We start from the raw sequence: 123,709 nt of genomic DNA, 5'->3' as shown, positions 1-123,709 counted from the left end.
AAGCATACTCATGTGTTAGAATGGCCCAATCAAAGTCCAGACCTAAATCCCATTGAGAATCTAGATTCTAGGGGGCAGATCCACAGTGAGAGTACGCCGGCGTATCTACTGATACGCCGGCGTACTTTCAAATTTCCCGCGTCGTATCTTTAGTTTGAATCCTCAAACCAAGGTACGACAGCATCTGGGTTTGATCCGACAGGCGTACGGCTTCGTACGCCTTCGGATCATAGATGCAATACTTCAGCGTCCGCTGGGTGGAGTTTGCGTCGTTTTCCGCGTCGGGTATGCTAATTAGCTATTTCCGACGATCCACGAACGTACGCGCGGCCGTCGCATTCTCTTACGTCGTCTCTAGTCGGCTTTTTCCGGCGTATAGTTAAAGCTGCTATTTTGCGGCGTATAGATAGACTTGCCATGTTCCCGCGTCGAAATTTCAATTTTTTTTTTTTTTTTGCGTAAGTCGTTCGTGAATAGGGATGGATGTAACTCACGTCTAAGTTAAAAAAATGACGTCGTTGCGACGTCATTTCGCGCAATGCACGGAGGAAAATTTAGGGACGGCGCATGCGCAGTTCATTCGGCGCGGGGATGCGCTTCATTTAAATGAAGCACACCCCCTAATCGCCGATTTGAATTAGGCGCCCTTACGCCGCGAGAGATAGACTACGCCGCCGTAACTTACGGCGCAAATTCTTTGAGGATTCGAAGTTTAAAAATGTAAGTTACAGCGGCGTAGCGTATCTCCCATACGCTGCGCCGGTGCAGATCTCTGTGGATCTGCCCCATGAACTTTAATGGCATCCCAGTCTTAGTCCGTAGAGTTTAATATTGAGTTGGCCCCGCCCTTTGCCGCTATAACAGCTTCAAGTCTTCTGGGAAGGCCGTACACAAGATTTAGGAGTGTCTATGGGAATGTTTGACCATTCTTCCAGAAGAGCATTTGTGAGGTCAGGCACTGATGTGGATGAGAAGGCCTGGCTTGTAATCTCCACTCTAAATTATCCCAAAGGTGTTCGGGTTAAGGTCAGGACTCTGTGCAGGCCAGTCACGTTTCTCCACCCCAATATTGAACCCTACGGACTAAGACTGGGATGCCATTAAAGTTTGTGTGCGTGAAAAGGCAGGTGTCCCAATACTTTTGGTAATAAGGGGCCAGATTCTCAAAAGAGTTACGCCGGTGTATCTACAGATACACCGGCGTAATTCGAAATTCCCGCCGGCGTATCATTGTTTTGTATTCGCAAAACAATGATACGCCGGAATTAGGCTAGGATCCGACTGGTGTAAGTCACTTACACCGTCGGATCCTAAATGCAATACTACGCCGACCACTAGGTGGCGTTTACGTTCAGGTCTCATTTGACTATGCAAATGAGCCTGATACGCCGATTCCCGAACAAATTTGCGACGCGTCGTCGTCGTTTACGTAGTTTCCGTAAGCGTAAGGTTACCCCTGCTATATGAGGGGTAACCTTACGCCAGTCGGCCGTAGGCCATGTTACGTATGGCGTCGGGTCCGCGTCGTCTTTTTCCATCGGGTACGTCGTTTTACTAAGTCGTTCTTGAATACGACTTTAGGTCAATGACGCTCACGTCGGCATCATTGACGTTTTCCGTCGTGAGCTGGAGCATGCGCACTGGGCTATTTTACAGCCCGGCGCATTGCGCAGTTCAATTGGCGTGGGGGCGCGCTTAATTTAAATACAAGCCGCCCCTTTGAATTACGCGGCCATACGCCGGGCCATTTACACTACGCCGCCGCAAATTACGGAGCAAGTGTTTGGGGAATACGGCACTTGCTCCTGTAAGTTGTGGCGGCGTAGTGTAAATAGCTTACGCGACGCCGCCGCAGAATGTACGGGAATCTGGCCCATAGTGTGTATGTATACATATATATTTATTTATTTTTTTGTCCCAACGCGCATTGTGGTCACATAATAAGCTTACTTTCAACAGTCACTCCACCAAAACTTTATTGTGTGTGAGGTAACAAAACAAAAGGAAGGTTCTTTAGCTTTCCATCTGCCACTTTATTTGGGAGACCTGATTACCATAATAACCGCAACAGCTTAGAGCAGAATGTCAGAACACTCGGCGACAACTTACCATTGTTGTGCCGCGCTCAGCTGTTGTCGGGGTTTGAAAAGCGGGAAAAAAGATCTCACAACTTCAGAGCTCATCTAGACGACCGTCCTCCTCCTTCACCTCCTTCCAGCAGGGGGCTCCACACTCCGATTACAGTCTATGTAAACCCTAACAAGGAACTTCTCTCATTTGCTTCTTTATAGTTTGATAAATATATATTCCAAAAGTGTTCTGTTATATGTGTGTGATAGGAGCAAAAAAGAAGAAACTGTTACCGGCTCTCTCTGGAGATTACCTTCCTACAATGTTATGCAGAAGAGACGGTGTGTGCTGATGTCCTGTCCTAGGGTGGCAACAATGCTCCTGCGTAGATACAGTACAGTGAGGAAGCGTTGTCACCCCTTGGGCAGGAAGAGATTACTGGCAAAATCGCCCAGTGCAGGGGTCTCCAAATTGCTGCCTGAACTCTGTACCCTGTGCACAACGCACTCCTGAACTCTGCACTGTGCTCCTGAATGCTCCTGAATCCTGCTCCCTGTACATAGAGCACTCCTGAAACCTGCATTTTGCACATCGCGCACTCCTAAACCCTGCACTCTGTGAGCAGCACACTCCTGAACACTGTACATAGCACACTCCTGAACACTGTACATAGCACACTCCTGAACACTGTACATAGCACACTCCTGAACACTGTACATAGCCCACTCCTGAACACTGTACATAGCCCACTCCTGAACACTGTACATACTGTAGCACACTCCTGAACACTGTACATAGCACACTCCTGAACACTGTACATAGCACACTCCTGAACACTGTAGATAGAAAACTCCTGAACACTGTACATAGCACACTCCTGAACACTGTACATAGCACACTCCTGAACACTGTACATAGCATACTCCTGAACACTGTACATAGCACACTCCTGAACACTGTACATAGCACACTTCTGACCACTGTAGATAGCACACTCCTGAACACTGTACATAGAACACTCCTGAAGACTGTACATAGCACACTCCTGAACACTGTACATAGCCCACTCTTGAACACTGTACATAGCATACTCCTGAACACTGTACATAGCCCACTCCTGAACACTGTACATAGCACATTCCTGAACACTGTAAATAGCCCACTCCTGAACACTGTACATAGCCCACTCCTGAACACTGTACATAGCCCACTCCTGAACACTGTACATAGCCCACTCCTGAACACTGTACATAGCCCACTCCTGATCACTGTACATAACCCACTCCTGAACACTGTACATAGCACACTCCTGAACACTGTACATAGCACACTCCTGAACACTGTACATAGCCCACTCCTGAACACTGTACATAGCCCACTCCTGAACACTGTACATAGCCCACTCCTGAACACTGTACATAGCCCACTCCTGAACACTGTACATAGCCCACTCCTGAACACTGTACATAGCCCACTCCTGAACACTGTACATAGCAGACTCCTGAACACTGTACATAGCCCACTCCTGAACACTGTACATAGCATACTCCTGAACACTGTACATAGCACACTCCTGAACACTGTATATAGCACACTCCTGAACACTGTACATAGCACACTCCTGAACACTGTATATAGCACACTCCTATTTAATGCCTCTTTAAGATCCTCCCACTACATGACCGCCACTAACGTGCACTGCCATTCCAAGCAAACAGAATTAAGGAGGGGGGGGGGGGTTCAGGGCATTACAGAGGATGTTACAAGGAGGCAGAAAAACACAGTAAAAAAAATATTTTATGAAACAAATAGCTAGATTTAGAAATATTTACGCCGGCGTATCAGTAGATACGCCAACGTAACTCGGAATCTGCGCTGTCCTAAGTTTAAGTGTATTCTCAAACTGAGATACACTTAAACCTAGCTAAGATACGACGGCCTGCGCCATCGTATCTTAGGGTGCAATATTTAGGCTGACCGCTAGGTGGCGCTTCCATTGAGTTTGGCGTAGAATATGTAAATGACTAGATACGCCTATTCACGAACATACGTGCGCCCGTCGCAGTAAAGATACGCCGTTTACGTAAGGCGTTTTCAGGCGTAAAGATATTCCATCAAATAGCTGGACTAGTCAATGTTAAGTATGGCTGTTCCCGAGTCGAAATTTGAAAATTTTACATCGTTTGCGTAAGTCGTCCGTGAATGGGGCTGGACGTAATTTACGTTCACGTCGAAACCAATACGTCCTTGCGGCGTACTTTGGAGCAATGCACACTGGGATATGTCCACGGACGGCGCATGCGCCGTTGGTAAAAAACGTCAATCACGTCGGGTCACCCCCCATTAACATAAAACACGCCCCCCTCAGCCGAATTTGAATTAGGTGCGCTTACGCCGGCCCCATTTACGCTACGCCGCCGTAACTTAGGAGGCAAGTACTTTGTGAATACAGCACTTGCCTCTCTGACTTAAGGCGGCGTAGCGTAAATACGATACGCTACGCCGCCTTAAAGTTGCGGCGCTCTCTCTGAATCCAGCTAATACTGTAGATTACAAGGCTGTTACAAAGTGAATGTGAATGGATGTTTTTTTGGAGAACAGGGAAATCATCATAAAGGCGCTCTTTCCACATACAGAAAGGATTCTTTACTGTACGAGCTGTAATAAAAAAAAGGTGGAATTGTCTTCTACAGCGACAGGTTCCAGCCGCTTCAGTCAACTGCTTCAAAAAATGTTCTAAGAGCCCAAAATATAAATAATATTCCCATTTACAGGAAACAAGTCATTGGAGATATCTGATTGGCTCTCAGGATCTGGATCTTTCACCCACACAACCAATCCCTAGACCCGATCACGTCACTCCTTCTCTATGCAAATACAGACTTTGACACGGATTTCTGATTGTACAGCACAACTGGTTAAAGAAAAAGCTAAGCTCAAGCTTTTGGGCTTGCAGCACTCAGTGTAAATACAAATGGGTGGTGAAGCCCGGCTATTATCAATGACATATATCCTGCCAACATCCTGCCGTAATCTGCCAGGCCAGTTTCCATAGTTACTGATGGCAGAAAGAGCATCTTTCACAGTGTAATCATTCATCCTCTCATGGCTCCATCTTCCCTGGACTATATATACATAAACAGCTAGTCAGGTGTGGAATACAAATATGATGTATAGAGGGGGGGGGGGGGGCTCTTTATGGAGGAACCACAAGACCCAGCAAGGCCTGCCAGGAGGAATCCTACTGATGGATCAGAAGTGGGCTGGAAACGGCATCCCTGTTCTCGGGGTATATAGGTTGTAGGAAGTAGAATTGATTTTGTATGGATTGTCTTTTTATAAGGATTTAGAAGGCTTTTAGGGTTCAAAACAATGATTTCTTGCTATTCTTCTGTCTGTAACTCCACACAGTAATGCAAGGCTTTCTCCCTGGTGTGGAGTGTCGTGCTCGCCCCCTCCCTTGGACTACAGGAGAGTCAGGACGCCCACTAACACACAGCTCCTTTCTCTATCTGCAACGTAGAGAGCGTCCTGACTCTCCTGTAGTCCAAGGGAGGGGGCGAGCACGACACTCCACACCAGGGAGAAAGCCTTGCATTACTGTGTGGAGTTACAGACAGAAGAACAGGAAGTGAGGATTTCTCAGAAGAAATAAGGACATTTAAAAAGCAAAATGGAAGGATGCGGTAAGTGAAGGAGGACTGCGCTAAGGTAAAGGAAGCTGTTTAGGATTTTTTTTTTTTACCTTTACAACCCCTTTAAAAGGTATCCGAAGTACCAAGCTAGGGACCCAGCAGGGAAGCGTGGGTGACGCTTGAGGGAGATACCAATGCAAAGGCCTTAAGGAGCTCACAGGATTCAGAGTCAGTGAATCAGAGGGTATACTGAGTGATCGGGAGCTGAAGGGGCTGAAGGAGAAGTTGTAGTACAGCTGAGAGAACTATTACTTTGAGTTAGGAACTGTTACCACAGGAGACAGAATTCCTGCACGTGCGGAAGTGGCACCTTGCTGGAGCCTTTTCCTTCACGGCTGTCCTCCTGTTGAAGTCTCGGCATCTGCCATTTGAAATTGCAACTACTTAAGGGTGCCCTGGCCCTAACCCTCTTTCCCTTGTAAAATATAAAAAAGACTGTCAAAGAAATAAAACCTCTTTTACATCCAAGAAGTGTCTGGTGCCCAGTGACTTTTACCACCTTTGCACCCACTATGCCTCACAACCCACCACGTATTGAAGGATGTCGGCTATCAGGCTGGAAGAGGTAAGAGATTCTGCTACATGTGCATAAATAGCAGAAGCAAGTATATCAGTATGTTAATAGTTCAGGCACTGTTGATGAGACACTGATTCATAATAGGGGGTAATGTCCATCTCGTAGGTAAGACCTCTAGGAATTCTTGTATCCATTCTAAAGATCCAAAAGATCTCCTTTTTGCAAAGAAGGGAAAAGCGGTCTCTGCCATCGGCACCATGGATCGGACAGTTGACTTTTTCAATGATTTGGACTTTAAAGGTCTGTATATTTTGTTGATGAAATCGGTTGAAGTGTTTCGCTATGTTCGTATTCATGTTGGTTCTAATATCCGACAGGTGATTTGTAATTCTGTCACTGAGACGTCTGGTAGTTCTGCCTATGTATTGGATCTTACATGGAGTACGGGTGATAGTGTAAATTACGTATTTAGTGTGGCAATTGACTAACTGTTTGATGGTTATGGAAAGGCCATTGCGGGCCAGAACAATGGCACACTGACACTTGGGGGTCCAGAACAATGACACACTGACACTTGGGGGTCCAGAACAATGACACACACTGACACTTGGGGGTCCAGAACAATGACACACTGACACTTGGGGGTCCAGAACAATGACACACACTGACACTTGGGGGTCCAGAACATTGACACACTGACACTTGGGGGTCCCAGAACAATGACACACTGATACTTGGGGGTCCAGAACAATGACACACTGACACTTGGGGGTCCAGAACAATGACACACTGACACTTGGGGGTCCAGAACAATGACACACTGACACTTGGAGGTCACAGAACAACAACACACTGACACTTGGGGGTCCCAGTACAATGACACACTGACACTCGGGGTCCCAGAACAATGACACACTGACATTTGGGGGGTCCAGAACAATGACACACTGACACTTGAGGTCCCAGAACAATGACACACTGACACTTGGGGGTCCAGAACAATGACACACTGACACTTGGGGGTCCAGAACAATGACACACTGACACTTGGGGGTCCAGAACAATGACACACTGACACTTGGGGGTCCAGAACAATGACACACTGACACTTGGGGGTCCAGAACAATGACACACTGACACTTGGGGGTCCAGAACAATGACACACTGACACTTGAAGGTCCCAGAACAATGACACACTGACACTTGAAGGTCCCAGAACAATGACACACTGACACTTGGGGGTCCAGAACAATGACATACTGACACTCAGGGGTCCCAGAACAATGACACACTGACACTTGGGGGTCCAGAACAATGACATACTAACACTTGGGGGTCCCAAAACAATGACACACTGACACTTGGGAGTCCAGAACAATGACACACTGACACTTGGGGGTCCAGAACAATGACACACTGACACTTGGGGGTCCCAGAACAATGACACACTGACACTTGTGGGTCCCAGAACAATGACACACTGACACTTGGGGGTCCCAGAACAATGACACACTGACACTTGGGGGTCCAGAACAATAACACACTGACACTTGGGGTCCCAGAACAATGACACACTGACACTTCGGGGTCCAGAACAATGACACACTGACACTTCGGGGTCCAGAACAATGCCACACTGACACTTCAGGGTCCAGAACAGTGACACACTGACACTTGGGGGTCCAGAACAATGACACACTGACACTTGGGGGTCCCAGAACAATGACACACTGACACTTGGGGGTCCCGGAACAATGACACACTGACACTTGGGGGTCCCGGAACAATGACACACTGACACTTGGGGGTCCCAGAACAATGACACACTGACACTTGGGGGTCCAGAACAATAACACACTGACACTTGGGGTCCCAGAACAATGACACACTGACACTTCGGGGTCCAGAACAATGACACACTGACACTACGGGGTCCAGAACAATGCCACACTGACACTTCAGGGTCCAGAACAGTGACACACTGACACTTGGGGGCCCCAGAACAATGACACACTGACACTTGGGGTCCCAGAACAATGACACACTGACACTTGTGGGTCCAGAACAAGGACACACTGACACTTGGGGGTCCAGAACAATGACACACTGACACTTGGGGGTCCCGGAACAATGACACACTGACACTTGGGGGTCCCGGAACAATGACACACTGACACTTGGGGGTCCCGGAACAATGACACATGGGCTTCAATACAGATAATATTTATAAGAAGTGCTATAGGCCATTTGCTTTATGTGTGTATTAAAAAAAAACATGTGACGCAATAAAAAAAGACAGATTTCCGCAAGTAGAACATGACCTTTATTTTTGAAGTGAAGTCAGGTTGATTTTTGAAAGTTCCCTGAGACAGGAATCACAGTATCTGAAAGATTATCACAGAACAACAGCAAGTCAGCCTTGACCTTCATTGCAACCTTTTATTATTAATATTATTTTTTTTTTTTGTTATTTTGCTTTAAATATTAACAGGATTTTTTTTCACATAAACAATCACAGAACAGACTCACAAACATGACAAAATAAATATACAAGTTTCACAAGTTCATTTTCATTTGTTTTTACTTAAATAATTAATAAATAAATACAGCATTTTAATATACTGTTGTCAGTGCCTGGAATATTGTGGCCCTTTTTGTGATGGAGAAGGACGCAGTGGATTGTAAAAATGTACCACTGAAGCCTCCAACAGCAAAGAAAGGGGTTACATAAATAAAAATAAAAAAATTACAACAAACCAAAAAAAAAAAAAGAAAAAAAAAACATTTTTGTTTTTCCCTTTGCCCAATAAAATAAAACTAAACAAAAATATCAAAACTCCTGCTTTATAAAATATCTTTAAAAAAATCCCATTGCTTAAAAGAATAAATAACAAAATATATAAAAAATAACTAGGTTTTTTTCAAAACTATTAGCTGTAGATAGTGTCTTTTATTATTTTTTTTTCCCATGGAATATAATCTGTGAAAAGTTTTTTTTTTTGTAGTTACTGTTTTTCCATATTTTTTTTTTTTTTTCTTTTTGCTCTTTCCCCTTATTGACATGGGTGTCCAGTTAAAATAGGCAACAACAACAAAAAAATGAATAATTTAAAATAAACTTTAAATAAATATGAAATGTGTGGATTAAAAGGAATAAATTACAACAGAACTTGTCAAAAATTAAATAATTTACACAATTAATTAAAACTATCGCTATGGTTTTTTGTTTTTTTCCGTGGAAGTGCAGCTGTTCTATGGGTTATTACGCTAACTGCTTCGTATACACAAACTTTGTGGATTCTATTTACAAAGCTAGGGCTTTTTACATTTTTTTTTATTTATTTTTTTTGATTTGCAAAGTACATGCAAGCTTTAAAAAAAAAAACAGAATTTGAAGATGTCGGCTTGTACAGATCCAATTTTTTTCTTAGGGACTTCATTCTTCCAAAACATATCTGCGCCATAAGCAAAAAATTAATTCTGGATTTATTTATTTTTTTTTATCTTTTTTTTGCCCGTCAATTTAAAATACGTATCCACGGAAAGCCTCAGTGCACTAGTCAGTAGTTTTTTTGTTTTTTTTTATGACAGGCAGTCAGTTACGAGTTCATGTAGGTCCTAAAGTGCACAGTGAGAAGTTAAATGATATTTTGAACCCCGTCAGTGCTTTGTTTCATGCAGTAAAATTTTCCTAACAGTCCCCCCCCCCCCCCCCCCCCAAAAAAAATAAGATTATATGGGGTGGAAAGGATAAATATGAAAACAATAAGGCTGGACTTAGCAAATGTAATTTTTATAAGTTAAAGAAAACACTTAGAACTATCTTTTTTATCTCTATGCCTAAATACAATAACCTATTATCTCCGTTACAAAATAATTTGAAAATACGAGCTGTTAATAACTTTGTTAGGAGGAATTTTATTTACAAGGAAATGATTCCAGGACCTGACGAAGGTTCCCTAGCGTTTTCACCGGAGTTCACAACCAAGGTCTGGCCATGGGTTTGCCTAGGGTTTTTTTTTTTAAGTTTACGACTAAGATGTAGGACCTGACGAAGGTTCCCTAGCGTTTTCACCGGAGTTCACAACCAAGGTCTGGCCATGGGTTTGCCTAGGGTTTTTTTTTTTTAAGTTTACGACTAAGATGTAGGACCTGACGAAGGTTCCCTAGCGTTTTCACCGGAGTTCACAACCAAGGTCTAGCCATGGGTTTGCCTAGGGTTTTTTTTTTTAAGTTTACGACTAAGATGTAGGACCTGACGAAGGTTCCCTAGCGTTTTCACCGGAGTTCACAACCAAGGTCTAGCCATGGGTTTGCCTAGGTTTTTTTTTTTTTAAGTTTACGACTAAGATGTAGGACCTGACAAAGGTTCCCTAGCGTTTTCACCGGAGTTCACAACCAAGGTCTAGCCATGGATTTGCCTAGGGTTTTTTTTTTTAAGTTTACGACTAAGATGTAGGACCTGACGAAGGTTCCCTAGCGTTTTCACCGGAGTTCACAACCAAGGTCTAGCCATGGATTTGCCTAGGGTTTTTTTTTTTTTAAGTTTACGACTGTTGACGTTAGATATTTAATTATAGGTCAGTTAGCTAGGGTTAGGCATAGGTTATTCAATTATCTTTTCTTTCAATGGGGTCCAGGCGTAGGGTTTACCTGATTATGATATCTGGTTAGCTATAATCCAGACCTATATTAAATAGTTATGCATTTTTTTTTTTTTACCAGGATTCAGGACTAAGGCCCAGGTATGAGTTTCACATGCTTGGCTGTTACTGCAAACAGATATAGGGTGAATGCTTACGGACGAACAGATACAGGTCACTTAGTTAGTTTATTTTATGGGAAAATACAATGGTCAAAAATAATGATTTGATCCCCTGCTGATTTTGTAAGTTTGCCCACTTACAAAGAAATGAAGGGTCTATCATTTTTATCCTAGGTGTATTTTATATTAAAGAGACAGAATATCAACCAAAAATCCAGAAACCAAAAATTATACCAATATTATAAATTGAGCTGCAGTTCAGTGAGTAAAATAAATATTTGATCCCCCCCACCGACCAACAATAATTTTGTCTCCCACAGACTGGCTACAGTAAGTGCTCATGTGGTACACAGATTAGTCCTGTCAATGTAAGAAGGTTCTCCTAACGACAACTCGTTCTGTGTCTAAAACAGGGGTCTCCAAACTTTTCAAACCAAGGGCCAGTTTATTGTTCTTCAGACTTTAGGAGGGTCGGATTGTGGCCAGTGGGGGCAGAAAATGTCCTGGGCCCAGCATCAGTGAGAATAAATATGGCCTTAAAGCTTGGTGGTCAGTAGAAGGAGGAGTAGTGCCCCTATCAGTAGGAGGAATAGTATCCCATCATTGGTATCAGTGGAAGAAATAGTGCCCCCTTGTTAGTGTCAGTGGAAGAAATAGTGCCCCCTTTTTAGTGTTAGCGGAAGAAATAGTGCCCCCTTGCCTTGTTGGTTTCAGTGGGAAGAATAGTGCCCCAAGGGCCGGATAAAGGCTAGCAAAGGGCCACGTCTGGCCCTCGGGCCGCAGTTTGTAGACCCCTGGTCTAAAAGACACCTGTCGACAGAATCTCTTTCTTCCATTCAAACCTCACCATCATGGGCAACACCAAAGAGCTGTCAGAGGACGTCGGGGACAAGATTGTAGACCTGCACAAGGCTGGAATGGGCTACAAGACCATCCAGCAAGAAGCTTGGTGAGAAGGAGACAGCTGTTGGAGTGATTATTCACAAATTGAAGAAATAAAAAATAACCATCAATCGCCCTCATTCTTGAGCTCCATACAAGATTTTGCCTCATGGGGTGAGGATGATCATGAGAAAATTGAGGGATCAGCCCAGAACTACAGGAGGAGCTTGTGAATGGCAGTTGGGAATCACAGTCACCAAACAAACCATTGGTGACACAGTACGTCGCCATGGAATGAAATCCTGCAGCGCCCGCAAGGTCCCCTCCTCAAGAAGACACATGTACAGGCCCGTCTGAAGTTTGCCAATGAACATCTAAATGATTCAGAGAAGGATTTGGAGAAAGTGCTGTGGTCAGATGAGACCAAAATTGAGCTCTTTGGCATTAACTTGACTCGTAGTGTTTGGAGGAAGAAAAATGCCGACTATGACCCCAAGAACATCATTCCTACAGTCAAGGTGGAAATATGATGCTTTGGGGCTGTTTCTCTGCTGAAGGCCAATGGACGGGGCCGTGTATTGTAAAATCTTGGATGAGAACCTTCTTCCCTCAGCCAAAACACTGTAGATGGGTCATGGATGGGTCTTCCAGCATGAGAATGACCCAAAACATACCACCAAGGCAACACGGAAGTGGCTCAAGGATAAGCACATTAAGGTCGTGGAGTGGCCTAGCCAGTCTCCAGACATTAATACTATAGAAAATTTATGGAGGGAGCTAAAACTTTGAATTGCCAAGCAACAGCCAAGAAACCTTAAGGATTTAGAGAAGATCTGTAAAGAAGAGTTGACCAAAATCCCTCCTGAGATCTGTGCAAACCTGGTAACCAACTACAAGAAACGTCTGTGCTTCTCAACAAGGGTTTCTCCACCAAGTACTAATTCATGATTTGCTTGGGGATCAAATACCTATTTTACTCACTGAACTGCAACTCAATTTATAACATTTGTATCATGTATTTTTTCTGGATTTTTGGTTGATGTCTCTATCATATAGAATACACCTAAGATAACATTTTTAGACCCTTCATTTCTTTGTAAGTGGGCAAACTTACAAAAATCTACAAGGGATCAAATAATTATTTCCCCCCACTGTAGAGACAGGTTTCCTACTTTCTAAATTTCACAGTGAAGGATCATTGACTTATTTGCCTTTCACTGTGGCATAGACATAGACCACCTAGTCATCTTTTTCTCCCTCTAAAGTTCACCTAAAAGCCTATTATAGGATTGGAAAATGTATTGCAATTAATATACAACTGTTTTTCAGCTGTTTTCCTGAATAATTAAAAAAAATAAAGGTTAACAATAAAAATGTCCATCAAATTTACATTTAGGCACAGCAGACTCCAATAAATGCAACAGATATTGATGCCCTCGTAGGCGGGGTGGTACTGCTAGAGAACTGGTGCCAGGCATCCAATCGAAAAAAGGCATCCCACCCCTTTCCTGCAAGATGCAAGGAACACCGTTGCTTTACAATTCTTGCACTGCAGCACACAAGGGACAAGAACGATACCGAATTTAAAAAATAAATAAATATAGACACGTTAACATGACACAGAGATCTGGCCCCTCCCACATCCACTCGACATCGGCAAATTCACGTTTTTTAAGGACGTTCACGTTAGCGACGCATTTTTGAAGCGGCTAGTTTACTGCTCTCCAACTGCTCATGGTAGGGTTAAGACACAAAAAATAAAAAATAAAATTGCGCAGTTGGTAACTCCAAAAGCTTTCCCTGAGAACCGATAATCCTTTGCGCTTCTGTCGGAATTATAGAACTGCTCTTCAAATGTTTCTCGCAGAAAACAAAAGAACAAAAAAAGTAAAAAAAATAGTAAGGACTCTTCTTGTGTATAATACTTTGTCTTTATCTTCCCCCTGCCAGACTCAGCTGCAACAGAACACAATGACTGACATGGCCCAGACAGTTCATCCGTGGAGAGAACGCTCCCATTTTGGCTTCCAGTTGGGTGTGGTCCATTGTACAAATCTCAGGGACTTGCGGCGGTCAAGTAATTTTTTTCCGGGGCTCTCGTACGTACGCGGGACGTAGACGGCGGGGGGCTGGCTTGTGGCCGTTCTTCACGTGCAAGAACCTCCTTTTCGCAAGTGATCCCCACAATTCTGTCTGATAGCCACATACAACTGACGAAAAAAAAATACAGTTTTTGTCCAACTTTTTGGGCTTCCTCATTTTCTTTTTTTAAATAATTTTGGTCCTTTAAGTTTTGATTCAAAGTACAAACCGCGAAGGTTCGTGAACCTGAATACGAAATGGGAAAGTCCATCTATTCCCTTTTTTTTTTTTTTTTTTTAGACCTGAATACCTTTAACCGCTTGTTTAATATTTTCAAGCAAAGCTTTGTTCTCTGGGTTTTGGTAACACTCTTTGTTACTGTACATGTCGGTTAGGGTGTTGACATAGGAATCAAAATTCTGTTCACTGATGGGCTCCTGTTTAGAAGAAGAAAAGCAGAAATGTTATATTTTAAAATAGTGTTGATTCTTCATACAGTTTTACATTCTAGGACAGCCTTTCTTAGAGGGACACTAAGAGCCCATTCACACAGGGACCACTTTGGGTCCTAGTCTCCAAGGATGGACTGGCCATTGGGACTACAGGGAGTTTCCCGGTGGGCCGATGGCTCAGTGGGCTGGCCTCAGTGACAGGGGACCGCCGCCCCCCTCTGCTCCTCTGTCTCTCCCTTCCCGCAGCGCTCACCTCCTCTCTCTCCCCCCATCGCTCACCTTTGGTGAACAGAGAATCAGGGGGACGACAGAGGAGCATGGGGGGAGGGGACAGACAGCTGACTCAACAGCTATGGCCTGGGAGTTTCTCACTTCTGCCTAATCTTGTCCCATAGGGGGGGGCACCAAACTGATTCTTTGCCCCGGGTGAAATAATGTCTAGCTTCCCCACTGGTACTGCCTATAAGAGTACCAGTACCAGCCATTCTGCAAGGTGTTTTTTCACCTTAATGCATAGGATGCATTATGGTGAAAAAACATGAAGCTTTACAACCCCTTTAACTCTTTCAACACAGAGGATCCCTTGAAATAACTTTCCGGTCTCAGGTTGCTAAAAAGGACTGTCTACAACTCATGATACATTAGTGTGACTTCCTCCAGAAGTTTTTTTAAACAATAACATTTTGTAACTGTCAAAAAAATTTAGGAAAAAAGTGAAGCATTGGAACAGCATTTGGCTTGGGATGATAAGTACTTAAATGACTCATAAAGATATAGAACCACTTTTTTGGCATTAAAGCGGAGGTTCACCGGTAATATGCTCTTTTTACCCTTAGATGCATGCTCATTTAGTCTAGGGGAATCGGCTAGTTGTTTTAAAATCCGAGCATTACTTACCGTTGTAGAGGGCGATCTTCTCCGCCACTTCCGGGTATGGGTCTTCGGGACTGGGCATTCCTTCTTGATTGACAGTCTTCCGACAGGCTTCCGAAAGGCTTCCGACGGTCGCATCCATCGCGTCACGATTTTCCGAAAGTAGTCGAGCGTCGGTGCGCAGGCGCAGTATAGAGCCGCACCGACGTTCGGCTTCTTTCGGCTACTCATGACGCGATGGATGCGACCGTCGGAAGCCTTTCGGAAGAATGTCGGAAGACTGTCAATCAAGAAGGAACGCCCACTCCCGAAGACCCATACCCGGAAGTGGCGGAGAAGATCGCCCTCTACAACGGTAAGTAATGCTCGGATTTTAAAACAACTAGCCGATTCCCCTAGACTAAATGAGCATGCATCTAAGGGTATCAAAGGTTAAAAAAACATTTATGGGAGAACCCCCTCTTTAAGTGATGGCATAGTTTGACTTTCTGGAGGTGGAAGGAGTTCTGTCTAGTCTTAAAAAGGAGGTTCTGGGGTTTATCTGTGAGAAAACTCACCAAGTGTGGAAGGCGAATGTTGGTAAGACTTCGTATGAGGGCGTGACTTAGTCCAGAAAGTTCTACAAATAGGGCATCGTTTTGCTCCTCGATGACCTTGTTTTCATCTTCAATGTTCTTCAGATTCTTCTCCATTGATGTTATCTGTTGTCATTAGAAAAAACAAAACATTAATTATTTGCAGAATTAAACCTGAGCATGCAGTCTATCCATTCACTACAAATCGGTGACATCACTGAGTATGTATCCTGTTCATTCCCTAGAGAGCAGTGACATCACTGAGAATGCAGCTTATCCATTCACTAGAGACCGGTGACATCACTGAGAATGCAGCCTATCCATTCACTAGAGACCAGTGACATCACTGAGAATGCAGCCTATCCATTCACTAGAGACCGGTGACATCACTGAGAATGCAGCTCATCCATTCACTAGAGACCAGTGACATCACTGAGAATACAGCCTATCCATTCACTAGAGACCGGTGACATCACTGAGAATGCAGCCTATCCATTCACTAGAGACCGGTGACATCACTGAGAATGCAGCTCATCCATTCACTAGAGACCAGTGACATCACTGAGAATACAGCCTATCCATTCACTAGAGACCGGTGACATCACTGAGAATGCAGCTCATCCATTCACTAGAGGCCGATGACATCACTGAGAATACAGCCTATCCATTCACTAGAGACCAGTGACATCACTGAGAATACAGCCTATCCATTCACTAGAGACCGGTGACATCACTAAGAATACAGCCTATCAATTCATTAGAGACCGGTGACATCACTAAGAATACAGCCTATCCATTCACTAGAGACCAGTGACATCACTAAGAATGCAGCTCATCATCAATTCAATAGAGACCAGTGACATCACTGAAAATGCAGCCTATCTATTCACTAATGACCAGTAACATCACTGAGAATGCAGCCTATCCATTCACTAGAGACCAGTGACATCACTAATAATGCAGCCTATCCATTCACTAGAGACTGGTGACATCACTGAGAACAGGGTCAGAGATGCAGCACACTTCACAAATGTGAGTTGCCATTTTTAGAGCTTGAAAAAGGAGCGTGGCTGCTGTGTCACCCGCAGCGCGCATGCTCAGGAAACGCGTTGCATGCCAGTGACATCATCCATCCTCGCCTCCTGTACCACTAGCGCTCCAGGCCTCAGGATTGGACCGTCTACTGATGACCCCCCCCCCCCCCCCCCCCTGATGGGACTCGCTACTTTTAACTTCAGAAATGTGAGTTGCCATTTTTATGCGTTAAAAAATCTTGTTCTATATCTACACCCAGAGGTGCCTCTCCCCTTGTGTATGGAGGGTCGGAGAGGCTTTGATAAATGTCACTGACCTGAGACTGTAGGTTGACCATGTCTGATTCCATCTCGGTGTTGGACTCTGTGAGCTCGTTAATCTCCTTGTTCAGCTGTTTAATCTCTTCATCATTCTCTAACACTGAAAGAGGAAGCCAGCTGTCAGGAAGGCACAGGAAAGCAAGCCAAATATTCACAGCGATGGCTTTATATAAACTTTATATCACCAACAGAAATCCCTAATGCCCCGTACACACGATCGGAAATTCCCACAGCAAAAGTCCCATGTGAGCTTTTGAACGGAACTGTTTAAATGTTACATTTTAAAAGCAGCAGCAAACCTGCTGACCTCACATGGTTGCTATTGTGACAGAACACCTCTGATTTTCACATTTAACATGTAAACAGTCCGTCGGATTTCAAAATACTGACCTAGTGTTATTTTTCAGGAGGGCTGTAATATAAGCCCTACCTCGAAAATAAGACCTACCCCGAAAATAAGACCTAGTGTTATTTTCAAGGAGGGCTGTAATATAAGCCCTACCCTGAAAATAAGCCCTAGTTTAAAATGCTTGTAAAATCCTCTAATCCACTCTATTACAGTGTGTATATATAATGTACAATGTGTGTGTTTCTGTAATATAATTGCGGGGAAGAGAGCTCCGGCGGGTCACAGAAGCGCAGAGCGGCACTATAACGAAGGTATTTGGCACAAATATATTACAGAAACACACACACTGTACATTATATAATACTGTAATATCAGGGATTATAGGATTTTACAAGCATTTTAACTCAGTTCCCACTGGAGATTCCTGTCAGGCAGGGAGGGAGAGGGAGAGAGAAGACAGCACATTAAATAGTAAGACCTACCCCTAAAATAAGCCCTATGGGCCAGATTCAGGTACATTGGGCGTATGTATGCAGCGGCGTAACGTATCCGATTTACGTTACGCCGCCGCAAGTGCTTTATTCACAAAGCATTTGCCTGTAAAGTTGCGGCGGCGTAGCGTAAATCACCCGGCAGAATTCAAATTTGGCAGGTAGGGCGTGTAACATTTAAATGAAGCGCGTCCCCACGCGGAACGAAATGCGCATGCGCCGTCCGTAAAATATCCCAGTGTGCATTGCTCCAAATGACGTCCAGCCCCATTCACGGACGACTTACGCAAACGACGCCACTTTTTAAAAATTCAACGCGGGAACGACGGCCATACTTAACATTGGCTGCGCCTCATATAGCAGGGGCAACTTTACGCCGGGAAAAGCCTAACGTAAACGTCGTAACTTTACTGCGTCGGCCGCGCGTACGTTCGGGAATTCGCGTATCTAGCTAATTTGCATACTCAACGCGGAAATCGACGGAAGCGCCACCTAGCGGGCAAAAAAAAAATTGCAGTTTAGATCCGACGGCGTAAGAGACTTACGCCTGTCGGATCTAATGGATATCTATGCGTAACTGATTCTAAGAATCAGTCGCATAGATACGACGGCCCAGATTAGGACTTCGACAGCGCACATGGCGCTGCGCCGTCGTAAGTCCTTTGAGAATCTGGGCCTATGTCTTTTGTTGCCAAAATTAATATAAGACCCTGGCTTATTTTCGGGGAAACACCGTATTTGGTACATGACAACCTCCCGTCCAGTGCTGGAATCGGGACAAAGAACGACTCAGAAGCTGCCTTGGGCTTGATAGTAACAAAATTATTATTATTATTATCATCCAGGATTTATATAGCGCCAACAATGAATGTGAGGGCCCCGCCTGGTTGACATGTGGATGAGGTAGGTGACTGTGTCCCTATCTCTTGGTAGAACACGCTGTCTGACAATGAAACTTTTCAAATTCTGCAAATTAAAAAAGAATCTGGGGCACTTACCATCACTGGTTTTGAATTTTGTCCCTAGAAGCTCGTCACCTGAGAGTTTTCCCTTTTTGGAAGCAAAAGAAGCCCGAGGACAGCCTGACAAGCTGTGAATAAAAAAAAAGAGAAATTCAGCATCATTTACTGTATTAGGCAAAGCAACAACGGCAGACGCTCAAATCAATTTAAACCAAAAGGGGGAAAGTTGCACATGGTCAGGGCGATCCGCAGATCAATACAAACATTCCCCAGCACCGCTGATAAGGCAGTACAGCCAGCCCGGGCCCCATCAATTTAAAAGGGGGGAGTGGGCACCTGCCTAGCAGTAGGGCCAGCTGTACTGTCTTATTGTAGACACCAATCCTCGTCTGTCTCTCACTTCAGTGCTGCCTGCTTCTCCCCTTCTTTCTTCTTTTGGTTGCACTGCAGGGGGATTGGACCTAGCACATATCCCCCTTCCATTTGCTGTCCGGACCCCTGTGCCCATTTTCCCCCCGCAACGCTCCCGGCTTCCCTCCTCTCTTCTCCCGCTGGCAGCTGCTATGGCCACACAGGGGGATGTTTCAGGGTGGAGAGCGGGAGAGGGGGCAGTAAATATGCAATTTACTGGCCCCTTCCTGAACACAGTGAGCAATCTGTACCAATCACTCATGTGTCCATTTATCACCGAAGCATAGCAAACAGTGTCTACCCACTTGCCGACCAGCCACTGTCATTATACTGCGGCAGGTCAGCTCGTTCCTGCAAATCACCGTAGGTGTACGCCGGCTCCTTTAAGAGCCATAGCAGACACGCACGTGCCCGCTGCACAGCGGGGGACCCAATGCGCTTGGCGATCGTGAGAAAGAGAGCCAGAATGGGTATCTGTCGATATAAACAGACAGATCACTGTTCTGACAGAGGAGGAGAGAGAGATCTGCTGTTCCTAGTGATTAGGAACAGCGATCTCTCTCCTCCTCCAGTCAGTCCCCTCCCCCCACAGTTAGAAACACCTACCTGGGAACACTTAACCCCTTGATCGCCCCCTAGTGTTGGAGACCAAATGGCAGCATTCCCCCCACATGATATATAAGAAGCCAGTGGGTGAATTGGCCCCTCAAACCCCATAACGAAGATGGGTGATTTAATTTGCCCCCGTTTGGAACGTGCAGAGCCAAGCCCATATCTATTAATGCCTTTCTGCCATTTCATTACCTGCGGTGGGTAAGGAAGCTTCCATTAGCGTGGCCCGATCCGTCGCAGCCAGGCGTTGGGCAGGAAGGGCCTTCGTTTTTCAGAGACTTCCAGGAAAAGGCAGATCCGTTGAGAGTTCCTTCTTTCTGCCTGCGAGCCGCTAACGGGCAGCCGGACGCACTGCGGTGAGACGCGTATTTTCCGCTGATGTGTCCCAGTCCATCACACCCTGGCACTGGACACCTGTTTGGAGAGAAATGTGTTATATAAATGATGTGCATTCCATCAACATGAACAATATATTTAAAGGGTTACTAAACTATTTATTTTTAGTTTTTGGGGTAAGGAATGGTCAAAACTGCTTGTGCTGGGGGGATGGAGAAGGCAAAGATTTGTGCTGGGAGGGGGATTTCATTAGGGGGGCAAATGTGTAGTGAGAGAAGAGGACATTTGTGCTTAGGGGTAAGCATTAGTGCCCAATTTGTTTGGGTGGTGGGGATTTTTGCTGACGCATACAGTAATGCTCATACATCTTGGAGGGAAGGGGGTGCAGTTTGGGATGTTCACCCTGGGCTCTAGGTCCCCACTGGATTAAATAGCAGAAAATAACAAAACTGGATTGCATCCCAGTAGGTGTTCTGCTGACACATACAGTAATGCTCATATATCTTGGAGAGAAGAGGGTGCAGTTTGGGATGTTCACCCTGGGCTCTAGGTCCCCACTGGATTAAATAGCAGAAAATAACAAAACTGGATTGCATCCCAGTAGGGGTTCTGCTGACACATACAGTAATGCTCATATATCTTGGAGAGAAGGGGGTGCAGTTTGGGATGTTCACCCTGGGCCCTAGGTCCCCACTGGATTAAATAGCAGAAAATAACAAAACCGGATTGCATCCCAGTAAGGGTTCTGCTGACACATACAGTAATGCTCATACATCTGAGAGAGAAGGGGGTGCAGTTTGGGATGTTCACCCTGGGCCCTAGGGTCCCCACTGGATTAAATAGCAGAAAATAACAAAACCGGATTGCATCCCAGTAGGTGTTCTTCCTCCAGTTCACACCTGCGTAGTAATCCATACCACACTGGGGAGAAGAAGTGTGTGGCACACAAGATTTGAATTTATCCGCATGGTCCAGGCAATTAGAAACGAAGGGCACGCCATGTTAACTGGGCTATGCTGTGTGAAGGAGAGTTTAGCGGAGCCCTTCTTTAATTGTCTCTCGGTGCCGCACAATTTCCTTCTAATATTGTCATCAGCGGGAACCCGGGAAAACATCGCAAGCAAGCTGCTGTGCGCTGATACATTTGCAAGCAAATTAGGCGGTCCTCCAGAGAGGGGGAGCGCCACACCGTTATCGCAGTTAATCTAGCAGATTTACACGGCTATTAGAACCTTTATGACATGTTTGAGGGAATAACTCACAGCGCTGAACATCTGTCTGCTGTGCCCATTCCACCCTTGGAGGATTTCCTGCGATATGCTTTCCTAGTCACAAAAATGGATCTACTCAAGAATTTATAACAGTGACTACCAGACTGGAATATCTCCTTCAGTGCAGCCAGGACTATCAGGGGCTCCCTGACCACATACGCTACTGGAACCCCTTCCGAGCTTTCAAGAGTTGAAACATGAGACTGTCAGATCTACATTTTCGAAACTTTTTTCGAGAAAATCCCTTCCCTATTTCTTAACACATGCCTGAACTAAAGATCCAACCGATGTATGATTCAAGAACTGGAAGTCAAGTGGGCCGTCTTTAATGTTCATTGCCCCCCCCCCCCATGCAATTGTGCTCTCCACCTGCTCTGAGACATACAATAAATATCAGCTAGACTTAAAATCTGTTTATTGTATCAGATCAGGCAGTGATTGTGATTGGTTGCCAGAGGTTACAGCATATCATTGCCACTTACTGACTGGTTGCTAGAGGTTACAGCACACATTACGGCTCACCGATTAGTTGCTAGAGGTTACAGCACATGATTTCTTCTTGTTGATTGGTTGCTAGAGATTACTGTACAGTAATACTGCTCACTGATTGGTTGCTGAAGGTTACTGTACAGTAATAATGAATGAATGAATGAATGAAAAATTTATATAGCGCGGCACATGCGAACTGAATCGCTTCTGGGCGCTAGTTGTTAGTGTCTCATGCCTTTCAGAAAAGCAGGGTTTTGATCTGCCTTCTGAAAGACAGGTGGTTTTGCTCCAACCGAATGCTGGTTGGCAAAGCATTCCAAAGCCTGGGGCCCTGGAAAGCAAACCTTCTTTCTCCTTTGGACTTGTATTTGGTTTTAGGAACCTTGACCAGATTTTGGTCGGTGGATCGCAGAATGCGGTTGCAATTGTGCGTTTTGATCTTGTCGCAAAGATATCGAGGAGCCTTCCCATGGATGCACTTATGTGTCAGGCAGAGTGCTTTGAATGCAATTCTGTCTTTCACTGGCAACCAGTGAAGGGATCTCAGCGAAGGTGAGATTGATTCCCAAGATTTTTTCCCAGTCACAAGTCTAGCGGCCGTATTCTGTACGACTTGAAGACGAGCGATTTGGTACTTGGGGAGCCCGAGGTAAAGGGCATTTGCATAGTCCAGTCTGGAATTCACGATTGTTCCCACCACGACTGCTATGTCTTCTTTGGGAATAAATGGAATAAGTCTGCGTAGAAGGCGCATCAAATGGTGCGTCCCGCTGACTACTGACCCTATTTGTGCGTCCATTGTCATGAAGGTGTCAAACGTGACTCCTAGACTTTTGACTTTGGAGCTAGGGGAGATGGTCTGACCCAGGATGGGCGAAGGTGTCCAGTTAGTTGTCGGTTGTCTCTTCCGACTGGCATTGAACATAAAGAGTTCTGTTTTAGCGCTATTGAGTTTGAGATAACTCTTAGTCATCCAGTTTTCTATTGAAGAGAGACATTTCTCTAATCTGAGATGATGATCCTTTTTTTGGCAGATGCGAAAGTACAACTGCGTGTCGTCTGCATACGAGTGATAGAGTAGTTCTTGGCTACTGATAATATCAAAGAGAGGACGAAGATAGATATTAAACAGCACCGGTGATAGGGGGGATCCTTGGGGGACCCCACATGGCACCGCGCGTTTTTCTGACGTGAAAGATCCCAGTTTCACTGTTTGTGAACGGTTTCCGAGAAAAGAGGAGAACCATGGTAAGGCATCTTCTGAGACTCCGGCGACTTCTGTTAGTCGTCTCAGTAGCAATTTATGGTCTACTGTGTCAAAGGCTGCGCTTAGGTCCAGCAGAACCAGGAGACACGATTCTCCTTCGTCTGCGGCCTCGAGCGCATCATCCCATATTTTCAGTAAGGCCGTTTCTGTCCCGTGTCCGGGACGGAACCCGGATTGAAATGGATCGAGTAGGTTGTGGGTATCCAGATGCTGTTGCAGCTGATTTACCACCACTTTCTCCATTATCTTGGACAGAGCATTTAGACCTGTTATGGGACGGCGGTGAGTTGGGTCCATAGGATCCAAATTAGGTTTTTTCAAGATCGGCAGGATTGTGCCCTCTTTCAGCAGGGAAGGCACTATGCCTTCCTTAAATGACTGATTTATAAGCTGTGTGATCGGAGGCGCCAGGATGTCGGCACATTCCTTCAGTAGCTTGGTGGGAATGATGTCATTGGGTGCTGTGCTGTTGCGCAGCGCACCAATGAATTTTTTTGTGGTATCAATGGAGATGGGTTCCAAAGTGAACTTAGTTGATTGTAGAGGCGTTCCGTCGGTGTTTTGATTGAAGAGGGGGCTGAGTGGAGTATTGTTTTGCCGAATACTTACCCGAATTTTTTCAATTTTGTTGATGAAGAAATCCGATAGTTCATTGCAGAACTCTTGGGTGTCTGAAGTGGGGACTTCAAGACATCCCGGATTCATGGTCTGGGTGACCATCCTGAAGAGTTCACGCGGGCGATTCATTGCGCTGTTAATCACCGTGGAAAAGTGAAGTTTCTTGGCTTTGAAAATTTCCTTGTGATATCGTGTAGTTACTGCTTTGTAGAAGTTGAGGCGGTCTTCTGAAGGACTTCTTATCCAGGCGGCTTCCGCCCTTCTGCGCTCTTGCTTCAATAGCGACAGCTGGTTATTGAACCAGCTGGACTTTTTTGCCCGGCTGCGGACTTTGCGCTTTGGTGCTGCTAAGTCAGCTGACTGTAGCAGAGCTGCATTTATGGCATCCAAAGTATCTGAGGCTGCTAGCTGAGGAGGAATAGCCCCAATTCGGTTTCCCAGGGTAGATCTGAAGAGTTCCGAGTGGAGCTTCCTCTGAGATCTAGCCCAGTGTATTGTCACCGGCTTGGGTACTTTCATGACTAGTGGAATTCTGGGAATTATGAAGCTAATTGCATGGTGGTCTGTCCATGGCAAAGGTTCAATACCCAGAATGTTTATTTTCAGATTTTGTCTGAAAATTAGGTCGAGAGTGTGACCTGAAGCATGCGTGGGTCCGCATATAAGTTGCTGAAGACCTAACCCTTCCAGGTGGTCGATGCAGGCATCCGCGATGGGATCCTGTGAGGAGTTGGCCCACAAATTGAAATCCCCGAGCAGCAAAAGATGATTGCTGTTAAGGGAGTAAGTGGATATGAACTCCGTTAATGCTGAAATCAAATGCGATTTGGGCCCAGGGGGCCTATAGCAGAGGAGAATGTGAACGGTCTCCTGAGAGTGAGCTTGAAGTTGAAGCGTAAGAGTTTCCATAAAAGGTAGAGGATTTTGAAGGACCGGTTTAGTGATTACAATATGAGACTTATGAATCACCGCCAGGCCTCCTCCTCTTTGCCCTATTCTATTTTCCGTTAGGATACGATAATTTGCTGGTACCAGTTCTCCAAGAATGGTGTTGCAATCGTCTGACAGCCAACTTTCTGTAATGAAGAGGCAGTCCAGATCGTTTTGTAGTAAGAAATCATGGATTTCTGATCGGTGTTTAACTGCTGATCTAGTGTTAAGCAACGCACATGATATGTGCTTGAGCTGTGTTGAATGGTTGAAATTTTTGATGATCGATCGTCGATCGATTCTCAAAAGTTGATCTGATTTTAAGGCTTTTTTGGTGACGGCAGGTAATATTGTTGCGAATTGTCTCAGACCCCAAATGGTTTCCGCAGAGTATCGCAATTTAACCATTGTTGCCAGTCACCGTGGGCGGGGGTGCGGGTGATCGGTGAGAGAGGATTCGGAGAATCCTCGCTCTCAGCAGTCCTTGGTCCAGAGGAAGGCAAAAAAACCCTGGGCAAGCTGGCCAATGTGCTGCGGCAGGGAAAAAAATTCCTTCCTGATCCCTAAAGGCGATCGGCTTCAAGCCCTGGGTCAAAGACTGCTGAACTTAATGAGGGGAAAAAGAGGGGGGGGGGATGCTGGGTGTCACTGTTGCTGGGGTGCACCAAGATGGCCGCCAGGCAAAGATACAGGACCCAGGCTGGGGGGGCAACCAGGTTGGTAAGAAAATGATTCCCCCAATCTGGTTGCTTAGCAGGGGGGTGGAGGGGACCTCTGGGGGTGCGGGGGCGATAATCAGAAAGACCCGCACTATTGGTGGCAGGCGCAGGGAGAAAACGGACGGAGCGCCGGTAGGCCGCGGCTGAAGCCGCGGACTTTCCTGAGGCGCGGCGGCCGCGGAAAGTAGCAGGCTGGCGCGGGCGTGTAAAAAACGCCGAGAAGCGCCGAGAATACACCCAGGTGGGGTGTCTAGGGGCCACCACAATCGTGGGTGGCCGTGCGAGTGGGGATGCCGAGCCCAAGAGGGGAATAGAGAGCCGCAGTGAGGGGTCTGAGTGACGGCTGCCCTGAGAAGGACGGCCGTCAGTGGTTCCCCTGGATGGTAGGCCCTGAGAGGCAGGGTCTTACCTGCGGCGAATGAAGGAGTCCACGAGGAGAGAAGAGAGCTGGATTCCTGGTTCCCAGTAGTTCCTAGTAGCTGTTCCCTGTGCAGGACAGGTAATGGTAGTCTGCCTAGTAGCTGACTGTCAGGTCTGGGTGGGAGCAGGCTCGTAACGGAAGGTCCGAAGCACCCTACTCCACCTCTGACACTGACTGACTGACTGACTGACTGACTGACTGACTGAGCTGCTCACTGATTGGTTGCTAGAGGTTACAGCACATCAACTCTTCACTGCAGAGGAGCGTGATATACATTTGAATGCTGCCTTTATTTACATATGAATGCCGCCGACCTCGGCTATTTACATATGAATGTCACCACTATTTACATAATAATGCTCCCGTTATTTACATATGAATGACAGTTATTTACATGTAAACACAGGTCTGCAGATGAGTCATCTGTACACAACAATAGGGCAGAGCTGGGCAGCATTAGTACCAGAACTTTACACTGAGATATCAGGACACAGCACATGACTAAAACTTCAAGACACAAGGGAATTTAAACTGGGATATTTGGCAAGTATGAGGCAGCTGCTTTGAGCCCCACAACAATGACAGAGCCCAGGGCAGCTTCCCCTTTTGCCCTGCCTTAAAGACGGCCCTGCTTCCAGTTCTTGAATAATAAATCGGTTGGATCTTTAGTTCTTACTTTAGCAGCCAGTGCAGGACTTCCCACTGTCTGATCCACAATTTCAGCTGGTGTGCAGGGATGATGTGTATTTAATATAAGGAAGGAATTAGTATGACTATACTTATTTCAAGCTGAACCCCTGTGCACATACACTATTTTACCATATTTACCCCCCCCCCCCCCCCGGGAGATGTCTACACAGGTTCCCGCCCCAACTGACTGTCCCAAAAAATGGTGTTCTTGCTGTGGTTGGTGTCATTTCACCCCCCCCCCCCCCGGGAGATGTCTATACACATTGTTATCAGGTCAGGAAATTAGGATATACACTATATTACCAAAAGTATTGGGATGCCTGCCTCTACACACACACAAACTCTTAGACGCCCCTTTTTTTAACTTAGGACTACATTTTCCTTTAACAGCAAGAAAGATTCCATTGAAAAATGTGGCTTGTCACGTGGGGGGGGGGGGGGGGGGGTAATTGTAACGAGAGTTATTTGTGTTAACATCTGTGATGGCTTCTTTGAAGGATAATTAACGTGGCGATGGGTTCGGAATTGCTCGTTGCCCAGTGGGTGGCTGCATAGCTCAGTCTTGTATCCTGAGTGGCGCGCGGTATCCCGCCGCTGCCGCAGAATAGCTTCCATTCCAGAAAACTTAGCCCAACCGCTGGGGGTGACTATTGATAGAAGGCCGCTCTCCTGCCCACGAGGGGCCAGAGGCAATTGGCAGCTGTGGGGGTTCATAAATGTGTCGTTTCTACGTGATGCGCTCACCATGGTGACTGTCACTCGAAGCCGACGGGAGCCCGCCGCTTAAATGCGTTTCATTTTTCATCCCCGGCTGATATCATCCCCTGCGCCATTCTTCAGAACAAGGGATTGTTTTTTTTTTAAAGGTGACTTCCCCCACTAAGACACAAAGCACAGTAAAGTAGTGAAATTATTGTAAGCCATATTTTTCATGTTCAATTTGCAGGAAAGCCAGCAAACCAGCTGAAATGTAAAATCATGCTGACAATGGAGTGCCTGCACACACTGCTGAAATGAGGGAACTCACACATAACCCTTTCTGCAGGGTGTCAGATCTTATAGTGTAATAGTCTGTATCAGCAGGGCGAGGACAACATAGTTCCGGCACCTCTAGTACTAAATGCATATTATGCTAAGGGGTGCTGGGATGTGCTGGAGGATCTATTGTCGCTGGTGGGATCGAGCTATTGTTCCTGGGGGTTCAATTGTTGATGGGAGAGATCTACTGCTGAGGGGGGTCTATTGTTGCTGCCTGCTAGAGAGTCTATTGATGCTGAAAACTGGGAGATCTATTGTGGCTGGGATCTGTTGTTGCTGCGAATGGACCTATTGTTGCTGTGGGCATCTATAGTTGCTAGGGGGATCTATTGTTGATGAGGGGATCTATTGTTGCTGCGGAATCTATTGTTGCTGGGGAGATCTATTGTTAATGCAGGGATCTATTGTTGCCGAGTGGATCTATTGTTGCTGGTGGGAGCTAAATTTTCTGGGAGGGATCTATTGTTGCTGGGGAGATCTATTATTGCTAAATGCATCTGTTGTTGCTGTGGGGAGCTATTGTTGTTGGGGAAATCTATTGTTGCTGAGGGGGTCTTTAGTTGCTGGTTGCAGGGGACCTATTTTACTGCCTTTAATGAGCAAATTCCATACAAAACTACTTAGTACCAAAAATTATACTTGGTTCAGGATTCTCTACAGTGGCGGCCCGTCCATTAGGGGCGCACAGGCACCGCTCCGCCCCTCGATCCATGCATCCAGCCCCCTAATCTACATGCAGGGCACCGGACGCATGGATTCCAATGGGGGGTTGTTGTTTTTTGAAGCACGTGTTTAGATCCAGAGCCCATAATAGGTTTCAGAAAAGAGCACTGCGCCCCGAGCCCAACCCATTGTGGGGCAATAGCGAATATTCGCTATTCTCACACTGATCTTGGCCAATCAGGAAGCGGGTCCTGAGACCGTCACCCAATTGGCTAAAAGGACAGGTGACAAAAGGTGACTCGGAAAGGGGATGTACCTGTACCTATTGTCTGAGAAAAAAGCCCTGTGTATCAGAGTATATATAAAGGGGGAATATGGCGCAAAGAGTGATGCGTGTACACATTAATGGGCTAATGAGATCAGCATCAAATCCATAGGGTCCAACTGGATCTCCAGGGATGACTCTCTGCTGGCCTCAGACACTTGAAGCAGCCCCACTTAAGAGACTGAGGAATCTCTGGATGAACAAGTAAGGAGAACATTACTTAGATTTAGAAATAGATTTTTTGGCCAACAAACTTTTCTAAAACTTGCACAAATAGGGGCAGAATCACGTAGATAGGCGTAAATTTGGGCGGACGTAACGTATCTGATTTACGTTACGCCACCGCAAGTTTTTCAGGCAAGTGCTTTATTCACAAAGCACTTGCGTGTAAAGTTGCGGCGGCGTAACGTAAATCACTCGGCGGAATTCAAATTCGGCGGGTAGGGGGCGTGTATCATTTAAATGAAGCGTGTCCCCGCGCCGAACAAACTGCGCATGCGCCGTCCCTAAAATATCCCAGCGTGCATTGCCTAAATGACGTCGCAAGGACGTCATTGGTTTTGACGTGGACGTAAATTTACATCCAGCACCATTCACGGACGACTTACGCAAACAACGTAACTTGTAAAATTTTCGACGCGGGAACGACGGCCATATTTAACATTGACTGCGCCTCATAGACCCAGGGGCAACTTTACGCCAGGAAAAGCCTAACGTAAAAGTCGTAACTTTACTGCGTCGGCCGCGCGTACGTTCGGGAATTCGCGGATCTAGCTAATTTGCATACTTGACGGGGAAATCGACGGAAGCGCCACCTAGCGGGCAAAAAAAAATTGCAGTTAAGATCCGACGGCGTAAGAGACTTACGCCTGTCGGATCTAATAAATATCTATGCGTAACTGATTCTATGAATCAGTCGCAAAGATACAACGGCGCTAGGCAGAGATACGACGGTGTATCTGGAGATGCGCCGTCGTATCTCTTTTGTGAATCTGGGCCATAATCTTTTATAGGGTCGTAGGTTTGCACCTCGGGCCACAACACTACTTCCCAGAGGCGATTCAGTTTGCATGTGTTGCGCTATATAAGTTTCTCACTCACGCACTACTTCCATGGAGTTTGCATGTTCTTCTTGGGTGGGTTTCCTCCAGGTTCTCCGGTTTCCCCCCCACACTCCAAAGACATGCTGGTAGGTTGATTGGCTCCTGTCTAAATTGGTCCTTGTAGGGACCTTAGATTGTAAGCTCCTCGGGGGCAGGGCCTGATGTGAATGTACACTACGTAAAGTGCTGCACAAATTGTAGGTGCTATACAAATACCCCATCAAAAAATAAATACAGTGGAACCTTGGATTACAAGCATAATCCGTTCCAGGAGAATTCTCGTAATCCAAAGCACTCGCATATCAAAGCGAGTTTCCCCATAGAAGTCAATGGAAAGGAAAATAATTTGTTCCGAATTGACTTTAATGGCATGCAATACTGCATGTGGCCAGAGGTGGGGGGCGCCGGAGAGCCTCGAAAATGATGCGGGACAGCTCGGCTGACATTGGAAAGGATCGGAAACACCCAGGAATGGAGTATTTCTGAACGGCTCCACTCGGCTCCGGCGCCCCCGCACCTCAGGCCAAATGCTGTACTGCACGCCCCATTAGCTTGAATTCTGCTCGTTTTGCGAGACACCACTTGCAAACTGAGTCAGAATTTAAAAAGTTTATCGTCTTTCAAAATGCCTGTAAGGCCCCGTACACACGACCAAACATGTATGCTGAAACTGGTCCGCGGGCCAGTTTCAGCAGACATGTTCGGTCGTGTGTAGGCGCGAGCGGGCCGAATTCCAGCAAACATTTGCCCGCCGGGCCTTTTCCCAGCGGGCAAATATTCCTGGACGTGTTTTAAAACCGTCCGCTGGAATCCTGCCCGCTCGGACATGTACGGTCGTCAGTACAGACCTACCGTACATGTCCGAGCGCCCGCCGTCCCTCGCATGCGTCGAATGACTTTGACGCATGCGTGGAAGCCTTTAAATGGCAGGCCCGCCCACGTCGCCGCGTCATCGTCGCGGCGACGACGTGGAAACGCCCCGCGTAGTGTTTACGCGCGGACTTCTGTACGATGGTTAGTACAACCATCGTACAGAAGCCCTCTGGCAGGCATGTACGGTGAAAACGGTGCGACGGACCGGTTTCACCGTACATGTCTGCTCGTGAGTACCCGGCCTTACTAGTAAACCGAGGTTCCACTTTATAGTTTTGGGATTTCTTTTCAGACACTATATACAAAAAATTTGATTGTATTTGTATATTTTGTGTTTTCATTCTTCATAGCTTGACAAGCCTTTTTTTTTTATCCTGAGCACGTTCCCGTGAGGTACTCACTTCAGAAGTTCCGGGTCGTCCTTGTCGTCTTTCGTGGGCGTAACCTTCATTCCGCTTTTCTTGGCACGAGGACAACCTGACAAGCTGTAAATGGAAAGAAGAGGATGTAATTATTGGCGTATGGCGTGCTGAGATAGAGTACATTCTATTCCCAGGCTTTCTGTTCACCTGAGTGGCCTGGCAGATGCTATAAGGAGGGTTCTAAGGGAGATGAAGGCCAGCGAGTCAGACACTGCTGGGTCCCGGGGGCAATTAAACCAATCGCTTTTCTCAGGGCTATACAAATGCAAAGGCTTCTCTTTCCAGGAACGGTATCAAGTCATTCAAATGTCATTGCAGAAAAGATTTTCGGTTTGGCAAGCGATATTTGTATCAAGGCAAGGCTTTCAGGAGATGTCAGGATTTGGTGGATGGTGACAAAAGGTTATTTCACGTGACTGCTTCCTGCATCTCTTGATGGCCAGGGCGATAAGATCGTCACACTTGGATAACCAAGGCACGTTACCTGTCACGGCCATTATGATGGTCCCATTCTCCCGGTTGGCTTTTCGCATTATTTTATATTAAAAGAAGAAATGGGAACACCACAAGATGGGGATGCTTAGTGCTCTCATGTGGGTGGAAACAGAGCCAGGAACTCGGGTGTATTTCATCACAAGAGTCTTCAAGAAATGGGATGCAAGGGCTTCACCCAATCCACCAGGCTTCTCAATAATCAATATAATAGCATGGGGTGCACACACCCTTTTAAAGCGGGGGTCTCCAAACTTTCTGAACAAAGGGCCAGTTTATTGTCCTATAGACTATATGGGGGCCAGACTATGGCCAGTAGAAGTGGAAATTGTCCTGGCATCATTGGGAGGAAAAGTGCCCCTTCATTGGTGTCAGTGGGGGTTATTGTGCTTCATTGGGCCGGATAAAGGCAAGCGAAACTCCCAAACTTTGAGGTGGGATTCTCTTTGCCAAACTTCTCAGTTCTGCCTTTAGAACAGGGGTCTCCAAACTGTGGCCCTTTGCTTGCCTTTATCTAGCCCTTGGGGCATACTATTCATCCCACTGATACGAGACACCATTCAGCCCACTGATACCAACACTGGGGCAAAATTCCTGCCACTGACATCAACAACTGGGCACTATTCTTCCCATTGACACCAACAACGAGGCACTATTCTTCCCACTGACACCAACAACGGGGCACTATTTTCCCACTGACACCAACAACTGGGAACTATTCTTCCCACTGACACCAACAACTGGGCACTATTCTTCCCACTGACACCAACAACTGGGCACAATTCTTCCCACTGACACTAACAACTGGGCACGATTCTTCCCACTGACACCAACAACTGGGCACTATGCTTCACACTGACACCAACAACGGGGCACTATTCTTCCCACTGACACCAACAACGGGGCACTATGCTTCCCACTGACACCAACAACGGGGCACTATTCTTCCCACTGACACCAACAACCGGGGCACTATTTCGTCCACGGACATTAAAGATGGGACACGGTTTACTCTGATGCCAGAAAAAAAAAATTCTATTCTATTCTATTTGACCACAGTCCAGCCCCCCTAAAGGTAAACTGGCCCCTTGTTTAGAAAGTTTGGAGACCCCTGCCTTAGAACAGCCAGCATGGCCTTCTTTCTGGATTCTTTATGATATGAAAATATTGTAGGTAACTATCTCGTAACGCCTGGGTAGGGTAGGTGGAGCCAAACCTTACAAGAACTGGGAACTCTGGAGAAGAGAAGCCATTTTTGTTCCTCTCTTTCTTTGGCCACTAAGAAAGATGTCCTCCAAAAATGACATGACTTAAAGTGGAGGTTCACCCAAAAACTTAATTTTTAACATTAGATTGAGGCTCATTTTGTGAAGCAGAATCGGGTGTTTTTTTTTTAATCGTAGCAGTACTTACCGTTGTAGAGATAGATCTTCTTCGCCGCTTCCGGGTATGGGCTGCGGGACTGGGCGTTCCTATTTGATTGACAGGCTTCCAACGGCCGCATACAGCGCGTCACGATTTTCCCGAAAGTAGCCGAACTTTGGTGCGCAGGCGCCGTATAGAGCCGCACCGACGTTCGGCTTCTTTCGGCTACTCGTGACGCGATGTATGCGACCGTCGGAAGCCTGTCGATCAAATAGGAACGCCCAGTCCCGCAGCCCATACCCGGAAGCGGCGGAGAAGATCGCTCTCTAAAACGGTAAGTACTGCTTCGATTTAAAAAAAAACACCCGATTCCCCTTCACAAAATGAGCCTCAATCTAATGTTACAAATTGTTTTTCGGGTGAACTCCCGCTTTAAAGCTATGCCTTGAGGAAGCGACATAGAACGGGCTTGCATTATTATTATTATCCTGCTGTGATGAGGATCATAATACAAGTCATGGAAAAGGTTTCTCCCGAGTGTTGTAGGAACATATAAAAGAAACATAATGACGTCTCGGGGGACCATACCTCCGATGAGACGCATAATTCCCTGTAATGTGTCCGGAGCCGTCACATCCCGGAGTGGGGCACCTGGAGAGAACCAAACAAAAGAAGGACGTTAAGCCTCCAGCTTATTTTACCTAGGACTTTTCTTACTGTAAAGACAGTAAAGAATAACTGAACTTTTTACAATGGTACATCTGTTCATGTAAAGAACAAACGTCTGGGAACCATTGCGGCCCCTGACAACTGTCTGACAATCTTTGGAATGACCACTATATATATGGAGCCAATGAAGCTAGAGCTTGGCTTATGAATGATGCAATGAATTTTTTAAGACAATTTGTCATCTCTATACAATGATGATGATGATTACAGATAATGTCGACATCCTTTTTTTTTTTTTTTGCTGTTAACTTTAAAAAAAAAATTCATGCAAGCAGGCGTGGCAATTTGCCGTGAAGAAACATAGACAAAATCTGCTTAGAGTTGGGCAAGCCTTCAGCTGCTCCATCACATTATTTTTTTTTTCTTGTGTTTGAAAATGTAAAAGTTTATTCCACCTTTCTGAGAAACCAGATATTCCTGAGCCAGAGGATGTTGGTAATGATCGTGATAGACAGTGAGACCAGAAGAGTCCTGAAGAAGGGGGACGTTTACCACGAAACGCGTAGACCTTGGTTCTTGTTTTGTATTTAGGCCCCTTGCACACTGGGGTGGGGGTGGTGTTGACGGTAAAGCGCTGCTATTTGTACCGTCAACTTCACGGCGATATTCGGCCAATAGCGGGCGGTTTTACCCCCGAGAAAGGGTTAAAAACCACCGCAAAGCGCTCTGCAGAGGCGCTTTGCCGGCGGTATAGCCGTAGTGCCCCATTGATTTCAATGGGCAGGAGCGGTATACACACCGCTCCTTCACCGCTCCAAAGATGCTGCTAGCAGGATTTTTTTTACCATCCTGCTAGCGCACCGCTCCAGTGTGAAAGCCCTCGGGACTTTCACACTGGAGAGACAGCAGCGGCTGTTTCAGGTCGGTTTGCAGGCGCTATTTTAACCACTTAAGGACCGCCCCCTGCACATTTACGTCGTCAGAATGGCACGGCTGGGCACAAGCACGTACAGGTACGTCCTCTTTAAGTGCCCAGCCGTGTCCGAAGCTCCGTGACCGCGGGACCCGCCGACTGGATCGCCGCTGGAGTCCCGCGATCGGTCCCCCGGAGCTGAAGAACGGGGAGAGCTGTGTGTAAACACAGCGTCCCCGTTCTTCACTGTGGCGCCGTGATCGATCGTGTGTTCCCTTTTATAGGGAAACACAATCGATGACGTCAGTCCTACAGCCACACCTCCTACAGTTGTAAACACACATGAGGTCACACATAACCCCTTCAGCGCCCCCTTGTGGTTAACTCCCAAACTGCAACTGTAATTTTCACAGTAAACAATGCATTTTTTGCTGTGAAAATGACAATGGTCCTAAAAATGTGTCAAAATTGTCCGAAGTGTCCGCCATAATGCCGCAGTCACGAAAAAAATCGCTGATCGCCGCCATTAGTAGTAAAAAAAAAAAAAATAATAAAAATGCAATAAAACTATCCTCTATTTTGTAAATGCTATAAATTTTGCGCAATCCAACCGATAAACGCTTATTGCGACTTTTTTTTACCAAAAATAGGTAGGAGAATACGTATCGGCCTAAACTGAGGAAATAAAATATTTTTTTTTATATATTTTTGGGGGTATTTATTATAACAAAAAGTAAAAAATATTGAATTTTTTTCAAAATTGTCGCTCTATTTTTGTTTATAGCGCAAAAAAAAAAAACCGCAGAGGTGATCAAATACCACCAAAAGAAAGCTCTGATTTGTGGGAAAAAAAGGACGCCAATTTTGTTTGGGAGCGAGTGTTGTCTCACAAAACTAGGAGGATTCAAGCCACAGCGGCGTGCAGTACCGCGTTTGGCCTGAGGTGGGGCGGGGGTGCCTGGAGCCGATCAGAGCCGTTCGGAAATGCTTAGGAAAAATCGGAATTTTTTTCGCCTATCCAAGGTCTTTCAAGTTCAGCCAAGCTTTCCTCTGGCCTTTCCGAGTGTTTCCGAGGCTCTCCAGCGCCCCCCCACCTATGGCCACATGCGGTATTGCATGCCATAGAAGTCAATGCGGAAACAAATTATTTTCGTTTCCATTGACTTCTCTGGGAAACTCTCTTTGATATGCGAGTGCTTTGGATTACAAGCATTCTCCTGGAACGGATTATACTCGTAATCCAAGGTCCCACCGTATTCTGTATTTGCGTTGCTATTGGAGGAACTTTGAAAGTCACCTTTCTTTTGAATAATACACATTGCGCTGACTGGGTAATGTTCATGGTATACGCGACTTTAGTCTACAGTCACTTTTAATTCTGCCCACCAAGCATTTGAAAAAGCCTGGTGAGCACGTGAAACGGCCAGACGTTAAGTGATGAGCCTGCAGGTCTGAGGATCTGCAAACGAACATCCAGCCAAGTTCAAAATGTTCTAGTTTCTGATTCTTCTAATTTAAAAAGCGAAATCTGACTATAATAAACTGTATTTGGGACTTTCAATAGCTAAAATACCCACGTAGAGGTCGCTGAGAGGCATTCCATTAAGGCACAACGGATATTTCTAAATCCTGTATAAACACATCAATGGGTAGGATCAGAGGCGGCTCTCTAATTAGGCAAGTTAGGCGGTCGCCTAAGGCCTTGAACTCACAGGGGCCTCGCGGCCGCCTAATTTGCCTGTGATCAATACTAATCATCGGATCTCTCTATTACCCCTCTCTCCCCCCTCTTGCATTGGCTGAATATGTCTGATGGGTGAGGAGGGTTCACTGGAAGTGGTGCTGATGTCTAAGTTTTGCCTAAGGCCTTACAAAGCCTAGAGCCGCCTCTGGGTAGGATGGTTAATGTCCCGAAGAATAATCTAGCAACTTGCAAAAGGTGGAATAATCCTTTAAAGCACATGTATCTTTTGGGATTAAACATAATGCTGTAGAAGAGGAAGGTAAGGGAAGGAAATGCCGTTACCGGACTTTCCAGTGATAAGTGTATTTTTGGAGCATCAATCTGGCCATAGGCATTGCAACCTGATTGGACAATTGTAAAGGTCTACCAATCCATTCATTTGTATGCAGTCAGGCAGAGAGGGCATTATGCTGTGTGGTTGTTTGACATTTTACAGATATATATGACCAGCTTTAGTCTGTGTTCCTCTATACCAGGGGTCTCCAAACTTTGGCCCAGGGGCTGATTGCATTGCTTGCCTTTATTTGTTCCTTGGGACACTTTTCCAACAAGCAGACACCAACAACAGGGCATACTGACATCAACATCAGGTCACTATTTCTCCCAATGATACCACTGATGGGGCACTAATTCTCAGATTAACACCAATGATAGGGCACTATTCCTCTGATGGGCACCAATGATGAAGCACTATTCCTCCAATGGACACCAATGATGGAGCACTATTCCTCCAATGGACACCAATGATGGAGCACTATTCCTCTAATTGACACCAATAATTGGGCACAATTTCTCTGATGGACACCAATGATGAAGCACTATTGCTCCAATGGACACCAATGATGGGGCATTATTCCTCCGATTGACACCAATGATGCAGCACTATTCCTCCAATGGACACCAATGATGGAGCACTATTCCTCCGATGGACACCAATGATGCAGCACTATTCCTCCGATGGACACCAATGATGGAGCACTATTCCTCCGATGGGCACCAATGATGGAGCACTATTCCTCCGATGGACACCAATGATGGAGCACTATTCCTCCGATGGACACCAATGATGGAGAACTATTCCTCCGATTGACACCAATGATGGGGCACTATTTCTCTGATGGACACCAATGATGGGGCACTATTCCTCCGAATGATGTCAATGAAGGTGCACTATTCCTACCCCTAAAAGATGCACTGTTTCCTCCCACTGATGCCATGGCAGTTTCTACTTCTAATGGCCACAGTTCAACCCCCCTAAAGTGTGAAGGACAGTTTGCTTAGAGAGTTCTGGACAACAGGGCACAATTTCTCCCAATTGCACCAATGATTGGGCACTATTCCTCTCACTGACACCAATCATGGGGCACTATTCCTTCCACTGACACCAAACATGGAGCACTATTCCTCCCTCTGACACAATGATGGAGCACTATTCCTCCCTCTGACACAATGATGGAGCACTATTCCTCCCTCTGACACAATGATGGAGCACTATTCCTCCCTCTGACACAATGATGGAGCACTATTCCTCCCTCTGACACAATGATGGAGCACTATTCCTCCCTCTGACACAATGATGGAGCACTATTCCTCCCTCTGACACAATGATGGAGCACTATTCCTCACTCTGACACAATGATGGAGCACTATTCCTCCCTCTGACACAACGATGGAGCACTATTCCTCCCTCTGACACAATGATGGAGCACTATTCCTCCCAGTGACACCAACGATGAGGCACTATTCCTCCCACTGACACAATGATGGGGCACTATTCCTCCCACTGACACCAACAATGGGGCACTATTCCTACCCCTAATGCCAAAGATGCACTGTTTCCTCCCACTGACGCCAGAACAATTTCTACTTAAAATGGCCACAGTCCGGCCCCCCTGAAGTCCCAAGGACAGTAAACTGTCCCTTTGGTTTAGAAAGTTTGGAGACCTCTGCTCTATACTGTTTTTCTTTTACCATGACAGTTTTTTATGTGGATTGTAGGGAAAGTTAGTAAATTAATTGAGGTACACTATATTACCGAAAGTATTGGAACACCTGTCTATACACACTATAACAGCTTCAACTCTTCTGGGAAGGCTGTCCATAAGATTTAGGAGTGTCTATGGGAATGTTTGACCGATCTTCCAGAAGCCCATTTGTGGGGTCAGGCACTAATGTTGGATGAGAAGGTCTGGCTTGCAGTCTCCACTCTAAGGCCCCTTCCACAGGAGGCGGACTCCGTCACAGACTCCGCCTTGTGTGGAAGGGGCCTTAGAGTGGAGACTGCAAGCCAGACCTTCTCATCCAACATTAGTGCCTGACCCCACAAATGCGCTTCTGGAAGAACGGTCAAACATTCCCATAGACACTCCTAAACCTTGTGGACGGTCTTCCCAGAAGAGTTGAAGCTGTTATAGCTGCAAAGGGCGGGGCCAACTCAATATTGAACCCTACGGACTAAGACTGGGATGCCGTTAAGTTCATGTGCGTGTAAAGGCAGGCGTCCCAATGCTTTTGGTAATACAGTGTAAAACGTCAATCAGCTGTCAGCGTACCATGACTATACGTCGCTTAGAAAATGGTGACTTTTGCACAGTAAAGGGATCCTTTGCTTGACTACAACAAGTGACCTCATTTGGATGGCGTTTGCAGGGGCGTTTTCTTATATTTCCCACCATCCCCATTTGATTGTTTTGTACAATTGACAGATGAGATCAAATTGGGTGAATCTAAGCAGATTTTGGCATGAAGCAGGAGGATACAAGAGCAGGGGGGAAAAGGACAGGCAGAGGCAGCGGGAGTTTCAGCAGCAGCAAGTGCAGACATATCTCAGTGCAAACATACTTGAGATCAGCAGAATGGGCAGCCATGAGATTTCTGAGACTCTTGTCAGCAAGAGGACAACCAGAAAGGCTGAAAGAGAACAGATAGAAATCCGGATAAGCAAAACAAAAAAAAAAGGAGAATGCGGGATAGTACTAAACAGCCTGCAAGCCAAAGCAGAGAAGAGCATTGCAGAGACCACTAACCTGCGGTGGGAGGCATAGTTCCCTGTGATATGCCCACTGCCATCACATCCCGGGGTTGGGCAACTGTGGGGAGAGAAGACGGTATTAGAGCCTGGTTACAGAATTGGCATCACACAGACCTTGGCAAAGTGTCAATCAATGGTTACATGACTAGAAGGCCTAAAAAAATCTGGATCTGCATGGCCTGCAGCTACCAATCAGAGAACAGCTGTCATTTACCGAATGGGAAAATGAAGCATCTGCATGTGTAATACGGGCATCAATTTCCTTTGTGCCAGAGGTTTGTAGGTGAACCACGGAGAGAAAAGGCTCATTTAGCCCGAGACCGCCTGTAGCAACAAGCTGGCACTAGAAAAATGAGGGATGGGCGACGTGCCTCGCTAAAAGCCCCGGATTACAAATAACTAATTAGAGGGAGTTTTTATATCGCAGGGGTGTATTCCAAAGAGAATGAAAAGAATGAATTGATATCTGATGGAAAGCAGCTGAATGTTTTGGCCAGAATCCATTGATTACCCAGCAGATATTCTGTTCAATTTATTTTTATTTCAGCATTCTGCCTGTGGCTTAACCACTCTACTAGCAGGGCCTGAATAGCCATAGAAAACAACTGACCAGACATGCTACAATGCCCTCTGGCCACTAGGTATGAATTGATCCATTCGTTGTTTAGCGTTTTTTTTTAGCATTTTCAGTGGTTTTTAGCATTTTCAGCGTTGTTTATTGTTTCAGGGATGCTTGGCATAGGACCACCTGCCAAGGGTCTAAAAATGCCAGGGGGGCATTGTAGCATGTTCTTCAAAGGAAGAATATCAAAGCTAGTTCCCATATTTTCGTCTTGTGACTGGCAAATTCTCTGTTTTCGGTAAACAGTTAATTTTGTATGTCAGAGGTCTCCAAACTTTCTAAGCAAAGGGCCAGTTTACCGTCTTTCAGACTTTAGGCGGGCCTGGACTGTGGCCATTGGAAGTAGAAAAGATCCCAATGTCAGTGGAAAAAAATAATGCCCCATCGTTTCTTTCAGTGTGAGTAATTGCACCCCATCATTGGTGTCAGTGGGAGGTATTGTGCCCCATCATTGATGTCATTGAGCCCCGTTGTTGGTGCCATTGGGAGAAATTGTGTCTCATCGTTGGTGTCACTGGGAGGATTTGTGTCTCATCGTTGGTGTCACTGGGAGGAATTGTATCTTATCGTTGGTGTCAGTGGGAGGTATTGTACCCCATCATTGATGTCATTGGACCCCGTTGTTGGTGCCATTTTGAGGAATTGTGTCTCATCGTTGGTGTCACTGGGAGGAATTGTGCCTCTTCATTGATGTCAATGAGGGGGGATTATGCTCCATTGTTGGTATCAGTTGATAAAAGTGCCCCAAGGTCCGAAAAAACAAAGCAATGGCCCACATCTGGCCCCTGGGCCGCAGTTTGAAGACCACTGCTGTATGTAATGCCATTATATCTACTTATATGTGTTTTCTTGGTGCTGCCTGGACCATATTGTTTGAAAAACCTTATCGATATTAAAAGAATCTAGATACTGCCACCAATTTATAGCACACAAAAGTCAATAAGCAATAGAAGGAAGCTTGTTAGCCCGGAGTAGCCTTTCTCAACCTTTTCGAAACAAGGGAACCCTTAAAAAGAAACTTACTGGTCTCAGGCAACCCCTACTAAAAATTACTACAAGGGGTCTTCAAAAACTTTCCGCACTTTTATATTTGTAATAGGGTTGAAAAAGTGCAGAAACCTTTTGAAGAACCTTTGTATATCTACAACTTATGATAGATTAGGGCAGTGTTTCTCAACTCCAGTCCTCAAGGCACCCCAACAGGTCATGTTTTCAGGATTTCCCTCTGATGAAACAGCTGTGCAAATTACTAAGGCAGTGAAACTGATCAAATCACCTGTGCAAAATAATGGAGAGCCTGAAAACATGACCTGTTGGGGCGCCTTGAGGACTGTAGTTGAGAAACACTGGATTAGGGTGATGGTCAGTGGGAAGAATTCTCTCCTTAGGCCTCGTACACACGACCGAGTTTCTCAGCTAAAACCAGCAAGAAACTTGCTGGGAGACATTTTTTTGCAGAGGAAACCGGTCGTGTGTACATTTTCGTTGAGGAAACTGTCGAGAAACTCGGTGAGCCAAAAAGAGAGCATGTTCTCTATTTCCTTGATGGGAATGGAGAAAATTGGCTTGTCGAGTTCCTCGACAGCCTAACAAGGAACTCGACGAGGAAAACGATGTGTTTCGCTCGTCAAGTTCCTCGGTCGTGTGTACGAGGCTTAACAGATACCTAAAAGATCCATGGCGTCAGTGGAAACTTATCTGAGAGGCAGAAACTGTTGATTGCTCAAAGAACCCCTAGAAATCTTTGGCGGAACCCTAAGGCTCCATGGAACCCTGGTTGGGAATCCCTGGTCTACGCTGTTTAAAAGCAGATCTGTATATAAAGAAGACCCAACAATGCCTCCAACTTATCTGAGAGGCAAAAATTGCTGATTGCTCAAAGAACCCCTAGAAACCTCTGGCGGAACCCTAAGGCTCCATGGAACCCTGGTTGGGAAACCCTGGTCTACGTTGTTTAAAATCAGATCTGTATATAAAGAAGACCCAACAATGCCTCTAACTTATCTGAGAGGCAGAAATTGTTGATTGCTTAAGGAACCCCTTGGAACCTCTACAGCAAGTCTCCAAACTACGGCACTCCAGTTGTTCAGGAACTACAATTCCCATCATGCCTAGTCATGTCTGTGAATATCAGAGTTTTACAATGCCTCATGGGACGTGTAGTTCCGCAACAGGTGGAGGGCCATAGTTTGGAGATCAATGATAGGGTTCAATGGATCCCTGGTTAAGGAACCCTGCCCCAGAGAAACCAATCAGAATTGCTGTTTAGGTTTTCAATAAAACTAAAGTCAAATTTTCTGCTCACGTTAATTTCTCTGGTTTTAATTAATCAGCCTCAGCTAAAAAAAAAAAAAACTGTATAAGGTAGGCTGGAGCATTTAATACACACGTCACAATGAACATCAAAGACAACACGGAAAACCACACGCAATGTTGTGGACAATCCTCAACCTCCAACACATGAAGCAACATGATCCAGAGAAAAGGAGAAATAAAAAACTACAGGCTATTCTGGCAGGGAGGTCGAAGCAGGTGGCGCCCGTGGAATAAAAAACTCAAATTACTCCCTCTGCGGAGTTAAACGTTCTAGGGTTACCTGGGCTCCTAAAATTAAAGTCTCATTGGTTTTCGGAAGTCTGCTATGTTCCAGGAAATCTAGCCAGGCAGATAATCATCTTATCTATTTTCTAACACGTTATTTCACACAATGGAGTTTCAACAAAACACGCAGCCTGGACGGGGAAGGGATGAAATAGCGGGGTCCTGCAAAGACCTCACGTAACCTAAGCCGGAGTCTAGGGCATGCCGTTTGGATGGGGTAGGCAGGATTATAACTTTGAGAAGGGCGATACAGTTGTATATCTAATTTCATGGTAACAAGTCCGGTGTACAACATCGATGTTATAGATAGAGTGAGGGAAACACAATGGCACACTATGCCTTAAAAATTACAAATGCAGAGCCTGGGGCCAAACAAAGCTAGATCCTTTATCAAAGGTCTATAACTATATTTTATATTCAAGAATTGTAGCTATTTTATTCAAGATGGAATGACTGCATGCTACTCTGAAGTTCGTAAATTTTTGACCTGTGTATGTGTATAAAAATATCAATTGCCAATCTACTGCACATAAAAAATAATTAAATTAAGGGGTCATGTGATCCCAAATGAGCTAAGACTTAAAACCCTTATGCCGCGTACACACGGTCGGAATTTCCGACAACAAATGTTCGATGGGAGCTTGTTGTCGGAAATTCCGTCCGTGTGTAGACTCCATCGCACATTTGCTGTAAGAATTTCCGACAACAAAAATTTGAGAGCTGAACCTCAAATTTTTCGACAACAAAATCTGTTCTCGTAAATTCCGACGCACAAAATTCCATGCATGCTCTGAATCAAGTACGGGACGGAAGCGCTCAGTCTGGTAAAACTAGCGTTCGTAACGGAGATAGCACATTTGTCACGCTGTAACAGACTGAAAATCGCGAATCGTCTCCCACCAAACTTCTACTAAACCTGTTTTACCTGTTCTCAGGACCTTTTAAGACGAGTCATGAACCATTAAACATTACAATTTCACTATCCAAGTAGCATTGCAATTTACACATTTCCTAGAGTATGTATCAACACAGCAAAAGAAGCTATAAAAGTCTTGGCAGATGACTAGTCTGCTTTACAGTGGAAAACTAATCAGTGCAATGGTTGACCCATTAAGCCAAATTTTGTAATATCCCCATTCTCATGGCGCTTTTGCTGTACTGATACATGGCTCCCAACAGCTACATCATTCTACTTTAAGGATTGAAGCAAAACTTACTCATTCAGGAGAGCTCCTGGCTTTTTTCCAGCGTCTCCCCCTTTTGGACTTGCGCACCCCCCATCACGTACTGGCCGAAAATCCCGTTGAGAAGCAAAATATCTGGAAAAAAATTGGTATCAAGTGAGTTCAACGGGAGGGCCATCTTCTGCCAGACTAAAAGTGTACCCAGCCACCTACACATGGTGGAGGCTGACATTTTAGAAGGCTCAGCAGTTGCTCAACAAGTAAGCAGCTAATGAAACAAGGGCATGAACCATCCAGCCAATGTTGCTAGTGTGTTGTGGACATTTTATGAAGATGTATTTAATATGTATTGTCATAGTGTCTCCCAGTGTTAGTTCTCCCGCAGCCCGCTCTAAAGAGCTGACTGGGGCACACTGACGCTGGTTGAGATAAACTTTCTGAGGTTGGAGAAAGGTGTTTGAGGAGTGAGGATATGTCTGCCGGTGAAAGGGCCCCTGTGCGATGCACAGACGATCGTCTGAGGGGATGTGTTCGCTCCGCAAGCGCATTATCGGTTTAGCGGATGTGCGCTCTTGTCACCTCTGTATGTCTGATCAACATGTTTGTGGTGCCATGGGCGTACACCTGCAGAGAAGCTCTCATCGTCAGGAACTGTGTTCAATGGTTGTTGTATTTTTCTTGTTGTTTGTATCTAACTAACCCTGTTGGAAGGGTTTCCTGTATTGTCACATCCTGTGATGTCAAATCCTTACATGGTCATTTCCTGTGTGGCGGTCACATCCTGTGATGTCACTTCCCTCTGAGGAAGTGATTGGCTACTGGAGCAATCACTTCCTGTTTGTGAAATCTTTTTTTCTTTTACAAATAAAAGAGCCAGGCTCACTGCTCCCAAAAGGAGTGATGCTGAGATGAGGACGAAGGTATGGTCGTGTCTGTTATTTAGGGATGAATGGGAGGTCGAATGATTGGTAAGATGCATTATAGCATTAGATGAAATGTGTGCTTATTATTAGAGACAGGAGATGTGTGCTCTGCATACAGCCTTATATCCACGACAAGTGTTAGGCTGAATTCTTGTGAGCATTTGTTGAGCCTGCAATATGTCTTTCTCAGCCCTGTGCGGGTGAAGGGTATTCTTTAATGCAGGGGTACGTCTAGGCAAAACAGGGGACCCTTTATATTTCTTGAGGGGAAAAAAGGAGCTGAATTACCTTGACAATGGACCTCTAGGCTAGAACATAGGACACTTTTTTGTGCACCATTTTGTAGTCTAGAGCAGTTTTCCACAAATGCAAAAATACAATATCCTACAGCCTATAATTGTGTAGCAGTCAACAGATCGAAGCCCGTCTTCTTGGTGTTCTTCAATTAACTTTGGCTATGTCTAATTTATTAAAAAAAAGCATCCTAGACAACTCAGGGCACTCCTTTTGTCCACTTACCTGGTCGTGCTAACACACGTATGGGAGGTCATAACTACAGAAAAGTCTCATGGATTTCCCCACGGATTTACTCAGAACCCACTTTTCTGGCTCCCAGACTAAGCTATTGACCCATACACAGTTTACTTAGCCAAGTCCCGTCCAGTTTTACTTACGTCAGTATCTCTTTCTTGCTGTCCTTGGAAAGAAACTTTAGTTTGAAGTTGCTGAGCGTGACGTCACCAGGATATTTGCGTTCTTCAAAGCTCTCCTCCTGCATCTCTTGATCATCGGCTTCTGATGAAGCAAAAGAGGCGCCGGCGGGTTCGGACTTTAAAGGAAGATTTCATAATTAAGTTTTACTTTTTTACATTAATTAGAATCTCTGCATCACCAGACAGGGTTTGAAGGAACATGTCCTCCGCAACCTACTTCTTCTGGCTCTTCTTCCCGCTGTCGATTTGGCTTGGTGTAGTCGATGGGCCCATCCCAGTCGTCCTGTCGGGAGGTCTGGCTGGACTGGGGTGATGTCATGTTGCTGCTGGTGGCACTTGTGCAGTTTTGGCGTTGTGACTGGTCTGGGGATTTCATGCTGGGACTGCTACTGCAACTGCTGCTACTGGGGAATGCGCTCTCCCGTTTCCGTTGTTTGTTCATGCTTAGATCCAAAGTGCCGTTTTCATCAACTTCAATGTCCATTGACTGCAACCACAGACAGATCATTTTTTTTTCTTTTTCTTTACTGAACCATTATCAAAATGTACTGGTGTAACTGGATAACATCTCCAGAACAGGAAGGAAAGAGCATGAAATGACCTTCTATCAATGACTATAAACAACTGAAATCATATTTAAAGTGCTCTTGTAACTTTAGGACCAGTTTCAGTACAGAAGGGGCAGCACTTTGTGAAAAGATTTTGGTCAGTTTTATTTTAAAAATTATTTTTTTTTTTTTTTAATAAAAAAAAATATCTTTTAAAAAAAGTTTTTTTTTTTTAAAAACTGACCCAGTCACCAACCTGGATTATTCAAACTGAGCACATCATGAATGTATTAGCTTCTTCAGTGAAAATTACATGTTAAAATTTAAAAAAAGTAAAGTCACATGCAAGTCTTGACTTTGATAAAGTTTAGTTTGGCTTTCACCTCTTCTGCATCCCAGGCCTACCTTTTCTCTTAATGTGATAGGGGGGCCTAACCGACTAATGGGGGATGTTTGCAAGGTTGGAGAAGATAGTGGCATAATCGACTTTGGCTAAACCTTTAGCTGCCTATATCTCAGCGTCTACTTAATATACATTTTTACTTAAAGTGTCATTAAACCCATATCATTAAAACTATCAATAAATGGTGTATTACATGCTGTTCATACTCACTCAGTCACTATGGAATTCTTTTTCTGTATTCTGCAAAAAAAACTGGTTGATCCTGTTGCTCTCTGTCTCCTCCTTCTGCCCATGTCCCCACTGCAATTGGGGATTTTGTGGAGCAGTGTTGGCAGCTAGTGCACAAGCTCAGTTTTCAGTTTATTTTCTACCCTGAGCATTTCCTCCCTATCACATGTGAGAAGCCTTTGTGACTACAGAGTCACACATGTGGGCGTATACACCGTGGTAAATGACAGCCACCTCCCTTCCTCCTCCTAAATGCCCACTAACCAGCTAAACACAATGGGGGTGGGATTACATTTTGATTGATGGAGGTTTTACCTCCCTCTTATTCTAAGACACAGGCTGGAGGGGGTGTGGCACTGTGAGCCTGTGACTGGCAAAAGTCTTCCCACACCATGTGTTTGCCCAAAAAAAAAATTGATTTCAAATATATATTTGTATGATAATTTAAACAGTTTATTAATATTATACATTTTTTTAACTAAAGTTGACTACAAGATTTGGAGCTTGGCTTAGATTTTTTGACTACGTGTTTTATCCCAGCCAAAAAAAATCTCACATTTTCATTGGTTGTCCTAGAATTGATCAAACATGGATTTGCCTAACCTAGGTGGTATTTCTCTAAAGATGAGGATTAATCCCCTGGATTTCAGGCATGCTGTATATAACCTTCTCCATGTCGCCAGTAATGGAAATGACAGAGCTGGGGGGGAGTACCATTTATCTGAATAGACATTTTTAACCAATGCTTGTCAAGAACACCTAATCTTTTAGAACTGAACTCACTTTGTTTGGCAGGTCCTGCTGTTTCGTGCTAAGGTTCTCTGGCATCTCCCAGCACCGGGTGGAAAGATTCAAGATAGCTGTTGCCGCCATGTGAGCAGCCTCTGCGTCGTGGGTGTAGTCAAAACCAGAGGAGGAAGAGGAAGTGCTTTTAACATAACTGCTGGATGGGCTGTGGTTGGGGGATGAGGCCTTTGGATATGGTTTAGCTGCAAAAAATGAAAACACAAGTTAGCATTCAAGACCCAGAGGCCCAACATAAGGTACAACATCAGCTTAGCATCATTTTTTTCCCCTGAAACCAGTGTTTGCAGAAAATAAAATCGCTCTGTGTATGGCCTGCACAGGGCCTCGGTGGCCATACTTGAGAAAGCCAAAAAAAAAGAGTGAATTTCTTTCCTGCAACCAGAGAGGCCATTGTATTCTCCCGGAGATGGGACGGGGGAAGTGTCCCCGTCGGCAAAACTCAGTGATTATTGCAATAATCACATGTAAAATCTGGCAAGGCTGGTTGTTCCTATCAATTAGGGTAAATTCAGCCTGCCTATACATGGTCCGTATGTTGGCTGGCTCCTGCTGAACCCGTCTGTGGCCAGACTTAGTCACCCATTAAATGAGGAAGAATTCTTACCAAGATTTCAGTGGGAGGTTATCAACCTTGTTTTTAGAGGATAGTTACAGTTATATTAAACTAAGGTAGGACATGTGTATGGAACTTATAATTGGTATCCGAGCAGGAGAGGGCTGGGCCGAGGGGCAGGGTGCCAATTGCCTCCCAGGCCGTTCTAACTTATGTTCAAAATGGCCCGCATCCGCTGCCCTCTACCATTTTCTTTTTTATTCTGCACTAGGAAGCCGGGCTGTTGCATTCTGGGAGTTTTAGTCCACGCTCAAGCTCCCGGTGGGTGGAAAACAGAGCAGCGCAGTGGAAACTACAACTCCCTGGGACCAGATTCTTGGAAGCAGGCAGAGGCAGTGTGTGCCAGAGAGTCAGGGCTGCAGGGCTGGCTGCAACTTGACCCCAGGACCATTACCCCCCCCCAGGAGGCCATGGCCTGCAAGGACCTGCTGAGCTGAGATCACTGAGGTCAGAGACTCTGACACCCCTAGCTGAACCCCCCCACATCCCCCCCCCATACACCCCATGTAACCTGCCCAATGATCAGGCTGCATTGATGGGAGCTGGAGTTGGCTGCACTGATGGGCACTGGTGAGGCTGCATTAAAAAAAAACAGGTGGGCCATGGATGATGAGCTCATTCGGTGGTTCAATGGGCCACTTGACTGGACTTGTCCCCCAGGCTTAAGGCTGCCAGCCCTCCCCTGTATCCGAGATCAGTGGTTCTTAAGTACCCCCAACAGGCCATGTTTTGGGAATTTCTCTTAGATAATAGCTGTACAAAACACCAAGCCATTGACTTTGATTTAAAGCACCTGTGCAAGATAAAGGAAAACCTGCAAACTTGGCCTGTTGGGGGTACTTGAGGACAGGGATGAGAACCACTGTCCTAGATTATGATTTTGCCATGGTTTCTACTTTAAAGGTCAACTTGCATATTTAAATAACTGACTGCACAGAGAGGAGTCTCTGTTTGCTTTGCATGACTTCATTTTGTGGAGTTACCTCGAGACCTTCTCTGCTATTAGTGCAATGAGCGGAACCTATTACACCAGAGAATTATATTTTCCTATGGAGCAAAAATGACTTTTATATTGGGGCTAAAGCGAGCTATCAGCAGCACAGGCATATTTGGCTAGCCGCCAATGTTGCCGCTGTGCCGTGTGCATGTTCAGCCTTGGCAGCAGAAGAGGGCGTTCCACTGTGTTGCAACAACCAGGCCTGTGTGCAGCCTCCTTGCTGAGCATCTGTGGCAGGATTACATAAGGCTCTTGGAAAGTCGGATTAGTTATGAACACTAAGGACTCTTGAGGCCGCCGACATTCTTAAAACATTTTTTCTACAGCTTCAGCATGGTGAACAATGCTTTCAAATGCGGACAGCCACCACCTTCTCAGACTACACATCAAATAAATTTAATAGAAACTTTAATACAAGTACTTATGCATTCTAAAATCAAAAGATTATTTTTCATTGCTGTTTCTGAATGAGCTAAAAAAGTTGAAATTAGGCTTGCAGTGAAAATGTTTGCTCTGCAAGCTGGTGGGTGTTAGGGAAAGGACTTATTCTGGATATGGCCATGACCAGTGTGGTTAAGTGTACCCGTAATATAAACATTAGGCTGGAGGAAGTTTATGTGCCCAAATCTATAAAAGAGAAAAAACTGCGCTAATAATCAAATTCACTGATCAGTGATCCAATAAAGTCCTTTAGACCAGTGGTTCTCAATGACTCAAAGTCAATGGCTTGGTATTTTCGACAGCTATTTTATCTAAGGGAAATTCCCAAAACATGGCCTGTTGGGGGTACTTGAGGACAGGGTTGAGAACCACTGCTTTAGATGATATGATGATAAGTGTTCTTAGTCCATAACACCTCCTTCCACCACCTTAGAGTGTATAGTGTACAAGGAGAACCGCCACCACAATAGATCAAGAAAATGGAGATGGACCCAAAAATATAAAGGCTCCTCATAGCATAAAATCCTTAAAAAAACTTTATGTAAAGATGTTAAATTGCCTTTACATCAAAGCAATCCAAAACTTGCAGCTTAAAACAGTTTGCCAGCTATGTGGAGCCTTTATATCTTTGGGTACTTTTAATGACCATACTACCCGGATGATTGAGGTGTATGCCACAGGAGGACCGACAGATGATGCTTAGAGGCCTTGGCTGGGTTTATAGCCACAAGTGCTTTTATCCTCCTGTGATAAGAGGTCTATGAGAGCCGGAAAGCAGGCATTTCATCCAATGTGGTGGCGGTTCTCATTGTACACTATACACTCTAAGATGGAGGAAGAACGTGTTATGGACTAATAACACTTATCATCATATCATCTAAAGGACTTTATTGGATCCCTCTTTATTTGGTGTATTCACTCAAGTTGCAGTAGCGCAGTAGCGCGACTCTGTTAAAGTTTACCAGGTTATGTGCAGAACTGTAGACAATGACCCCCTTATCCTATGCATTTTTTTTAGCACACCAGAGAGATTAAAAAAAAGCCTGTAAAAATATTTTGTTAATTCTGTGGTAGAATTCACAAGCAAATAGCATTGTTTGGTGCAGAGGTCTAAAGTTCGGTTTCCATTATGGCTTGGTGTCTTTTACTTACATTTGAAGGCTTTGGGTGAGTTTTCACTTGTCAGAATCTTTGGGGCAATCAGGCGTTTGCCGAAAACCTGAGCGTCGAAACTTGCATAATCGAAGGTAACCTTGGAGTACTTTTCCAGTTCCTTGGCTAGATTGGCTCTTGGCGTTGAAGGAACCATATTGGGTCTGTAGCTGCCGTACTGGGGGATCTCCAGCTGCTTCACGAAGCACATGGGCCTGTTGGGTACAAGCAAGCAATTATTTTTTTTCAAGGAGCCTCTGTGTCCATCAGAACCCAAATGTCCCAGATGTGGTTGATTTGGTGGGCAAGTCTATTTCCCGAATCTCAACTGTGTAACTTGCTCTCTCTATGAGTAGTTAATAATTAGGTTAATCATTTCCAAGGCAAATAAGAACTTAACAAGTGGCTGTGAGGAAATTTTAAGTATTAAACTAGAACTATAGGCAAAACTTAATTTTTTTCATTTTGGATATAGTAAGGGAGGTTTACAACCCCTGTAAGACTTTTTTTCACCATCTGTATCCCATTGTGGAGAGTTCCCTTCACTTCCTGTCCCATAGCCAAACAGGAAGTGAGAGGAAAACCCTGCAATTTAAGAGAATTCCTTTGGACCCCGGTCACCAGAACTAGTGTCCCCATTGGAAGATTTCCCCTCTATTACTTTTCTGGGGACAACCCAAAATTTGGAACTTTCTTTTACTTTCAATGGTAATGGTAAACAGAACAAATAGAGAGGGTGAATCTCCTTAACGGGGGCACACACAGCAACGTAAACTGACAGGGGTTCTAATCCCTCTCCACTTTATGCAAATCTAAAAAAAAGTTTTGCATTTAGTTATGCTTGAACCCTTTTTATAGCAGGCTTTACGTATGTGAAAGACATCAAGGAGCCTGCCGCGGGCGTGGTGAGGAATACCTCTTCTGTATTACAAACAATTTGCATACAGATGTATTACAACAATGCCTGGGTGGAAAATGTAAGGTATTAGCAGCTAGGCTACCTATAAACCTTTGCAGCATTGCCCCAATTTCCCTTTACCACCCCACAGTTTTAGATAAGTCTGTAATCTATATGTAGGCCACTCGGCATTATCTAACCTGAGTATCCTGTCGGAATTTGTGTTATTTTTGGTGAGATCTCCGGGCTGTGGTTGCTTCTCATGGGACCGAGCCAACTTTTCAGCTGCAGCGATAGGACATCCAGATAAACTGAAAGGAAAAAAAAAAAAAAAAATGCTATCAAGACCTGCGATTCACATGATCTGCAGTTTCCAATTTGCTTCATTAAATATTTAAAAGGGTACAAGGCTCAACAAAATGTATTTGTTCTTTGTGCTCAAGTAGAAGGATATGATAGGTATAAAATTTTACTAAGGCCTCGTACACACGATAGGATAGCCAGAGGACAACGGTCTGAAGTTCAATGCTTCCAAGCATGCGTCGACTTGATTCTGAGCTTTTGCATACTAACGATCGGTTTTGACCTATCGGTTAGGCGTCCATTGATTACATTTTAAAGCAAGTTCCTATTTTTTTAACCGAAGGTTAAATAACCTATGGGGCCCACACACATGATCGGTTTTGACCGATGAAAACGGTCCTTCAGACCGTTGTCCTCTGGCTATCCTATCGTGTGTACGAGGCCTAACAGTCTTAATAATACCCTCATAGAAGCTAATAGCAAGTTCTACAACAAGGATACAAAAATAGTCCCTAAATAAGATTCTTCAGGAAACGCTTGCCATTTAGGGGGCTTGCCATTGATTTATAAGCACCGATTTTTTTTTTGTGAGAAAAAAACAGCTCATGAATGATCTAAGATAAGGGTCTCTATACTTTCTAAACAGTTTACTGTCCTTCATACTTTGGGGGGGGGGGCAGGGCTGGATTGATAGTAGAAATGATCCTGCCATTAGTGGGAATAAACAACGCCCCATCTTTGGTGTCAGTGGGAAGAATAGCGCCAATTATTGGTGTCATTGGGAGGAATTGTGCCCCATCATTGTTGTCATTTGGCCACATTATTAGTGTCATTGGGAGGAATTCTGCCACTTTATTGGTGTCAGTGGAGGGAATTATGAACCATGTTGGTATCGGTGGATGATAATAGTGCCCCAAGGGCCCGATAAAAGCAAGCAGAGGGCTGCATCTGGTCCAGGGCCACAGTCTGGAGACCATTGATCTAAGATAAGGGCTTGGTCCTTATATACCTGTGAGCTTTACTGTGGAAGTTAATGGGCTGAAGGTTCTAAATAATACAATGATAGCCTATTAGGTAAAGATCAGTTATTTCACAAGGAACGTCCAATGGAAAAAAACAAATTAAAATTAATTGCTATCTAGTCACCAGCGCAGTTACCTTCGGTGTGTGTTGCGGTTGCTGTTCACGTGACCCTGTCCTGTACATCCGGGCGTTGGACACTTTAATACATTCTCATGCATGGCCAGAACTGTATAATAGTAAAAGGACAATGAGAAATCTGTACACCCCATATCTCCATCCTTGACAATAAGGGCAGCAAACACACTTCTTTGACAACTTAACGTGAACCAGTTTGAGGAACAAAAAGTATTCTTACTCTCTGGAGGGATTCTGTCTTTGTGGGGACATCCTGAGAGGCTCCTGTGGTGGGGATAAAGGCCGGTGACATGGCCAGTGCCATCACAACCTGGAGTAGGGCATTTGATCTCTCGCTTTTCAGGTCTTGCTGCATCTGAGAAACAAAAGCAAAAATTTTATTAGAGTGATATTAAAGCAGACCTCACCAAGATTTCTAAATATTCCAACGTGGTGGAGAGAGTATGGAGGGTTTAAAACCTTTAGCATGATTGGGAGAGATTTCCTCTCACCTTCCTGTCCTGGAGAAATAAGAGAACATGAAGGGATATCTTTTCAAAAAGAGTAAAATCTTCTCTTAGGTAGGTGTCCCCATTGGACAATGCACCCTCTATTCCTATTCTATTGGCGACCAGGGCTTTTTTTCTTTGAGAATAGGTGCAGGTACTCCCCCTTTCCCAGTCACCCCTTGTCTCTGTCCCCGACCCACCTCCAAGCACCTTCCCTTGGCTCTACCCTTTACCCACCTCCCAGTACTGTCCATTGTAGAGAATATAGAACCATTAATTTTTTTCCTGCTAAGTAATTTGTATGGAACTTGTAAATGCCAACAAGGAGGAAACCAATAACAACAACAATAGACCCTCCTGTAACAAAATACCGCCCCCTCCCCAGCAACAATAGGATGCCTAGTAAAAATAACCCCCCCCAGAAACAAAATACCCCCAGTAACAATAGATCTACCCCAGCAACAATAGATCTCCCAGCAGCCAGCATCAATAGACCATCCAGCAGCCAGCAACAATAGAACCATTCCTTCAACAGTAGATTCCTCTCAGCAACATAAGGCCTAACAGCAACATAAGACCTTCCCAGCAACAATAGACCTCCCGGTCAAGGATAAATGCCCCTACAACAATAGATCCACACCCCCACCCAGTGACATTGCATCCCCAGCAACCAGTAGACCCCCCAGCACACCCCACCACCCCTTGACTTTAGATAAATTCAGCGTTAGAGGTGCCGGAATTGCGCTCCACCTCGTTCCCCCTGAAAAAAAGCCCTGTTGAGGACAACTCTAAACGTTGGAATTTTCCTCGCATTCCTAGTGAAAATGGTGATCAGTACAAAAAAGAGAGCGAAAATCTATCTAACAAGGATACAAATAACAACAAGAACCTGACAGAGGTTCTAAGCTCTCACCACACTATATAAACCTAAATTAAGTTTTGGCTTTAGTTATCCTTTAATAGAGGACACATGACAGAGGTTTGTGGTCAAGCTGGTGGTAAAAGAGCAAACTTTTAGCTTATCAATTTTTCTAATTTTTTTTAAATCTACAAGGATGAAAAAATTCTTATTGGCCAAAAGTGGCTTAAGGTTTGTGGTCAAGCTGGTGGTAAAAAAAAAGGAAATATCCTAGTATCACAGGCTTGTCATTTTGATGAAAAAAAAAAAATGCTCCCAAAGTAGCAGGGTGCTTTTTTGAGAAAAGTGATACAAAATGCAAAAAAAATAAAAAAAATAACACATCAGCTAAAAACGACACGAGGATCGATGGCGAAGATTGTTTTTCCCTCTCGGTTTGGAGGATCTGTTTCCGGTAAACCATCAGACGGCCTCGGAGGGATTATTTTACACGTTGTGTTCATGAAGCTCTCGGATAAGCGAGAGAAAGCCGCGGAAGGGATCAAAGGCTCGTAAATTGCTTAGGAAGCAAAAGTTTTAATCACCCTTGGCAACAGAACAATGATCATTATACTGAAGTGCATTACGCCGTTATTTCGGAAAGTACGTTTCCTTCACCAGATAAAAAAATAAGACTTCATAACATGTTTTTGCAGAGTCAGAACCACGGCAGCATTTGCTGATTATTTAAAGATGAACTCCAGGCTGGTTTAAAAGACATAAATTAATAATATGAAGGCCTACTTAAAGTGAAACTGCACTTGAGCATCACAAACTTAAAACGCTATTTAATTCATTTTTATTATTCAAAGCAAACTCACCCATCCATCCACGTCTTCATGTTTAATTTTGTTGAGAAATCGCTTTGAAGAATACCTCCCTAGCATTTTTAGCCACAGCCATCAGATGGTTCATGTAACATTTACTTCCTGGAATCCATCTGTCCTTAAACTGAGAAAACCCCTCCGCCCCTCCTCCAGAAAAAAGGATAAAAATGCCCATGGAGACTCATGGTGCATGACCTCATTTATGGTTAGGCCAGAAACCAGGAGGCGACTGAAAAATATGTTTCAAATATTTGATTGAGAGAGTTTAGTTCTGCTCTGATAGGCTATGGATATTCATAGATATACAAATTATTAACACGCTGTCAATGAGCTTTAAAACAAGCCCTCATTAACCTCTGTAGCTGCAAGCAATGTGGAGCGACTCATTCTGGAACATCAGAGCACAAGTCCTTCTATCAGCAGCTCAGTCCACCCTGCTCAGAACTTCTTCTTTGTGTTACATTAGGAATTAGAAGGCTGCTGAGTCACTGCTGGGATGGGAAGGGGAAAGCAAAGCGACTGAGTCACTGCTGGGATGGGAAGCATGGGGAGCTGAGCTTCTGAGTCATTGTTGGGAGGGGGGAGCAAGGGGAGCCAAATTGCTGAGACACAGCTGGGAGGAGTAGCTGAGCTGCTGAGAGTCATTACTAAGAAGAGAAGCAGGGGGAGCTTAACTGCTGAAAGTCACTGCTAAGAGGAGAAGCAGGGGGAGCTGAGCTTCTTAGAGTCATTACTAAGAAGAGAAGCAGGGGGAGCTGAGCTGCTGAGAGGCACTACTAAGAGGAGAAGCAGGGGGAGCTGAGCTGCTGAGAGTCATTACCAAGAGGAGAAGCAGGGGGAGCTGAGCTGCTGAGAGGCACTACTAAGAGGAGAAGCAGGGGGAGCTGAGCTGCTGAAAGTCACTGCTGAGATTAGAAGCAGGGGGAGCTGAGTTGCTGAGAGTCACTACTAAAATGAGAAGCAGGAGGAACTGAGCTGCTTAGAGTCATTACTAAGAAGAGAAGCAGGGGGAGCTGAGCTGCTGAGAGGCACTACTAAGAGGAGAGGCAGGGGAACTGAGCTGCTTAGAGTCACTACTAATAGGAGAAGCAGGCGGAGCTGACCTGCTGAAAGTCATTACCAAGAGGAGAAGTAGGGGGAGCTGAGCTGCTAAGAGGCACGACTAAGAGGAGAAGCAGGGGGAGCTGAGCTGCTGAGAGACTTAAATTAATCTTTTTTAAACTACTGCATATTGTCTGCAGCTACGGTTCAGTGAGAGTTTGTTTGAAAGCTCATTTACTGCTTGTTAAGATGATATAAATACTGTGCTTACATTTTCATAGCCTCAGTTATCCTAATAACTAGCTATGGGTACCATACTGACCATCCAATATGGTATATTTAGCAGTAGATAACAAAGAAACTGAATTACCATAAAAGTTTTTTCTCATGGTATCGATTGATCTATTTTGCTTATCGTCGGTTTGAAAGCTTTTAATGCCGTCCGTCGACACCCTGCTCGGTTCCCGGACAACTTTAACTTGCTCGGCCTTCAGAGCTATTGCCTGCTCCAGAAGCCCCAGGTTCCCCCGAGTCATCATGTCGTACATTTCGGACTCGTCGGTCACTGCTGATTTTTGGGAGTGGCTATCATCATCCTTATCATCATCCGACCTGACTTCCACAGTGACCGAGTATTCAGGTTTTGGGCTGAACTGTTCTTCACAGTGAATTTTTGGGGAGGCCTGAGAAGCACGGGGGGGATCATGGGTCATCATTTCCGATGTATGTTCTTCTTCTTCTTCATCATCATCTAAGTCATCATCATCATCATCGTCAAGGTCATCATCATCTTCATCTTCATCTTCATCCTCGTCGTCCATGATGTCTTTCTTGCATATTTCCTCTGAGTTGGTGTCCTCTCGAGGCTCCAGACATGATTCGCTGCTTCGTTCGCTTGCCACTTCAATGATTTCTTCTGCATCTTCTGTCTGAATGATGATCTCTTTGTCGCACACTTCCTCCACCGCTGCTTCTTCCACCTCCGGCTGGACAATTTGCACCACCCTGGAGATGAGTTTGGGGGTTTCCAATTCACTTTCTGGCAAGTGGCCCTCTGACACCAAGGTCTCTTTTGCAATTTGGCCCAGATTTAAGAGGGAATTGGCAATGATTTCATGATAACTGCTGTAAGTGGCTTTTGTGGGCGTCTCATTGTTCGATGGTCGATCTTCATAGGTCTCTTTCGTGGAAGAGTTTTCAGCTGCAGCAAAAAAAGAGAAAAAACGAAAATAGGTTATCTTTCTCACGTCTGCAATTACCGCCTGAAATGTTCAGATCTTGTAATTATGCAGTTCAAAAGCACAGCTGGAACAAAAGCCTGATTAGCAATGTCACGGAGAAGCAACAAAAAAAAAGACGAGGTAATGGATAAACACCAAAATTACAACGATGATGTTTCCACTAGAGAGACCCATTTGGAAGATTTTTGTTTGACACCTCTACAACTGAAATTTTACAAACAGAAATCTGGAGCGCACATTAAAACTTCAATCAGCCTAAATAATAGGTCATGTAAACAAATTACTAATGCCATTAACGAATATATGCAAATGTATACCAGCAGAGGAAATTAGGTATAAGTATTTAGCTTTCAAGCTTTTTGCTTTGTACTAGGCTAAAGGAAGCTTTAAAGTTTTACCACAGCTGGAGGGCCGAGGTTGCCTACCCCTGATGTAAGGGTTTACCGCCACTTTAGGAATTCACTTGACCAATGTATTAAAGGGTTAGTTTATCCAAAAGTAACATTTTAGCTATGGGTGGGTTCTGGTGGGTTGTCATACCCAATGGTTTCTTATATATTTTTCTTCTGCATTCCAATAAGATACAATTAAAGAAAAATTTATCAAAACAGCCATGGAATGTGGGTGGAGTTTGGAACACCGATGCACTAGAAGCCAGTGTCTTGCTCAAAATACTGAGCAGCAGGGCCGGACTTACCTTTGGGCTTGACTGGGCTCAAGCCCTAGGGGGCCCCGGGAGGAGGAAGCAGGAAGAGCCATGCAGTTGTGGATGCAGAGGCAAGAAGTCCGTCCAGCGGTAGCACCCTCCACCCCCGCTCAACAATTTTGATTGCCCCCCCGCTCAACAACAACTTAGATCGAACCCCCCCGCTCAACCACTATGAATCGGTCGTCGGTCAGCGGCACCCCCCCTCGCTAAACAACTTCGATCCCCTCACTTCTCGACTCCAGGGGGCCCCTTCAATCTACACTCAAGCCCAGGGGCCCCACCACCCCCCTAAGTCCTGCCCTGCTGAGCAGCATCTAAATCAGTGGTTCTCAACCTGGGGGTCGGGACCCCCTTGGGGGTCGAATGACAATTTGCCAGGGGTCCCCAAATCCTTAGCTGTTCCTGAAGCTCGCACCGCTCTCCCAGGCTTCACGCGGCCACCCAGCAGGACTATCCCTGGAGCCCGAAGCCACCTACTCAGCCTCTTCGCAGGCGCCCATTAAGTTCATGGCATGGCTGGGGGGCAGAGGCTAGAGGTCAGCTGAGTGGTATGGAATGTGAAGAGGGAGGGGCTGGAGGAGATCCCATCTCCTGATTTCGGCATAGGTGTCACCGCTGCGAGACACCGCAAAGTCAGAGACAAAGTGAAGCCAGAGACACAGTGAATAACACTACCTGTGATTACAGTTGCCATTAAAAGTCCCCACTACTCAGATTAGCAGATGACCTTGATCAAGAGCACCTAAGTTGGCTGATCAGAACTCCCCCCAGTGCTGCCACTGATCCCAACTCCCCGCCAGCACTGCCACTCATCCCAACTTCCCACCAGTACTGCCACTCCCCCCCCCCCCCCCCCCAATAGGGAGTAAGAAAAGGAATAAAAAATGAGAATACATGGAAGGGAGAGGAAGAGAAGGGGAGCAACAAAGAAAAAGGAGAGAAAGAACAAGAAAGGCGGCTAGAGAGGGATGGAGGACAAGAAATTAGGATAGAGAGAGATAAAAGGGAAAGAAAGGAGAACAAAGAGAGAGAGTGGTACATGGTAAAATGTACCACAAGGGGTTTTAATACTGTACGGGTGGAAGAGACTCGGGGAGCGCTAAATATCCGTGAGTTAGGGGTGCAAACTACTTGTCTTACCTTGGGTGCTGACAACCCACACTACGATTTTTTTATTATTATTGGGGGTCCCCACAACTTGGGAAATATTTATCAAGGGGTCACGGCACTAGTAAGGTTGAGAACCACTGGTCTAAATGTACTTGAAATCTTGGTTTTAGATGAACTCACACTTTATTAGTCATAGACAGGTGTAAGATAAAGACGCACCTTCTCTGGGTTCAGGGCTTGCAATCTCTTTGGGTTCAGTGCTTTCAGATTCCTCTTCCGTTTCTACTATTGTCCCTTCCGAGTCTTCTGTTCCTGATTCTTCATCTTTCACTTCTGTTTCCTCGCTGACGTCGCTGTCCATGTTGTAGCCCTCATCCATGGCCAGTTTGAGAGGATGAGACTTCCTCTTTAATGATAGGAGCTCCTCAGCCTCTGCGTCTTCCAACTTGCGTTTCCGGGCCAGGGGGCAATTCTGTAAACTGCAATGACAACAGAAGACCCTGATAAATACTAAATATATTGTATAGTGATTTCATGTGGGGCTTCCTGCTTAGCGACAAACACTGAGTGTCAAAACATCACACAACCGGAGCTGCATATCCTTTCACTGGTTTTCTTACAGCAGTCATTCAGCAGGGATGCTGATTGCATTGTATAATATCCAGATGGCCACTAGAGGGTGCACCAACACATCTCTACATGAAATATGGGAATTAAAAAATATATATATTATACATGGGCTTTATACATAGCGTCGCCTTACCTTCTGTGTCGTGCGTACTTTGTTCTGATGTGTCCTGAGCCAATACAGCCTGGGGTTGGACAGCTACAGAAAACAGAAGAACAAAGCATAAAGTTTTATTGCTTGGAAGCAGAAATGAACCACTTCTGGTTTTCTTTTCAGCGTAATGTTGTGCTGCTCGTTTGGATTGCGTTCTGGTGAACCATGTGACCCGGCCTCCACGTTTCTCCAAAACAGATGAAACACTTCACCTACTTTAATTAATTGAGTGCTTCATTACGGTTTTATGGCTATGCTTAATTAAAGATTTGTATGTGCAACTACAGACGAAGACACCTTCCGAGCCGACATTAACTCGGCGACTGCATGAAGAAATAATTAACGAATGCTATTTGACATCGGATGTGTGGAGGATGATAGCGAGGGGGAGAAGAGGCTCAAGGCGCTTCTCTTACTTCATTTTTAATTGCTGCGTTCTTCTCAAATCTAGCGAGTAGGAATTCTACTTTTTTTAAGAATAAAAAAAAAAATCATTAGAGGCTGCTGACATCACAGACAATGCAGCCGATCTATTGAGTAGAACCAGTGACATCATTGAGACTCTAGCCTATCCATTCAATAGAGACCAGTGACATCATTGAGACTCTAGCCTATCCATTCAATAGAGACCAGTGACATCATTGAGACTCTAGCCTATCCATCGAGTAGAACACGGTGACATCACTGAGAATCTAGCCTATGCATTTACTAGAGACCGATGACATCACTGAGAATGCAGCGTATCCTTTCATTAGAGACCAGTGACATCACTGAGAATGAAGCCTATCCATTCACTAGAAACCGGTGACATCACTGGGAATGCAGCCTATCCATTCACTAGAGACTAGTGACATTACTGAGAATGCAGCCTATCCATTCACTAGAGACCGGTGACATCACTGAGAATGCAGCCTATCCATTCACTAGAAACCGGTGACATCACTGAGAATACAGCCTATCCATTCACTAGAGACCGGTGACATCACTGAGAATGCAGCCTATCCATTCACTAGAAACCGGTGACATCACTGGTAATGCAGCCTATCCATTCACTAGAGACTAGTGACATCACTGAGAATACAGCCTATCCATTCACTAGAGACTAGTGACATCACTAAAAATGCAGCCTATTCATTCACTAGAAAATTATTGTATCTCATCATAACCCTTCTAAGAATTCACTTCTTACCTCAAGTCCTGTCCAATAAGTTCAACTGGGATAACTGGGATAACTGCAAAAAAAGCACAAACAATATACACACATTTACAACGGCAGAAGCAGTAAATTGTTTCCTGGGTGGGGGGCGGAGCCAGGTGAAGAGTTGAGTGTGATGTCATCAGTAGGGCCAATACAAGAGGTGGCAGAAGCAGCCAATGACTTTACTGATACATCACACAGGGAAATAAAACAGAACAATCAATACTTTTTGGTTGTGAATCAGTAAATAAAATCTTAGCGGCAGAGGATTCCTTCAAATGTTCTCATTTTCTAGTTATCCTGTACAGTGCAGGATCCTTCTCAGTGTACTACAGAGGGTGGAAATCTCTGCCCGTGTTCTCGTGGTCACAGACTAAGGGCCCTTCAGAAATAAAAGACATCAGCCAGAATCTGAACACCATGTCCTCAGCGTGTGTGTGCCCTCGCATCGCTTACCACCGGCCCCCCCTGGGACCCTCGCGCTCTCTGCTGTCTATGCTCTGGACGTGAATCCTTGTACGTAATTAAAGGCTTTCACACAGGACTAATGAGAATCTGTGTTTGACTATATTTGTGAATGGATTTAATGAGAGATGACTTAAAGGGCCACTCGGGGGGGGGGGGGGGGCAAGCTATGTAAGATGGACCGTTTCTAAAGCCTTGACTTTTTCCACCGGGAAGGAACACTATGTGGACGATTTTCTATAAAAGGGATCACTTTCTAAAACAGGGGATCTAATTCTTTCCTGCCTGGGTATTACCTAAAGTGCTGGATAGATCCTCATGGGTGGTGCAACCTGGTATCCTTGTCTTCTGATTGGCCCTGAATACAATCCAGCAGGCAGAATGCAGCTTGGTGTGTTCACTGGTTCCAGCACTGCTCTTGCTTTCAGCTCACTGTAGCCTCAGACTGCACAGCAAAGAATCATGGGAGGAGAAGCTGTAGTCCCTCCCAGAAGCTTTTAATTTGGTTGCATTGGATTTTTATAAAAGACACATAAGAAGCAAACTAAACAAAGGCTCTGAAGGTTCTGACGTTTAGCATGGTTGCCGAGTTTTCTAGACATTGCCTGAAAAATTGTCATTTAAAGGGGCCCTCCAACTGAAACATACATTTCACTCAAAGCAGAACCAAACCCAACAGCTTTCCAAAGGAGTTACATTGGAGGCATGCCATACATGATAACTGTCCCATCTACCCAGTGCCGGGACAAGGTCTTCTAGAGCCTAGGGCAAACATGCCAAATTGTGCCCCTTCCCCAAGATGTATGAGCATTATGTGTCTAAGGACCCCCCCAAATTTTGCCCCCCCAAGATGTATGAGCATTATGTGTCTAAGGACCCCCCCCCCCCCCCAATTGTGCCCCTGGAGGGATAATCTAACAGAGAAATAAAATTACGGGGGATCTTACCTCTGATTTTGGATCGTGTGCGTGTCCTGTTATCATCATGGTCTACATTCATCTGAAAAGAGATATTTCAGCAGATTTTATAATAGAATTCACATTTTCGGCGGTAGAATCACAATGCAGAAGTTGGCTTTGAACTCCAGGCACATATAAACACACACCAATCAATGCAGCTCTGTATTCATCCATGCATCATAAATGTTGTTTCTAAATCCAAACAGTGTCTGTCCCTAAGTTGCAGTGCTCTGAACAGCAGAGCTCGGAGCAAGGGATTGAGAAGCAGCACAAGCAGCCAATCAGGAATGCTGCAGCGCTCATATGCTGCGAAAAAGCTTGCTGGTAGAAGGAGGGAGCAAAGTGCTGAGCTCATCAGTCTGCTGATTTTCCTTTGACTGTCCAATCACAGTAGGGTGACCACATTCCCAAACGGCCATTCAGGGACCCCTTCCCAAAAATCAGCTTGTGCTGCAATGAATCACAGCATAGCAGGGGCAGCGGATGCGCGCTCTACCCAGAAGAACTGATCACGCCCCCAAAAAAGGCAGCCGCGTCGCCACTTTACTCACTGACAGCACTTGTCCTGACTGGCCGAGACCCATTTTACCTTGTTCCACCGCTGCTTCGATTGGACACAAGAGGCGGGATTTATGATTTCTCCAATCACAAGCAGGGGGCGGGGATTGTGCCTCTCCAGACATTCTGGGCAACAGATAGAGGGGGGGGTGTGGCTGTGTCAGCTTCATTCAGGGACACTGTATTGTCCTGGAATGAAGGTGCCCGGGACCTGGGACGGACCTGCAAAATGTGGGCACTCCGGGGCACCCTAAATCACAGGTTGGGGGAGGGACAAGACCTCTAAGTGTCACCCCCCGACAGACATGGCTGTGCATTGTGGCAGAGCAGTGTAAATCTCAAGGACTGGGTGGCAGGTAAAAGAGCGCTCTTATATGTATTTAATGTGTGTAATTAGTTAATTTCATCATTATTTATGATACAAAGTGTTTTATCAAACTAAATGCCATCTGGTTGGTGTTCGCACATCAGTGAGCAATACAGCGGCCTTGACTCTGATAAATTAAAGCCGTAAAATACCAGACTGGGTTTTAATTTTACCGATATTTTTAATTTAATATATATTTTATGACAGAAACCCCAAGGCTCCCTCCACAAATAGACGGGCTGTTTGTGTGGAGCCAGGAGAGGGCATCGAAGCTCCAGCGCTGAACAGAAGTGACTCCATATTGTTCTCTCCGGGGAACGGCCATGAGCTGCTGCTTTGTATAGTGTTTGCATAGCAGGAAGAGCGCTTTCTTTTTTTTATTCAGATCAGATTGCTCGCTGGGATGTTCCATTTCCTGGGAACAAAAAAGCCCCAGGCCAGATCTGCTTTCTAATTATTGTGCGTGCGTGTCCTATAGCACACTCTCTGATCCGGGCTCAACGCTCCCTCTAGTAATAAGTGCAGCAGACAGGCAGCTTTGTTTAATGATGTAAAGTGCAGTAACCAATAGCAATTGACTGAGGTTCAATTAAGTGATTGGTTGTTAAGGGATACTGAACTTTCTGGGTCTGTACACCTCCTGTGCCCATTATGAGGAGTTCCCACCATCCCTGTGCTGAGTTACTGGGTCTGTACACCTGCTGTGCCCATTATGAGGGGTTCCCACCAACCCTGTGCTGAGTTCCTGGGTCTGTACACCTGCTGTGCCCATTATGAGGAGTTCCAACCATCCCTGTACTGAGTTCCCGGGTCTGTACACCTGCTGTGCCCATTATGAGGGGTTCCCACCATCCCTGTGCTGAGTTCCCCGGGTCTGTACACCTGATGTGCCCATTATGAGGGGTTTCCACCATCCCTGTGCTGAGTTCCCAGGTCTGTACACCTGCTGTGCCCATTATGAGGGGTTCCCACCATCCCTGTGCTGAGTTCCCGGGTCTGTACACCTGCTGTGCCCATTATGAGGGGTTCCCACCATCCCTGTGCTGAGTTCCCGGGTCTGTACACCTGCTGTGCCCATTATGAGGGGTTCTCATCATCCCTGTGCTGAGTTCCTGGGTCTGTACACCTGCTGTGCCCATTATGAGGGGTTCTCACCATCCCTGTGCTGAGTTCCCGCGTCTGTACACCTGCTGTGCCCATTTACAGTGGTTCCCACCATCTCTGCATTATTATTATTATTATTATTATTATTTTCCCAGGTCTGCACATTCACTGTGCCCATAATGAGGGGTTCTCATCACAGGATTTCATTATGGGGCCCAACTGCTGAGGGGGTCTAAATAAATCCAGTGTGGCATTTTCTTTATTAAACTTAAAGGAAACTGCATTATAAGTCTATCAACTGGAAAAATCGAGACTTGATCCCGGGGTAATTAGGTTTCTATAGATCTTCACAGATCGGAGTCCAATAATACCAATTAGTATTGAAAATTCAAAGCATACTTGGTTTTTATTTTGTATTTATAAACCATGTGACCGCGGCTGCCTAGGCTGGGGGTTTCTACAGCTATGCAGGGCTCTGTTAGAGCTATTTCCCTTGACTTGCTGTCCTGGTGACAACGGGATTTACCAAGACAGGTGGTGACAGAAGCCATTGTCACCGTCAAGTGAGGAGAAATCTCTCTTAAGTCTCATACACATGATCGGACTTTCATCAGACTTTTCCGTCAGATGGATTTGTGTACACAGGATTGGATTATCCTCCATCGGAAATTTGTTGTCGAAAAGTTTGAGAGCATTCACAACAAACATTTGTCCGTTAAAAAAACCAACAACAATTGTTCGATGGAGCGTACAGACAGTCGGATTGTCCGATAAAACACGTCCGTAGGACCGTCCTATAAAACACATCCGTCGGACCGTCCGATAAAACACGTCCGTCGGACTGTCCGATAAAACAAGTCCGTCGGACCGTCCCATAAAACACGACCATCCGATAAATCACATCCGTTGGACAGTTGTTTTCGACAAGTCCAATTGTGTGTATGGGCCTTAAAGAACCAGTAGAAACCCAACAGAGGTTCAAATAGTTCCCCACTTTACCCAAAACTAAAAAAATAAATATGTTTTGACATACAGTTTAAATGTAAATTCTCAAAGGTTTGATAAAGTCCCCTTTTTGAATAATAAAAAAAAGAGAATGGTAGATTCTGTAGATTACTGAATTCTGTTCTCCTGGAATCTCCCCATAAGGAGCGGTCCTCTTAAAACTCCAGTCACGTGAGAGACTCGGAGGCATGTTTTATTTTGATGGTATTCCCTCTGGGGGTGTCTTCCCTGCCGCTTCATTTAAATACCCCTGACAGCGGGCCTATTGTTAACGCCATTCAGAAGACAAACACACAGCAGTGGCTTCCTGATCGGCTGACACAAAGGATTCCAAAGCTGTCTCACTCCCAATGACATTAGCTTGGGTGTGTGTGTGTGTGCGTGTGCATTCATTTGTGTTTATTGCCGGACAGGCAGTGCCCTCAGAGTCATATTCATTAATGGTTCACTGTCTAACCTTCCCTTATTGTTGAGGGAATGTCCTTAATTTTTAAAGTCTGTCCTTGTTTTCCTAAAGAACAATAAAGAACAACTTTGACCGCAAGAAGAGCTCAATATTAAATACATAGAATTTGCAACTTGCTGGAAAACCTTTATAAAACAAAAGTCCCTTCTACCACGGGCAGATAGATGTCTTGCTGCCCATTGCTGTTGGTGAGACACCTCCTGTTTATGGGCAACCTTCATCTGTTTTTGCATCTAGTGAATATTTTGTGACAAGTCCTTGTGAGTAAAGTTATCAACCAATCATGAATGGCACAAGACTGGTCAATGAAGGGGCCAAGACTGGCCAATGAAGGGGCCAAGACTGGCCAATGAAGGGGCCAGGATTGGCCAATGAATGGCTCAAGCCTTGTTAAGGAATGGGCTAAGACTGGCCAATGAATAGGTCAAGATTGACAAATGAATGGGTTAAGACTGGCCAATGAATGGGTCAAGATTGGCAAATGAATGGGTTAAGACTGGCCAATGAATGAGTCAAGACTGGCAAATGAAAGGGTCAAAACTGGCCAATGAATGGGCGAAGACTCACCAATAAATAGGCCAATACTGGCCAATGAACGGGTCAAGACTGGCCAATGAGTGGGTTTTGGAATCTTACCTTGGACTCTCGGCTGGTTAGTCTTGGTGTTGTGAGACAGCTGTTGATTTTCTCCCCACGGGTCCACCTTTGGTTCAGAAGCTCACCATGGAATTCATTTTCTGAGATAAAAAAACAAAACAAAGAAAAGGTGAAATTAGCAAACAAAGACCCAACCACAGCAGTATTGTCACCAACTAAATTTTTAAAGCAAGTGAACAGGTGGCCTTGCCAAGTTGTGAAATTTCTTCAGAAGTCTAGTTGAATGTGACCAACTACAACTAGCTATACCATGACTTGGATAAAAGAGAACATTCACAGGCACCAACATTTTATATGTACAATACATAAATCAGCTATTTTCCACTACAAACAGAATATTGGTAGGAACGCCCATGGAACAATACTGGTTAAACAAAACTTCAGCACTAATAAACTCAACATCAGTAAAGTTTCTAGACAGATATGTATTGGGAGACCAGATATAGTGAATGCAGGCTTCTGGGGGGACCAGATATCGTGAATGCAGGCTCGAGGGAGACCAGATATAGTGAATGCAGGCTCGGGGGAGACCAGATATAGTGAATACAGGCTTCTGGGGGGACCAGATATAGTGAATGCAGGCTTCTGGGGGGACCAGATATTGTGAATGCAGGCTACTGGGGGACCAGATATAGTGAATGCAGTCTTCTAGGGGGAAAAAATATAGTGAATGCAGGGTCCTAGGGAGACCAGATATAGTGAATGCAGGGTCCTGGGGAGACCAGATATAGTGAATGCATAGTCCTGGGGAGACCAGATATAGTAAATGCAGGATCATGGAGAGACCAGATATAGTGAATGCAGTGTCATGGGGGGACCAAATATAGTTAATGCAAGGTCCTGGGGAGACCAGATATAGTAAATGCAGGTTAATGGGGGGGGGGGCAGATATAGTGAATGCAGGCTCCTGGGGAGACCAGATATAGTGAATGCAGGCTCCTGGGGAGACCAGATATAGTGAATGCAGAGTCCTGGGGAGACCAGATATAGTGAATGCAGGCTCCTGGGGAGACCAGATATAGTGAATGCAGGCTTCTAGGGAGACCAGATATAGTGAATGCAGGCTCCTGGGGAGACCAGATATAGTGAATGCAGGCTCCTGGGGAGACCAGATATAGTGAATGCAGGCTTCTAGGGAGACCAGATATAGTGAATGCAGAGTCCTGGGTTTAGTCAGGCCCCGTACACACGGCCGAGGAACTCGACGTGCCAAGCACGTCGAGTTCCTCGTCGAGTTCTGGGATGAAGCCGCCGAGGAGCTCGGCGGGCCGCCTTCTCCCATAGAACAACGAGAAAATAGAGAACATGTTCTCTATTTTCTCGACGAGCTCCTCGGCGGCTCCATCGAGCCAAAACTGTACAGACGACAGAGTTTCTCGGCAGAATCCGGGTTTTGACCGAGTTTCTCGGTGAATTCTGCCGAGAAACTCTGTCGTGTGTACGGGGCCTAACACTTTAAATTGTAGTGATTGCACTCGCTAACACATAGGCACGCATACAGGGGAGACGCAACTGTGCATGTTTATGCCAAGAAAAACATCTTCGGATGGTCAGATTGAGTGATTATGAAAAAGTCTTTAACATAAAGCCGCTTATATTGTTTTGCGACCTTTATATCTTAAAATAGGAGCTTAATATAATCCACCGCCAAAAGCACTGCATTGATGGCTGTAAACAGAAATGGGAATTGGCTGCAGGGCTGCGGTGCTGCAAGGCAAGATGGCGAATAAATCTCGCCTAGGAGAACTTCATCAACGGCAGATATTTTAGAGAACGTGGTTGATTGTTTAGAGAATGTTGAGGGCTGTCATTGTGAAAGAACCACAAGTACAAGCATGCCCTGGGCTGCGGGGGCCTCTTTAAGCTTGCACAAAGCGTGTAAAGAGCTGTGGATTTTTTTTACGGTGATCTCATTTGCCAGCTTGCCTTGATAGGAATGGATAGATCACAGAGCGGCGGTGGGGTGAGGGGCTACGCTATTATATTGCTTTTTCCCTCCCTCCTTCGCACTCTCTTTTGCATTCGCTGTAATGAATTTCGCCTGCAGTAAAAATGGCATTTTATCCTTCCTCCAACCAGGCCCACAATGCCCTCTCCCTTCTCTCATTTGCTCTCCAGCTAATGTTTGTTGCGTGTTCGAGCGATCACAACATGCCAGTCACGAAGGAGCGAGCGGCGGCGTTCTGGCGGTTTTAATGCTAATTGTGAATATTTGCTGCTGACAAACACGAAGGACAGATGACTGACAGCTGCGCTCCCCGACAGGCGCTGGCAAACCTCGGAGAGGAGCAGGTGGAGATGTGCCGCCTGTTTATCAAACGCAATGTTCAAATCTCTACAGCGCCGCCGAATCATTATCTGAGGGTTGATGTTCTATTAGGTTCCAGCCAAACGGTTAAATAGCGGGAGCGCAGATACGGGGATTGTTTACCTGACAAAGGATTTGTAATGTGAAGCGTTCAGTTTTGTGATTGCCGCCCCCACCTTCTACTACTGCTGCGCTACAAAGCAATTCACAGCTCCGGTGCTACTGCCCCGCCTCCCTGTGAACTTCACCACACGGGTGACACCCACTAGGAACCTTCTAGCTTCTATAAACCCAGCACTGCAAGCCTGATATCACTTTTCAGCTGGCATGTGCCATATTAATGGGCTCCAAAAAAAAAAAAAAAGAAGTCACCCAATGACTGTTTTATACATTTGCCAGGAGGTTTAATTAAAGGATACCCAACGCAAGAGAATAATAGAGGCTGCCAGAGACCAGATATAGTGAATGGAGAGTCCTGGGGAGACTAGATATAGTGAATGCAGGCTCCTGGGGAGACCGGATTTTGTAAATGTAGGTTCCTGGGGAGACTGGATATAGTGAATGCAGAGTCCTGGGGAGACCAGATATAGTGAATGAAGAGTTCTGGGGAGACCAGATATAGTGAATGCAGAGTTCTGGGGAGACCAGATATAGTGAATGCAGGCTCCTGGGGAGACCAGATATAGTGAATGCAGGGTCCTGGGGAGACCAGATATAGTGAATGCAGGCTCATGGGGAGACCAGATATAGTGAATGAAGGGTCCTGGGGAGACTAGATTTTGTAAATGTAGGCTCCTGGGGAGACCAGATATAGTGAATGAAGGGTCCTGGGGAGACCAGATATAGTGAATGCAGAGTCCTGGGGAGAGCAGATATAGTGAATGCAGGCTCCTGGGGAGAGCAGATATAGTGAATACAGGGTCCTGGGGAGACCAGATATAGTGAATGCAGGGTCCTGGGGAGACCAGATATAGTGAATACAGGCTCCTGGGGAGACCAGATATAGTAAATACAGGGTCCTGGGGAGACCAGATATAGTGAATGCAGTGCTTGCTGGGTCACTGATCAAGCACAAGTCAGAATGAAGTTAGGACTTGGGTAGTGGTTAGGGGAGTTGTAAAACTCTGCGGTTGAGTCACACTTATAACACCCTCCAACTGCTACCCCCTTTAGCTGCAGAGGCAGCGGCTGGGGTGTACACAAGCCACGGTCGCGGTGCTTTGTGGCCACAGCAGGAATTATACCCCCTGTCACTTTTGGCAGGCATAGTACCCATCAAATGCAACCCATTCAAGTGCCCCACCACCACGTGCAATGCACACGGTTGCTGAGCGCTATTGTGGAGATCAAGGGGTTAAAGCAGGTGGGGGTGGGAGATAAACTATACTATACAGGAGAAAAAAAACGACAGACGATAGCAATATCGCGATTACAAATATTTTCCACTGACTGGTATAAACTGGAGGTAGTGGTTGGCCTTCCCTAAATACAAGCCATCGTGTAGTGCGGGACAATTACGATCTGAGCAATATTAAATCTCAAGTGATTGCCAACGACCGACTCCCCAAAAAAATAGAACTGACTGCCGTTCTTTTACATATTCCAGCCTGTCCATAGCTAGAACATTGTCCGTCAGTGTAATGAAATAAGCCCCACCGCCTGACACCAACCGGAGAACGAGCCCCTTTTTACGTTCTCCAAGCTGCGCTACCAGTGTGTAAGAGCCATAAAGTGATCGTAAAGCAAATATCCTGCGGATAAAAGGATTCTTCATCAGCCTGCGGGTGGGCGGAAGAATCTGTGAATGAAAAATTTACAGCGCCTTTCCGACTTGCAGAGATTGGTAGTAATGTTTACATTTTTCATATGCTGCCGAAGATAATTCACAGAACACAAGCGAGGGTGACAGCCGCCCTAGGAAAGCAGGCGCACTTACTCATAGCTGCGTTCGTTGGCAGGGAAATCGGCAAAGATATCTCTCTACGATGGCTTGTTTTGTTCTAAGTGCTAAGGTGGGAAGGTGCAGCATTTCTATATAAGATGGCTGCACTCTGGACAATTGGCAGCACTCTGGTCATTTAGCATCACTCTGGTAACCTGGCAGCACTCTCGTTATTTAGCAGCACTCTGGTCATTTTACAGCAATCTGGTCACATTGCAGCACTCTGGTCACAGGGTAGAACTCTGGTCACATGACAGCACTCTGGTTACATGGTAACAATCTGGTCACGTGGCAGCACTCTGGTCACAGGCAGCACTCTTATCAGAGGGTAGCACTCTGGTCACAGGCAGCACTCTTGTCACAGGGTAGCACTCTGGTCACATGACAGCACTCTGGTCACATGGTAACAATCTGGTCACGTGGCAGCACTCTGGTCACAGGCAGCACTCTGGTCACAGGGCAGCACTCTGGTCACAGGGCAGCACTCTTATCAGAGGGTAGCACTCTGGTCACAGGCAGCACTCTGGTCACAGGGCAGCACTCTGGTCACAGGGCAGCACTCTGGTTATTTAGCAGCAATCTAGTCACTTGGCAGCACTCTGGTCACAGGGTAGAACTCTGGTCACATGAAAGCACTCTGGTTACATGGTAACAATCTGGTCACGTGGCAGCACTCTAGTCACAGGGCAGCACTGTTGTCACAGGGTAGCACTCTGGTCCCTTGGCAGCACTGTTGTCACAGGGTATCACTCTGGTCACAGGGCAGCACTCCTGTCACATGGTAGCACTCTGGTCCCTTGGCAGCACTGTTGTCACAGGGTAGCACTCTGGTCCCTTGGCAGCGCTGTTGTCACAGGGTATCACTCTGGTCACAGGGCAGCACTCTGGTCACAGGGCAGCACTCTTGTCACAGGGTAACACTCTGGTCCCTTGGCAGCACTCTTGTCACCGGGTATCACTCTGGTCACAGGGTAGAACTCTGGTCACAGGGCAGCAATCTGGTTATTTAGCAGCAATCTGGTCACTTGGCAGCACTCTGTCCCAAGGCAACACTCTGTCCCAAGGCAACACTCTGTCCCAAGGCAACACTCTGTCCCAAGGCAGCACTCTGTTCCAAGGCAGCACTCTGGTCCCAAGGCAGCACTCTGGTCCCAAGGCAGCACTCTGGACAATTGGCAGAACTCTGGTAATTTACTGGCACTCTGGTCATTTAGCAGCACTCTAGTAACTTGGCATCATCCTGGTCACTTAGCAGCACCCTGGTCACATGGCAACACATTGGTCTCATGACAGCACTCTGGTCACTAGACAGCACTCTGGTAATTTGGCAGCAATCTAGTTATTTAACAGCATTCTGGTCACATGACTGTCCATATGGCAGCACCCTGGTAATATGGGGTGGCATTCTGGGAAAATGCTATCCTTCACTGTTTTTAGTAGTCTGACATCCTGGCGGCACTTCTGTATCAATAGCTGGTGGTGCACCGGTCACCTGACATAGTCGGGGGTCCCATGGCACTGATTTGGGCTCCATTCTGTCTCTGAAGGTTCTGATTTTAATGCTAGTTGATTTTGGACCCTTGGTCGTAGCCTTGGCACTCTTATTAGACTGTACACACCAAGGCACAATATGGCCACCACAACAGCCCAAGGGCATATACAAAACACTCATTGCCATATATTTAGTAGTCATTCCTATGGGGACTCGTGTCTCTTTGATGACACACTGGGAGAAGGAGCTAATTAAAGATAGTGCTGGTTAAAAATGACTCCGCTGCTTGCAAACCGTTACATCATCAGAGGTGTTTTAAGAACTGGTATGATTAAGCTCTTTTACTGACATTAATCAAATAACTCCTTTTGTTCCTCTCCCTTCAAGAGATATCTTCCGAAATAGCTTCTGAAATACGAATCTATTCGGAAAAAACGCATATATACAAAACAAATCCAAATATACAAAACAAATCCAAATATATGAAAGAATTCCTAATATATGAAACAAATCCATATATAAGAAACAAATCCAAATATACAAAACAAATCCAAATAAACGAAACGGAATCCTAATATACGAAACAAATCCATATATATTATCCAAATATACTAAACAAGTCCAAATCCAAATATACGACAGGAATCCTAATATACGAAACAAATCCAAATATACGAAACAAATCCAAATATACAAAACAAATCCGAATATACGATACGAATCCAAATAAACTAAAGGAATACTAATATATTAAACAAATCCATATATAAGACACAAATTCAAATATACGTAACAAATCCAAATATATGTAACAAATCCAAATATACTAAACGAATCCTAATATGCGAAACAAATCCAAAGATATGAAACAAATCCACAGATGCAAAACAAATCCAAACATATGATACAAATCCAAATATACGATACAAATCAAAATATACTAAACAAATCCTAATATAGGAAACAAATCCAAATATACTAAACAAATCCTAATATAGCAAACAAATCCAAATATACGTAATAAATCCAAATATATGTAACAAATCCAAATATACGAAAGGAATCCTAATATACGAAACAAATCCAAAGATATGAAACAAATCCACAGATGCAAAACAAATCTAAATATACGATACAAATCCAAATATACTAAACAAATCCAAAGACACAAAACAAATCCAAATATATGTAACAATTCCAAATATACTAAACAAATCGTAATAAAGGAAACAAATCCAAATATACGTAACAAATCCAAAGACACAAAACAAATCCAAAGACACAAAACAAATCCAAAGACACAAAACAAATCCAAAGATACAAAACAAATCTGAATATACGATACGAATCCAAATATATGTAACAAATCCAAATATACTAAACGAATCCTAATATACAACACAAATCCAAAGATATGAAACAAATCCACAGACGCAAAACAAATCCAAATATACGATACAAATCCAAATATACTAAACAAATCGTAATAAAGGAAAAAAATCCAAATATACGTAACAAATCCAAAGACACAAAACAAATCCAAAAGGTACAAAACAAATCCTAAAATACAAAACAAATTTAAAGATACAAAACAAATCTGAATATACGATACAAATCCAAATATATGTAACAAATCCAAATATTCTAAACGAATCATAATATAGGAAACAAATCCGAATATACGATACGCATCCAAATAAACTAAAGGAATACTAATATATTAAACAAATCCATATACAGTATAAGAAACAAATCCAAACATATGTAACAAATCCAAATATTCTAAACGAATAGTAATAACTAATTTAAATATACTAAAAAAATCCAAAGATACAAAACAAATCCAAATATACTAAGCAAATTCTAATATAGGATACAAATCCAAATATGCTAAAAGAATCCTAATATACGAAACAAATCCATATATAGGAAACAAATCCAAAGATACGTAACACATCTGAATATATAAAACATTTGTAACTTAACATCAGGGCCGATCCGCCCTATAGGCTCACTATGCAAGGCGCTTAGGGTCGCGCAAAGCTGCGAAGGGCCCCCCAACTTACTAGAGGCCCCGCCTGGTGAGAAGTCATTTTCGCCCCCTAACCCCGCTTCTCAACTCGCTGGCTGCATGGGAGAAGAGGTAAGAAGTCAGCGCCCCCCGCTTCTCATTTTTAATGTGCCATGTCATTTTGCTTAGGGTCAGGATCGGTACTGCATAACATACATGACGAAACAAAGCGATTAACTTAACCAACAAATCGGAAATAAACCACGACTGATTTTCCCGTCGGGCACATCTCTAATTCTCAATGCTGGGCAGATATAAGAACACACATTGATAAAGTTCTGTATTCATTAGTACTTCATTAAATTCGTTTTTTTAAATGCCAGCTGTGTCAATACCTGAGTCTGACCTGACATCAGCCTCCGTCCCAATACAGCTGACTTTAGACAAGGAGAGAAGAAGGAGTTGTATTCAGTGCCAACAAGGAGCATGCTGATAGGAGGAGAGAGCAGGGTGACAGAGGGATGAGCTTATTGGTCTGCTGCTTCTCCTTTTGCTGTCCAGTCACAGGCTGGGAGGGGAGGGACAAGACCCAGAAGTGTTAAAAATCATGTTTCATGCCCTGCCAGATGGGTGTGTGCTGTGTAATTTCTCAGGAGTGGATGGACAGGAATTTGCATACTGTAAAGCAGCTCCCATATAGGCATTTAATGTGTGTGTTGAGCTGTTTGCCTGGCGTTCAGCTTTAATAAACGCATGATAATGCAGCGTAGTGCATTGGTGTGCTGCTAACGGATAGGCTTCATTTCCATGGACGTTTTTACAGCCACTTTTTTTAGCCTTTTTTACAGCTTAAAAACGCCTGTCCATGTTTTTTTGGAGCTGGAGCTCAAAAACGCAGCGGTAGCGTTTTTAGCGTTTTTGCGCGTTTTTGAGCGTTTTTTAACGTCTGGCGTTTTTACAGCTCTAAGGCTGGAGCTTCAGAACGTACTGGTCCTGTTTTTTTTTTTGCAGCTTAAAAACGGCTCAGCCATCTACAGCTCAAAAACGTCATGGTGGGCATGAGGCCATAGACTAACACAGAGAGCCGTTTTTAAGCTGCAAAAAAAGCTCAGCAAACCAATCGATAAACGCTTATTGCGATTTTTTTACCAAAAATAGGTAGAAGAATACGTATTCGGCCTAAACTGAGGAAAAAAAATGTTTATATACGTCCTTGCCTTCTAGCGGGTGGGGGGTCCGATCGGGACCCCCTCCGCTGCGTGCGGCGGGCGGATTCCCTCGGGAAACGATCCGGGAAGACGGCGCAGCTATTTGTTTATAGCCGCTCCGTCGCGATCGCTCCCCGGAGCTGAAGAACGGGGAGAGCCGTATGTAAACACGGCTTCCCCTGCTTCACATGGCGCTGCATCGATCGAGTGATCCTTTTTATAGGGAGACTCGATCGATGACGTCAGTCCTACAGCCACACCCCCCTACAGTTGTAAACACACATTAGGTGAACCCTAACTCCTTCAGCGCCCCCTGTGGTTAACTCCCAAACTGCAACTGTCATTTTCACAATAAATAATGCAATTTAAATGCATTTTTTGCTGTGAAAATGACAATGGTCCCAAAAATGTGTCAAAATTGTCCGAAGTGTCCGCCATAATGTCGCAGTCATGAAAAAAATCGCTGATCGCCGCCAATAGTAGTAACAAAAAAAAAAATTATAAAAATGCAATAAAACTATCCCCTATTTTGTAAACGCTATAAATTTTGCGCAAACCAATCGATAAACGCTTATTGCGATTTTTTTACCAAAAATAGGTAGAAGAATACGTATTCAGCCTAAACTGAGGAGAACATTTTTTTTTATATATGTTTTTGGGGGATAATTATTATAGGAAAAAGTAAAAAATATTGCATTTTTTTCAAAATTGTCGCTCTATTTTTGTGTATAGCGCAAAAAATAAAAACCGCAGAGGTTATCAAATACCACCAAAAGAAAGCTCTATTTGTGGGGAAAAAAGGACGCCAATTGTGTTTGGGAGCCACGTCGCACGACCGTGCAATTGTCTGTTAAAGCGACGCAGTGCCGAATCGCAAAACCTGGCCTGGGCATTTAGCTGCCTAAAGGTCCGGGGCTTAAGTGGTTAATGTCCGTCTTTATGGAATCCCAACTGCAAATGGGAGCTGTTGGCGCTGAATCTCAGGACGACCAGCCAACCAGAAGCTGTATAAGGTTCTAAACTGTATATCAACTGAGCTGAGAGCAGCATGAATGCATCACCATTTGTACCGCAGCTAAGCCGCGTGAGGGCTCTTTATTAATCATCACTGTGCTGAAATAGATTCTCTCAGTCACTCTGCCTGTGCATACATCCAACCCACTCCCAGAATATATTTTCCACACTTGCTTGTTCTATTATTATTCTGCAGCCAGCGAAAAAAAAAAAAAATCGAGAAAGAGTGAAAAAAATAAAAAATGGATGCAGGGAGGCGTGAAAGAGCCAATGGGAAGGGGGTTGCATTACAATCTAGCGCAATGTAATAATAAATGATGGCATCATATATGCCTGCCCACTTCCTGGATGATATTTGTGGCTGGCGGACAAATTGAGAGAAAGATGCATTGTTAGCAGGCGGGGAGGGAGGATATAAAACAGATTTTTTTTTTTTTATCTCCATTTCAGCAGTTATTGAAAAACTGGCCTTTTACAGGATTTCCGCTCCAGCCGATTCCGAGAATTGGACAAGGAGTCGCGTTTAATGGGAGGGCTAAATAGGAGAATTCTGTTTTAAAGGTTCACGATTTTCAGGTTGGGTTCAAAGAATAGATTTATTACTGATAATTGAAAACGCTTTACGGAAGACGGGGCAGGGGGGGGGGCTTGGTCAGATACACCTAGTAGAGAGGGGAATACACCTAAATTAGAACTTGGGCTGCATCAAAATGTGACAATTATTAAACTACATCTAAAAATTCCAGAACTGGAGGAGACAGGTGAAGTCCTGCTCACAGCTTTCTCCCTTTCCTGTTTTCTAAATGGAAAACTTTGCTAACAAGTGGCTTGAGAGGTCAGACTTAAGGTATATCTAAAGTCAAAACTTTTTTTTTTTTCATTCCACCATGAAGAAAACAAAAGCAATGCAGCTATACCCTTCCTGATTGGTTTTCAGGGGATGCTTGGTTACCACTGCTCCACTGGACCACCATCTGATCCAACCAATAAAGATCTCACTGGACCACCATCTGACCCAACCAATAGAGGTCACACTGGACCACCATCTGATCCAACCAATAGAGGTGACACTGGACCACAATCTGTTTCAACCAATAGAGGTCACACTGGACCACCATCTGATCCAACCAATAGAGGTGACACTGGACCACCATCTGATCCAACCAATAGAGGTGACACTGGACCACAATCTGATCCAACCAATAGAGGTGACACTGGACCACCATCTGATCCAACCAATAGAGGGACATTGGACCACCATATGATCCAACTGTCCATGTCCCTCTTGAAGATTTTCCCTCACTTCCTGTTTGGTGAAACCATTGTCAGCCGTAAAGAAAGAGGGGAACCAATAGAGATCTCACTGGACCACCATCTGATCCAACCAATAGAGGTCACACTGGACCACCATCTAATCCAACCAATAGAGGTGACACTGGACCACCATTTGATCCAACCAATAGAGATCTCACTGGACCACCATCTGATCCAACCAATAGAAATCTCACTGGACCACCATCTGATCCAACCAATAGAGGTGACACTGGACCACCATCTGATCCAACCAATAGAGATCACGCTGGACCACCATCCGATTCAGCCTATCTGGTTTGTATTTGCCTTCTGTGTCCCATTGGGGGATTTACCTTCACTTCCTGTCCTGCAGACACAATAGGAAGTAAGAATAAATCTCTTCAATGTGAAGGAAATCCCCTCTTAAGCCTCGTACACACGGTCGGACATCCCTTGGATTTTTTGTCCGAAGTGAGTTGTCCGGTCACACCCATAGCATACACACGCTCCGACTTTTCTGAAAACTTTTCTTAAAACTTTCCAAACATCACGTGGTTTTTCTGCTCGTTCTCTTTATATACACTTTAATGCATACATGCCGAGACGATATGGAAGCTGACATTGCAAGAGTATTGTTTTTCCAAAGTGAGCAGACTGGTCATAGACCTGTAGTCCGCCTGCTCTGTTTTGATACTGCTGATCAAATCGGAGTATGCCCCATGTAAAAGGGGTCTTACATTGGTCGTCAATGTAGAAGTGATCCTTTATGTTGGTTGTCAGTGTAAAAGTGACCCTTTATGTTGGTGTTCAATGAAGAAGTGGCCCCTTAGGTTGGTGGTTAGTGTAGAAGCGACCCCTTACATTGGTGGTCAGTGAAGAAGTGACCCCTTACGTTGTTGCTCTTGGTAAATGTGACCCCTTATATTGGTGGTCAGTGTAGGAAGGAGATCAACTTGCCATTGCTCTCCTCTCAAAGAGGAACTCTGGTTTAGAAAAGCTAATGTAATCTGAGAACTTTGGCGCATAGCGTAGCCAATCCGACATTACGTAGAGGAACTGGGTCACCTTCAGGTGTGCTCAGGGCCTGTACACGTCCCTCGCTCCTCGTCTCTGGGAAATACAGTGACATGAGAAGTATGTTATCCGCAGAGTGAGGGGGGAGGAGGTGGGGACAGGATGAGAAACAAAAGCTTCGGCAGCAGGTTGAGAACTGAGAATCGAGCAGGTGGGTCAAGTGGTTCTTATCTGCTGTCACTCTACGCCTCAGTAACCAGGGAATAGGAAGCAGACGTTAACCATCCATCTGTCCTCGGTTGACAAAGTGAAGGTGGCAAGAGGAGAGTTCATACTACTGGGAGGATAAAGATACTCCCTTGGATGTTGTTAGAGGCCCCTCTTGGTTGTTGGTGCCACACCTCTTCTACCTCCATTGCTCCCATCTCCCGGAGGCATTGCCTGCCCATCTGTCACACTGAACGTACGAGAAGCAGAAGAATGAATGTCTTTATAACACATGGCTCAGATGTAAAAGTACTTAAAGATGGTAGAATTCGCATTTCAGTCTCATTAACAATATATCAGCCAACTTGTTACATCTTACAAGTCCATCAGAAGTCTAGGTTGTGTGTTGCCAACCGTATTACTTTTTGTGTTGCCTCATCCAAGAATTTCATCCAGAGGTGTCAGGGCCTGAGCTACCCTTTGGTCTGCTTATTCTCTTAAACAGCAGGTCGAGCCAAGAACTTTTTTCTTAGTTTTAAATAGGGTGGAAAAGTATTAGAACCCCATCTAGGTTCTTACTGCTTTCTGGTGCCCCATTAGAGAGATTCCACTCAATTTATATACAGCTGACGACGGTTTCACCAGACAGAAGCAAAGATCTGAAACCCGGACACCATATTCGGACAGGAATATGGCTCGGAACGTTCGGGTTTGGCTTGAAGAAAAAGTGGCAACACTAATCCAGAGTTTCCTCAGGCCTCGTACACACGACCGAGTAACTCGACAGAATCCATCAAGAAACTTGGTGGCAGAGCTTTTTTGCCGAGGAAACCGGTCATGTGTATGTTTTTCATCGAGGAAACCGTCGAGGAACTCGACGAGGAAAAAAAGGAACACGTTCTCTTTTTCCTCGACGGGAGTCTCAATTTCCTCGTCGTGTTCCTTGTCGGGCTGGTTTTCGACGAGAAACACGATGGTGTGTATGCTTAGAAATGCTTAGAAACCCTCGCATGCTCAAAATAAAGTATGAGACGGGAGCGCACCTTCGGTAAAAGTAGCGTTTGAAATGGAGATAGCACATTTGTCACGCTGTAACAGACTGAAAAGTGCAAATCGTCTCTTACCAAACTTTTACTTAACAGGCAGTAACATGAGATTAGCAAAAGCAGCCCCAAGGGTTGTGCCAGTGGAATCGAACTTCCCCTGCCGTTGTATGAGTTGTACGTCACCGCGTTTGAGAACGAGGAGATTTGGTCTTGACCGTGTGTACGCAAAGCAAGCTTGTCAAGTTTCTCGACAAGCCTAACAAGGAACTCGTCGAGGAAAACGATGTTTCATTTACAACGAGTTCCTCGGTCGTGTGTACGGGGCCTTAACCATCAATCACTAGTGGCTTTAGCAGCACCATTGAGTTACGTCAACACCAATCTACAGGATCAAAATTGTGAAGGATCTCAATCAGAATTGTGAAGGGTGTGACCTGTATGAGGATAGTCAAATGTCTTCTGATCATCAATGATATAAGATGTGTTTCTTTTCTTTATACAGTACTATCCACATGCATGCAGTGAAAAGACCATCAACACCATCAGATTTTCAGTGCGTTGTTTAGTTATTGCAACCAGCACCAGTATTTTGAGACCCCGCCTAAAAAAAAAAGAAATTTTTGTTGCATCGTGCCCGTGATAATATCCTGGATGGTTCAGCTATTTCTTTAGCACAAATACCTGCGTAAACATGGGCTAAATGTCGCTAGCCTCCGTTGCCGGTCTCCATCTTGTTTCCTCTTTTTTTTCCCTCATTACTTTGCCTGTGATTTAGCATCTGAACCCTTTCACATTTAGCAATAACCAAATGCAAGCTGTGTACTTTAATCTTCCAAACACAGGCGCACCGCTGTGAAAATCATACACACGCGGCTCCCCCTGCATCGCGTGCCCCCATCCTTTTCCATTTATATGCAAATGCCGACCTTTCACCCCAGCTGGCTATGCACAAGAATATTCCTAAAAATGCAAATAAAAGCGTGCAGTCATTTTCACACTGCTGGAAGGTTTTATTCCCTAGTGTGCGAGTGAGAGGCCGGGCGTAGTGGCCGGAGTAATTGTATTCTGTGTATTGAGCTAGGGGGGTTTTACAACAGCCGCTGAGGAACTGCAAGTTGCAGCATGACAAGCCAGACAGTTTTCACTCCGACATGGGAAAAATTAAAGGGATAATCTGATTGGGTGATTGGCGTCAAGGGCGCTTTTAGTGTGTTGCCCATACCAACCAGAATCCACTTCAAGATCTTAACAAGCAGTCATTTTCACATTGCTAGAAGATTTTATTCCCAGAGAGAGAGAGAGACCTGGTGTAGTGGCCAAAGTAATTATATGCTTTTTATCTAGCTGAGTATCTACAATGGTCACTGAGGAAAAACAAGTACCGTCATGACATGCCAGCAAGACTTCACTCGTGTACTGCTTTGGAAACATCAATAACCTGATTCATTGATTGGAGGTACTAAAACTGGAGCACTCAGAACCTGGTGCAGCTGTGTATGGTAGCCAATCAGCTTCTAACTTTAGCTTGTTCAATTAAACGTTGGCAATAAAACCTGGAAGCTGATTGGTTTCTATGCACAGCTGCACCAGATTTTTGCACTCTCCAGTTTTAGTAAATCTCCCCCACTGTGTTGCCCAACCAGCAACCAGTCCTTACTCCAATAAAGAGTTCTTATTCCTAAATGCAGTGTCCCATGGCAACCGGCATCACCCTCAAGGCCTTAGGCCTCGTACACACGTCCGAGAATCCGGTCAGGAAAAACCCGTCGTTTTCCCTGACGGGATTCTTGGCACCGGAGTGTACTGACTTTTATTTCGAAACAACCGCGGTTCTCTTGAAAGGAAAGAACGCGGTGACGTCGCCGCCATCTTGCTTCACCCTACCTATGCCGTGGAAGCTACCGCGCATGCGTCAAAGACATTTCGAGCATGCGCGGGTTTCCACGGCGACAGATAAGTATACACACTCTCCGTTTTCTCTTCGGGAAATAGGTCGACAAGAATCTCGACGAGAAAAAAGAGAGCAGGTTCTCTTATTTTCTCGTCAAGATTCTTGCCTGATTTCCGGACAAGAAACCTGAATGCCTCGTATACATGAACGGGAATCTCGGCAAGTAGCAGTTTTCTTGCTGTTTTTTGCCGAGAAACCCGGTCGTACGAGGCCTTACTCTTGTAAAGAGTTCTCAGATGCAGTGCCCCATAGCAACCAGAATCCTTCTCAAGGCCTTACTCCTATAAAAAAAACTCTTAGATACAGTGTCTCATAGCAACCGAAATCCTTAAGGCATTACTCCTATAAAAAGTTCTTAAGCCTCGTACACACGACCGAGGAACTCGACGGGCGAAACACATCGTTTTCTTTGTCGAGTTCCTTGCTAGGCTGTCAAGGAACTCGGCAAGGCAAGTTTCTCCATTCCCGTCGAGGAAAAAGAAGACTTGCTCTCTTTTTGGCTCAACGGGATCCTCGACAGTTTCCTCGTCGAAAAATGTACACACGACTGGTTTCCTCGGCAAAAAAAACAATCCCAGCAAGTTTCTTGCTGTTTTTTGCCGAGAAACTTGGTCGTGTGTACGAGGCCCGAGATGCAGAGCCCCATAGCACCCAGAATCCTTCTCATGGCTAATGCCGCGTACACATGACCGTTATTCATGTCATTGAAAAAAACAAAGTTTTTCTCGACGTGATTCCTCTCACGATCGTGGAAAAAAAAATGCTCGAGCAAAGCGCGGTGACATACAACACGTACAACAGCACTATAAAGGGGAAGTTCCATTCGAAAGGCGCCACCCTTTGGGCTGCTTTTGCTGATTTCGTGTTACCGCGTGTTAGTAAAAGTTTGGTGAGAGACGATTCGCACTTTTCAGTCTTCGTGCTTTTCAGTCTGTTACAGCGTGACGAATGTGCTATCTCCATTACGAATGCTAGTTTTACCAGAATGAGCGCTCCCGTTTCATAACTTGCTTCTGAGCATGCGTGTTTTTCTCCCCTTGTTAAAGCCTACACACGATCGTTTTTCACAACGAGAAAAAACAGAGCAGGTTCTAAATTTTTACCGCCCATTTTTCTCGTGCTCTGGAGCCCACACATGATCGTTTTTCATGACCAATTTAAAAAATTGCATTTTTCTCGTCAGGAAACGCGCATTGTGTACGCGGCATTACTTTCGTAAAGAGTTCTTAGATGCAGTGCCTCATAGCAACCAGAATCCCCCCTCAAAGCCTTACTCCTATAAAAAAAAGTTCTTAGATGCAGTGTCACATAGCAACAGGAATCCCCTAAGGGCTTCCTCCCTTAAAGAGTTCTTAGATGCAGTAACTCATAGCAACCAGAATCCCCCCTCAAAGCCTTACTCCTATAAAAAAAAGTTCTTAGATGCAGTGTCACATAGCAACAGGAATCCCCTAAGGGCTTCCTCCCTTAAAGAGTTCTTAGATGCAGTACCTTATAGCAACCAGAATTCCCCCTCAAAGCCCTATAGTGTCCTATAGCCAGTGCTTTTTTTCTCAGACAATAGGTGCAGGAACACACCGTTTCCGAGTCACCCCTTTTCTCCGCCCCCTACCCACCTCCCAGTACCGCCCATTTTAGACAATATAGAACCAAGTATAATTTTGTGGCGCTAAGTAATTTGTATGGAATTTGGTAATGATATCCAGAAAATCAGTAAAATAGATCCCCTGCAGCCAGTTACAATGGACCACCCACAACAAAACCCCCCCCCCCCCCCCCAAGCAACAATAGACTTCCGGCAGCAACAACAGATCTCTGCATAGCCAGCATTAATAGACTCTCTGGGAGCCATCAACAATGGACCCATCCCCCAACAGTAGATCTCTTTCAGCAACAACTGACCCCCCAGCAACATAAGACCCCCCAGCAATAATAGGTCCCCCACCAGCAACAATAGACCTACTCAGCAACAACAGACTCACCCCTGCAAAAACAGATCCCCAGCAGTGAGCATCAGTACCCTGCAGCACACCCCAGCACCCCTTGCCATTACATACAGTCAGTCCAAGAGGTGCCAGAACTGCGTTCCCCCTGAAAAAAAGCCCTGTCCATAGCAACCAAAATCCTCCACAAGGTCTTCCTTCCGTAAAGAGTTCTTAGATGCAGTACCTCATAGCAACCAGAATCCTTCTCAAGGCCTTACCCAGGTAAAGATTTTTTTTTTTGTTGATGCAGTGCCCCATGGCTACCAAAATATCCTCTAAGGCCTTACTCAGTAAAGTGTTTTTAGATGTAGTGCCCCATAGCAACCAGGATCCCGTTCAGGGCTTTACTCAGCAAATTATTCTTATTTGTTAGATGCAGCTCCCCATGGCAACCATACAGAATCAAACCCTTTTCAAACCAGGACAGTTCAGGTTCTGATTGATTGCTGCAGGTTATGGGCTTGTACATAGCAACTGAAAACTTTAAATAAAGCCGTTGGGCCAGATTCACGTAGGAGAGCGTATCTTTATGCGGGCGTAGCGTATCCTATTTACGCTACGCCTCCGCAACTTAGACAGGCAAGTGCAGTATTCACAAAGCACTTGCTCCGTAAGTTGCGGCAGCGTAGCGCAAATGGGTCATCATAAGCCCGCATAATTCAAATTTGGAAGAGGTGGGCGTATTGCATTCAAATGAGCCGTGACCCCACGTAAATGATGCGCCTAATGAACGGCGCATGCGCACGCATGCTCAGTATCACGTTGAATTTACGCCCTAAGATACGCCAGGCACAATGCCTGTGACATGAACGTAACCTACGCACAGCCCCATTCACATACGACTTACGTAAACGACGCAAAAAGATACGCTTGCCGACGTCCATACTTTGCATTGGATGCGCCTCATATAGCAGATGTAATTTTACGCCGGACGTAAGCCTAACTTAAACGGCGTAGCGGGTGCAAGTACGTTCGTGAATCGGCGTATCTACCTAATTTACATATTTGACGTGTAAATCTACGGAAGCGCCCCTTGCGGCCAGCGTAAATATGCACCCAAGATACGACGGCGTAGGAGACTTACGCCGCTCGTATCTTGGCCAAATCTATGCGTAACTGATTCTAAGAATCAGGCGCATAGATACGACGGCTCGCATCCGGACTTACGACGGCGTATGTGGAGATACGCCGTCGTAAGTCCTTTGAGAATCTGGCCCAATGCGTTTTCCATCCTATAGTAGAAAAATAACAAGTGGAATCAGAAGGGTATACACAAGGCCTCTAGACTAAGAATGCCGGAAGAAGAACTCTTCTTGTTGACCAAATCACCAAGGGAATGGTTCTTCTTTGTCGTTTTAGAGGAGGTATGAGGAGGTTAGAGAAGTAAAAACTGCTGTCCCTTTAGACCCTTTTGAGGTCTGAAAATATTATAAAGTGGGGTCCATCTTCATTCAGAGCCAGTGACATCACACTCTAGGTGGCCATTTTGTTTGCTTAACCAACTTTCATCAGCATGAACTGTATGTAAACCTCTATAAGGCCAGTTGTCTTACGGGATAAGCCCCACTAACGTCAAATTTATGTGCAAGCTAATAAAATGATTTTCATAGCAAAACGTTCCAAGTGACTAAATATTGTCTCCCCCCCCAACGTAGCCAAAGCCGGAAGCAGAAATCCAGGCAGGAAATAAGAGACAGCTGTGCAATCCGGACAAGCTGATTATAAAATGTAATAGAAATTGAGGAAAATGAGCGTCCGGCTACCCAGTAAATACCGGCTTTTAAGTAAATTGAAAGGCACGCGCCTTTAGAGTTTGTCTTTAAACTGGTTCAGGGGACTCGGCTACCCGCCGGCTGTCTCTGAACTTTATCCTGGCATCCATCTGGCACACCGTGCTTCCCCGCTAACTTAACCTCTGTGTTTGCTGGCATCATCTACACAGCTCAGGATATATACAATCCGGCACCTTCCATGGTTTTGGCATTCTACCCACATTAGATGACATTCTTTTGTTGGTAGAATGGACGATCAACTTGTTCATCCAGCACAAATTGTGACATTTTAGTTCCAGCAGTATATCTGGCAAACGTCTTCTTTTTTTCCATAGTGCAAGGGATATTTCGCCATGTCCAAACACCTAAATATACAATTGAAAAGGATTTCTATATCTGTCCATTCAGTCCTGAGATTAACAAAGCGCAGCCAATTTTCGGCAATCTGATCTTTTTCTATTGCAGTTAAGCAAGACAGTTAGGTCACACTGCCTGTGATTGGACATTGCGTGAGCAGCAGAATACTGATGAGCCATTTCTTTCTTCTCTTCTCCTGTTGGCATTTTCCTTGTCAAAATATTTGCATTCAGCACTTAGCGTTGACCCTCCCTCTCCCAGTTTGAGATCTGCTGTATGGCGGATTAGAAGAGGCTGGTGTCAGGTCACATTCAGCTGCTTTCCCTTATTACATGTAATGATTTTATACTGGCCTGCAGTTTAGCTTATGAATAGCCCAGTGGTTCTCAAGCAGGATGCCTCCAGATACTGGGATGCCATCTAGGTTCCCCCCGGGGTGCCTCGAGCATGGGACCCGGTTTTCCCTGGTTCAGTGTGAATTGCTATATAGCAGAAATGCCAGCTCTGTGATGGGGGGACTATGTGATTTGGGGGCTTTGTGGGGATAGGGGCACTCTGATATGATGAGGAGGTGCTGATGTGATGGGGGATTCTAATATATAAGATGTGATGGGATGGGGAGACCTCTAGTGTGATGAGGGATTCTAATGTAAAAGGGGACAGCTGATGTGATGGAGCTCTTCTGACATGAAGGGGTGACGTGGACATGAAGAGAGGACTTTAATGTGATGGAGGGGCCTCTGATGTGATGAGAGGACCTCTGATGTGATGGAGGGGCTTATGATGTGATGGAGGGGCTTCTGATGTAATGGGAGGATCTCTTATGGGATGGAGTGGCTTCTATTGTGATGGGAAGACCTCTGATGTAATGGAGGGACCTCTGATGTGATGGGGGCGACCTCTGATGTCATGGGGGGACCTCTGATGTCATGGGGGGGGCTCTGATGTCATGGGGGGGCCTCTGATGTCATGGGAGGATCTCTTATGTGATGGAGTGGCTTCTAATGTGATGGGAAGACCTCTGATGTAATGGAGGGACCTCTGATGTGATGGGGGGGGGACCTCTGATGTCATGGAGGATTCTAATGTATAAGGGGGCCTCTGATGTCATGGAGGGCCTCTGATGTGAAGGGGTGATGTGGACATAAAGATAGAATTTTAATGTGATGGAGGGACCTCTGATGTGGTAGAAGGACCTCTGATGTAATGGAGAGACCTCTGATGTGGTAGAGGGACCTCTGATGTGATGGAGAGACCTCTGATGTGATGGAGAGACCCCGAGACCCCTAATGTGATAGAGAGACCTCGGATGTGGTAGAGGGACCTTTGATGTTATGGAGGGACCTTTGATGTTATGGAGGGACCTCTAATATGATGGAGAGACCTATCATGTGGTGGAGGGACCTCTGATGTGATGGAGGGACCTCTAATATGATGTAGAGACCTCTGATGTGATGGAGGGACCTCTGGTGTGATGGCGGGACCTCTGATGTGATGGAGGGACCTCTGATGTGGTAGAGGGACCTCTGATGTGATGGAGGGACCTCTGATGTGATGGAGGGACCTCTGATGTGATGGAGGGACCTCTGATGTGGTAGAGGGACCTCTGATGTGATGGAGGGACCTCTAATATGATGGAGAGACCTCTGATGTGGTGGAGGGACCTATGATGTGATGGAGGGACCTCTAATATGATGTAGAGACCTCTGATGTGATGGAGGGACCTCTGGTGTGATGGAGGGACCTCTGATGTGGTAGAGGGACCTCTGATGTGATGGAGGGACCTTTGATGTGATGGAGGGACCTCTGATGTAAAGGAGGGACCTCTGATGTGTTGGAGGAATTTTTTATGTAAAGAGGGGCTTCTGATAAGGTAATTTCATTAAGTTGGTTGTGTTTATTGCCCCAGGCTCAGGTTTCCCATTAATAAGCAACATTTACATCTTTTACATTTTAAACTGGGGTGCCTCAAAATTTTGCATACATTTAAAGGGTGCCCCTACTGAACAAAGGTTGAGAAATGCTGGGATAACCAAACAATCGCAACATTGGCGCCCCTGGTAGCATTGTTTTGATTGGGTCCAGTACTGTCGCTCCTGCATTTTGCCAATAATTAATTTTGTTAATAAGGAAACTCCAATTGCACTAATGGGACAATCGTTTGGAAGTACTAAATCTTTTCTGTAACCTCTCCCCCGCACACACTGCAGCGAGAGAGGAAGGTTGCACCTTAAACACAGCGGCAGTGTTTCCCGAATAGCATTTCTGCTATCATCTTGCCAGGATTTGCTGTGGAACAACGTAGGCCTAGAAAGAAGGGTTAACTGCTGAAAATATGTAAAAAGCATGCATGCAGCGGTGGTGATTCTGCACACTCAGCTACCTCTGGCAGATCACGTGATTTACAGCAATAATTCAAACGCTTCTGGTGCAATTTCACTCCTATCTAGTTACACTCAGGAGCGCGGCGTCCCCTCTCCCTCTTGAGTTGTTTTTTTTTTTTTTTTTTTGCTTCTCACTTCCAAACCGGCATCAGTGTTAATAAAAGACTCAGCCTTGAAATGACAGAGAAAGGAAATTGATTTTTTTTCACTGCGTTCAAAAGATATTTTGCAAATTGCTGCACGCGCGAAACCTGCTGAAACGGTTGTAACTTCTTCATTGCTGGAATACTGTACATCTCGAATAGAACTTAAAGAGGTCCAGTCACAGTTGTTTTTTTAATGGGTGATCTATTTTATTAACAATTTGCTGCTTAATTTACGACATATTTAAAAAACATGCCCCCCCCCTCATTTTTTCAGGGGGGCTTTGTCCTAGGCCGTATGGTGTGTTAGTGATGATTTAAATAAATGAAACCTTAGTAAATAAAACTACAGCCTGATTGTAAAATCCGCCCCTCTTACTCTGCATAGTTGATGGTAAATCTAAAGCTTGCCACACACATTCCAATATGATTTAAGATTTAGTATGTAGTATGAAGGCCCACCTAAATAATCCATTCAGTTTTCATACAGTTGGATAGACCCCCATGTTGTGCAGTTAAAGCTGTAGTAAACTCTCGTTCTTAACTTGAACCCACAGGTAACCAGTGGCGGCTGGTGCTGGTGACCCCTCAAGGGTCACAGCACCGCGGCTTCCCCAGCTTTTCCTCCTCAACCCAGTCTTCTTTAGATTCACCTCCTGTGATTGGTCAGGAGGAGAAGCCGGAATATTGATTCGCTAGTGTCACAAGTGGGTGGGTTTGGGGCGCAGAGCACTGTGCCCCGAGTGCAACCTTTTTTAAGCCAATTAGAGACTAAGGATCTAATCATGTGCTTGAAAGGAAAAAAAACTCATAGAAAGCTATGAGTCCGGTGCCCCAAGAGAAAAGGGCTGCTCAGGTGTGGAGATCTTCAAGGTGATTGCTTCTCCCAGAACCACGGGTGCAGGCAATGCATATGTGATTGCAAAACAAAAGAACAAATTCTTCTGGACAAGCCGCACTCCGAATAAAAATTGCCTTTATTGTAAAAATCCAAAAATAGAAAACAGCACTACATGTCACAGCACCCCGGTAAAGCTGACGCGTTTCACACTGTGTTAGTGTTTAATCATAGCACACCTATCAGCAAAAGTATGCAGGTATAGGACACACCCCTTGCTACGCCCCCAAGGAGAATTGTTTTGGAATTTACAAATGCAGATGAAAGGTTTAGCGCTGGGAAACACCTTTTGATAGATAAAAAGTGCATTTTATATACATCTATATCGATCAGATCAAAATGAGGGACAAATGAGGAGGAATGAGGGACATTGCTCCAAATCAGGGACAGTCCCTCGAAATCAAGGACAGTTGGGAGCTATGCCTTAAGAATGAGCATTCAGTGGCCCAATCCTGCAAGCAAGGCCACTTTCTAAATCTAAAGCTGAATATTCAGAGCTTGTGACACCCCCCTTCTTCACCAAAATACAAACTAATAGCAGATACTTCCCTTGTGCTCACACAATCTTCTTGGAAATATAGCTTTCTGTGTAATGACCTCAGCCTTTTATTATTTTGTGTCTGCCTCTACATCTATCATTTTCTACGACTATGGCATTATGTAGATGGAATTTTACATAAAGAAGCCATTAGATTTCTCATTTATTGTGCCTCCTGTGTGTGAATGCCACTTGCAATCAGATTAAGTTGACTCCAGCAGCCATTTTGGGGGTTTCCATGTTTGTAAAGGTCACCAGTAAAATTAGAAAAAGCAGGTGGGACCAGAAAGGATATGGGGAAGCAAAGAACCATTCAAAAGAAGAAGGCACAGAAAATCTGTACAGGCATACTAAATGGATTGCAAGGGTCGATGGTACATATGTACAAATGAAAATGTAAACTACCTTTCTGCTTTTGTTTGCATTTTGATAGTTATTCTTGCTTATGATTGCACCAATTGTATAGTCCTTTCAATCAACTATGTTATTTCATCAAGGCCTCTGCCTTTCCTTCAAGCTAAGTACTGGGCTTTCCTTCTCTTCTCAAGGCCAGGCATGTCCTCCTCTTCCAGCTCCGGGCCTCCTCTCTCTCTTTCTCATCCTCTCTCTGGGGCTGCTTCTTGCATTTTATTGGTCCCTGATGAAGTCTCAGCTGTTTAATTCCCAGTAATTATGAAGAGCTTGAAAAGTCTGGTGAAAAGTCACCTGGTCCTACAGCCACCTCTCGGCCCCCCGTAACCTCGCTTCGAGTCATGAGCCGTGTAAATCAGCTCTTGGCAAGTTCATTTGTAAAACAATGGCGAGCCGAGGCCTATAAAAAGCTTATGAATGTATGAGGCAACAAAGGGAGACGGAGACTGTCAGGCGTTCGTCCTTTACGCTAAGCATAATAGAGACACAAGTGGGGCTCCAAAGAAAGACACTTAACCCACAGCGGTACTTCGCAGATTCCGTGTACTCTGTTGTATATGAGTGATATGAACAAGCTGAACTAATTATTTCTTCATGCTGGGCTGAAATTCTTCCAGCTCCGATGTATCACTCATGGTTCCGCTTTATAGTAGACCGAGCAATCAGCGCCGAGCGAGATTGGGGGCACGTAGGTAATAATGATGTGTTTAATAAAGAAACTTGGTGGGTGACTTGCTAGGCATGTTTCCCAGAGAGATTCTACTATGATGCTACGATCTGCACATCAACAATCCATCAGAGTAATACATCTAAACACCTTTTTCATTTTGTCTAGTTGTCCTGTTGATGGTCAAGGCTCAAGAGTTAGAACCTCTGTCAGGTTTATGTTGCTCTTTCGGGTCTCATTAAGGAGATCTCCTATCACTTCTTGCCCTGGTGACACATGATAAGACACCAAGACAGCAACACAATTCAGATGTTGGTTCTAACCACTCTTGAACTTTCCAGAAGTATAAAGAATTGGCCAAAGTTGGCCTTAGCGTAGCCAAGGACAAAGTTGGTTTCTACTAGATGTTGTGGTATTCCTACACCAGCTGGGAGTATAATATAACCCCGCCAATGGTGCTAGGTTTGTCCTGGAAGTTCTACTTGAAAGATCTCTGGGGGGTAGCTTCAACATAAGACTTATATAAAAAATATGGCTGAAGTTGGCCTTTGCCTAACCAAGGACTAAGTCTATTCTTAGGAGATGTTGTGGTAGCCCCACACCAGTGAGGGAGTATAATATAAACCCACCAATAGTGCTAGGTTTGTCCTGGAGGCTCCACTTAAAAAATCTCCTGTGGGTAGCTTCAACATAAGACTGAGGCCCCGTACACACGACCGAGTTTCTCGGCAGAATTCAGCCAGAAACTCGGTCGGAGCTGTATTCTGCCGAGAAACCGGGCCGTGTGTACACTTTCGGCCGAGGAAACCAACGAGAATCTCGTCGTGCCAAATAGAGAACATGTTCTCTATTTCCTCGTTACTCAATGAGGAAATTTGGCTCGCCGAGATCCTCGGCGGCTTCACAAGAAACTCGACGAGCAAAACGATGTGTTTTGCTCATCGAGTTTCTCGGCCGTGTGTACGGGGCCTCAGATAAAAGATATGACTGAAGTTGGCCTTTGCCTAACCAAGGACTAAGTCTATTCTTAGGAGATGTTGTGGTAGCCCCACACCAGTGAGGGAGTATAATATAAACCCAGCCTTTATATTTCTCCTATTGTACTTTTATTTTAGAATGACATTCTCTTTGAAAATGCCATTGTTCTAGACACAGGGATCTCTAAACTACGGCCATCCAGCTATTGCAGAACTACATGTCCCATGAGGCATTGGTGACATTCACAGACATGACTAGGCATGGGAATAGGGTTGCCACTTTTTCTTCAAGCCAAACCCGAAAACTTTAGCGGCAAACAGAAAGAAAAATATTTTTTAGCATACACTATAGGATTGTAACAGACCTAGGACACCATTGGGCACTCTAAAGAGAATCATAATGTGGCATGCATAGTGTCCCCTTGCCTTCCTGAAAAATTCACATACATTTAAAAAACACATACAATATAACAACTTGTTAATGAACATCAATGCATAAATAGTGTATCACATGAAAATTTTGTTCCCTTTCTCAAAGTTACCGGGGATGGAGGTACATCTAGTTGGCCTCATCAAAAAGTCCCACATTTTCTTATTTTCTTTTTCATGTATTACATGAATAAACCTTTTTGATAGGACCTACAAATGCCAAAAAGATACCACCATCAATCTGGAGCAACTGTGCAAGTAATCTCGACACGTTTCGCGGGGCAACTCTCGCTTCTTCAGGTTTATTCATTTTATACACTATTTATGCATTGATGTTCATTAATAAGTTGTTATATTGTATGTGGTTTTTAAATGTATGTGAATACATTTTTCATATTTTTATATATTTTTTTGGAGGTGTGACTCTTTAAAAGTCCCATGGGCTAAATGTTTTTTGCTGTTTGTTTAGATAGTTCACCAAATAAGAGACAACAGCCCTGTCTGGAAACACATGCAATTTGCGGGTGAAGATAAAGTTGGATCACATTAAACTCAGACAAAGCTAACAATAGTGGACTTTAGCACATCCACAGCATTACCTGGATATTAGGTTGCTGATGGCTTTACTTGCCCTCTAAGATGGATCTACAAGCATGACTTATATGCATAGCTGACTGTGGTTACCATCTAAAGAGTATTTAAGTGGGTAAAAATAATCTTGTTACTTTAAGTTGTTAATAGGAAGGATATCATAAGGCAACCATAGTCAGCAGCTAGCTGTTGAGATAGCATCAGGGTCCCAGGCTGAGCCCAGAGGCTGGATGATCTCCTTCTGCATCCCGGGCCCCTGTAGACTCGGCCTTGCTTCTTCGAGGACTGGAGAAGCTTTTGAACGATGCTAATGCACAATCAAATATTTGCTGTCAGTGCTATAAAAGAAGCGAGGACTTCTCTGACTGTGAATGCATCCGTACTTTCCCTGCCCTCAGGGGCCATTCAGCAGTTATTACAAGGCCCGCTACAGTGACAAAACGAATCCCGTGATGTGATTCATTGTACGCTAGTTCAGGCAGGTCTGCGGAATTAATGAGCATGATTACAAAGCGCTGTGGAATATACTGGCACTGTATAATGAACGTGTAAGAACGGTAATAGTTGTGGCTCATTTATTAACAGCAGTTAGATACAGTAACACGTAGCAACTGGATCTACCAGCCAGTAATCCAGCTCTTAAGGGCAATATACGGATACTTGGATACGCAGCCTTTCACTTACTAGAGAAAATAACATGCTTCCCTTAGATCTGTCAGTGCCCATGTGATGCAATGCCGAATCCACTCAGGGGGCGGCCATTTTGAAAAATTATCTGTAGTGCTCAGGCACCGCAGATTTACCATCTGTGAACTGAGGAGCGTTACTGGATATGGAATGGATCACTTTGCACCCAGTTGTTGGTAAATCTGAAGGAAATTGGACTACATGCAACTCAGGAAAAATGCCCACACTGCTCCTACAGCCAATCACATTCTTCCTTTTATTTTCTGATTCCTCCCCCTCCAAAAAAAAAAAAATGTTTTTGATTGGCTACTTGCTTTGACCAATCTGTCTCCTTTTTTTCCTCTCTTCTGCTTCTGTGTTGTATTGTCTGCCGTAGCGTGACCCTCCATTCTGCCAAGAATGGGGCTGAAGTGTTTATAGTATTTTAATGAGGTATACAAAGCCTGGAAAGCCGTGCTTCAATGTTCCCAAGGGAGGGACTTTGATTGGCCGGGCAAAGTTAAAGGCTTAGCCTGGGGCACTGTACAAGGAGGTGGGCGGGTGGCAGGGACCTTTGCATTGCCGCAGGCTGAGGCCTAGATGCCTCATGCATAAGATGAGCAGACTGAAATTTTGTAATCCCCGCACATGAAAGATAATGTGGGTTCCATTGTATCGTTGGTCACAGACACAGGCAACCTATGGGTCCGTTGGGGCCTTGGAACTACAAGCCCCAGAATGGCATTACAAACTCGTATGTCTGATCCCAGGGGCCTGGTGGACGATTCGCATAAATAAGCCTGCTGTTGCCTAACTTTTTTGAGTTTTCTCTTGTTTTCAACTGAAATAAATGCCCACTGTATCATGGATTGGACATAGAGATTTTGGACAGATATTTCTATATGCTACACATTCAGGAGCATTTGCAGAGTGAAGTTATATGTGTCATGGGGGCTAACCATCTAGTGCCTCTACCAATATTGCTCAGTGACCATGGATACAATTTGGCCCTACAACCTACCGGTAAGTCTTTAAATTCTAGAAGGAAACCAAAGGACCTCGAGGAAACCCACACCATCGTAGGATTTGGCCTTACAACCTACCGGTAAGTCTTTAAATTCTAGAAGGAAATCAAAGGACTTTGAGGAAACCCACACCATCCTAGGGTTTGGCCTTACAACCTACCGGTAAGTCTTTAAATTCTAGAAGGAAACCAAAGGACCTAGAGGAAACCCACACCATCGTAGGGTTTGGCCTTACAACCTACCGGTAAGTCTTTAAATTCTAGAAGGAAACCAAAGGACCTCGAGGAAACCCACACCATCCTAGGGTTTGGCCTTACAACCTACTGGTAAGTCTTTAAATTCTAGAAGGAAACCAAAGGACCTCGAGGAAACCCACACCATCCTAGGGTTTGGCCTTACAACCTACCGGTAAGTCTTTAAATTCTAGAAGTAAACCAAAGGACCTAAACAAAATCCACACCATTGTAGGATTTAGCCTTACAACCTACCGGTAAGTCTTTAAATTCCTAAACGGAAACCAACGGACCTAGAGGAAACCCACACCATCGTAGGGGTGAACATACAAACTCAAGCAAGGAAAAATCTTTCAATCAATTCCTGAACATAGTGGGGTTTATTTACTAAAGCTGGAGAGTACAAAATCAGTTGACTTCTGCATAGAAACCAATCAGCTTCCAGGTTTTATTGCCAAAGCCTAATTGAACAAGCTGAGGTTAGAAGCTGATTGGCTACCATGCACAGCTGCACCAGATTCGAAGTCTTCCAGTTTTAATAAATCTCCACCAATTGTAACTTCAACTGTATGTGGTCATTTTGCTTTTAAACTTTCTAAGATTTGAACCCTACCAGGATAGTGTCTCTACTGCTAATCTTGGGGTTGATCTTCTGCACCTCAATCTCTATAGATGCCAGTATCTGTTGAATTGGCCTGAATCTGCTTCTATGAAAATGGAAGGCAATCTGAGTATGAGAGGGAGGAGGATAAGCAAATAATCCTAACGCGAGGCTGCAGTGCCCAGGAGTGCTGTGAAAAGGTTGCCTTGGATCATATACAAGGCAGGTAAAATGTCACTAAAGTGATACTAGAGCTACTTTTTAAATTAAAACAACAAAAATGTAATATTCACCTGCTCTGTGTAATGGTTTTGCACAGAGCAGCCTGATTCTCGGGTCCCTTCCCCCACGGAGCGCCCTCATAGCAAGGCATTTGTTATGGGGGCACTCGTGTGGACTCGCTCCCAAGCTCCCACTGCTGTTTCTGAGCCAATGGGGAGGGAGAAAGCCGGGAGAGCTATTGCTCTCTTGCACATCGCTGGATGGAGATCGGCCTCAGGTAAGTATGGGGATTTTATCCTTCATGGGTAGAATGCATGAAGGTAAAAACCTTCAGCCTTTAGAACCTTTTTAAACTGGTCCTGGATTGGCTTATTGCATAAATTTTTTTTGTAACTCTCCAGTTATCCGCTATGTCCACCCAACTCTTGTAGCCTTCAGCCTTTCAAAAAATAGTTCTTGAAGCAGAGCTCCACCCAAAAGTGGATATTCTGCTTATCTGCCACATTTGGCACCTTTCGGGGGGGGGGGGGGGGGTGGGGCATTGAGCGGGCACCTGGAAGTGCGGCCACCCTACTTCTTCCCTTGCCGCCGGGCCATTCAGAAAGCACAGCCTGCTTCGCACATGCGCAGCAGGGGACCAGCTGTGAAGCTGCAAAACTTCACTGCCGGTTTTCCTCCAAAGCAAGGGCGGTGAAAGCACCAGAGAGCCGATGGATAAATCGTCGGGGTGCTGATTTTGCGGGATCCCTGGACAGGTAAGTGTTCTAATATTAGAAGTCAGCAGCTACAGTATTTATTAAAGGAATTACACTTATTCGGGTTGATTTACTAAAGGCAAATAGACTGTGCACCTTGCAAAATGCAGTTGCACTCTGCAAGTTCAATTGCTCCAGCGCTTAGTAAATGAGATGACAGTTCACTTTGCAAAGAATACCCAATTACATTCAAGGAAAATAGAAAAACAAAATTTTTGATTGCACATGATTGGGTGATAGAAGTCAGCAGAGTGTCTGCCCATTTACTAAGCCCTGGAGCAACTTCTCTTGCAGAGTGCAACTACAGTTTACAAAGTGCACAGTCTATTTTCCGTTAGTAAATCAAGCCCTATGAGTCTGGCGCCCCACAGGTAAACTAGGGGGGTGGCGCCCAAAACTAAGGGGCAGCGCCCATTATGGACCGGCCGCCCCTGCAGGTAACCTTATAGGCTTACCTGTAGATACAGGGCTAGATTCAGCAAGAATTTACGCCGCGTAAATTCAAAGCTGCGCCGGCGAATCTTCTTTCTGTATTCAGAAAGCAAGATACGCCGAAATTAGGCTAAGATCCGACTGGCGTAAGTCTCTTACGCCGTCGTATCTTAGTTGCATATTTACGCTGGCTGCTAGGTAGCGCTTCCGTAGATTTCAGCGAAGAATATGCAAATGAGCTGGATACGCCGATTCAGAAACGTACGTGCGCCCGGCGGATTTTTTTACGTAGTTTGCGTAAGCATAGCCAATATTAAGTATAGACGTCGGGCCAGCGTCGAATTTTGCGTTCGCGAATAGGGCTTTACGTAAATTACGTCCACATCGAAAGCATTGACTATTTGCAACGTGATTAGGAGCATGCGCACTGGGATACGTTCACGGACGGCGCATGCGCCGTTCGTGAGAAACGTAATTTACGTGGGGGTCATGTTTTATGTACATAAAACACGCCCACCTCTTCAGAATTTAAATTCGGCACGCTTACGCCGGCAGATGTATGCTACGCCGCCGTAACTTAGGACGCAGGTTCTTTGTGAATCCAGACCCAGCCTCCCTAAGTTACGGCGGCGTAGCGTATCTGAGATACGCTACGCCCGCACAAACTTACGGCGGGCTTTCTGAATCTAGCCCACAGTGTATATCTCCTAAAATTTGCAAAGTGCACAGTCTATTTGCCTTTAGTGAATCAACCCCAATGTCTTAATAGTTCTGAGTAAATATGATGAAGGAATTACACTTATTGGGGGTTATTTACCAAAAGGCAAATCCACTTTGCACTACAAGTGCAAACTACAAGTGCACTTGAAATTGCACTGAAAGTGCACTTGAAAGTGCACTCGCTGTGAATCTGAGGGGTAGATCTGAAATGAGGGGAAGCTCTGCTGATTTTATCATCCAATCACGTGCAAGATAAAATGCTTTTTCTTATTTTCCTTGCATGCCCCCCTCGGATCTACAGCGACTGCACTTCCAAGTGCACTTTCAGTGCAATTTCAATTTGCACTTGTAGTTTGCACTTGTAGTGCAAATTGGATTTGCCTTTCGTAAATAACCCCCGCTGCGTTCATCCTCGCATTCAAGCTTAATATGCAAATCTGCATCTCATACATTTTTGCTAAAACACGACAATAATGAACGAACGTAACACACGTGTGCATTGAATCGAAGTTAGCGGACCTCGAGGACCGCTCCAGGCGCAATAACATAAAAATTAGAGGTATCCCAGAAAATGTCCTCCCTGCAGACCTCCACAGCTTTTAATGCATGTTAAGAAGTTGATATACTTAATGAAGAGGGGGGGAGGGGAAGGGGTGTGGTTAAGCCATAACAGAAAACCTACAATCACTTTAGGTTTAAAAAAAAAATAATCAAGTCACCAAAAAATAAAAATATAAACACATTCCATCATCTACAAAAGTTCCACCTAAAACTACTAGATTCATTCGCTAAGGGCAAGAGACAAAGGGGGATCAACTAGTCGAACGTCATTTAAAAAAAACAAAAAACAAACACAACATAAAAGCTTTAAAAACTGAACCAAAAATGTAAAAAAAAAAAAATGTTTTTAAACCAAAAAGTGTAATAAATTAGATGTTTTTTTTAGACCAGGTAAGGTAAAGAGTAAATTAATAGTAACTAAATAAATAGTAACTAGGTATAAAATAGATATAAAAGGTCATCTAAACAGGATGATATGCAAACAAAATAATCTAAAAAACAGGTTTGTAATGCAAAGGCAGCAGTGAAGAACAATGCCAGGAGCCCAGCAGGCTGATGTAGTGTTTGTGTTGAAGTTAATAGTACATAGTAGGGCAGGGGATGAGTCAGTTGTGTTCTTTTACACACACACACACGCACACAAACACGAGCGATGATGGCCTTGTTGGTTGTAGAGCTTCGCCTCTTGTATAGCACAATAATCACAAGATACAAAGCATTGTTGAGGCAAAAGGGAGGCTGCTGACAGCTTCGGTTTCTATGACAGCATAAAAGGCTCACAGCAAAACCTAGGATTCCTGGAATCCTAGTCCTTTGTTTGCCATTAATTAAAGTGACCATATGGAGCAAGCTGATAATGGTAGCAGATGATCCAGAGGAAAGAGACAGACAGAGAGAGAAAAGAAAAAAAAAAGAAAAAAAGAAAATGAATTTGTAGTAGGAAGAACTGGTATGAAAAGGCTTTTTTTCGGGAGTCCGGATAGGTTTAAACATGGGGAGGCTTGACAATGAATGCTAGATAAAGGTAGCAACGCCAATCACAGAATAGGGCTTACGCATGGGGGAAGCCTAAACAAGGCAAATACTACTTCACACAATAAAAAAAAAACTAATAACAATAATACTAAAAGAAGAAATTCAATTCATTTTAATAAGAAAGAATTTTATAAACCTTGAAAACGCCTCGATTATTGCTATCGGTCAATCTCAACATATTACAAATAAATGTTTCATTTTGATAAGAAAATAATTGAAAGATTGTCAACTTAAGGAACCAAAAAAATAAAATAAAACAAACTCTCCAACGCCAACCACAACGCAGCAAAAGTTCCCAAGAAAGTCTATCGGCACTTGATTTCCGACTTAACAGGAGGATTAAAACAAGCACAAGAATAAGCAGATATATATATATAGAAAAGGGCATTAAAACTATTAAAGCAAAAAAATATAAAGAAGATTTTAATGGCTTGAACATTTTTTTTCTTCTTCTAATATTCCATATAAAAAAAACAAAATCTTTTGGTTAGAAAGCTGTTTCCTCTCATAAACGGTGACGTGTCGTTTCGTCAGCGATTTGCCCTTGCTACGAAATTGCCATTTTGATATGACGAGGGTAGTGGCCCGAAGGTTATGAAAATACATAGCAGGCAAGAGGGGTGGGAGGTGCCTACGGAAATCACTCTTTATATTTTATCGTCATTCAAACATCTCCGAAACTAGTTCTAACAGGATTTTCTTTTTCTACGGTCCAGGCCTACACACGGAATATCTCCCCCTAGAACTGATACAGAGTTTGCTCTCGAGGGGTGCACGATAGAGTCACCCCCCCCTCCCCCTCCCCCACAAAGGAATCACAGCCCTGTACACAAAGATATGACTTGACATAGTCCTGAGTGACCATGCAAGGTCTCCAATGTACGAGGAGAACTGTCCAAGGTGCTGAACTGGCTGTTTTCATTGTCCCCCCCAGCACAAACACAATGTGACTTACCTTCTTGTTACAATGACATCAAAGGGGAGTAGTCAGAGGATGTGCATGCTTAGGAGGCTGTGATGGAGAGCAGTCCTTAGTAAGCTGTTTGTGGGTCCCAGTTAAAGCTTTCTTCCCCTTCCAGCGAGCAATGGTGATGACTTGGACCTCATTCCCTTGATGACCGATCTCAATAGGAGACCAAGCTTCCACCAAGAGTAGGGGGTGTGTGTGTGGGGGTGGGGGGGGAGTGGGGGTCCTCCGTAACTCCAAGGCTTGCAATGTATCTGTTTACTCTTCGAGGTGAAAGAAATTTACAGTACAGCACCAAAAAAGATGGAGCAGCTCATTTCCTCCAGGGGAGCCAGTGGGCAGGCCCAACTCACTACAACAACCTATGATTGCCTTCGCTCCAGCCAACAGAAGGTGCCTAGCTCAACCAAACTGTTTAATAATTAATATGCAAGGACGTTGGAGCTTCTTCAGCGGGGAGGGGGCTGTGAACGGCTGCAACTGTCATCCCAGGCCTCCCCGCACGTTGACAGCTTTTGGTAGAGTCCAATAATTTCCAACAGAAACACCCAGCGGATGATCTACGCTTGTGTGTGTGTGTATGTATGTGCAGGGCTAAGGGAAAGTTCCACTTCAGATTCATCTACGGGGTGACCTTTTTCCCTGGTAAGGAAGAGGCAAGTTGGCATTGGACCTCCATGATGCCGAGCAAGCTCTCTCTGTAAGCCTCTTAAAGTGCTCGCTACACAGTAAACAACTACACATGTCACCGGCGGCGAGAAAATGGAGCACTTAACTCCTTCCTGCCCGCGTGCAAGCAGCTCTCATCTAAAGATAGCTAACTAAAGCCTGACTAAGCAAAGGCTTGAACAGAAATAAGGCACATCAAACCATTAGATCAAAATATTTAAAACAGAATCAAGTTTTTTTTTTTATACAGATTTTTCTGTATTTGCAACATAATAAAAACATCAAACCATTAGATCAAAATAATTAAAATAGAATCAAGTTTTTTTTTTATACCAATTGTTCTGTATTTGCAGCATAATAAACAGATAAAAATAATTAAAATAGAATCAAGTTTTTTGTTTTATACAGATTTTTCTGTATTTGTAACATAATAAAAACATCAAACCATTAGATCAAAATAATTAAAATAGAATCAAGTTTTTTTTTTATACAGATTTTTCTGTATTTGTAACATAATAAAAACATCAAACCATTAGATCAAAATAATTAAAATAGAATCAAGTTTTTTTTTATACCAATTGTTCTGTATTTGCAGCATAATAAACAGATAAAAATAATTAAAATAGAATCAAGTTTTTTGTTTTATACAGATTTTTCTGTATTTGCAGCATAATAAACATCAAACCATTAGATGAAAAAAAAATAGAATCAAGTTTTTGTTTTATACATTTTTTTTTTGTACTTGCAACATAATAAACATCAAACCATTAGATGAAAAAAAAAAATAGAATCAAGTTTTTGTTTTATACAAATTTTTCTGTATTTGCAACATAATAAAAGTGTCAATTTTAAAAAAAAATGTACTACTTTTTTTTTTAATGTTAAACTATTGTGTGAGTTAGGGTATAAAAAAGATTAAGTTCTAAGTAAAAAATTAATAAAAAATCAAGATTGAATACTTAAAAAAAAAAATGCAAAGGATGAAGCATATCAAATGCACAAAGAATCTTGTTTTACAGCAATCAATATTTGCTTTGATATTAAGCGAACGTCATTGGCTTTCACCTTCGACTTTGTATTATTAAGGTCACAGCAACAATAACAGCTTCTACTAAACACTGCAAGGATTGTGCCACACAATAACACATATCGAATGTTGGGTTTTATTCCCTCTACTATAAATTTCTTATATAAAAGCGGAAACATCCTTTGCAGAACACACAACAATTATTATTAGAGAAGACAAGATCGGCAGGTGCAACCTACTAGGAAAAAACGACATCACATTGTTTGATCAACATTTATAGAGATATGCAATAACACACTTATACAAAGACGTAGTTATTATATATCCTGTTTCCATTGTTACTGAGCACTGATGTGTAAAAAGAAGGATAATGCTCCCCCCCCCCCAATAACAATCAGCACAGATATGACGTCAATCAAGCAACTTGTGAGACTTAAGAATCCTATTAACTCGTCTATTTGCTGAGAATCTCATCATTTTATGAATTGGGGATCTCAACAACTTGTATTATACTCAATGGGGGTGATTTACTAAAGCTGGAGAGTGCAAACTTGTAGTATACTCAATGGGGGTGATTTACTAAAGCTGGAGAGTGCAAACTTGTAGTATACTCAATGGGGGTGATTTGATAAAGCTGCAGAGTGCAAACTTGTAGTATACTCAATGAGGGTGATTTACTAAAGCTGGAGAGTGCAAACTTGTAGTATACTCAATGGGGGTGATTTGATAAAGCTGGAGAGTGCAAACTTGTAGTATACTCAATGGGGGTGATTTACTAAAGCTGGAGAGTGCAAACTTGTAGTATACTCAATGGGGGTGATTTACTAAAGCTGGAGAGTGCAAACTTGTAGTATACTCAATGGGGGTGATTTACTAAAGCTGGAGAGTGCAAACTTGTAGTATACTCAATGGGGGTGATTTGATAAAGCTGGGGAGTGCAAACTTGTAGTATACTCAATAAGGGTGATTTACTAAAGTTGGAGAGTGCAAACTTGTAGTATACTCAATGGGGGTGATTTGATAAAGCTGGGGAGTGCAAACTTGTAGTATACTCAATGGGGGCGATTTACTAAAGCTGGAGAGTGCAAACTTGTAGTATACTCAATGGGGGTGATTTGATAAAGCTGGAGAGTGCAAACTTGTAGTATACTCAATGGGGGCGATTTACTAAAGCTGGAGAGTGCAAACTTGTAGTATACTCAATGGGGGTGATTTGATAAAGCTGGAGAGTGCAAACTTGTAGTATACTCAATGGGGGCGATTTACTAAAGCTGGAGAGTGCAAACTTGTAGTATACTCAATGGGGGTGATTTGATAAAGCTGGAGAGTGCAAACTTGTAGTATACTCAATGGGGGTGATTTACTAAAGCTGGAGAGTGCAAACTTGTAGTATATTCAATGGGGGTGATTTACTAAAGCTGGAGAGTGCAAACTTGTAGTATATTCAATGGGGGTGATTTACTAAAGCTGGAAAGTGCAAACTTGTAGTATACTCAATGGGGGTGATTTACTAAAGCTGGAGAGTGCAAACTTGTAGTATACTCAATGGGGGTGATTTGATAAAGCTGGAGAGTGCAAACTTGTAGTATACTCAATGGGGGTGATTTGATAAAGCTGGAGAGTGCAAAATCTGGTAGAAACCAATCGGCTTCCAGGTTACATTGTCAAAGCTTCATTGAACAAGCTGAAGTTAGAAGCTGATTGGTTCCTAGGCAGAGCTGCACCAGATTTTGTAGAAAAGCAACTCCCAATGTTTATTCATTATTCGAGAACAAAAGACAGGTATGAGATACAAGCAAACTCATGCATCCTTCAACAGAAAATAATGTCAACAATGATAAATGAAACACAAAAATTCAGTGGAGACTTGACACAAGAACACACGTTGGTAACAAATAACAAGGTGGACATACTATAGAATATTTAAAGAATATAAAGTGTAAAAAAAAAAAAAAAAAAAAGGTTCTACTGTGCGGTTTGTAGTATGGATGGACTGGGTAGTATATTGCTATTTAGCCTGTAAAGATTTCCATTTGATCCTAGCGGAGAATAATCAGCACCAACCGGCTGTGGACAGCTCCTCAATGACAATAAACTATGAAGCCTCCACACTCCGCTCAGGGCTCCCTACACAGCCAACATCAATAATATCATAAAATATGTGCATGGAGATCTATTCAGGCTTTCCGTGGCATAATACAAGGCCATTGTAATATTATACTACACATAAGGGTCATTGGAAGGACTTCTCCAGAAAATTAATACATCAGTAGAAGGGTGAGAAGAAGTCTAACTTTGCTGGGGGGAGGCAGAGAGGATACCATGTTATAAGATATGGAAGTACACTACATGTTGTTTTAAGTTTCTGGGGAAGTTTTCAAATATTTTAAAGTTTTAATTATATATATAAATACCTATACACACACTTTATCTGTCTCTGTCTCTCTCTTATTTCTTTCTTTCTCTTCCTCTCTATGTTTCTCTCTCTACATCTATTTCTTTCTCTCCCCCTTTCTTTGTGTTTCTCTCTTTCTCTTCCTCTCTCGACTTCTATCTCTCTCTCTCTCTTTCTCCCTATTTCTTTCACTCTATTTCCCCTGTCTCTTTCTTTCATTCTCTCTCTCTCTCTTTCTCTCTCTCTTTCTCTCTCTCTTTTCCTTTATTTCCTTTGTTTCTCAAAATCTCTCTCTCTCCTCCCTTCCTTTCTTTATCTCTTTTTATTTTTCTCCCTTCATCTCTCTTTCTTTCTCTCGATTTCTAACTCTTTCTCCCTTTATTTCTTCTTCTATTTCTCTCTCTTAATCTCTCTCCTTCCTTTATCTTTTTTTTTACCCCACCCCCCTTGCTTTTTCTTTCTTTCTTGCTTTCCTTCTTTCTCTTTCTTCTTCTCTGTCTTTCCACTGCTCCCCTCCCCTTTTTCTTTCTTTCTCTCTCTTTCTTCCTCTCTGTCTTTCCATTGCTCCCCTCCCCTTTTTTCTTTCTTTTTCTTTCTTTTTCTTTCTCTCTCTTTCTTCCTCTCTGTCTTTCCATTGCTCCTCTCCTCTTTTTTACTTTCTTTCCTCTTTCGTTCTTTCTGTCTCTTTATATTTATTTTTCTCTCCCCCTCTTCCTCTCTGTCTTTCCACTGCTTCCCCCTCATTTATTTTCTTTTTCTTTCTTTCTTTCTTTCTTTCTGTCTTTCTGTCTTTCTTTTTTTTCTTTCTGTCTTTCTTTTTTTCTTTTCTTTCTTTTTTTCTTTTCTTTCTTTCTTTCTTTCTTTCTTTCTTTCTCTCCCTATCTCTCTTTCCACTGCTCCCCTCCTCTTTTTCTTTCTTGTTCTTTCTTTCTCAATTTTTTTCTCTCTCTTTATTCCTCTCTGTCTTTCCACTGCTACCTCCTCTTTTTCTTTATTTTTTTTCTTTCTTTCTGTCTCTCTATATTTATTTTTCTCTCACTCTCTCTCTTTCTCTCTCTCTCTCTTTCCACTGCTCCCCCCTAATTTCTTTGTCTTTCTTTTTTTTATTCTTTCTTTCTCTCCCTCTCTCTTTTTCCAATTTTCCACTGCTCCCCTCTTTTTCTTTCTTTTTCTATTTATTTGTCTTGCTCTCTCTTTCTTCCTCTCTGTCTTTCCACTGCTCTCCCCTCTTTTTCTTTCTTTTTCACTTTCTTTCTTTTTTTTTTCTCTCTCTCTCTCTACCTCTGTGTTTCCACTGCTCCCCCCTCTTTTTCTTTCTCACTTTTTTCTCTCTCTTTCTACCTCTGTCTTTCCACTGCCCCCCGCTCTTTTTCTTTCTTTCTTACTTTCTTTCTTTTTTTTTCTCTCCTCCTACCTCTGTCTTTCCACTGCTCCCCTCCCCTCATTCACCCCATTTTCCATTATCAGAGCCACGCCAATGAAATGCAAAAGTAAGAAACCAATTTGGGTATAGATTAAACAAAAAATAAATATTTTGAAGTTAAGATCTCCAAGTCTCCAAACTTTATTTTTCTTATCTCATGCATTCCGCATTCTCTAGATTATAGGACATCAGGGTTCACTTAATAAAAGGAGAAGAGACTGTTGACTTTTTTGTCTCGCACATGATTCCCCTTATTCACCAACATTCACTTTTTAAACGTGAACATACACTTTTCTAGGTGAATTCCTTTTTCTCTCTCTATGCACACAGAATTGTGCTGCTTAAACTTTACAGGTTGGAACAAAACTCAGATTTTTTTTCTATGTGTAACTGCTGGTTTCAAAATCGGGCAGGGCTCTCGTTCTGGGACTCTCTGACCAGCTTAGCATCATTTGTGCTACACATCTTAATACCTTTAAGTACTCATAAATGGTACAAAGGTTTATTAAATGCTTACAATTTTGATCATTTAAAGTGCTTGAGTATGTTTCCGCAATAAGCAGATAGCTGTATGAACGGCTGAAAGGACTAATTTTGCTCATATGAAAAAAACTTTTTTAATATACTGCTGTTTGAGTGTGCAATTGATGCTGTCTGGCATATAGGTATGTCCTAAAAAGTTTAGTGACCATGCGATCGCTGCTTAAACCATTGTTTCCGCCCTTGTCTGGGCCCCTTTAATTCTGCAAGCGAGACCCGACCGATTGTAAATAAGCCCCCCTCTTATTGAAAACACGGAGACAGCCATTCTTAGTGGACTCGCTAACTCGGGACCTCAATGGGAAGAAAAGCAAGTTGTGCCTGCACTTAGCCTAATTGGCAAAAAGTCTCCTCAGCTAGCAGCTGGGGGAAAGATTTGCCTTTCTCTATTCCCTCCTATGCAGATGGGCACCCTTAATACTACAGACTACAATTAATGCCGTTGTATTTGATGAATTTAAATGGCCCTGCATTAATATTGTATATGGAACAGCTGAAGGGCTGGGCATATCGGCAAGAAGAGACCCCTGGCAGATGGAAGAAAGAAAAAAAAAGTTTTAATAAGCCCTGGAGCTAACATTGTCATAAAGCCCCCCTCCCCCGCCTAATATCCCACCCCTCAGGACATGCAATTGCCTTTGTCTGCAAAGAAAGTACAAGTCTAAACTTTTCTCTCGCTATCAATGGGATGACAGATTTACATTCAACTTTTTTTTTTTTTAAGCAAATTCTACGATTCGGTTTGTGGATCAGACGTTAAAACTTAACTGAAATTTGGCCGCCCTGTGCTGATCTTTAGATACGTTTCTGAAATGTTTTATGAAATAAACCCACAACTACTCTCTCTATTAAATATATTTATCTGTTCTTCTTAAACTTTGTAACTTTCAAGACTACAAGAACACTTAGACATCAACGTCAAAGAGCTGAGCTTTCTAATTCTACCCGTACATAAGAATGAATGTTTGTACAGGGACCATTTCTGATGGAAGTCTTGCTGTCTATATTTACTGAGAGATTGAAGAATAATAGTTGAACAATTCAGTAGGGACTCGAACAACATGAGGTTTATCCACAGCACTCAATGGTTCCCTAAACCTTGCACAATTGATATGTCACAATGGACTATGGCTTTCCAGTGTAGGAGATGATTTGGGGTACAATAGACTATGGCTTTCCAGTGTAGGAGATGATTTGTAGTACAATGGACTATGGATTTCCAGTGTAGGAGATGATTTAGGGTACAATAGACTATGGCTTTCCAGTGTAGGCAATGATTTGGGGTATAATGGACTATGGCTTTCCAGTGTAGGAGATGATTTGTAGTACAAAGGACTATGGCTTTCCAGTGTAGGCGATGATGTGTAGTACAATGGACTATGGCTTTCCAGAGTAGGAGATGATTTGGGGTACAATGGACTATGACTTTCCAGTGTAGGAGATGATTTGGGGTACAATGGACTATTGCTTTCCAGTGTAGGAGATGATTTGGGGTACAATGGACTATGGATTTCCAGTGTAGGCATAGGCAATGATTTGGGGTATAATGGACTATTGCTTTCCAGTGTAGGAGATGATTTGGGGTACAATAGACTACGGATTTCCAGTGTAAGAGATGATTTGGGGCAAAATGGACTATGGATTTCCATTGTAGGCAATGATTTGGGGTACAATAGACTGGGGATTTCCAGTGTAAGAGATGATTTGGGGTACAATAGACTACGGATTTCCAGTGTAAGAGATGATTTGGGGCAAAATGGACTATGGATTTCCAGTGTAGGCAATGATTTGGGGTACAATGGACTATGGCTTTACAGTGTAGGCAATGATTTGGGGTACAACAGACTATGGCTTTCCAGAGTAGGAGATGATCTGTTATAATCTATTTTATCGGAACAGGTGCATGGTAAAACTTCATGGAGTTGGATTCAGAGATTTTTAGAGGTTAGTAAAACATCTCTGCACATAATAAAATAAATGCGACTGGCTGAAAGGTTTTTAGAGCTGGGCTTTAAGCTTGCGGTTCAGGGACCATAACATGCAGGCAAGGGCGTTGGATCTTTAACAACATGCAACAAATGTTCCAATCATGCAATGTTGACCTGGGATGACTTCTTCTGGATCAAGAGTATTGGAATAAGTCTGTCTTTTTGTTACAGTATTTATTGCTAAATAATCTGACTGCAAAAAAAAGCAATCAACAAATTGGGAGAGGCTTCAAATCTACTAAAACTGGAGAGTGCAAAATCTGGTGCTGCTTTACATAGAAGCCAATCAGCTTCCAGGTTTTATTGTCAAAGCTTCATTGAACAATATGATGTTAGAAGCTGATTGGCTACCACCATGTACAGCTGCACCAGGTTTTTGCACTCTCCGGTTTTAGTAAATCAACCCCCAATGTTTATTCAATTATTCGATAACAAAAGACAATGCTCCAGTTTTAGTAAATCTCCCCAATATGTACAGTCTGGAGGAAAGAAAGGGGAAGGGGCGACATGATTCGAGATCCTACGGGGTAAATGACCGCGCAACTCAAGATGCAACTCAACTCGCGACTGATAACTTTAAATGGGGGTAAATAAGGTTCAGGAGGGCAGTATTATCAATGTGAAGCTATGATCAAGAACGCAGGGAAATGACCACAAGCTAAACTGGAGGAAAGTTCAAAACGAATCTTAGAAAGTAGTTAATGCTTGGAAGAGACTTCCAGCAAAGGTAGAGAGAGAGAGTCAAGCCTCGTACACACGACCGAGTTTCTCGGAAAAAACCAGCAAGAAACTTGCTGGGAGATATTTTTTTGCCGAGGAAACCGATCGCGTGTACATTTTCGTCGAGGAAACTGTCGAGAAAGTCGACGAGCCAAAGAGAGAGCAAGTTCTCTATTTCCTCGACGGGACTGGAGAAATTTGTCTCGCCGAGTATCTCGACGGCTTCACAAGGAACTCGACGAGCAAAAACGATGTGTTTCGCCCGTCGAGTTTCTCGGTCGCGCGTACGAGGCTTCAGTCAAGAGTTAGGGGCTTCAAACATGCTTGGTACAAAAAAAAAGATCTATACTCTAAACAAAAAAAGTTACAAAATATAAATAAATCAAATTAAAATTGGGCAAACTTGACGGACCACTTGGCTATTTTTCTGCTATCGCTTTTTTATATATTTCTTTTTCTGCTATCGTTTTTTTTTATGTTTCTATGTATATATATATATATTTTTTGGCACTTATCGTCTGTTAACTCAGAGTAAGATAATCCCTGCAGTAAGACTTTAGACAATAGTGAACAGATGCCCTCGCCCCTCCCCTTTAGATTGTAAGCTCCCACGAGCAGAGCCCTCCTAACCCTCTTGTATTGGAAGGGAACTGCACTTTCTCCCTTTATATTATTATTTTATATTGAAATATTTTCAATTATAAAATGCTAAGTCAATTATTGGTGTTTTTTTTAAATCTTGTATCACAATAACATAATATGATTTTTTTTTTTTTTATAAAATGTAATTTAATCAAAGGAATATGTCTAAAACCAAAGCTTTAAGTTAGTTAACACGAGGAACACACAAGAACTCAAACTCTACCACAATAAAAAAGTCTTAATAAACCGCTAACTTAAACAAGTCAATGCTTGTTCTTGGGCAGCTGATATTAGCAGGTGTTTTTTCTTTTGTTGTAATAAATACGGACGAGGAGACGGGAAAACAAATCGATATTTGCAAGTAAATCAACCAATTAAAACGTTGTTTGAAATAACCGATAACAGTTTTGAGAGAGCGACCGATTAGAAAACCTCAAAATCGTTCTTTATTGCTTGAAAACTGAAATGAATGTCTACAGAAAAAGGGGCTGATTTCTTAACTACCACGGTCGGGAGTAAAAAAAAGTTTCCAATTGTCAACAAGGAAAAAGTTACATTTTTGCAACCTAAACGTGATCCAAAGTTCCATCAAAAGAAAACAAAACTTTACAGGATGCATACAAAAAAACGATCAAAGTTACACTAAAGGTGTAGTAGTTAAAAAAACAAAGTTTGCATATAAAAAAAAAAAGTTTACTGACCTAGAAAAGTTTCACACAACGTCATGTTGGCTGCTTGTCTGTTTCACCATCCACTTTAGAAACTGTTCGCTAAGTTGTTACTTCATTCCTGAAAACTTGCAAGTACCAAAAAAGCTTATGTGGACAAGAGGCCGTGTCCAGCCCAATCACGGCGGGCCTGGGATAATTACACAACAATGGCATGGACGGGGCAGCCAATCCAACCCTTGTAAGCACAAACAATTACTATAGAGCAGAAGGACAATGACAAGCTGCTGACTCTCTCTCCCCACCCCCCCCCACCCTTTCTGAAGAAGACTATTCACAAAGTCCATGCAGCAACTTGGCAGCCCTGGAGCTCAGCCTCTGTACTACATACACACTTCATAGGGAAACCTGTGTCTGCCTTTTCATGAAAGTAAAAAAAAATAGGGCTGGACCTGTGAAGTTCTCTTACTGGTATTGCTATCCTATCTTAACCACTTGAGCTCCAGAAGATTTACCCCCCTTCATGACCAGGCCATTTTTTGCGATACGGTACTGCGTTACTTTAACTGACAATTGTGCGGTCGTGATAATCAGTGTCCTGATTATCAGTGCAGCCCCAACAGTGCCCAGCAGTGATGCCAATCAGTGGCCAGAAGTGATGCCAGTCAGTGTTGCTTTCAGTGCCCATCAGTGCCTGCTTATCACTGCCAATCAGTTCTGCCTATCAGTACCCATAAGTGCTGCCTATCAGTGCCCATCAGTGCTGCATATCAGTGCCACCTATCAGTGCCCATCAGTGCTGCATATCAGTGCCACCTATCAGTGCCCATCAGTGTTGCATATTGGTGCCTCCTCATCACTGCCTATCAGTACCCATCAGTGTAGCCTCATCAGTGCCCATAAGTGCTGCATTATAGCGCCCCCTCATCAGTGCCCATGAGTGCAATCTATCAGTGCAGTCTGTCAGTGGCCATCAGTGCAGGTTAGGATGAAGGAAAAAAGCTAGGACAGCCGCACTCCAAAAAAACTCCTCAAAAGAAAAGCTGACGTTTCGCACTATGCCTTAGTGCTTCTTCATAGCTATGAAGAAGCACTAAGGCATAGTGCGAAACGTCAGCTTTTCTTTTGTTGTGCTGTTTTTTGCTGTGGCATGTATTTTGTGATTTTTAATTAAAGGAGGAGTTTTTTTGGAGTGCGGCTGTCCCAGCTTTTTTCCTTCATCCTAACCTGCATTTTGATTGCACTGCCTGCACCCTCGGCTCGGACCACAGGAATCAGATTACCTGGTTCTCTTTGAGCGGTTACCCACTCTCTCAGGCCATCAGTGAAGGAGAAAAATTACTTATATACAAAATGATAAAATTATAAAACTAAGAAAAACTTTTTTTTTTTTCTCAAAATGTTCAGTCTTCTTTTGTTTTGTTTAGCAAAAAAAAAAAAAAAACTCAGCGGTGATTAAATACCACCATAAGAAAGTTCTATCTGTTTAAAAAAAATGATTAAAATTCCATATGGGTACAGTGTTGCATGACCGCGCAATCGTCATTCAAAGTGTGAGAGCGCTGAAAGCTGAAAATCGGCCTGGGCAGGAAGGAGGTGAAAGTGCCCGGTAGGAAAGTGGTTATAAAGGTAAGGGCCCGGATTCACAAAGCACTTGCGCAGGCGAATCTGCAGATACACCGCGTAAGTGCAATTATGCGCCGTTGTATCTGTGCGCCGGGCCCACAAAACAGATACGCTTAAAAATAGGCTTCATTCCATCGGCGTAACTTGCCTACGCCGGGGTAGAGTGGGCGCATATTTACGCTGGATGCATTTGGCGCTCCAATTGATTTTCTATTCAAATATGCAAATGAGGGAGATACGGCAATTCATGATCGTACGTGCGCCCGACGCAGGCTACGCGATGTGCACGTAAGTCGTACGTCCGGCGTAAAGTTAAGCCCCATAAAGGAGGTGTAACTCAGCAGCATCCATGCAAAGGTCTGCACCAAGGAACACAAGCCGACATACGTTGGACGTGAATATGACTAGGCGTAGGTTACGTTCACGCCGTAGGCAGTGATCCGGCGTATCTTAGGCAGTTGTTCCGACGTATTTGTGAGCATGCGCACTGGAATGCGTCCACGGGACGGCGAATGCGCCGTTCATAATACGTATCTGTCTGGTGCTCGGCCCATCATTTGCATGACTCACGCCCACTTCCACCTACGCCGGCTTACGCCTAGGAAACCTAGCACCGTTTTGGGAGCAAGTGCTTTGTGAATTCCATGCTTGCCTCTCTGCGCTGCGCCGGCATAGCGTACAGGAGATACGCTACTGCGGCATAAATGTGCGCCGATGTCTGTGAATCCGGGCCATAGAGTTTATAATAGACAGAGCAAACTAATTAGGAGTACCATTTACTTTTAAGAGTAACTCCACTTTTGTTGTGAAAAAAAAAAAAAATACGAAAAAACATTCCCCTCTGGGTGATCTACGTACATTGCAGGGATTTTAACCACTTTAAGACCAGGCCGTTTTCTGACATTTGTTGTTTACAAGTAAAAATCTGTATTTTTTGCTAGAAAATGACTTAAAATCCCCAAACATTACATATTTTTTTATCAACAATAATCAACAATAATAAGTCTGGGGCCAGGGGACTGGGACAAGGATTTCACTGGGAACGGTGTGTGGTGTCCTATGAGAGACGGAGGAGCAGCTGTGTGGATAAGCACACCGGGAGCGGCGTGGAAAAGGAACAAACATTCAGAAACAACCACAACTGAAATCACTGATCGGAAACCGCCTGGTATGGAAAAATTCTCGGATGGAGTCAGTGTAATAAAATCATAAGTCAGTTTATTGTTGACATGATGTAAGGTTGATGAATACCAACAGTTAAAAACTCCTTGCATAGATGGAACAGCTATGCAACATACCGTATTTATCGGCGTATACCGCACACTTTTTTCCCTTTAAAATCAGGGGAAGATCGTGGGTTCGCGATATACGCCAATCCCCGCCGAGCATTGTCCGAGCCGAGTGTACTGCGCACTTGGCTAGGCTCGGCCAGGCTCGGCTCCGCCCGCAGCCACGCGAGAGGACCTGAGAGAAGCCGAGTGCGCAGGAAATCCGGCTCTGCACAGCGTGCCAAATTCAAACACACAACGGAACGCAACCCCGGGCAAGGTGCGGATGGACACCCACAACTCTCGACGGACCCCGCGCAACACTCGACGGACCCCGCGCAACGCCGCAGACGGACGCTGGACAAGGCTGCCGATGGACGCTGGGCAAGACAGCAAACAGACACCGACAAGACTGGATGGACCCCATGCAAGGCCGCAGACGGACGCCGGACAAGGCCGCCGATGGACACCAGGCAAGACATCCAAAATGTAATTTTTTTCCCTAAACTTCCCTTCTCAGCTTGGGGTGCGCGCTATACGCCGGTGCGCGGTATATGCCGATAAATACGGTAATTACCGCTGTGACAGCACCTTATTGGGCAGTGAAGTCTGGACCAGCTGTAAGGAACAATGCTGCGGTGGTAAACTAAGCTCCTCATGTGCCAAGTCTATCCAATATAGAGGGAGAATGGATATATGCAGAGCGGGATAGAGGGTCAAGTGCATCAAACCGAAGCTCCTGTGGGGAATGGAAAGAAGAGAAGCCGATGGACAGCTGGAAGCACCGCTGGCAGTGACCTGCAGGTGAAAGCACCTGAGCGTGACGTCATACGTTCAGGGAACACGGATCCAAAGCGAGGCTTGAAACACAGGGTGGTGGATGAAGCGCAAGCCGAGGAGAGAAGGGGAAGTGGGTGAATGTTGTTGTGAAAATGCGTTTCTGGATGACTTAAAGAAGGGCCACGCCCAAAACGCGTTGTCACGACAACAGCCACCCACTTGACATATATATGTTTGTTATTCTTAGAGAAAACAAAACAAGACTTTACAATCACTTTAAAAATCTGGTGAGCTTTACATTTTTTTTTACAGGTTACCTGTTTAGAGTTTCAGAGGAGGTCATGTGCTAGAATTATTGCTCTCGCTCTGATGATCGTGGCGATACCTCACATGTGATGTTTGAACAATATTTACATATGCAGGCACGACTTACATATGCATTCGCTTCTGCGCGGAAGCACAGTGGGACTGGGCGCTTAAATTATTTATTTATTTTTACTTTTACACTGTCCTTTAAGAGCCGGTTCACACTGGGGCGACCCCGAGTCGCGTCCCATTCAATTGCAATGGAACCGTTCTAATAGGAGCGACGCAAGTCGTTCTGACTTAGAAAAAGGTTCTTGCACGACTTTGGGGGCGGCTCGGGGCGTCACCTATGGGTGTCAGGGTCTCTCACCACAGTGATCTCAGCAGGTCCTTGCATGCCATGGCCTCCTGGGGGGAGGTAATGCTCCTGGTCCTGGGGTCAAGTTGCAGCCAGCACCCAGCCCTGTGTCCCGACTTCCTGGCACACCCTGCTTCCAAGAATCCGCTCTCCGGGAGTTGTAGTTTCCTCTGCGCTGCTCTGTTTTCCACCCACCGGGAGCTTGAGCGTGGACTACAACTTCCAGAATGCAACAGCTAGTGGTCGGCTGCTGTGGCCATTCCCCCGGCCCAACTTCCTAGACCAGAATAAAAAAGAAAATGGTAGCGGGCAGCGGCGGCCATAAGTCACGGTGGCCCGGGAGGCAATTTCCACCCTGCCCCCTGGCCCAGCCCTCCCCTGATTAAAACGCCTGTTTTGCCGTGTTTACATGCCGCATTTTGCCGCGTTTGCATTTAGAGGCATTTCAAAAGACCGAAAAGTGCCTATAAACGAAGCGCTGCTTACCGCGTTTAGCCGCATTTAGAAGCGGTTGGCGTCTGAAACGTCGGAAACTTTGGCGTCTGAACTCATTTTTTTTGCCTTCCAAAAAAAGGCCTATAAACGCAACTGTCTAAAAAGGACAGTAAACGACCCTGTGTACACATACACATAAGATAACATTGAATGAGTTAAGGGGCAGTCGAAAAAAGGGGCCTAAAAGGTCCTCTTCATTGAGAGATCTGGGGTCAAAAAGACCCCAAATCTCTCATTTACCCTTAAAAGCTAAAAAAAATTGGGGGCGTAGAGTCGAGTGGGGGACATCTTGCTCTCTTTCGACTTCCTGCCTAGCCATCGGCCATATCGTATCCACTGGGGTCACTTTTATCTGAAAACCGGTCGCCTAAGGGGAAAAACAATGCTGCAGTTATGGCAGCTAGCTGCTGCCACAACCCCTAACTTCAAAATCATGACGCACTGATGAGGACGAGAAGGCCTGGCTCGCAGTCTCCGCTCTAATTCATCCCAAAGGTGGTGTGTCAGGTTGAGGTCAGGACTCTGTGCAGGCCAGTCAAGTTCCTCCACCCCAAACTCACTCATCCATGTCTTTATGGACCTTGCTTTGTGCACTGGTGTGAAGTCATGTTGGAACAGGAAAGGGCCGTCCCCAAACTGTTCCCACAAAGTTGGGAGCATGAAATTGTCCAAAATGTCTTGGTATGCCGACGCCTTAAGAGTTCCCTTCACTGGAACTAAGGGGCCAAGTCCAACCCCTAAAAAACAACCCCACACCATAATCCCCCCTCCACCAAATGATTTGGACCAGTGTACAAAGCATAAAGAAATGGATGTGCGAGTTTGGGGTGGAGGAACTTGACTGGCCTGCACGGAGTCCTGACCTCAACCAAATAGAACACCTTTGGGATTCTGCGAGCCAGACCTTCTCGTCCAACATCAGTGCCTGACCCAACTAATGCTCTTCTGGAAGAATGGTCAAACATTCCCATAGACACACTCCTAAACCTTGTGGACGGCCTTCCCAGAAGAGATGAAGCTGTTATAGCTGCAAAGGGCGGGGCCAACTCAATATTCAACCCTACGGACTAAGACTGGGATGCAATTAAAGTTCATGTGCGTGTAAAGGCAGGCGTCCCAATACTTTCGGTAATATAGTGAAAAGTTAAGAGTGTATTTATGGAACCAACTCAGGCATTACCAGTCTGTGATCATTAAAGTATATCTAAAGCCAGTTTTGTTTCTTTAACCACTTCCATACTGGGCACTTATACAGCTTCCCGCCCAGACCAATTTTTAGCTTTCAGCGCTGTTGCACTTTGAATGACAATTGCGTGGTCGTGCTACACTGTACCCAAACTAAACTTTTATCATTTTGTACCCACAAATAGAGATTTATTTTGGTGGTATTTGATCACCTCTGGGATATTTATTTTCTGCAAAAAAAATAAAAAAATGACTGAAAATTTAGAAAAAAAAAGTTTTTTTTTGTTTCTGTTATAAAACATTGTAAATAAGTATGTTTTCTCCTTCACTGATGGGCACTGATGGTACTGCACTGACGGGCACTGATAAAGTGGCACTGATGGGCACCGATGAGGTGGCATTGATGGGCACTAATATGCGGCACTGATGGGCACTGATAGGCGGCACGGATAGGCGGCATGGATGGGCTTGGATAGGCGGCATGGATGGGCACTGATAGGTGGCACAGATGAGCACAGATAGGCGGCACGGATAGGTGGCACGGATGGGCACGGATAGGCAGCATGGATGGGCATGGATAGGCGGCACGGATGAGCACTGATAGGCGGCATGGGTGGGCACTGATAGGCGGCATGGATGGGCACGGATAGGTGGCACGGATGGGCATAGATGGGCACTATCGTATGTGTTGTACTAATGGATGCCAATCAGTGCCAAACAATGCCTGCCAATCAGTGATGCCCATTGTGGGCACTGATTGGCATCCATTGCGGCAATGATTGGCATCCATTTTTTGTGTCCTTCTCATCCCTGGTGGTCTAGGGTGGCATACCTTTTTTTTTTTGCATCCCTGGTGGTCTAGTGGGCATCCCTGGTGGTCCAGTGGGCATCCCTGGTGGTCCAGTGGGCATCCTCGGGGGGGCTGTGCTGATAATCGATCAGCACAAACCCCCACCTGTCACAGGAGCAGCCGATCGGCTCTCCTCTTCTCGCGTCTGACTTACCGATTACCGGCTTTTCCTGTTTACATCGTGATCAGCCGTCTGATCACGATGTAACCACGGCTGATCACGTGGTAAAGTCAGGATTCTACAACCACTTTGCCGACGTCAATATGTCATGATGTAAGCAGGGACTATGATGGGGACTCTGATGTGGGGGAGGAACTTTGGTGGATGCTGATGTAAGAGGGGACTTTGATGGGGACACTGATGTAAGAGGGGACACCGATGGGAACCCTGATGTAAGAGGGGACTCGGATGTCAGGGGGGACTCTGATGGTGGACGCTGATGTAAGAGGGGACACTGATATAAGGGGGGACTCTAATGAGGACTCTGATGTCAGGGGGGAACTCTGATGGTGGACGCTGATGTAAGAGGGGACTCTGATAAGGACAGCGAGGGAAACCCTGATGTAAGGGGGACACTAATGGGGACTCTGATGTCAGGAGGGGACTCTGATGTAAGAGGGGACTCTGATGGGGACACTGATGCAAGGGGGGCACACTGATGGGAACCCTGATGTAATGGGGACTCTGATGTCAGGAGGGGACTCTGATGGGGACACTGATGGGAACCCTGATGTAAGGGGTGACTCGAATAGAGATTCTGATGTCAGTGGGGGAACGCTGATGGTGGATGCTGATGTAAGCAGGGACTCTGATGGGGACATAGATGTAAGGGGTGACTAATGGGGATTCTGATGTAGGGGGGAACTCTTATAGGGACAGTGATGTAAGAGGGGACACTGATGGGCATCCTGATATAAGGGGGGACTCTGATGTAGGGGAGAACTCTGATGGTGGACACTGATGTAAGAAAGGACCCTGGTGTAAAGGGGGATTCCTGGAATGGACTCTGATGTGGACCCCGATGTTTTGTTCTGAATCATACCATGATGATTCCAAAAAGAAATTAATTTTAATCCATATATTATTCATTGATTTTTCGGCCCTTGAATATCTGTAAAATATACGATGTGGTCGTTTTAATCCAAGCTAAAAAAAAAAAAAAAACGTGGAAGGGCAAAGTGTCTGTGTTGTCCGTAGCAACCAATAACAAGTGTTGTTCCTGATCTAACCTGAGCCCTTCTTATGTCCTCCACATCTGAGATCTGACATCTCCCGTGTGTGTCGTCTCTCCTACAGCTGGGCTATCCTCTTAGCAGATGTGCTGTTTTATCCTCCTGGGTCCATTATTACATATCCATTTGGAGGATCTGTAAACACAGCGCCGCGGTATACGCCGCCCTGTCATGCCAGCGACATCACGCAATCTGTTCTGCGAGCCGGAGCTCTGGGTAGGGGGGGTTGAGCCGGCAGCTGTTGGGGTGCAGAGGCATGGCTCGGCCAAAGATTTCATTACGGGAGACAACAAGCAGATGTATCGCATTAGTCCGGCGCAGGCCGTAGGTCTGGTCTGTGTCACTGGAACGTCACAAAGATCTGACGGACCTGTCATTTTTCCTCCGCTGTCCCAACAATCAAATCACTGCGTAGGATCAGCGTGTGTGCTCAACTGTCACTTGTGGACCTTTTATAAAACCTAGGCGTTCCAATCTGAGCATAAGGTGACAGCATTTTGAATGTAGAGGTCATTTTTTGTGGAAATCACACCTCAAAACAATGATTTGAACTACAGATATAGGCAGCTGAAGTTATTAGCAGATCTTGACATTTTCTTGCAAGCTTCACTCTATGGCCTCTTACACACGGCCGAGTTTCTCTGCAAAAACCAGCAATAGGCTTGCTGGGTTTTTTTTTTGCAGAGGAAACCGGTCGTGTGTACACTTTTCGACGAGGAAACCGACAAAGATCTCGTCGGGCCAAAAAGAAAGCATGTCTTCTTTCTCCCCTGATGGGAATGGAAACATTTGGCTCGCCGAGATCCTCGGCGGCTTCACAAGGAACTCAACGAGCAAAACTATGTGTTTTGCCCGTCGAGTTTCTCAGCCGTGTGTACGAGGCCTCAGGCCTCGTACACACGACCGAGGAACTCGTCGGAAAAGACACATCGTTTTCCTCGACGAGTTCCTTGTTAGGCTTGTTGAGAACCTCAACAAGCTTTCTTTGCGTACACACAGTCAAGACCAAATCTCGTCGTTCTCAAACGCGGTGACGTACAACACGTGCAACGGCAGGGGAAGTTCGATTCCACTGGCACAACCCTTGGGGCTTCTTTTGCTAATCTCATATTACTGCGCTTTAAGTAAAAGTTTGGTGAGAGACGATTTGCGCTTTTCAGTCTGTTACAGCGTGACAAATGTGCTATCTCCATTACGAACGCTACTTTTACCGAAGGTGCGCTCCCGTCTCATACTTTATTCTGAGCATGCGTGGGTTTCTTAGCATACACACGAACGTGTTTCTCGTCGAAAACCAGCCCGACGAGGAACACGATGAGGAAATTGAGACTCGTTCTCTTTTCTCCTCGTCGAGTTCCTCGACAGTTTTCTTGATGAAAAGCATACACACGACCGTTTTCCTCGGCAAAAAAGCTCTGCCACCAAGTTTCTTGATGGATTCTGTCGAGGAAAGCGGTCGCGTGTACGAGGCCTTACTCCTCCAACTTTCTGGACCTCCCATGTGTTGCTTTAACAAAAGTCTGCCTGTTGGTAAATACAGTTGTGTGAAAAAAGTAATTGCCCCCTAAACCCAATAACTGGTTGTGCCACCCTTGGCGGCAACAACTGTAATCAAGCATTTGCGAAAAACTGGCAATGAGACTCTTTACATCGCTGTGGAGCAATTTTGACCCGATCTTCTTTGCAGAATTGTTTTAATTCAGTGACATTGGAGGGTTTTCCAGCATGAACAGCCTGTGTAAGTTCATCATACAGCATCTCAATTGGATTTAAGTCCGGGCTTTGACTAGGTCACTCCAAAACCTAAATTTTGCTTTGTTTGAACCATTTGGAGGTGGACTTGCTGTTGTGTTTTGGATCATTGTCCTGCTGCGTAACCCAAGTGCACTTGAGTTTGAGGTCTCAAACTGATGGCCGGACATTCTCCTTTAGGATTTTCTGGTAGAGCTCAGAATTCATGGTTCCATCAAATTATGGTAAATCGTCCAGCCCCAGACCATCACGCTACCACCACCATGTCTGACTGTTGATATGATGTTCTTGTTATGAAATGCGGTACAGTATTTGTTTTATGCCAGATGTAACGCGACACACACCTTCCAAAAAGTTAAATTTTTGTCTCATCAGTCCACAGAATATTTGCCTAAAAGTCTTGGGACTAATCAAGATGTTTTTTGGTAAATGTGAGATGAGTCTTTGTGTTCTTTTTGGTCAGCAGTGGCTTTGACCCTGGAGCTCTTCCATGGACACCATTTTTCCAGTCTCTTTCTTAGGCCGCGTACACACGACCGAGGAACTCGACGGGCAAAACACATTGTTTTGTCCGTCGAGTTTCGTGTGAAGCCGCCGAGGACCTCGGCGAGCTGAAATTTCCCATTGAACAACAAGGAAATAGAGAACATGTTCTCTATTTCCTCGCCGAGGTCCTCGTCGGCTTCCTCGGCCGAAAGTGTACACACGGCCGTGTTTCTCGGCAGAATTCAGCTCTGAACCGAGTTTCTGGCTGAATTCTGTGTACGGGGCCTAATTGTTAAATCATGAACACTGATCTTACCGGAGGCAAGTGAGGCCTGCAGTTCTTTAGATGTTGCTCTGGGTTATTTTATGACCTTCTGGATGAGTCCTCGTCATGCTCCTGGAGTAATTTTTGTAGGCCGTCCACTCCTGGGAAGGTTCACCACTGTTACATCTATCTCCATTTGTGGATAATGGCTCTCCCCGTGGTTCACTGGAGTTTCAAAGCCTTAGAAATAGCTTTGAAACCCTTCCTAACCCGATACATGTACATTACTTTGTTTCTAATCGGTTCTTGAATTTTTTTAGATTGTGGCATGATGTGTGGCTTTTTGTGATCTGTTAGCGTGCTTCACTTTGTCAGACAACTTCTATTTAAGTGATCTCTTGATTCAACAGGTCTGGCAGTAATCAGGCCTGGGTGTAGCAAGTAAAATTTAACTCAGCTTTACAAAAATTGTGGTTATTCACAGTTCATTCATGATTCAGCATGGATGGGTGGCAATTACGTTTTCACATAGGGCCAGGCAGTTTTGAACCGAGTAGCAGAATTTTTTATATGGCGGATGGTAAAACAATCCAAACATTGCACAGCATCCTATAACTCTACGCGTTTCGTGGATTAGCCTCCACCTCCTCAGGAGTAAATGCAGGAGAATGGAATATATCAGCTGAAATGTTGGGGAAGGGGGGAAAGGAGCAGTCTGGCAGCCTAATGAGCAGATGGCACCAAGAATAGCCCAGGGGCTGAGGTGGCAGATTCCGACCGGACCCCAAGGAACGAGATGGTAAGGAAGGCGCAAAAAGCATCCATGTTTGGGTGAATCCATAACCATTGTGCACGAGTAGTGGCATAAGTGCCTGTAGTTTTCTGAATCCTAATGGAGATATGGAAAAGCATCCATCGGTGTAAGAGATAGGTGATGCTTGAAATGCACCAGCTTCATCTCAGGCCAGAGGAACAGGATGGGACCACCGCCAATGCCATGTGTGCATCACTTGTATGTCAAACCTGCCCCCGTCTCTTACAGCGATGGATACTTTTCCATATCTCCCGTAAGGATTCGGACCACTAGAGTCACTATGCCACTACTTGTGCACAATGGTGATGGATTCACCGGGACATGGATGCTTTTTGCGCTTTCCTTACAATCTCATTGCTTGGGGTCCAGCTGGATTATGCCCCCTTAGCCCCCCGGGTTGGATGGTATTCTTGGTGCCATCCGCCCGCTAGGCTGCCAGATTGTTCCTTTTTTTAAACTTGCAGTAACGCACTGAAATATACTGCCTTAAAGGCACGTAATGCACTGAAATATACAGCATTATACTTGCAGTAACGCAATTAAATATACTGCATTAAACGGCACATAACACACTAAAATATACAGCGTTAAGCTTGCATTGATGCAATGAACTATACTGTGTTAATCTTGTAGTAACGCACCAAAACATACTGTGTTAATGGCACGTAGTGCACTGAACTATACAGCGTTAAACTTGCACTAATAAACAGAAATATACTGCATTAAATGGCACATAAAGCACTGAAATATACAGCGTTAAACTTGCAGTGATGCAATGAACTATACTGTGTTAATCTTGTAGTAATACACTGAAATATACTGTGTTAATCGGCACGTAACGCACTGAAATATATAGCGTTAAACGTGCAGGGATGCAATGAACTATACTGTGTTAATCTTGTAGTAATGCACTGAAACATACTGTGTTAATGGCATGTAGCACACTGAACTATAGAGCGTTAAACTTGCACTAATGCACAGAAATATACTGCATTAAATGGCACATAACGCACTGAAATATACAGCGTTAAACTTGTAGTGATGCAATTGTGTTAATACTGTGTTAATCTTTTAGTAACGCATTGAAATATACTGCGTTAATCTGCATGTAACGCACTGAAATATACAGCGTTAAACGTGCAGTGATGCAATGAACTATACTGTGTTAATCTTGTAGTAACGCACTCAAATATACTGCGTTAATCAACACGTAACACACTGAAAAATATGGCATTAAACTTGCAGTAAGGCACTGAAATATATGGCGTTAATCTTGCAGTAACGCACTGAAATATACTACGTTAAGCGTGCACTAATGCACAAAAATATACTGCATTAAACGGCATGTAACGCACTGAAATATACAGCGTTAGACAAAAGGTAACACGCTAAAATATACGGTTTTAAACTTGCAGGAACTCACTGAAAT

At 44.5% G+C, this 123,709-nt stretch overlaps 1 protein-coding gene and 1 long non-coding RNA gene across 5 annotated transcripts; both read right to left on the bottom strand.

The window, feature by feature from the left end:
• Window positions 1–9,303: 9,303 nt before the first annotated feature.
• LOC120918639 lies at window positions 9,304–11,241 on the bottom strand. The gene is made up of 2 exons (XR_005744430.1): window positions 10,331–11,241; window positions 9,304–10,227 (listed from the first exon to the last, which is right to left on the bottom strand). It is a non-coding gene; the product is annotated as an uncharacterized LOC120918639 (long non-coding RNA).
• Window positions 11,242–14,258: 3,017 nt separating this feature from the next.
• On the bottom strand, window positions 14,259–110,981 carry MYT1 (myelin transcription factor 1). Of its 4 annotated transcripts, none has more exons than XM_040331877.1 (24): window positions 110,896–110,981; window positions 66,915–67,015; window positions 62,767–62,818; window positions 61,346–61,388; window positions 60,139–60,201; window positions 59,595–59,854; window positions 56,686–57,516; window positions 53,282–53,416; window positions 53,062–53,152; window positions 51,801–51,911; window positions 50,703–50,917; window positions 47,476–47,681; window positions 45,731–46,000; window positions 45,475–45,629; window positions 43,911–44,012; window positions 39,466–39,528; window positions 39,281–39,349; window positions 33,702–33,764; window positions 31,236–31,319; window positions 20,284–20,505; window positions 19,105–19,196; window positions 17,263–17,366; window positions 15,894–16,037; window positions 14,259–14,448 (listed from the first exon to the last, which is right to left on the bottom strand). In XM_040331877.1, exons 1-24 carry the CDS (start codon window positions 110,918–110,920, stop codon window positions 14,308–14,310), a joined length of 3,642 nt encoding a protein of 1,213 aa, XP_040187811.1. In that variant the 5' UTR covers window positions 110,921–110,981; the 3' UTR covers window positions 14,259–14,307. The 4 variants fall into 4 exon arrangements, with proteins under 4 accessions (XP_040187811.1, XP_040187813.1, XP_040187812.1 ...); XM_040331879.1 differs by lacking the exon at window positions 110,896–110,981 and adding an exon at window positions 100,779–100,989; XM_040331878.1 differs by lacking the exon at window positions 39,281–39,349.
• Between the last annotated feature and the right edge of the window lie 12,728 nt (window positions 110,982–123,709).

Source organism: Rana temporaria, chromosome 12 (assembly GCF_905171775.1).
Source record: "Rana temporaria chromosome 12, aRanTem1.1, whole genome shotgun sequence".
Lineage (NCBI taxonomy): Eukaryota > Metazoa > Chordata > Amphibia > Anura > Ranidae > Rana > Rana temporaria.
This window is presented reverse-complemented; position numbering and strand designations above follow the sequence as displayed.

What these genes read in the sequence shown, in the direction of transcription:
- MYT1 (XM_040331877.1), bottom strand. Translation starts at nt 110,920, where the DNA reads ATGACGTTGTGTGAAACTTTTCTAG. An exon ending in AAGTACGCACGACACAGAAG is followed by an intron (nt 59,855 to 60,138) that starts GTAAGGCGACGC and finishes TTGTCATTGCAG; the next exon opens with TTTACAGAATTGCCCCCTGG. An exon ending in AACTATGCCTCCCACCGCAG is followed by an intron (nt 39,350 to 39,465) that starts GTTAGTGGTCTC and finishes GTTCTCTTTCAG; the next exon opens with CCTTTCTGGTTGTCCTCTTG.